Raw genomic sequence first — 115,166 nt, forward strand, 5'->3', positions numbered from 1 at the left:
GATTCCACACCATAACTTAGAAAGAACAGAAACTTTTACTCTCTTTCATGTAAGAGAAGCAGACTTCATATCAGGACCAGATGTAATACAGTGAGTTCACCTTCTCTCTGAGGAAGATATTTTTCCAATGGATACAAATCCTAAAAGGTAATTTTGCTAATATTTGTTTATATTTTGCTCTACTCCACTGAGATGTGAAGTAGAGTTGTAATTTCAGCAACAGAAGCTGACTAAACAAGCACTGTCTGACTGAAAAAGCAAATGTCAGCTGCTTTATAGTGGACTCTGCTGTTTATAAACACAAATGGCAATGTAATCCAGTTCTGCTCTAAATCACATTTGCAATAATTTCCCTTTTCGGAATGAATTTCTTCAGAGTACAGCATAAGGCTTCTGCACAGTAGATTGCTGAATTAATGCACAAACTTTATACTGAAAGCTGAAAAAGTTATTACAAAGTGATAGTTATTTTTAGCACTTATCACCAGGAATTTTAATCTTTAACCTGTTTCAAAAACATTTACTTAAATACCTTTTCCAGTCCACCTGTAAACTGTGATTATTCCCTCTCTCTGTCCAAGGCTTTACTTAGGGCAGTTGACTGAACACAGAAGCACTGCTCAGGAAAGGATGTTGTAAGGGGATATTTTGTTGCAGTCAGTATCGCTTTTAGGGAAGATGAAGCCTAACCACAGGGCCGAAGTATTAGCTCTAAGCCCTGAAGAACCATGTAATTCATCTTGGATTTGCTTGACTGAAGTCTTTCTTTATACTGCTAAATAAGAAAGGGGCTAGGAAGCATGCTCGAGGGCCATGGGTCAAGCCAGCTGCATCCCTGATTCTCCACACTGCTTAATAATCACCTCAGTTCTGGACTCTGCTTTGGACAGCGCCAGTTGGGTCTTTCTAAGCAATACTTGGCTTTAGTTGGGCAGACAGTTCATTCCAGGAACAGGGTCCAAAAAGGACGGTAGGTGTACTGTACTCAGCACTGGTGAGGCCGCACCCCGAATACTGTGTTCAGTTTTGGGCCCCTCACTACAAGAAGGACATGGAGGTGCTGGAGTGTGTCCAGAGAAAGGCAACGAAGCTGATGAAGGGCCTGGAGCACAAGTCTTATGAGGAGCGGCTGAGGGAACTGGGGTTGTTTAGTCTGGAGAAGAGGAGGCTGAGGGGAGACCTCATCGCGCTCTACAACTACCTGAAGGGAGGTTGTAGCGAGGTGGGTGTTGGTCTCTTCTGGCAAGTAACAAGCAATAGGATGAGAGGAAATGGCCTCAAGTTGCGCCAAGGGAGGTTTAGATTGGACATTAGGAGAAATTTCTTTACTGAAAGAGTGGTCAGGCCTTGGAACAGGCTGCCCAGGGAAGTGGTTGAGTCACCGTCCCTGGAAGTATTTAAAAGATGTGTAGATGAGGTGCTTAGGGACATGGTTTAGTGGGCATGGTGGTGTTGGGTTGACGGTTGGACTTGATGATCTTAGAGGTCTTTTCCAACCTTGATAATTCTATGATTCTAGATAGCACTGCATGAGGCTTGGCTCCTCCCAACTACACACTGGCCCAACAGGCTTTATATCCTCAAACGCTCCCAGATAACCTCACGTTACACTCCATTCATGCAACACAGGATTCAGTGTCATCCTAAAACAACAACTGCAGATTGGTCTACAACAGAGGGGTATTTCAGAAACTGACCAAAATTCTCCTCCTAAGGCAATAAATGGACATGGTACCCAAAAGAGCCCCAGACAGGGATCCATCCTTGGACTTGGTCTGTGGGCTCAGATACTCTGCTAGAAAAAGGAAACACAAACCAATTTGAAGACAAGCAGAGTGAGAGATACTAATGAGGTTGGTTAGATATTGCTTAATTTTTTTATGTCTGATTAGAGTAATTGACTAAAGTTTTAAATTTTAATTGAATAAGCTGATGTTACTTTCAAATTAAAGATTTGCATAATGTAAGAGCTATTTCAGATATCTTGGCAAACTTCACAGAATGAAAATCTTGAAAGAGGAGTACTGGTCTAGTCCTGAAGTGCCAACCACTTGAACACGGGTCAGGAGCACTCCAAGAGTCTCTCCTCCATGAAAGGATTTGATTTGGAAACTGTCCTTGGGAAGTACTCATTTGAGCAAAGACTCTCCTGTTGACAAATGTTATCTACAACCTTCACGGCATGCTAGGGGGCTGGAAGCAGGGCTGGAGACTTGAGGACTGAAACTGTAACTCTCTATTGAACAACGATTGTGTTGATAAAATTTATGGTGTGCTACCTTACTGGTAAGAAGTTAAATTCCCTTAAAGAACAGGACGGTGGGGGTGGAAGATACGTTGTGGGATGTGCATACCACAAGCTTCAGCTATTGTACAACTATGTAATGTCAGATTGTCCTTCGGGTGACTGACTGTATGCACATTTAATTATTGATGGGCCAAAATCCAACAGTAGTGTTCAGTCAAAGGTAAGCTCGGGGGTACAATGACTGCAAGGTTTCTGGAAATTCCAGGTAAGTCATGAGAGATGAAGTACAACTACCTTGTTAATTGTTTATTTTACTATAGTCTTAACTCTGGATGGGGCACTTCTGGATAGAGTTTCCAAAGCCATCATTCTCTCTGCAGTGGCCATAGAGACCTGAGAAACATCTACAACTAAATGTTTTATCTTCTAGAAATAAAAATCTATCCCTATGGAAAATCTGATGAACTCTATCACAGATGCAGGTAGTTTGGGGAAAGTGTATGTGGAGGCAAAGCTGTTTTTCATATGGAAGTCATAGAATCATAGAATCATAGAATCATACAGGTTGGAAAAGACCTCTAAGATCATCGTGTCCAACCGTCAACCCAACACACCATGTCCACTAAACCACGTCCCTAAGTGCCTCATCTACACGTCTTTTAAATACTTCCAGGGATGGTGACTCAACCACTTCCCTGGGCAGCCTGTTCCAAGGCCTGACCACTCTTTCAGTAAAGAAATTTCTCCTAATGTCCAATCTAAACCTCCCTTGGCGCAACTTGAGGCCATTTCCTCTCGTCCTATCGCTAGTTACTTGGGAGAAGAGACCAACACCCACCTCGCTACAACCTCCCTTCAGGTAGTTGTAGAGCGCGATGAGGTCTCCCCTCAGCCTCCTCTTCTCCAGGCTAAACAACCCCAGTTCCCTCAGCCACTCCTCATAAGACTTGTGCTCCAGGCCCTTCACCAGCTTCGTTGCCCTCCTCTGGACACACTCCAGCACCTCCATGTCCTTCTTGTAGTGAGGGGCCCAAAACTGAACACAGTATTCGAGGTGCGGCCTCACCAGTGCCGAGTACAGGGGCACGATCACCTCCCTACTCCTGCTGGCCACACTATTTCTGATACAGGCCAGGATGCCGTTGGCCGCCTTGGCCACCTGGGCACGCTGCTGGCTCATGTTCAGCCGGCTGTCAACCAGCACCCCCAGGTCCTTTTCCTCTGGGCAGCTTTCCAGCCACTCTTCCCCAAGCCTGTAGCGTTGCCTGGGGTTGTTGTGACCCAAGTGCAGGACCCGGCACTTGGCTTTGTTGAATCTCATACAGTTGGCCTCGGCCCATCGATCCAGCCTGTCCAGGTCCCTCTGCAGAGCCTTCCTACCCTCGAGCAGATCAACACTCCCGCCCAACTTGGTGTCATCTGCAAACTTACTGAGGGAGCACTCGATCCCCTCGTCCAGATCATTGATAAAGATATTGAACAAGACCGGCCCCAGTGCTGAGCCCTGGGGAACACCGCTCGTGACCGGCCGCCAACTGGATTTAACTCCGTTCACCACAACTCTCTGGGCTCGGCCGTCCAGCCAGTTTTTTACCCAGCGAAGAGTGCACCTGTCTAAGCCGTGAGCCGCCAGCTTCTCTAGGAGAATGCTGTGGGAGACAGTGTCAAAGGCTTTACTGAAGTCCAGGTAGACGACATCCACTGCCTTTCCCCCATCCATGAGGTGGGTCACCTGGTCATAGAAGGAGATCAGGTTGGTCAAGCAGGACCTGCCTTCCTTGAACGCGTGCTGGCTGGACCTGATCCCATGGTTGTCCCGGACATGGCTCGTGAGCACCCTCAAAACCAACTGCTCCATGATCTTCCCCGGCACCGAGGTCAGGCTGACCGGCCTGTAGTTCCCCGGATCCTCCCTCCGGCCCTTCTTATAGATCGGCGTCACATTGGCAAGCCTCCAGTCGTCCGGGACCTCCCCAGTTAACCAGGACTGCTGGTAAATGATGGAGAGCGGCTTGGCAAACTCCTCCGCCAGCTCCCTCAGTACCCTTGGGTGGATCCCATCCAGCCCCATAGACTTGTGAGCGTCCAGGTGGCGCAGCAGGTCATTAACTTCATCCTCTTGAATTATGGGGGGTTTATCCTGCTCGTCGTCCCTGTCTTCCAGCTCAGGGGGCTGAGTACCCTGAGGATAACCACTCTGACTACTAAAGACTGAGGCAAAGAAGGCGTTGAGTACCTCAGCCTTATCCTCATCCTTGGTGGCAACGTTCCCCCCCGCATCCAATAGAGGATGGAGATTCTCCTTGGCTCTCCTTTTGTCATTAACATACTTATAAAAGCATTTTTTGTTGTCTCTCACGACAGTGGCCAAGTTGAGTTCTAGACGGGCTTTTGCCTTTCTAATTTCCTCTCTGCACGACCTAACGAGATCCCTGTACTCTTCCTGAGTTGCCTGCCCCTTCTTCCACAAGTGATAAACTCTCCTTTTTTTCCTGAGTCCCAGCCAGAGCTCCCCGTTCAGCCAGGCCGGTCGCCTTCCCCGCCCGTTCTTCTTGCGGCACATGGGGACAGCCCGCTCCTGCGCCTTTAAGACTTCCTTCTTGAAGAACGTCCAGCCTTCCTGGACCCCTTTGCCCTTCAGGACTGTCTCCCAAGGGACCCTCTCGACCAGTGTCCTGAGCAGGCCAAAGTCCGCCCTCCGGAAGTCCATGGTAGCGGTTTTGCTGGCCCCCCTCTTTACTTCACCAAGTATCGAGAATTCTATCATTTCATGGTCGCTAAGCCCATGTGACGCTAAGCCCATAAAGTCGCTAAGCCCATGAAGTCTTAACACCCTTCATGAGAATCTAACGGATCCTTATCTAGATGGAAAAAAAAATCACATAACAGCAGGAATCTACTTGCCCTTTATTGAGGTTATATACTGTACAAAAATACTATAATCATTAATAAAAAGTGGGAAGCATAATGCTATGGGTTCATATGAGGGACTGGTGAGAACTGAAAAGATTAAAGTTTCTTGGTGGAATTAGATCTTTTTTTTCAGATGCAAGTATTTTAAGTAGATACTTCAATAATATATACATGCTTATATAATAGATGTGGAAAAACTACTTAACCGTCCCTTGTTAAATGATGCACCAAAATCACAACTGTATGGACTTCACTCGGCTTAAGGAACTGCCATTTTTGCACTTCAGGTGCTGACATCTCACACAGCATAAAAGAATTTTTCCAAATACTAAGAAATTAATCCTGCCGACCAGAAAAATCTATTCCATTATGCTGATCAAGGCACCACAGGCTAAAAAACTTTATATGCATGATAGCTGTCCAATTTGCAGTTCTAGCTGCAATGCAGAAGCAGAACTACATTTTAGGAAACGGCTTCATTCCTGCTACGCCACTTGTTTAATTTCCAGAACACAAAATTGCCAATCCATAAACTCAATTTCCTCCGCTTTTGTGAAAGCAAACATGGTGTGTGGGCGTGCAAAACAGGAGCTTTGGGTGAACAGATCAAGATACTAAAAAATTTTTGCAAGTCAAATATGTGTTCTCTATGGCAAGATTTTCTTGCACTTGTAGAACAGTACTCGGGGCACAGCAAGGTGACTTAGCAACAGCTAGCACTGAGGATGCTAGTTGTAATCCAGAGGCACAGTCAAACTGCATATGCCCTGTGCCTGGAGACCTGAAAACTTCATTTTGCAGTAGTTAGAAAAGCATGCAGACTGTCTCTCTTCTTCTCTCCCCCACCCCTTCCTTCTCCCATTCTCACATTCTTTGTGTGTGAGCATATGAGGAGTATGGCCAGCACCGTTCCAGTTCCATTTTAATCACAGAAAAAAACCTTGTCTGTGAAGAAAAATAGTACTTGGTCAAATTCTGCTAGTTAACAGGCAATCTTTGAGAAGCAGTCAATCAATCACCACTGCGCACTGGCATTGTAACACTGCTTCACCCTAGAAGCTGCAGGGAAGACTCGGTGCAACGTGGCTGAGGAATTTTTAAGAGAGTAGAGGACTTCTTCACAACTCAATCCAAGAAGAGAAGTTCCTTCAAAAGGGGGATCTTCTATAGGTAGTTGTATTTTCTTATAATCTTTCTGCTTTGCATCCAGCATAGGTGGTATACAGCAACTGAAGCAACCAAATAAGCTCAAATCTGTTCTATGTTGTATGGTGTTTGGCAAAATGGGTGTGGAGAGAGGGAGGAACAGCTACGGATGCTGCAGCGGGAACTCTCCAGGGCAGGCAAGGGTGTAGTCACTTTGCACCACATTTTTTGTGAACATACATAAAGTAGTGAGGAAAGGAGGAGGGAGCAGGGAGATCAGAAGCTGTGTGCGCACTTAAAGATATTACTAACATTATTCACTATGCAGCTCTGAAAGCTAAAGTATAGATGTACTTACAGTGTTAATGTGCAGTATAGATGATGAAAGAGAGTGTTATGTGAACAACATAGTCTTCTTGTTAGTCTTCTCATATAAGCAGGATACAGGTAAGACTTTGAAATGTGGGGGGAAGAGAACCTAAACCCTCCCTTGCACACTTCCCAGCTTTCTCGCTGTGGTTTCACTCTTCAACCTATCTGCTGAAATGAACAATTTTATTTAATGCTAATATTGAAGTGTCATCATTAAGTGCTAGTATGAGGTAATCTCTCCCCGAGAGCTGTTTCAGGCTATCTACAGGTTCCACAAGACAACACTACTGCCTTACTTTAAATTCACAGGGATGAAAGTAGCAGTAAAAACATATAGTGTCATCCCTTACCAATAACACAACCAAATTCCCCAGGCAGATTTTGGAATTGCCTGTTTACAAAGGTATCTTTACTGACTCTTTGTCATTGCAGCCTTACCACTTGTGCAGGTATGGAATAACAATATTCATGAAGAGTACAATGAGTAACAATGTATAATAAAGTGCATTATCCCCTGAAAATATGAAGCCCAAGATTTCAGTGCATTCAAAACGTTTAGTAGTAGTGGATACTTTTTATAAACTCAAGAGTTTCACAGTAACATAGAATAGAACATTAATTCATAGTTACTGAGAAAATGATTTTCGGGTGGTTTTATCTGTAAGAACAACAGAAGTTTTCAGATCTGCACTCATGAAGACTGACATTCTTGTTTTATTTAAATTGGATGTACGTCACCAGGTGGCCAGTTTAATCTGATTCCTATTCATGGGACAGAGTCCCTTGCTGATGGAAAAGTTCAGTCAAGGTATATAATTCAAATTGGTTTACCTGCTAACACTTAACTTTTTTACAGTTTGTACTCCTGAGGACATTTCTCCAATGGATGTGTCACCACAAAAAGCTAATTTCAAATAAATATGTTGCTGTTTAAAAACTCTTCCCCATCATACTAGATCACAGGCTCATTTGTCTTAGAAATTATCTTTTCTAAATGTAAATGTTTAAAATTACTAAGATGCATTCCAAGAAAAAAAATTAATGCTAAAGAGGCAACTTGACTTGTGTCACATATTTCTATCTTACTAATATAGTAAATATATTTGAGGCTCTCAAATACTAATGCACCTTGCCATCAGTAGTAGTATTCGTGACAAAACCATTGTTCAGAATTAAACAGCATTTCTATCCAGGTTTTATTTTTCTATTCTTATACAAGGAAAATGTGTATCTATAGATGATACATTTTTGCAAACCATTCACTTTCTAATTTTGACTTTTACAAATTAAGGCATTACTGGAGCAAAAAGAAAGCACAGTCTCTGATGGTTACTATTTGGCCACATGACGCTTTGCAGGGATGACAATTATCTCAAGAATGTTAGATTATTTGAACTCAGATCTCATAACAACAGGATCGTGTCACATTGATTTTGACAGTGTTTTGGAGACTCTAAGGTTTGTTAATAATTCAAACTTTTCATGTCTGTCAGCTAACTGGTGTTTTACCGCTACAGGAGCTTACAGATAATGTAAACAGGTTTCAATTACATTTACAATATTTCCATGCATTTTAATTTGCGTTTCATTCAGCTTGAACAATGAAAATGTGTAGACTAGGCAAAAATCTATTTCTACTATTCAAAATCTAGGCACTAAACACCAAGTTAACAGCATTGCAGAGGAATAATTAAATTACTTCCTCTGAAGTTAGACTTCTCTGAGACAATGGTATTAATATTAATGTTTCACTGTTTGCTGTAAGTAAAAAACCTAAATTGCAGCCCAGCATGATGAAAATACTCCTTTTCAAGTGGAGCATCAGTAACTCATGAAAGAAGGACAGGATCTGCCAAGTGCTTTTATGCAATATTCATTTATATGATAGTTGGAGTTCTAGTATTACACAACCCAAAAAATGCCTAAAGAAGTTCCTCTATAAGAAGCATGAGAAAAATTTCCAGAAATACTACCAGATTTTTTTAAGTCTGTGCTTAAAAATAAAAATTATTTAAGTGCTTTTTGTTTAGTCCTTTCCTATCTGCCACTCTGTAATTGGTAGGACTTTTCTCCCTTTCCTAAGTGTCATTTAAAATTCACATACAGAGTGCGTGCTCTGTCAGTAGAGTTTCATTTTCAGAGAGCAAATCACTGTATCCCTGGATAAGAGTTCTTCACCACAGAAAAGCCAGGATGCGCTTTTGGTTCCAATGATCAACAGAAATTTATGTCAGCTTCATGAAAACATAATACAAAAGACTCATCTTGCCATGTTGACATTAACTTGTAACACAAAGATATAGCATAAAAATTGTGGAAACACTGTACAAATAAAGAACAGTGAAATGCTAATTAGAACAGAAATTCTTCATTTATACTGCTGTAAAAATGCATAAAGTGTAAACTAAGGTAACATGAGAGTATGCCAAATTTTATCCATATTTTTAAATGTAAAGATGATTCGGGAAGATTTATTAAATATACCAGTGAGACTGTTGTTTGAGTGGATTCTCCTATTATCCATATTCATTGACTATCCAGTTACAGTAGGTCTTTTTATTTAAGAAGGAGCAATGTCTTCTGTAAAACTGTGTGCAATCAGAATGAGATTTTTGCGCTCAAAATACAACTTCAATGTTTCTGACAGGTGTTTAGTCCAGATACAGAATGACTGTGTGCTTTAGAGGCGTATCTGGTATGCTAAGCTTCATTGTATAGCCAGTCTACTTTATCAAGGAAGCCCGAGCTACAAAAGCTAAATATTTTTATTGTTTTATACTATTAAAGTAATGTTATAAAGTACCAACATAATTTCATTTACAACAGGAAAAAAAGCAGCCTTATTACACTTCGCTCAAAGTCCATCTCTATATAAAGAAGTTTAACTAAGCTAAAAAAAAAAAACCCCAATCCCAAGAACCCTCCGTTCATTAAACATGAGGTTCTCTGGTTTTCTTTTGTATTCACTGTAGCACTATCTTTAAAGTATAACCCCCCTTTTGAAATGCACTTTAGCTAGTTATTTCATGACTCGTGGTTTTTAGATCATCCATTCTACACGGTCATGTTACAATACAGAATTATTATATACAAAACTCCAGCTATTTAACATATACACAAAAGTGATGAATCTCAGGCTTTAAGAACATAACGCATCCAGTATGCCCAAGCAAAGTCCTTGCAGGTCACAAGGAACATCAAAGCACTGGTTGGTGTTTTATATTGTATGGTGAACATAAGTGGACAAAAAATGTTTTCCTGGTAACAGGTTATTGAAAAAAAACCTGAACCATCCATCGAATACATATAAGCCTTCACGGTTGCTCCTGATATAAGTTTTAAATGTGAAATACCAATTTGAAATGGTAAGACGCTGCATAAAAATGGGTTTCTTCTAAAAACGTGCTGGATCCTTCCAAGTCACACCCAGGGTTTCCATCCAGGAAAGAGTCGGCTCAGATTTTTAGGGTCCATGGCCTGCTGTATGAGGAGGTTCACCTGCCCTCCCACACTGAGCACTGTTCCCTCCTCAACACCTTTCAGCTTCTCCTGAAGTCTCATCAGAACACGCTCAGCCACTTTGTTAAAGCTCTGGTCATCACTGCTGGCAGAATAAAAGAAGAAAAACAGCTGCGCTAGATGTGGATCATGAACAACATGAGCAACATTCAGTAAGAAAACCGTAAAGCAAGGCAACAGTGCATTAGGCAGACAGTAAGAAAAACATCTTGCACCTGGCTTTTCTTTTACATTCTTGTGGATCAGCATTGAGTGTAGAGCTCATGTCAGCCTCATCCTCCGGTCTCTGCTGCAAATACAAAGCTTTCAAGGGGTTCATGGTCCAGTCGAAAAGAGGATCATAAAGCAGCACCTACACAGTAAATAAACCTCTATTTGATTTAAACTGTTAACCACAGCTATTCCAGTGCCCTGGCAGGAAGAGAAACACTCAGTTGGTAATGCTCACGCTAACCACAACATTAGGACCCTTTTTTTTTTAAAAATCCGACAGAATTGGGCTAAATTGCTTAGTAGAGAATCCAACAATAAAACTGTATCTGATCATTTGCAGGTATTTGCATTGTTCATACTTGACTCAGTTTTGCCACTCAGTACCATCTCAGCAATGAAGAGGTCATTTTTTAATACACTTCTAAGCACATCATTATTTTTTAATGCATAGTATAAGCTGCTTTTAAAGTCAGTTTAATTCTCATCTTTGTGACTTATGCAAAGAGGAGTTAATTCAATTGGCACTACTCGTGCTAGGAATGTTGTACTATGGCTAGAAGCATTTAAATACTGAAGAGGGAAAACTGCATATGCCTGAAACGAATAGTTCACATATAAAATGCAAACTGGTCTTGATTTTATTGAAGATTACATGAATTAACAAATCCAACCAACACTACTAAATTAAAATTGAACAAAAAAACCCTCATGAATATTTGGTATAGTAATGTAAACGAAGACGAAGACAAGAAACTGAAGATACTCTGGCAGGCTACTATCAGAAAGAATGAAAAAATGCTTACCTCTACAATAGTCAGCAAAGCTTCTTGAGAATTTCTCATAACAGCCATTGTTTTCTCACAGCATCTAGAAAATATTTTACTGTATTTTTAGGTTCTTTTCAGTAAAATGGAATGGTATTTTCATTATTTAAATGATGGATATTTGTGCCCTTCTTGAAGTCCAATTTCTAACAAATGAGTAGCCTCTCTGATGTTTCCATTTTGGAAAAAAAAAGGGAGAAATTTAGAAATTTAAGACCAGAAGGAGACTGGGCAGTTCACTGATTATATTCCCTAAGGGAAAGAAATTACCCGTTTCACTGTCTGAAATGTTTCTATGCATAGAATTAACCACTGAGTTAACACGGATCACTGAGGTATGCCATGACGGCGGAACTGCTTGGCTGGATGAAAACGTGCGTGCCAGAGGAGCGTGGCAACACACTGGAGAATCTCGGTAGGGTTCCTTAACATGAAATGAGCAGATCCAGCAGCCAGAGGCATTAAGCTATTTCTGAAATCTCTCCAATGAGTTTAGATGCAGAAATGGCTACCTACATTCAGTCCCAAGTAAACTAAGCTTGTGGAAGGAATACGAAACTTTCCTTATGGGACAGGTACTCCAGTGAAAGAGGGATTAGGCCTCCTGTCTACTTCAGGATGAGAACACACACAACAAAGTTAACTGACTATGTTCACACCCAATCCTGAGATGACTTGTTTATGCACTCACACCTATACTATTAATTACAAGTCAGTCTGGCTGAGGCAGAAACAGTATCTGCACCAGTGCCTTTTATACTGTATTTACTTCAGCTGGAGCCGAACAATTCATGTTTTTCTGGATCATGCGACAAAAGTTTCAGAAATAACATGAAACTGTGAACTTGACAGCACCATGTTTAGAACAGAAGTGGCAGTGACTGTTCCTTCACAGGACAAAGGTGTATCAGGAACTACTTATTAACATTAATTGCTACCTTAAAAAGACAACACTTACACTTTGTACTTTTTTAAAGACATGAAATTTGGGGTTTGCAAGCACTATGTTCATGAACATCATGAAAGTCTTGAATGAGAGAAATGTCCTGCTTTTTAGGGCTCTCCTGGGTCATTCACAGGAGATAGGATGGAGGTTGACAGAAACTCAGCCCTTTGAGGATTTTTCTGTTTTGCAGCTCAAATCTATTGTGGGATTTATATTTTTGCATTTGCAAAGTGATATCAAATATATGATCCAAAAGAGGAAAAAGACTGCAAATTACTTACATAAAACTGAACAGAAATAAGAGACAGAACAAAATAGTTCAAAGAAACTTAAGAGCTCCGAATGTATAGTATAGCTCTGAAAGAAATACATAGTTCTGAAGGAAAAAAATCCAGCAGTCTAAATCAAGGCATGAAATTTAGCTGTGGAGCCTTTGGAAGCACTGAGCCATCTCTGAATTCCACAAGAGAGTGACAATAACCCATTAGTTAGTGAAGAATATGAAAAGCTGAGCAACAATAACAAACTTGCAATTGGTTATATCAATAAGAGCATGTAAGTTAGAGGACAGCATTTAGGTTTGGATATTATCAGCAGAAATCTGAGTCTCCTCTCAAGCATCAGAACTATTTAACATATAACAATCATAACGCTGGAAGTACTCTGCTGCCTCCTTACCCCTATGCAATATAGGAGCACTTACCTTCTGAAGACTCCTTCCACGCCAGTAATACCCATTCCGTCCACAATGTCCCTGGTTAATCTAAATGGAACAGTCTCTGGTATAGGAAGGATTTTACCTTGCTCGAAAGCAACCCCTAAATGAAAGCATAATAAATGTTTTAAAAAAATGTTAAAGTAAAGAAAAATTAAGGTTCTTATGCTTGCCCCACTTACCCAGATCTATATGCACTAGTTCTGCCGTTTGTTCATCTATCAAGATATTCTGAACATGTCTGTCTCCAAGTCCAAGAATGTAGCCAACTAAAAGAAAAGGTACGTGCTGAAACCATATTTACATGCCATAAAAACCAGGGAAAATTTAACACAGAGAAGATTATTAGAATCAGTGTAACATGTGCAAACAAATTAAAAGTGAGAATATTTCTTCCCCCATGTATACATACTACTCCAGTAAAGAGCAAATGCCATTCCACAAATCCAAAAAGAAAAGGTTAACTGAATGCAATTGTAAAAAGGTTGTTCTCATACAGATGTGTATTGTTTTATCTGCTCCACAGACTTCTTGCCCATTTCTCTCTGTAGATTCCTTAACCAAACAATTTCACAGCTTTCAAAAAAAAAAAAGATAAAAAGCAAGTGCACAATAAAACTACGGTTTTTTATTATTACTGTTTTTAAGAAAACCTTTTAACTCACAGTATCATATAATCCAGAAAACAGGACTGGACATAATTCAGTCCATAACTCAGTTGGGGCAGCTCAACTATACCTAAATAGTTCCTGAGTGATTCTTGTCCAAGTCAGTTTTAAAAACCTCCAGTGATGCAAATTATAAGATCTTTCATGTAAGCCTATTTCAGTGCTTTACTGTCCTTAAATGTAGAAACCCTCCAAACTAAATCTCCCTTGCTGCAATTTACGCCCGTTACTGTTTTTTTATTAGCTGACGGACATGGATAGCAGTAGTATTTCCTACAAAAAACTTTCATCTGAATTCTGCTAAACTGTAGATTTACTTCATTTTTTTTCAGCAAAAAAGGGGGTGTATAAACAACATGCTAACATCTAAAATAGGATCTACTGTAATGTATACAATCTACTATCAAATGTCTTCCAGAAACTCAATACAGAATTGAGTCATCCAAAAGAAATCCACAATCCAAGTACATGTATTTGCTTGTTAAGACAGAAAAATCAAAGGAAAAATGCCAAAGCTTAAAAAAACATTTCAGCCATGGCTAATGATGCCAGTACAAAAAAAGTAAAAGATTAAGCTTTTCAACTCAGTTAAAACATTTGAGGCTACAGATGAAATGAATAAATGTTGAATCAAAACAAAAGAATTAATCAGGTAGGAACTTTAAAAAAACTACCAGAACCTAAAAATACAAACCACTATTTAAAGCAAAGAAACACAGCATTTCATTCTGTCTTTCTACTGCAGAAAGGGATGGGGGGGGGGAATGAATCAGAAATCTTAATTGCAAAAGTAATGCTGGTCTACTTGCTGGCATTTTTTGCCCCCTACTCCTCCTTTTCTGACACGTGACAAAAGCAGAATAGACATTACCTCTGAAATGGTATAAACTCTTTGTTTACGTAATCTAAAAAGTCAATGTTAATAATCCAATATAATACCTATAGAAGATGTAGCCACACTGCGAGTGTACGCCAATCGTTTTTCAAACCACACAGCTGGATCCAGGAATTTTTCCATGCAGAAGTAACGAAACACAGGCTGAAAGTTCTCGCAGACTGTCATGAAGATCTTGTATTTCTCTTCAAAATGTTTCTTTTGTGCATCCTTTAAACAAGTAAGAAACGTTTTCCCCGTGACTGACTACTTTGAAAAGAAATTACCTCTTCCTTTGAAAGAAATACACTCCTCCTTTCTACTCCTCTCCCCTCCATCAAATGCTGTTCTCACTCCTTTCTCTCTCTGAGCTATGAATTAATGTCTTTTTTACAGCAATCATTAATGCACCTATCTATCTATTTTACTAAACAATTGTATTTTCATAGGCAACTTCATGGGCTACATGTAAAAAACACTCTCCCATTTCTTTGCGTCAGCAAGTGTATCTGTTTTACATGCCTCTATGGGTAAATGCATCTTGTTGGGAGATACTTTGCCTTGCACTCTGCTCTGGTACTTTTGCTTATCTGATGGGTCACGTCACAGTGAGAAAGTCATCCTCACTCATTCACATGCAAAAGCTGCACAAAGCCAAAATTAAATATACTTTCATCCTGTTAGTACTATACAGATTTAAAAGGAAATGATTTCTTGCACAATCATGGTGATATAAAGTAAAATTTGCAATTTTCTAAACGTATGGTGAGGTGGTTTGTGGAACTAAACTAAACCAGCTGAATCCATCTAGCAGCTAGCTACCATCAGAAGAAAGAATCTTCTCCTACTTGTATGTACTGAACCAGATATTCTTCTGCCAGTTTATATAAGGTTAGTCTTCTTTTGGCTTAGCTCCCTGAACTGACTCACTGTGGGGGGCGGAGGGCACATGGCTGTCACGGTGGAGGAGAAGCCAGACCCCTTCACACTGTCTAACAGCAATTAAGACACTACATTAATCTCAGCTGCATTCTTAAACCATATTTTCATTTTCAAGGACTAGTATTTAGAATTTTGGTTTATTCATGAAAATAAAATTATTTTTCAATGCAATGAGAAACATGACAAATATAAATTAAATCTGTAAAATAACTTTATACTGACTCTGTTGGGTTTCTGTAACGATCATTTCCAATAGATTTACATTCTAGAAGGAAGTTCACAGACTTCTTGGAGATTCAGCTGTATTCAAATCTTTCCTGCAACAGTGATTCATTTAGCAATTTTTGATTTTGTAAAATCTCTTCCCAGGTTGCATTCAGATTAGTCTGAAGAACTACTAATTCCATGCCACTGGTCATGTTCATTATTATATACTAAAAGCATAGCATATAATTCTCCATAAATACGTAAAAACCCCAACCTTCTGCGTAAAAGAATATAAGCCAGATATTTTTCTTTAATTATTTTGACTCACCATCATTATTTTCTGACACTGATAACCTGAGTAATCTTTTGGCCTGTATCTCTTGTGAGCTCCCTCTTCGACATTCACAAGAAACTCCCCAATGGGAGTTGTTCCCGAGCACCACTCAAGAACACCACTTCTCTGAGAAAGGGGAACCACCTGTAAAAACAAAACCACTGCTGCATGGGGGAGGGTTATACACACACAACTATGAATATGCATGCTGCAGAGCCTGGTGCATATTTGTGTTTGTTTAAAAAGAAAAAAGACCAACCCATATACCTGACCACAACGTATGTTTGAAACACACACGTATACATATATAAAATACACTCAAGGTTTTTCTATCAAATACTTGCAAATTTCTTCCAAGCCCAGAGAACCTTCCACTAGGTACTTCAGTACAACTTAATGATTATACTCAATTTGCATGTTTGCATTGGTATTCTGTATGACCTGTGATTGCCAACAGCTTGCTATGCTTGAATGGGATAATACAAGCATTGTGTGAACTGCACATAAAAAGTAAAATCTGGAACAAACACTTTTGGTAGCTGCGTGAACATATTAGGCTTGTCTTAGTCTGCTTCCCATCCTAGGGAACAGTTTCTCACTTCATAACTGGCTGTAATAGTTACCTCAGTTGCTGTAGCAGGCAGAACTGTCCAGAATGAACGATCTCCTGTCCTCAGAGAAATAGCTACTGCCTGTTTTCTTCAATTTTCTTTTCTTATGAAAGTCTCTTTATCTCATAATGCAACCCCCATTCTCTTTTTACCTGCTCTCATTCATTTTTACACACATAAAAACCTGAGACTTCATTGAAAATTATTTTCAAAAAGTGACTCTAACTCCACCTGTGAATTCTTAAAACTATGCTAGCAATTTAGATAAGCTCCTTCAGAGATTCTGGAGTGAACATTTCTCATTTGTCAAAGACAAGAACTTTTACTTAAAGAGTTCTTATTCAGAGGTCACCTTCATAGCTATTATCATAAACCCAAGCACATAAAAAGGAAGGAGAAGGGGAAAGTTCCTGTTCAAATAAATTTTCTGCATTCACAGTAAGAATTTATTCCTGTATTCCCAATTCCAACAAAAACAGTTCTGCAATTCACATTCTGCATGAACAGACCCTAGACGGGACTTCTGGATTCAACTGTAAGGAATACTGCAAGACTAAAATTAATTACTAATTAATTAAGGAATATCGCAAGGTTAAAATTAATGAGCATTCACAAACAAGCTCGTATGCTCAAGTTTAATAACTAGCAACTTACAATTCAATGACAGTGCATGACTTAATTTCTTTTCAATTATAAGTTCATATAAAGAAAGCTTTGAAGAGTATTTAAATATATATTTGGCATCAGAATTTTTTTTAAAGATTTAGAAAAAATTAAATTGTAATAATTGTTGTAATTGTAATAATTAAATTGTATTAATTGTTTATTCCATACCTGAAGGAGCAGTGACTATTTTAAAAACACATAAATAAATACACTCTTATATTGTCTTTGGGTTAAAAAGAGGAGAATGGGAAATATGCTTTATCAGTAGCATTTATTCCTCTGCTGCAGCAGCTGTTCAGGGTTACCTTGTATCTTCGGATAGTTAATTTTCTCTTTCGTGTTTCAGTGTTTTGCTGGAGCAATGTATTGCACATCTGGAAAACCTGCTGCATAACAGCATCTTGTCTCAGGTCATCACGCCCCTTTATCATAAACAGAAAAAGCAGTTAAAGAACACTTTTCAGCATCCAACTTATTGTTCAGCAACTTTAAAAAATTATTTTAAAAAACAAAAATTACTTTTCCACAATAATGACCTGTAATAAAAAGTAATTAACAATTGTTTTTTCTCTGTATTTGGTTTTCTAATAGTGCTCAGCTGCTTAAGCAGAACCATCATTAACTTAAATCATCACCTTTTTCTTCTTTTTTTTGACAACTATTATTTGATTAAGGTTTCAATCAACCTACATGCCTTATGGTACTCTCTTAAAAAATAGATGTTTCATTCACCATATTCAGCAATCCAGCACACAGCTGAAGCAGCATCAGTTGGTACTGCCGTTCTGATTATTGGATGCAGATCTAGTGATTCATGCTTCTCTTTAAAACTGTCAAAACTAACCCATGCTTAACAGCAAAACAGAATTCTCGCAGAAGCTGCTGCATGTTTACATTCAAAGACAGACAGAATGAAATCAATTAAGTTTAAAGAGAAATACATTTTTTGAGAGATTTGTGTTTCTGTGTGCATGTTTTTGATTGTCTCTGAATTGCCATTCTCTTTATATAGGGAAGAAAGAAAAAAGGAGGTATTTAACACAAAATGTTGATGGCTTTTATTTGCTGTATGCTCCAGGTCACTAGTGGAGACACGACCACGCAAGTCACACGTCTGGTAGTTGTCAGGTAAGCTACTGTGTATTACATGCATTGTTGAAAAATAATTACAAAAATATTTAATATTATTACTTATTATTATATTATATTACTATTTATATTATACCCTTTTTATATTACTTATTATTACTTTGTAATTTCCTTTATTAAAGCATTTCTGAACTGAGAGAACTGACACTGAACCGTGAAAAGTCTGCTCATGGTACAGAAGCGATACATGAGAAAACTGACATGAGACCTTAAAAAAAATTCTAACATGCCAAGTCTCTGAGATGTCATTACAACTGACAGAACCTACCTTAACCAGCTGCCTCCTTTCTTTACCATCTGATCCTACACAATCTATTATTTTAGGCAGATTCAGGCCTCCTGCTAACCGAAATTCTGGCTTAAAAGACCTTATTGTCACCAAATTTTCATATTGTCCTGTGGGATCCACCTGAAATTATAAATTAGTTTAATATAAATATTACCTCCATTTCACTCAGAGAATGTGGTAACGAGTTGTTTGCAAACCTCGTTAGCAGACTACATGCTAAATATTAATATAAGCATTCCATCATCTACAAGGATAATACCCACAAAGGCTACAAAAATAAGCTGAGCAAAGGAGTGAGTTCGATTCCTCCTTGTTCACCTCATTGGTAGAGGGGACCTGGTGCTGCAGACTTCCACTAAACAAGCTCTGACACAATTCCAGCCTGTCCCAACTAGCATTCTTTCAAGAAAATGTTCATGTACAGTTCGGGGGCATTAGTCTTACATTAGGCTGCAAATTGACCCAATCTACAATCCTAGATCTGTTGCAACCTACAGGATCTGTATCTTCAGCCATCCTCCATATCCTCATGCCACAAAGCATCCCTATTCAGCTCTAAGGAAATATCGCTCCAGCTGCTTACATGACAGACCTCCAACTATTTCAGATAGTTTGTACTGGAGAAGAAGAAAGGCAAAGAAAAGGACAATCGAGTCATACAAAGGAGCAAAGGGGCCAACAGGAGCCCTACAAACAAATGCTATTTAGCATGCGTGGCAATTTCTGGCCTCGGAAGTCAAACGGCATAATGTCCCTTGGCTTGTTTTATTTAGCTTTATAGACATAGCCTGAGGGACTTCAACATGGGGAAGTTTGGCTTCATAACACGTAAATTTTAGGCAGCTGGCCCAAAAAGCAACTCTACACTCCTGAAACTGGTAAGTTTCCTAGGTAGAGTGTGTGGCATCTAAGAATGAGTGTCTATGCACCCATCCAATCAACCACTTATGCTAATGGGAATGGATCATTCACCATTATTGAATGGTAAAAACATATAAGCTGGCCATTTAGGAACAGCCAAAGAGGCATATCTATTAATTCTCACAAAGACATTAAATGCCTCCCTGAAACTCTGAGCTGGCACCTACAAAATAAGATCCTCTCTGTGATTTAGGTAACTCATCACCCCTTTTGATAATGAAAGACTAGTCACCGTGGTAACAGTGGCAGTGGCAAAATCATCTTCATACAATATGCCACTATCCAGCAAATGTAAGACTTGGGGTCAAGGTCTTCTAAAGCCTAAGGAAAGCATCTCATGCTGCATCTCCCACCTGACAGGGGAGTACCCCTGGCTGACCTGTAAAGAACATGGGAATTTGATGAAGACATATATGCCCTGACTGCCATTATAAAAATTTGAAGTTGATTCTAAGATTTTATATTATAGCGTGTATTTATTTCAACTTCAGTCACCTTAATTTCCATGGTAGGAACAACAACATCCTCCAAGTTCTTCAGTTTAATAATTGGCTGGTCAGCTGGAATACTTATTCCTTCTGTAATTAAAAGGAATTAATATTTTAAAATTCAGAACTATAAACATACATCAAAGTTCACAAAAAACAGCTTACATTGCTTTTGGGACCCAAAACCTCACTGCATGCTTCTGTTGAGCTGATGAAGATGACCACAGGACAACTGGAGTTTTCTGGAGTTTCATACTCAGAAAGTCTGAACCTTACAGTGCAAGTAATTACTACGACTTTTAATCCAGACTAAGTTCTACATTTACCAAAAACAGGACAGACACAGTGCTAGCGCAGTATCTCCTTTAACTAAATATCAATATTTAGAAATATACTTATTAATCCAATAAAATATATCTTCACTATTAAAAACAAAAATAATTATTCCAAAGACTTACTTCTTTGAGATTTCCATGGAGTAGCATCTACATTTGCTAGTGTGATGTAAGCATCACAAAGTGCTTCAACGTCTCTAACCATATGAGCTCTCCCTTTTCTTACAACATTGATTATATTGCTAGCAGCCTCCATTCTGTCCTAAAAAACCCCAATGGAATACAAATATCAGATCTTGCAAACTACACCTTGGAAGATTAAAGATGCATCATAACATGCAGTCAAATAAGTACAATTGAAATACATTCTACGAAAACAGAGAAAATTGCAATAATGGACAGCCCTTTGTGATATGAACAGAAATAATTTGAAGAAAAGTTCTGCGTTGTCTAATCTGAGGTAATGAATAAAGTAAAATATTATTGGGGATGGAGAGGGAGCAAATCTGTCCAGGCACAGTCCAAAAAACCTGCAAAAATTCTTCAGAAAAAGGGACAGGCAGTTTTGGATGTTCTTTCACCACCTTCCTGCTTCCGTTATTTCCTCCCAACTGAAGAAAAAGCCTGTATGCAAAAGGCAAAAACCTGACCATGTGTCCTTTCTGTGCCTAACTCTGAGACACTTAGTTGAGGTTAGCATAATCCTACTCCTAAGGGTGGGACCACAAAAGAACTACAAGTCTGAGAGAAAGGTGAAAAAAAGCCACATAAAAATGTGGTGAAAAATTGTATCAGTGGGGGAGGCCAGAGGGTAATGACAACCAACCATGCCAGCCTATAGTGATGGGGGAAAGAAGGGGCATTAATCTAGATATGAGATGATTCCAAAGACAGGTTCCAACAAAAATTAAGCAGTAACAACATTAACATGAAGCCACAGTTCAGTATTACCCATCATCATGGCTTTTAACATATAAAGGAACAAAAGATATACTGCACAAGGCTAAACACTTACATAGAACAGATGTTATCACTCAAAGCAGGAAAAATACTCAATTCAGTATGTACTTTTAACAATAAACCCACTCAAATCTTTGTTGCATCTAAAATGCCTTTTACAAAATCACACATCAAAGACATTTATCACAAAACTCTTCGCAATAATCAGGGCTATTTGTTGCAGGAAATGTTAACCGTATTTTATTCAACCCCCGTAATTAGTTCTTTCAATAATATTTACCAATGTATGCACAAAAGGAGGGGTTTTTTATTATTAAAAGTACTTTTTTCCTCCTACTCTTTCTTAACAAAAGTCAGCTGATGAGCTCTACACTAAAACACCCCTTGACATAACTTTTTTCATTTTTTAACAAAACAAAAGGACTGAATGTGATTAATAGAACAGAATTTTTTGTAGTCACCACATCAAGCTGGGAGATTTCTTTTGGTGCATTTTTAATTAACTTATTTCTTCTTATTGCATCTGGTTTTGTGAGGAGTTCATCTTTGTTAGCATTTGCCAAAGCTAATATTACGAACAAAGTATGATGTGGATGATCCAGTGAAATTCTAGACATTAGCTGTCAAGAAAAACAAAAAGATCCCATTACTGACGACTGTACAGAAGAAAAAGATTTACTTAATTAACATTATTAATGCTTTTGAACTTCTCAGATTCCTAATACGAAATAAAAAGTAATACTTAGAGGGTATTTCCACAACTAAAATACATTCAAAGTATATTCCTATACCTGCATAAGACTATTCTTCACAACAAGAAAACCAGTTAAGTAGCAAGGAAAAAAGTTCCCAATCTTCTCCCCCGCCATACTGATTTTGCATCACTCATTTTTAATACACCTTTATCACCTACATAACTCATTTAGCTATAACTGCACAAAGGAAGATACATTTTGTTTAGAAGTATGCACTACTAAGCCAATCAAGATGTCTTTAGATACAAAAAGCATAAATTACATTATTCAGAACTTCATGAAATCCTAAACCACCCATCATCTTGGTTCCCATCCGAGCAGCCAGCTGGTACATCAGAGGCAAAAACTTGTATGAAGGGATCTTCTCTGCATTCTTCTGTAGTAGAGAAAATTCAGTTAGAAAGCTGTACTAAACACCACAAAAAATTGCAATCATAAAATACCAGGTAAGGGCTAGCAATTTTGGTTTTGTTTTGTTTTTTTTTTTAAACTGAGAGTAATCATTGCTGTGTGATCAAATGGCAATCCAGTGAGTATCACATCATCTTGGTCCATGTCTCCTGAATACTACAAGTCCTTCATAAGAAAACTACTATTTTCTATTCTAATAGAGCAGAGCTTAGATATATTGATTCAGAATTCACTTCTAGATTCTTTGCAGCAAGAGACAATCCTAATAAAAAAAAATTACAATCTAGTTTACGACAAGAAACAATTGTGTGTTAAAAATATGAGTAAAGGAACGCTTTCTATTTTTCAAAGTTAATTATAACACAAAGCAAAGAATTAAATTATACAGATCTCTGTTATAAACAGATCATTCAGGTAAGAATTAACAGATTTCCTGCACGATCCTAGAAATGATAGACCCAGCCTGAGAATGAGAACTTTACTGGTCCCTGGCTACTGTGTTATAAAGACAATCTAAAAGCACATCCTTTCACCTAAAAGTATATATAATATAAACTAGAATAACACACTAAAGGATGTTGAAGATGGGTAGTATCCAGGGTATGTAAAGAACAAGGTGACAACAGTGGAAGATCATGAGATATGCTTAATCATACAGACTTGTCAAATTAAAATGCTGAATTAAATTAAGTTAAATTAAAATGTATTGAGAATTACAGCGTGCTCTGATGAAAAATTAACTGAAGAGCAACGATGACCGAAAAAAGCGAGTTTTGAGGGAAAAGTTAAGGAGATACACAGGAAAGCATACTGCACAGCACTATAATTCATCTTCTAGAAACACAGAAGGGGAAGTAGAAGAAAGATGGATAATTTAACGTCAAAGCATAATAAGGAAAAGCAACAGCAGACATATACCTTCATCATTTCATTGACTCTATCGACTCCAGAATTTTCAAGCCACAGGGAACAGAGTCGGAAGATCCACATATCATGTTCTTCTCCACTTAGTAAACAGCTGATGTAGTTCTCCACTGCTTTACACAAGAAACGTTTACGATCCTCAGTTAGCGCATGTATGGCACATTCATCCAGTTCAAGTTCTCGCTGAACCTTCACCGTGTATCTATGTGAACAGACATTTTTAAACAACAAATTATCTCTTAATGAACTTACAAGCAAGGCTGTCCCTACTTCTCTTGCTTACTAATTTAACATTTTTTTTACTTGTTTTGTATGTAGAAGCACAGTAAAATAAATAACTGAGAAACCAAATTGTGGGAGCTATTTCTTTGGTGTATGTCCACACAGACCCACCACTCTTAAGTAAATTTTCAGTCAGTGTCTTTTTTCTTTTTTTATGATTTAATCTCAATACTGGTGTAAATGTGAATATCCAGTTCAGATCATTGTGTAAGGACTTCAGTTTCCAACTGCTGAAGTTCAAATTTTTCTGCTCACTTGCAATTGCTCTTACTAAATCTTTAAGAGTTCTGTATTAAGATGAATTCTACACTTTCACCAAATGTGTGATGGAGAAAAATGTCAAACATTATTTTTTACTCTGTAATGTTTTCTCTATCAAATAGACTAAAGACATCCAGGGAATAAATGTGAATTCTGGCCCATGATCATCCATACTGTTCACCTGTTGTAACACTCCTTGGCTTAGTTTTGGCCCATGCTATCTAGCACTCTCCTAGACCATGTTCAGGCACAGTTCACAAACTATTTGCCACAAGCACTACAGATTTGGGCACTATTTTGTGAAGAGAAGGAAAAATTCAGCTGTAGAGATATGACCCATGCTGTACCACTTGCCCAGAGGGACAGAGAATTAGTAAAGATGGAGCCTTTGATGGCTCCATAGTAACCACCTCTCCATTTGAATGCTTACCTATTTGTCTGAACTCTGCGCTCCCTTATGAGGCCAACCTCCTCCTTGGCCTTCTTCAGTAATGCCTGCTTATTTTCAAACTCTGAGGATTTCATGTAATTCTCAATTCGCTGGTACTGATTATCTGAGAAACGAGCCAAAGACAGGAAAGCCTTCATCTTTCCTTTCTTCAGCTCATCACTGCTGTCTCCATTGTGGCTTGCAGCAATTTCCACAGCCTAAAAGGGAAGTTACAATAATGATAAGACTGATAATCAGATTAATAGTGCTGCATAATGCTTGATTAAACTCTATTATCACAGAAAAACAGAATGGTTGAGGTTGGAAGGAACCTTTGGAAGTCACCTTGTCCAACCCCCTGCTCAAGCAGGGTCAGCTGCTTGAACAGGTTATTTAATGTTGCCTATGATGGAATATATATGCATGCAAAATAAAACCTACCAGGCTGCATATTTTTCTCCTAAGTGAATTTAATCTTTGAGGAGTGTTTTAGTGCAAACAGTCAAAATGATTATCCTGTATGAAACAGCTTTAATAACCATACAGGAGTCTCCTACAGCTATCTATCTTTTAGAGTAACTAAGTATAAAGTTTTACAACAGTTTTACAACCTTATCTCATAAGATGGTAAGAAAAAAATAGAAGACAGTCCAAAAAGTGCCAAAAAGAGACAGAAATTATATGTGAAAGTTTAATCATCGGAGTGAATAAACCATGTAGAAAGTAACAGAAAGGCAACTATGTAGAGTTTCACAAATTAACATGAAATAAAGAAATGCAGAGTAGGCAAATATTAATAAAAATGTTTCTACTACTGACTAAGAGTTTAAAATATTACAGTACTTTGAAACACTAGTACAAGACTTTCCAGCACCTGGAAAGAGACTGTTGCAAATACAATCCCCATACTGAAAACATGTGAATAATCTGTCCTGAGAAGGAAAGGATGGGGATGGGGGTGGAAAAGGAGAGGGAAACAGGACTAGCAGTCATTATCACTGAACTAATTTTAAGCCAATATTACACAGAAGTTTCACTACGAATTCTGTAAAGCCATATTATGAATATTTTATAAGATTACAATGTTATAAAATGCTATGTGAAACGATAATATTTTTATAAGAATCTGTTATTTTCAATCCAGAAAAATAAAGGCTGCATTGTAAAATTTACTTGACATTTTAACAACGTATTTTAGCACAGCATTATCTCAAAGACTGCACACTTCAAAGACTGGATGTACCTTTTCTAAGTATTTCTGCATGATGACTGTAGGGTTTTCCAAGCACGTTTCCGCTAACCAGGTTCCGCATAGCCTCAGACACTCTGTATACATCAGTTTCACATGAGGATCATTCTCAACCTTTGAGAAAGCAAGTTTTGCAAAAAAAAGAAAAAAAAGGGAGGCATCAAATAAAAATACTTTTTACGTATGAGGTAGGCAATTTATAAAGCTTTTAAACCCTGAATATAATTCAATCACTCGGGTCTATTACACGTAATGTATCTACAGAGTCATTTACCATCCACATCTACAGTAGTCAATAACCTTAAATCACATTCACATTCTATATTAGACTAAAGGAGAACACATATTTTTAAATACCTGACAGTCTGAACAATGAAAAACAGAATAAAACAATGACAAAATGTAATAAAAATTACATAAATTCACAGCATGTTTCCAGAATTGTATCTCCTAATATCCCCATTTAGTCTGAAGTACCATAGTACTCTGTGTAGGAAACATTCAGGAATTGCGGTAACTACGTGTGATCACTGAATTTTTCAGACAGACCTCTACATGGAAACTTGGTTAAAAGTGCTCTGAGAAGATGACGGCGCAAGTTTCCAAAGGACTTGCCTCCAGATTGGAAGCTCAGCTTTAACTGTGTAGTAGGACAAGTTTCCAAAATACTTTTAGCATAGGGTACATATTAAAGACGACCTGATCAAGATGGCACTGCTGACTGTGAAATACCGAAGGATATCATAGGCTGCGAAAACACAAAACCTCCTTATGTGGACAGGGTAAACATAACACTGGAAGGTGAGAGAAGGACTAAATTTTTGGAGGCCCTCATCAACTGATTCATGGAGCAATCACGAAAATCAAGAGAGGAGGAGCAACTCTTGATTTTGCCCTGAGATGTATGGAGAATTGGCCCAAAATGCTCCAGCTTCTCTAAAGTGTGATATTCCTTAATAATGGATTCAAAGCAAATATTTATTACCCTCCAAAAAATACCCAAAGAAAGCCATCATAGCTAAACACAAAGTTAAGGATGATGAAGAAATTTTTACCACATCAGTATATAGAACGAAGTTTTGTCCAAGTAAAAAAGAAAATATATTAAAAAAATCATAAATATCCTGTCAAATAAAAAAATAAAAACCCACCATCAGGCTGTCCAAAAACCCCAAACAATTTGAAGAAGGCTCAACAAATAATAAAAAGGCATTTTTTAAACATATTAGGAGCAGCTAGCCACCAGACAGTCCACTTGATAAAGAGAAAAGAGAGTTATAAACCAAATAGTGCTCTGAGAAGATAAAGCAGAAAAAATTTAAATTATTTGCATATGTGTTCACTGTGGAGGAGCTTGAAGAGTTCCATTGCAAAGTGTTTCTTTATGAGGGATTCAAAGGTCTGTCTGCTTTTGAATTATCAGCAGCAAAGGCTACTGAACAAAGGGACAAAATGAAAACTATCAATTCACCAGGATCAGAATGTATTTTTCTGAAAGGTCTACTGCAATTCACAGATGAAATAACTGAACTACTAAAAGAAGGTATAAAAGCTTTTGCTTAAAACTGCCTTAATATAAGAGGAGTGGCAGGTGGCAGATGTGAGACCGGTATTTTAACAAGTTCCAGGGAAGCACAGGTCAGTACGACTTTTATCAGAAGTGGACAAATTAGCAAAAAAAAACCCACAAAGAGAACAGATGGATTAACATGAAGAGAAGCGAGAATAGCTTTTGTAAAAGGACATCATAGAATGACAGAAAAGTCGAGGCTGGAAGGAACCTCTGGAGACTATCTGGCCCAGCCTTCTGTTGAAAGCAGGGGTTTAGATTAAGCTTTCCAGGACTCTCGTAAGATCCCACCACTTCTTTGGGCACATCATTCACAGTGTTTAGTGGTGAAGAATTTTCTTCCTGTATCCAGATGGCATTTCCCTTGAAACAACTTGTGCCATTGCCTCTTGCCCTTTCACTGCATCTCTGCGAGCAGTTACCTCCGTCTTCACTATAACTACCTTTCAAGTATTGGAAGGCTGTGACTAGATCCCCCTAAGTCTTCACTTCTTAAGGCTGTCATGGTTTAACCCCAACCATGCAGCTGCTCGCTCACCCCCACCCCCCTCCAGTAGGATGGGGGAGAGAATCGGGAGGGTACAAGTAAAAAAACTTGCGGGTTGAGATAAAAACAGTTTAGTAATGGAAATAAAACAAAGTAGAACAGTAATAATAACGATGATAACAACAACAATAACAGAATATACAAAGCAGGAGATGCACAATGCAACTGCTCACCGACCACTGACCGCGTGTCACAAACAGGGGGCAAGGTCGTGTCGTGTCATCCCCCCGCCCCCCCGTTTTTTATACTGAGCATGACGTCACATGGTATACAACACCCCATGGGCCAGCTGGGTCAACCGCCCCGGCTATGCTCCACCCCCACCCCGCCGCCAGCTTCCCCTGCACTTGGCAGAGCATTGGAGGCCAAAAAAAAAGTCCCTGGTGCAAGCACCACCCAGCAACAACCAAAGCATCAATGGGCCATCAACGCTCCTCTCATACCAAACCCAAAACACAGCACCCCCCTCAGCTACTGGGAAGAAAGTTAACTCTGTCCCAGCTGGAACCAGGACAAGGCTGAAAAAACTCAATCCCTACAACTTTTATTCCTTTGCCAAGTTCTCCAGCCCTCTAATCATTGTGGTGGCTCTCTGCTGGACCCTTTTCAATTTTTCAATGTCTCTCTTGAATGGTGGACCAAGGACACATTATTTCAGGTGTGGGATAAGAAATGCCAAATAGAGTAGAATAATCACACTTCTTAATCTACTGGCTACACTCTGGTGATGCAGCCCAGGACATGGTTCACCTTCATTGCTACAAGGGCACATTGTTGAATCATTTTAGCTTGCTGTTCACTAGGACCCCCACGTCCTTTTTGGCAAAGCTACACCCCAGCCAGTCAGACCCCTCCCTGTAATGCTGCTCGAGATTATTCTACCCCAGGTGAAGGACTTCCCACTGATCTCATGCAATTCCTATTGGCATGATCTTCCAAACTATTAAAGTCTCTGTGATTGGTGGCTCTTCCTTCCAGAACCTCTCTCTCTTTCCAGTTTGCTGCTATCTGCAAATTTGGTGAGGAAGTTCAGTCCTGTCATACAGATCTCAGTCATAAAAATAGTATCAGACCCCATAAAAAACTCTAAGGAACTCTACTTCTGACTGGCTACCAGGCTGCCTTTGAATCATCAACAACCACCCTTTGAGCTCAACAGTTTAGCCAGTTTTTCACCTATCTTGTGGTCTTATCTATCCAGTCTATATCTTATCAGCTTGTCAGGAAGGATATTGTGGGAGACTGTGTCAAATGCCTTCCTAAAATCAAGGTAGATGACATGCACAGCTTGTCCCATGTCTGCTGGGCACACTGTTTCATAATAGAAGACAATCAGGTTGGTCAAGCATGATAGTATATTTCTGCTGGCTTTTCCCAACCACCTTCTTTTCCTTCATGTGCATGGCAAGAGCTTCCCTAAAGACCCGTTCTGTAATTTTCCCAGGGACTGAAATGAGTCTGACTGCCCTATAGTTTCTGATTTTGCTTTTTGTCCTTTCTGTAGATGGCTGTGATTGTCCTCTTCCAGTCATCAGGACTTCCCCTAATCTCCATGACCTTTCAGAGATGATACGAAACTGGCTTTGACATGATGTCAGCCAACTCTCTTAACATCCTCAGACGTATCCCATTTCCCAACTCAAGTGAACTTCTTGAAGAACTCAACAAGCAAAGGAAGATCTGTCTGATTCAGCCTACACCAACAGATTCCAACAGTCATGTGACATGGTTCTTCTACAAAAGGCTCTTGAAGAAACTAAGTCGCAAGAAATAAAATGCATGATTCTTGGAGAGATAAAGAACTAAGACAGGCAACAGAAAGAGAAATAAATGGGCCACTTTTTACAGTGGAGTTAGATCACCAGTGAAAAGCTTCCAAAGATCCAGTCATCTGTGTTGTTCAAAAGATACTAATCTTGAGAAGGCGATGAGCAGTGAACACAAAATCTGGTGATGATACTGAGTTATTCAAGGTGATAAAACAAGGTATAGACTGAAGAACTGCAGACGAACAATACAGGACAATAAATGGAATGAAAAAAACCTGATGAAATCACCAGCAAAATATAAATGTTAAGTGATGCATAAGAGGGGGAAAAAGACTTCTTGTATACGACGGACTGTTTAACAGTTATTCCTGTTTGGAAATGTAACTATAAAACATTACCTCACTATGGAGAATGGAGACAGGGAACATGTTCAGTGTTCTTTCCAAGATCAGAACTAACATTAAATGAAGATAGGGGGTGCAAAAGGAACAAAAGGAAGTGGCTCTTAAAACAGTGGGAATTAAGCTGTGAAACTCCTTGTTGCAAGGTTTTCTTGGATATTAAAAGCTTACACAGACTCAAAAAGTGATGAGACAAATTTATGGTATAAAAATCATTGGTAGGAATTACCTACAAACAAACTACCTCTGGTTCAGGAAGTTCTTGTGCTACAAATCAGTCTGGGGGAGTACTCTGGCCATACAGCCCAACTATTCTTTACACTTTTTCTTAGGAACTTCATATTGCCCATTACTGAGATAGGAGAGAGGGATTTTTGTTGCAGTTCTTGTAATCTGAACAGGAGATGGGAATATAGTATTTGTTTCACATCAAGTGACATAATTTTTCAGAAAGCTTACAAAAAGATCTAAGATAACTAAGATTCAGAGGCACTTGCTGAAGTCAAATTTGATGAGAAAACATTCCCTGTTTGAGGTAAGATTCCATTTTCAGAAGTACAACATAAAACTCACAGCTCACTGTGCTTGTAAATGGGGGAGGATTCAAAGATGTGAAACAGCACCCCAAGTCATATCTATGTTCTTTGATAATGGATTATTTCAAGGGACAAAGTACTGTGAGGTACTGTAGTGAATGTTTATCAATCAAAAACTTGCCTGGAATTTCTGTACGCTTTGTGATACAGCTTCAGCCCCACTGAAACAGAAGCCTCAACTCATACTCCCACCTGTGCAACAAAGATTCCCTACAGACATCAGGGAAATGCCTGCAACAGAGGTATGTTTAGCATAAAATCTATTATTAGTGTCTCCCTGTATTAGTCTTTTTCTACACAATAAGGACAAGCGATAAAATCTTTATTATTCTTCTTCTTCTAACAAAAACATGTACACTATTACAGTTCCCAACATAATATGTATCAGAAATAGTGTGGCCAGCAGGAGCAGGGAGGTGATCGTGCCCCTGTACTCGGCACTGGTGAGGCCGCACCTCGAATACTGTGTTCAGTTTTGGGCCCCTCACTACAAGAAGGACATGGAGGTGCTGGAGCGTGTCCAGAGAAGGACAACAAAGCTGGTGAAGGGCCTGGAGCACAAGTTTTATGAGGAGTGGCTGAGGGAACTAGTTTTTTTTAGCCTGGAGAAAAGGAGGCTGAGGGGAGACCTTATCGCTCTCTACAGCTACCTGAAAGGAGGTTGTAGCGAGGTGGGTGTTGGTCTCTTCTGCCAAGTAACAAGATAGGACAAGAGGAAATGGCCTCAAGTTGTGCCAAGGGAGGTTTAGATCAGATATTAGGAAAAATTTCTTCACTGAAAGGGTTGTCAAGCACTGGAACAGGCTGCCCAGGGAAATGGTTGAGTCACCATCCCTGGAGGTATTTGAAAGACGTGTAGATGTGGTGCTTAGGGACATGGTTTAGTGATGGACTTGGTAGTGTTAGATTTACATTGGACTCTTAAAGGTCTTTTTCAACCTATTGATTCTACGCCTAAGCAATCCTGCTTGGCCGTTAGTTTCTTTAACTATTGGCACAGAACAAGATGATACACCTCTGTGTAAGAGTTCTGTTTAAAACAAGTTAATTTTTTATCAAGGGAAATCATCTCTAATTTTAAAAAGCTATGTATTTCACAGTGGTAGCACTGGAGGCAAAATAATGAATAATGAATTCTAACATTTGCCACATTTGCAGACTCTCTTTGAAAACCCCTGATAAGATTTGCTAATAAAGATTTTTTTGCTTTCAGACATTTTGAGAGTACAAAACAGATTTAGTAATATTGCAGACAGCCTTTTAATTTTCTTCCAAGGGAAAACTTCAGAAAGTGGAAATAGGATCTTAAATTTAATCCCCATAAGTTTATACATTATATAACACACACCTGAAACCAATCTGCATCTAATTTTTTGATCATCCTTTTAAGAATATTCAGTGCAAGACTCTCTTCCTTTTTAGCCCAGAAAACCTGAGCTTCTTCTAGTTGCCATTCAGAAACTCCATATCCCGTTGGATTGTATTGTTTGATCTGAAACATAGCTCTTTCTGGAAGCTGAAATTGAAAAAACATTATAAACAATTCTTTAAGTCAAATACAAGTATCTCACAGCAAGTTTTGTTTTTAAACTCCATCTTCATTTGCTCTACTTGTGCAGCATATTCTGCCTATCCAATGCTAAGAATTTATTTGCAGCAAAGAGCTGCAATTAAAACTTCACAAACCCCAAAATAAAGTATCAATGTTTAACATTTTAAATTACTTGGAGGTATAAAGTATAGAAATTTTACAATCAGTACCTACCAAAATAATGGATTTATAATTTTAGCTTAGTGATTACTATTACATCCTAAGAGACTGCAGAAGAATAATAAGAAAAATGGCACCACCATACACTAATTCTTTTGTATGCCTACCTCTTCACTCGTAGCACTGGTGAAGTAACATCCTCATTATTTATTCTAATATCACTATGACAGTACAAAAAGCAAACTACCTTTTTAACAATATCAAAGATTGAGACTAAAGTGCATTTTCACAAGTTGTCTAACCAATAGCTAAATCAATCGAACTTTTAAATAAGCAAGGCAAACAATTAAAATGTAAGAATGCCTGTAAATGACAATGTAAGTTTGGGTACTTCAATTAGTGGTCAGTGTGATGATTCTATATGGAACTCTCTTCCTTCTCCTGATGGATAGTAGTGGCACCAAAGAGGAAGAAAAGCCACTAGTTGCAAAGAGTGCTTCCTCAAAAACTTTCCTACATCCAGACACTTAGTGTTGTCAACTACTAGTGTGCCAAAAGGAAAAGGTTATCATCCCATGGTTTGAAAGACTGGTAAGTCCCAGAAGTGTGCCCCAAAGGTTGCACATGACCTACAACACTGAAGAGGCTGGAACGAGTGTGTTTAAACACACTGGCTCAATCTTTCAGAACATTCTAATCCCCCCAAAATATGGCACCCCAATTTTAATCTTCTGTAACTAAAAATCGAAGTGAAAAAAAACTAACTTCTGTTGAGGCTCTTACAAGGCACACATCACCACAGTGTTAGTGGCTGGGCAGTGATGAGATTAAAAAAGTCTGAAGAATTAGTTTTCCCAAACAATTCCAGAGGCACTGAGTAAACCTTGCAAATTTATGAAATCAAAGACAGCTCTTCTACTGATTTCATCCTTATTCACAAAAAGAATTAGAACCTTCCTGAAATCAGTTTAATATAGTTTCACATATGTGAAGTGTTAAACATTTCTCCAGGTTATATATTTAGCTGGAACTATTTTCTGCAGAGGTTCTTGAAGGACATTGTTGCTCTATGAATTCTAGTTGAGTTACTCCTCCAGATGCACTACCTAGAAAAAGCAAAGGCTGGCTCTGGACCTTAAATGCATTAGCAGCTGCAGAAACCACTGATACTGCAAATCGCATTAAGTCATTCACGAAGAGACATTTACGACAGTGCAATGGTGCTTTGAGAATATAAAACCTTGAAGACAACACTAAATATACAGATGCAATGGAGTTCTTTCTGTACCTTTACTCTGGAACACTACAACAGTATAATGCAAGTGAAAGCTTAATATATAAAACTGCACCAAAATAAAGTAACAGAGCTATAAGAGCATTCTTCACCAAAAATTTCATTTTTGTACTATCTACCTCATAGAGTAGCTTACAGTTATGAACAAAATTCAGAAAACATGCCCATAAATACATAGTTTAAGTCTCCAACTAATTGATTCACTGAAGAAACTCAGAATACAGTTAATGTTCACTACTGTTAAAAAATGAAATTCTTTTATAAACTAAAAAAACTAAACATCAGTCACTGATCTTCCCTGGAATTTGTTACCTGTGTATTTTTAGCAGTTCTTGCCAATCTAGAGAGCTCCACTAGATGTTTGGTCAGGATGTCTTTAATACATTCTCTTTTGGTATTTTCATTCTCCTTTTCAAGCAAGATCTCCAAAATTACAGTGCGCAGAGCCATGACAGGTTCCTGGAAACGGAAGTCACTGTCCTTGAGAAGCTGGGACTGTCTCTGCCATTTCAAATAAACATCATTCAGTTGTTGAGTAGTAACAGATCTGCAATTGTTACCAAAAGAAAAAAGACCTGTTAATAATTCTCACTAAATATTAGTGAAAATGCAAGCTGAGTAACAAAAGTAAACTACTGAGGTAGTTCACAATCTACAGTTCAAAACCAAGAAACAGCCCATAAAACCCTACAATGATTAATACGCAGAATAAATCGACAGGCTTCCAGTTTTAACAAACATGAGGATAAAGAGATCAACGTTAGTAAGGTGAACAATTCCACTGCAAGCATTCTTGATTAAGCATCAAAAACTGTTGTGTTAAAGGTCCATCAGCAAAGGGATCGCATTCAAACACAGGGCTGCTTAAAAGTTTAGAGACCAAGATTCCTATTTTATTATGTAGGTCATATATGGATTAATATAAGAATAAATTCCAAACTGTGACATTGTAGCTGTATAGGTTGTCATTATATGTATTATTTTCTTAGACGATTCATTAACTGCAAACAGCAATCGTTCATAAGGTCCTGGACATGCTAAATGACTGTAGTTTGACTATAAGCTACCAAACTGATACCACTATAGCACAAAAAATTCAATGTTAATAGCACTACTGAAATAAATACCTTCCTATGATTAAAAAGCAATGTTAAGAATTCAGGTAGAATACTGATGGTAATAGTGGTCCATGAAGAAAGTGATTCAAACTGAAACAAATTTCAATAGATCTATGAGTATCATCAAGGAAATGGATAACATTTTTAGAAAGGAAACTAAAAGAGGATGACTCAGTTACTTTAGTAAACCAAAGGCTAGGAGATATGACTGCTATCTTGGAGTATACCAGGGAACTCAAAACAAAAGAAAAAACCAATTGTTTAAAATACAATGTTGGCATAATACCAAATAATTAAAACTAGACCATGAATAAATCCAGTCTGGAAATAAAGAGAATCTAGATTTGTCTTCACATAGTAAAGCTAAAATCCATATCATTTTTAAGATGAAGTTTGAGATGTTCATGAATAAAATTTGTTGAGGTCATTTTATTTTTGTGTGAGACTTGATTACCAAAAATCCTGAAAACTGAGAAAGGAGTATGAACAAGCTTTAAAAAGTACCTGGAGAACAGCAGACCTATATTTTCCAACTCTCCAATTAGCTGTAGTCTGCAAAGAGTTGGATATAATGAATAAACAGACTCAAGACTGCCTTTGCACAGTTCTTCTACTTCATTCACTCTATGGATTTAACAGAGAAATAGTACATTTTTTTTTAATATCCACAAGTAATTCCAAATATCTATAACATAATTTCCATACAGTGAACAGAATTTAAACAGCAAAACTATTCAGTTCAGAATTATTTTGTATTACCATTGAAGTTCAAAAAAATTAAGTTTGTCAATAAATGAAAACACGGTAAGCATATCTAAACTCCAAAGCCTATGTGATAACTCAGCCAGAGAGTAGTAGTCAGCATTCAAATCCACTGAAGAGGACTGCAAAGTAAGGGATGTATACTACAGGAAACGTATCTTCAATTAGCACACAAATTGTATACGCACAAAAGACAAATTTAAGTTAAAAAACTTAGAAATGAAGTTGCAGTCCAGAAGTATTAACTTTATTCTATGCATGAGTCTTTATTTAAGCCAATAAAACTCCGTAATAATCTTTTATACATAACTTGAGACTATAAACACACACACACTCTCCGTCTCTCTCTCTCTCTTTCTAACAGCAGAATATTTGCATACAGTTACCTGGCATCTTTAAGACTGTCATAGAAAGCAGAGAATTCCTTATCTCGTAAAGACTGAAGAGCATCATACAATGATTCATGGTACCCTGGTCTTCCTGTCTCATCTCTTAAAAATAAAATAAAAGTAACATAAAATAAAAGGAAAATTGTATTTCTCTACAAAGAAGCCAATTTTATCTTTATGACAAATATTTTTAGTAATACATTTTCTGCAGTTGGATGGACTGCTGTTTTGCATGATAAAAAATAATAATGCAACCCTTTAAATTTTGAATTAACATCATGTAACTTCTGCTTTTGCCAAAACCTAGTCAATCTATTCCTCCGAAAATGTGCAATGATGTAGCTGTACTAGAAAGGGACAGAGTTCACACTATATCCTGGCCAGCCATATGAAATAACTAGTGCTGGGCATCCAACATTACACAAGGGAGGAGATTACTTCTTAAGAGGGAGTAGCCATGAATCAACACTGGTGTTTGCTTATCCAGGTCTTGATAACCTCTTGTGGCTTACCGAGTAATATTTTCCCCATTTGCTTATAAATTAAACAGTAAAAACTATCCATCCCTCATATGTACTTAAGACACATCTACCACCCGAGTCAAAAATGGAAAAATTCAGTTTATAGTTATGAACAATCAAAAAGAAGAATCAGCTGCATACGGTTTCCCAGGAAAATGAAAAGTGATGTGCACAGAAACCAGACAGGTCTAAGTGAAAAAGACTCAATTCAATGAGTAAGATAAATGAGGTGACCTGCTTCATAGAAATTATATTCTAACGTCGTCTTCTTGCTTGGAACAGAAAGCATTGCCTTTCACTTAAAGAATCAGCAAAAAGTGAGTCAGTTTACTTGACAGAAGAGATGTTGTCCCACTGCATATTCCTCCATGCTGCCTGGTAGCGTATTTCCTGTAGTTCCGTATACCACTCAGTGTTTTCATGTTCCAGTCCTTTTAAATACATGGAAAGAGTGTGGCAAAGCCCAAAATTCTGCAAAGCCTGGAATTAACAAAATTACTGAAAGTTGGTTTTCCTCCTTCAATAAACTGAACTGTTTTTTTAAAAGGCTTTGTTTTACCTTTGGAAACAAAGAAGCCTTTGCAGGTAAGGCAGAATGATAAGTATTTCTAAACTCAGCACTATGTAAGATGAAAACTTTTTAATAAGACTACTAATCACACTATTGATACCTGCAACGCCAGAAAAACGGTTTCATTACTGTGGCTGGCATTCTTTGAAATAAATTTCCATGTTGTGTTTCAAATGAACTATCTGCTCACATTTCTCCATCATTCCTGGGTAGTAACCAAAACTGGTTTTACTTCTTAATGAACTGTTTTTCCTGGTGGGGATTTGAAAAAGTTTCCTACAACTCCTAAACTCCTATCTGTTTGAAGACCATAATGACTTTATAATTGCAAGCACTTATGCAAGTTATGTGTGCAGCCATTATGAAGGAGAAACACAATGGAATTTTAACAACGATACTAAATAATTTGGGGTAGGAAAAGAAAAGTACCATAGGAAAATGAAATGAGGGGAAACAGAGATATACCTGTGCTATGTTATTACAGAACTGGTGTAAACACTTTTAGGCTAAAAAAGCAACATATTTTTAAGGGATCAAAATAAGACAACATCAATTCTATTTATTTATTTTATCAGAAATACCACAGTTTCAGTAAGATAGTTGCCATAATGGAGAAGTTTAAAGAATGAGATGGCAAAAATAACCAATTACATTACTTTTTATATCCTGTCATTTTAGGAACTGGCCAAATTCTGTATAAAATTAAATATATTTATTTTGAAATATTTCAGAAAATTCATTACCCAAGATAGGGATTACAGGTGAGTGACAAGAGGACTAGAAGTCTTAATGTTTTCAGGACAAACATTGAGTTGTCTTATATTATACAGTTTGGATGCCTATGACAGTGGGCTGGACTTGATGACCAAAGAGATCTCTTTTAGTCCTAAAACAATTTTGCATTTACTACAAATGACTCTCAGTATGATGGATATCAGTTTCTACATTCATTTCCTATTATAAAATAAAATTACCTTTATTATTCCTGCCTGGCAAGTAGATGGAGAGAGGCTTGCCTCAAGGTCATATGTTACAAGGGCTTTCTCCCATACTGCTTCATGCTCATACGTTCTTATCCTGTTATAAGTTAACAAGTTTTCATTTTAAGTTCCTTACTAATAAATGAAAGTAATGACTGTAAAGAACATAAGAATATTAATAAATTATACCGTGCTAATGGCTGTAACATTCTTCCTCCACCGCAGCCATAGAGACTGTCAGGTTCTCCAATGCTTCTATATATGTCCATGAGAAGGTCCTAGAACATGTGCCATAAAACGAAGAATTACCTCTTCTGGAACTAGTTCAAATGAGTTTTATACATATCATGTAAATTTATAACAAGTCCTTGCATGTAACATGTTGTTATCATTGCTTAATTTTTCTTTATGCAGTATGTGAGCCTGTTATCATCACAGGAAGAAAAGTTTTGTAGTCTAGCAAAACTCTTCAGGACTACCTAACTTCTCTGTTAAGTTATTAAAAAAACCAGCACTGGGCCTTAGGCGGATTGGTTGAAAAGCAAAAGGCAGCAGTACTGAATGAGCATCAGACATACCAGCTAAGCAATGCATTTTAAAGATATGCAAGTTCTGGAATAATGAACTATGGAAAGAAGTAATTTAGACAAGGCTACTGAATCAGATTTTATGTATTAAATAAATTTGTAGGAGATAATACTACTTTGGTTTTCATTATTACAACTTGCTACACCACTTGCTGATTTTTAATGAACATCTCTGACAAAAAAACCTGAAAAATACTTCACTGGTTACCACCATAAGGTCAGTTCTTTCAGGGAACAAAGTCTGCTTTGCTGCAATTTAAAATTTGCACTTAATTTGCCAGTTTCAGGTGAATAAATACGTGATTTAACTTGTCCGGCAAGGCCACTGAGTTCACTTTGAATGAAAGCATGAGGAGGACTTTCAAATACTTTTTGAAGTTCAACTAGATCTGCCTTCAGCTCAGATGAAACTTACTGTTAATTGTAATTATATGAGGTTTCTTTCAGATTATGAAGATTATGTACCTGTAAACTTATGCCAGTTTCTTCTTTACTTTTTTCATCCAAAATAGTAATAGTTGTTCTTTGACTTTCTTCTTCAAATGTCAAACTCTTAGCTGCTTTAAAGGATGACCTAAAAGAAATGTTTCAACCGGTAAAGTTAAATGAAATTTCATACAAAGAACTAAAGAAATTCCAAAACAACACTTAAGAAGTAAGGGGCACAAACACCAAATGCAAGATCAGGCCTGTCATATCCCCAGGTTATTCAAAATGGCTCTCCACCAGAATGACAAAGTGATCAGCTGAACTGAGAAGATCAACAAGGGATTTCAACATCAAGGTGGTTTTTCAGAGAAACAACCCCTCACCTTGTAATGTCTAATCTTTTATTAAAATAAATTGCTTTTTTGAATGCCTGAAGCAAGAATGCTCTTTTCTAGGAAAGAATAAAAGCAACTACATAATATATATGCTTACAACCATACTATTGTTATACGTTCACTGCCTTAGTGTTGTCACTGAAACAAAGCTAGTAAACTAGTTCCGTATTTTGACCTTGCTAGACCAGAAGACAAAGATAATTGTCCATTACAGAAGAAAACTCCTTCTACAAGGATCATTCAGCTCTATCCACACAATTCTGGTCATTATTCTGTGGTTTCTTTCTCCCTTTCATTCACTTCTGGCCGTAATTTAACCACTAGGACACTATTAATTATGAGAAATAGAATCTGAAGAGTGTTCAATTTAGAAAGTGAGATTCAATACATTTTAGTATTCAGAAGCACTAGTTTCAGTCAAGTTTCTCCAGAACACACTACTAAGAAAACTTTCTGGTTAGAAGTCGAAATGACACTATTTTGAGGGCTAGCAAACTAGCAAGGTTGGGATCACATTCAAGGACTGGCAGAAATATTTTCCAGGTCAATACACACACCTAAGGATTTTTTTTAAAGTTTCCTTGACTTTAAATGTAACAAAACACTACTGGGACACACAAAACATGATCCATGTTACCAGAAATGTCAAGAAACTGCATTCCTCAAGCCTTGTACCTTTCTTGCTGTTTGTCTATATTCATCTTGTCTGCGTAGATTTCTGCGTAGAGCAAGGCTGTGAAGTGAGCAGCACAAGACTGTGCTGCTATAGCAACCTCAAGATAATTCAGATCTAGCCAGAAGCTGTCATCAAAAACTGTACCTGAAACAGATCTGATTAAATAAAGACGTTAATATAGCTGTAACAGATCTTCTCTCTAACATTAAACAAAATAAATCCAATCTAACTATAAAGCCTTCTAAAGGCTAATTTTACCTTAGTTCCCCCAAAACCCATACCACAAAAAGTTTATCAGACAAAAAGTTTTTAAAAAACTCCTTCAGCATAGTTAGAACCCTTTAAGGCTAGCCATATCACTTCTGTAAGAAATGCAAGGTCACTACTATATCTTCATTCTTTTAATTGACATGTTCTCTACCACATCCTTCTTCCTTAATCTAGAGCATCAATAGATCTTAGAACAGTCATAATTAAATTAAAGCAACATTTGGAAAGTTATAATTCACCTCTTTTGTCTTCTTAAGTAATCGACAACAGCAAGCATGGCTCGTCGAGATACTTTATCCAAACTTCTAAAATTATGAGTTTCTTGCTCTGGGACATATATTTCAAAAGAAAGAATATAATGAACTTTTGTCATAACATATCCATTTACAAAATAAAAAGGTGTATTTTGTACTCAAGAAAATAAATAAAAACTTCCTTCCAAAATTAAATTAACAGTTTGTCACAAAATGTATTTCCCCTCCTTCAATGATGTTAGTAACACTACAGTAGTTTATACCGCAATTTTCTTTATCAAATTATCTTTGCATTAATAATTTGTGGATTCTATTTCTTCTTATAGAATTCAGAGATGATCCAACATCATTGGACAAAGCTCCATAACAGACCTCTTCCCTTAGGCTTGAGCCATATAAAGTTATTCCAAAGCCACAGAAATACTTATTAGTAGCTTTATTGTAGATTTTATAGAGTGTGTATGTATGTTTATACGTTTTTGTATTTGCAAGTAGTGCAGCACTCGGGGATGGATCTGGAAAGCAAAATGTCATGGTGCATGGTGTCTCTCCCACCACAGACACATACTTTTAAAGAATTTATATTTCCATGCCTTGCTTCTGGTTAAAAAAAAAATCAGATGGCTACAGGTTGTGTTCTGGTCATTGGCTTAACATTTTTTTCATTTTTCTTAATTTATAAATTACAAGAAGCAAGAAATAAGGAAAGCATAAACAAAGGTTTGATTACTACTACACTACAGTAAGATGCAGAACTAGAAATTTCCCCTAAAGAAAGCAAAAGCCATGTAAAAAAAGAAATATCTGGGCATTTCGTGTGTTCCAACAAACAGAAATGAACAATGCTTACTTTCCACTGCTACCAAAGACCTTATAGAAGGAAGACAAACTCCTTCTTTATAAGTCATCTTCCACATGCTTAACTTTCAAAAGACATACAGTGGGGACATCCGACTCTCTGTTGCTAATGCACCATGACATTTTGCTTTCCAGATCCATCCCCAAGTGCTGCACTACTTGCAAATGTAGACATAGTGTCTCACAGGCAGGGTCCATCCTGTTAGCACTGTACAGTCAACGCCTCAAAGAGATTGCTACTTCCTCTTTCATAATCTGATCAGATGAAAAATTGAAAATTTCTGAATTAATTATATTTGGGTACTGGAAAGTATTAACGAGTTAGGGGAAGGAAGAGGCACTGGAAGAAAAAAGTTATTCTTCAGGATTTGTTGAACAGACTGAACGACTATAATGGTAAGTATAAGCTGTCAGCATGGGGCTCATACTCACTTGCTAACAAGAAGCTTACATACAGAAAACGAAAATGGTCTCTGTTTTTTCATGGCATTAGATAGAAATTCTAAATTCTAAATTCTAAGGAGAAATAACTAAACATGTATTTTGAAATATTCATTCAATAAAAAGTTACATCTCTTCTGCAAAATAATAGATTCAACTGACATGATTCTGGCCAGACTGACATGCACTTCATTTTTAGTTTGGTGGGTCTGACTCTTGTCAAGCAGCTGGCAATTTATGCTTAGGTTTGTTTTCTCAGGCAGAGCAGTGATTGGCATGATGTTCACAGTATTTATGCTCTAAATTGCCAAGATTAACAGCCAATTCCTAGAATTTGCATGTCAAAATGGATCAACAGGAAGACTCTTGTTCAGAAGCACTCAACTCTCTCATGTCTAACTGCTTGGTCTTTGCCACAGTTTGGATCCTGATGGATTGGAATGAAATTTATCAGCTTTTCTAGGAAGATTTTTCTCCTTGTTTTGATAGGGTAAGAGTTTCTCCGTGAAGAAACTGGTATTCACCAGCATTTTAAAATTTTTGTTTTGAATACTGCTGATATTCTACCATTCCAACTTTGGAATTAACATATCTTTGCTCTGTTCGCTAGTGCACCTCCCGTTTATCTGTACACAACTACATAGACAACGAGCTGTGGGCTACTTCATGGGGGTTTTTTTGGTACCAGGACAGTTTTTCGTCTGAAGAACTCCATTTAAAGCTTTTACAGGTCCCTTATTTTGCTCTTATTGCCTCAGTAGGATCCCTTGCATAGAATCACAATGTTTGAAGAGGCCTCATTGGCATCATTTGCTCATTGGCGTCACTGAACTAACTGCAAGTTTATAAAACTTAGAAAAATTCCTTCATATTTTTCATAGAACATTTTGGGTTACTCTGTACACCTGAGATAAATTTGTGCAGTTGTTTCCCTGGCTGCTTACAGGAAGGAAATAGGAAATTGTTAATCCTTTTCTATCTTACAAAGTGGGACAATAATAAAAATATCTGGATTGTGGGAACAGCTTGTTACCTGACTTAAAAAATGTGAAAGAATACTGCTCTAGTCTTTCTGGCCAGGCTAGTCAGCGACTATAAAAAGTACCTTAAAATATACCTGGTATCGTTAGGCTTATTTACACCGCTCAGTACAAACTGCAATACTAAGGGTCCCTTTACCTCTCGCTTGCATGACTTGCCTGTAAAGAGACTGCAAGACATTGTACAGACTCATTCCTTTGGTGATTTGTCACTGAAGAAGGGATTTGGAAGACATAGCAGAATAGCTACTGCACAAAAAAATATTAACCTGAAGTTACTGTATTTGTGTTAAGTAAGGGACATGCACAAATAGAAGAAATACATTATTTTAGCTCCTGAAAATAAGTGCATGTACCATTCCCACAGTCTAATAACAAAGATCTTATTTCTCACACAGATTTCTGTTAACTTCAACCACAATCTAATTGGAAAGGACATCAACCAGATTGATTAGAAGGTGCTTTGTTTTTAATAGAGCTTACTGCATTACTCATACTCATCTGCAGTTCTTTTGGTTACAACTTCCTTTCATTCTGCTGGAATGGAACAGGTCTTTTGAATGTATCGACATTAACTTGCTAAAGCAAGGGTTAGTCTTTTTTCCAAGGGGAAAATCCAGGTGAAAACTGCCTTTAATTGCTCTTGTTTGAGTAAGAGAGGAATTTAACTGCCAATTAGTCATTTCAAGAGACAGTCCAAGACCCAGGATTGCAGCATACAACATTGGATCACATCTAAATTCAGCAAGTAATAAACATTAACCAGTTGTGAATAAGGAAATAAGCTATACGGAAGAAACTACTTCGGTGCTGCCAATGAACAGCTTCAAAATTACTGGCATCTCCACTGAAAAAGATCAAACAATTGGACAGAAGCGTCTAAAATTCTGTCTGCCTATAAGTGCACATCATACGTTTGATGTCAGAAGATAATTTTTTCAGAACCAGAATCCCTATTTCAGCTGAAACAAAAATATTATGACCTTACCTGAATCAGAATTTGGAGGTGTGGTAGATCTACTAGATAAGGCAAATCTGCAACAGGTTGTAAAAAACTTCTGGATATGAACTGACAAAAGATTTCTCCAAGATTCATCTGAGTCATTAAGAAGGATATCATGAATCAGGTATGGAAGCAAAGTTTGACACAAGTCTGTTTTCACCTAGAAAATAATCATGCACAGCAGCTGCTAAGAAAAACAACCAAAATCCTTTCTTTCTCAGGTTGTAACCGAACTGACAACTACTCAAACAAACGTGTCATGCTTGAGAAAGAACATGTAGTATGAAAAATGTAAACTACTCAATAGGGCTATGCTGGCATTCAGTTAAAGTAGTCATATAAAGTTCATCTATGTTTACAACTATCTCTCAAATCTTGTATTTCAAGAGTGTATTTTATGAATATCTGCAATATCTAGCTATGAAGGATCTGAATTACTGTTAAGAAAAAGCAGTAACTTAATAGCAGAAATTACTATTTGCTATCAAGATGAGTAATCATATATTTTTGTGCATCACAGTGCACAAACATATACATATATATATACATACGTATAACTTAGCTCACCTCACATAGTGGCTTCATTAACTGGAGAACTTCATTTTGCACACCTCCGCTGTCCAGTATTGAACTAGTTAGGTGCTTGATCCAGGTCTCATGACTTTCGCCCAGAGGAATCCACAGGTTTGTGTCATCCAAAGTTTCTAAAGAAGCCTCTGTATCATTAGCAGGTACTACAAAAAACTAGAAGGAAAATATATATATTGCAAATATGAATAAATTCTATGGCATTTAAAAAAAAATCTACTGCAATCTGCACAGATTAAAACATATTAAGTATTAACTGTGCTTTAATTGATTGACAATATCAATTTTGTTCATGTAAATATAAAATTTTCCAAGGAAATCTGAAAGTATTAAAAATAAGATTTTACTGATAACATCAACAAGGCCACATCAGACATCACATTTAGGTTCAATCAAAATCAAAAGTTTGACAATTAGGAAATATCTGATTTATGGTTAATTATGCACCTTTTTTTCTGACCTATTATCCACTAAGTTTTTGCACCAAATGATACTGGAATCCTGAGAAAGAATGTACTAGATTACCAAGTAGGTAATCAAAAATTGTCTGTCTAAAAGTACACAGCTTGCTTATGTCAAACTGGTAATTTCCTATGTGAAGAAGCCACAAATGCTGAAACAGAAAGGAGAAACATGTACAAAAGCAATCACATTTGCAATCAGACTGATGAAAAGTCCAAATTTTGCATTCATCAAAATTATTTTCAAATTTACTTTTTTTTAAATATATATTTTTATGTTTTCTCTACTCCATATGCCATATAAATAAGGTATATCAGAAGAAGTACCTTTTTCCTAGACATTCTGAAAGGCTGTAGATAGATTAACATGGGATCAGCTTTATTTTTATAAACTCCCCAAAATTCACTGCCAGACTTGGTGGCTAATATGTTTTTCAAACAGGAAACAGCAGCAGCTCTAACATCAATACTGAAAGAATAACATACACGTCATTATTATTAATTTCATTCAGATATTTTATTTTCAAAATCACCTTTATAAACATACAAGACAAATAATTCCACAATCTAATAATGTGTGCATCAAATCAGAAAATTTTGGACTAGGATATGGCATTGCATATTTTGTTATAAAGCAAAGCCTCAGTATTTACTCCACAGCACTGCTATCCTCTACAGCACAGAGAGACTCTGGCTCGAGTCCAACTAGAGAATTTCTAAGAAACATCTAAGCTTGACTGGATAAGTCATCTGAGCCTTAAAGAAGCACATGGTTGGACATTAACGGGTGTTAATAACACTTTCAGAGTGTTACTCTGAGGTTATTTGAACAACGTACAACTTAATGGCTCCTATTAAGCTTTGAACTAAATAAATTAAAGAAATAAGTATACTCACCAATTATCTGTTAAAGCAGTATTTATTTGAGTTAACATTATGAAGACCCACTGAAGTTTTCTATCTTCAAATAAGTCCACTGCTTTAGAATCCAGTGCATTTTCAGCACGCTGAAGAGCTATGGTGGAGAAATCCATGGGACCTATTTCTCCCAAGCAACTTCCAACAGCCTCTGCAAATGCAGGAAATTTTATAGTCTTATGCACACTAAAACAAGGCCTCACCCTAAAAAGTTGCAATTAATATAAACTACTTTTAGAACTGAGATTATTATGGGCTAAAAAGCTGCAAACATTTATACATAATCGCTTGAGGAGCTTTTAAAACAACATGTATACAAATTTTGCAGCTTAAGACTCATAAATAATACAGTTATGCTCTCTAACTCAATTTTTAGGAGTGCCTATAGCTCTGGATTTTGCAGTTTAAATCAGACATGGATTTTATTTTTGCTTGTGTCAGAAACAGGTAAATGCAAAAAGTCAGAATCACAGCCGCCTAAGAGATACTCATTTTCATTCCTGAAGGGTACAGTAAATACCAACAGTAGCCTGTGAACACAAACAGAATTCAGTAAGAATTAACCTACATTTTACATAAAATGACGTATAATGTGTTCCTTATTTGCTTTCCAGATAAAATATTTTATAAAAACACATGACTACATGTAAGAAAAAACAAAACAAAACTGACCTTGAAAATTATTTTAAAAAAGGGATGTTAATGTTTGTCAGAAAGAAACCAAGATCTATTTCCCTGCTCTTACCTCCATACTCAACATGTGTCTTGAAAACATTTCCATTTTCTACAACATTGTTTTAACCACCAGAGCAAATAAAGAACAGAATAAAGAAAAACACAAACAGGTTGTGTTTTGAACGACATTTAACAAATCATCTAAGAAAACACAATGCAGAAAAGGCTGAAACTTACAGCTTGCAGAAGTGCTGAAGAATGTATCATACTGAAGTCAATGTGAGCTTCAATTGCTCAGCATTTGTAATTATCAGTTATTAGACTTTTAGACAAAAAATGTATTAAGGCAAATGTTCTCATTACTTGTGTTTCTGTCTAGTTTAGACATCTAATTTCATCTAATATCACCTTCATGGAGGTACTACCCGCTTGGAGAAGAGGGGATTTGGATTTTAGCTTTGGATCAAACATTAATCAGGTGCTCACTATTAACAGTGAGAATAATTTTAATAATACAGAAGAGGCTTTAGGATGGAGAACAACTATTTTAATTTCCACTACGACATGCCCTTCAAATTTTCAGGTAAGTTCTCTTCAATTTTTCTTAGTATTTTTCAACCTAATGAAGTGACCCATATAACTCTTTATTGAGTCATCTCTATACTTTATTGAGTATAGAAGAGACCAGGGTCTAAACTGATGACAATTTAAGTTATTAGTCAAAGCTGTAAAATACAGTAACTGAAAAGAAGACATATCACCCGTTTTAACATCCTGATGGCTACCGCTGGCAGCAAATGCAAAATAGCAGTGGGAATTAACATTGAGAACGGCCACAGTTTCACCCTGGGGTTTGCAATGACAGCCCTAGGATGCCTGTGAGACTAACTAACTTACCCAGCACTGCTTTTTCACCTGTATGGTTAACTGCCATCTTGGACAGCTGCAGTAAGCTCACCACCAATTTCACTACTACAGAATCTTCTGGTTTTTCTATAATATAGAAAGAAAAATAAACCCCAAAAATGTCATTGTGTATTTGTAATATGAACGTGTTAGAAGAAATGCTTTAGTATCTTTTATCTACAAATGTCAACATGCATTTTTAATGTTGAAGCAAGTTGGTATTAAACAGCACATAAAAAAAATTACTCATTTTTCGTATTCATCATGTCTTGAAAAGATTTCTATGCATTTGACTATGCCAAAGAATGCCCAAAACTAGAATATACAAATGCTATTATTTTCAGTGTTTCGATCTAGAAATGATAAATAAACACATAAAATATTAGCATAAGTTAGTGTAAGAATGTTATCTGAAACAGTGAAGTCATACTATGCGACTCCACTGACAGCACTTAAGCTAATATCATCATTCTGTTCTAAATCCGAATCCAAGGACTATCCCAAAATAAGGCTTTCTGCCACGAATTTCACAGAATTCAAGCTTTCAATTGCCTAATTAACTTTGCCAAATTATACACTCTCGAGATGGCTATTTCCTTACATTTTGCTGCCTGTCTAAGGTCTTTTTTTTAAACAAAGATTCCAAATGAAATGGTTTTGCTGTTTCCAGGAACAAGGTCGAGGAAAAAATATGATGATTTGCAGTGTAAAAAAAACCATAAAAGCAGTATTTGCTTTAAAAAAAATCCTGCTGCCCTGTTGATTGGAATGGAAATGTGGAATTGGGCTTTACGCTTATTGACATTTTTATAAAAATGAATATACATGTCGCCAAACTGCAGTAGTTTTTTCTTAAATGTTACCTTTCAGCACACAGTTTTATAGCCTTTATGAATAACTGTTTTTTACTTCTTTTTCACACTTAATAATAATAATAATAATGATAATAATAATAATAATAATGATGATGATGATGATGACGATGACGATGATGACGTCATTTGTAAGTGCTTAATAGACTTCTAGTATAAGGCAAAATTAAGGCAATGGGCTCATCAAGCCAGCTAGCCCACCTCCAACAGAGCAAGAGTAAGTATTTCTTCTCAGGTTTTGCGAGTCAGCAGATTGGGGATTTCTGAGCAGATCTTTATACCTAATAATCTCTATGAGATATGTCTAACTCCTTTTAAGGTCCATTATGCTTCTCATCTTAACAGTAAGTGGCAGTAAGTTCCACGCTGCATATATTTTGTTTGAAAAAAATATATGGTTTCTTTTGTATAACTGCTGCCAGATAATTTAATCTGTTCTTGTACTGTGATAAAAGTGATAAGTGCTCCCTACTCAGCTCCATCATACCATTCACCAGTTCATACACCTCTCTGTATTCCTATTCAATCTCTTCTCCAAGCTCACAAGACTCTCCTCTGATGGAAGCTGTTCCACACAAGTTTGTTGCCCTTTTACTAACTCTCTTTTCAAGCAGAATTTCAAGATTAAAATTGTAAATTATATTCAAGATATGGGGACACAATGCACTTACACCATGACCTTATGACAGACTATTATTCTTCCCCAAATTTTTGCACTTATTTACAATGAATTACATCAGCTCTTTTTATCTTCCCGTCATGCACACAAGCTAATGAGGACTTGATGTAGAGGAGAAAAGTAAAATGGTCTGGCACAAGCATCTGAAAACCAAAATAGGAAGGAACTGGGTCTGCATTGAGGGCTGAAACAGAATGCTGGGATGTGGCAAGGTTCAACTAAACTAAATCCTACCATTTTAAAACTCCTGTGAGTTTTTCTTTCTAACATACTATGCCTTTAATAAAACCTAGCTTCATTACATTTAAAGAGTAGGGAGATTCATATACAAGAAAACTCACTAAGCAGCCATAAAGCAATACACTCATATAATATGTATCCTAGTCATTCACAATCATAAGTGCCCCGTGCCAAAAGCTGGAAGGGCATTTTATCCTCTCTGCCATGTAACGCCTCATATAGTATTTATAATACACTCTGCTAAAGATACTTCAGTTTTGCATGAATAATAAATGTCATTCTACTCTGCATGTGAAATTATAATAAGGTTACATTGTTAAACATACAAAAACCGAGAGACAAAATAAAACAATTTTGAATTAGAATAGGGTTACATCGCTACACACCTAAAACCAGATACAAAAGCAAATACATAATCAGATGTCAGTACCCTGGAAATTTTTCAGGAGATCCTTCATCTGATCTTTATATTGTTCCAATTGTTTGCGTAAATCATACAGTCCTTCAAGTCGTGTTAAGGGCAGTGAATCACAAACACCAACTGAGAGAAAGTGATTAATTTCCTGCAAAACAACATTTTGTATTAAGCATATACATATATACATAAAATATAGCATACAAATAAAGGCTTCAAGTAAAGAAGTGGCTCTCAGCAGTCCACAATGGGGATATTAATAGATGCAAATTAAGAATGGAGACCTACAAATATCTCAGTGTCTGAAACTGGCAATAAAAAGAATCTATATGTCTAATTTAAATCTTTCTCAACTATACCTATACCTAGAAAATTGTTTTTCTTTTTGTCCTGGTTTCGGCTGGGATAGGGTTAAATTTCTTCCTAGTGCTGTGTTTTGGATTTAGTATGAGGAGAATGTTGATAACACACTGATGCTTTCAGTTGTTGCTAAGTGCCCTCCTAGTCCAAGGACAGCTCCCATGCCTACTGACTGAGCTAGGTACACAAGATGGGAGGGAACATAATCAGGACAGCCAGCCCAGCTGGCCAATGGGGTATTCCATACCATGTGATGTCATGCTCAGTATATGAAGGGTAGGTGTGATCCAGGAAGTACCGATCGCTACTTGGTTATCGGTCAGCGCGGGTGGTGAGCAATTGCATTGTGCATCACTCATTTTGTATATTCTATCATTATCATTATTATTTTCCCTTTTTTTTCCCTGTTCTATTAAACTGTCTTTATCTCAACCCACGAGTTTTTCTCACTCTTACCCTTCCGATTCTCTCCCCGTCCCGCTGGGGGTGGGGGGAGTGAGTGAGCGGCTGCGTGGTATTTGGCTGCCTGCCAGGTTAAACCACGACACTTTTGAAAGTTTGCATTACAAAAACCACTATGCTATGAGATATATTTTAAAATGTTAATTACCTCCAAAAGAGAATATGGTCCTTTACTGTACTTTATCTTCTGTTGAGTTGCTCGCACATCTTTAAAAGCAGGATATTCAGGAAAAGGATCTAAGCATTTGACTGCTTGGTACAGATTTTCATTATCCTTGTTATCTATCACCAGATACTTCAACAAGCCTAGGACCTAAACGAAAAAAGAAAATGAAAAACAAAAAAGACAGAGAAACATTTTTTGAGCCATACTTCTTATTCAGGTTATAAAGTTTGTATTTCTCCAAGTTCCATTAAACTGAGAACTCTATAAAAAAATGGTAAAATAATTTATTTACACTGTTAAAAATTATAAAATGTTTAGAGGCTTGGGGAAATCACAGATACATTCTGAAATGGTGACGTGTTTTTGCTGCTGCCTCTCCCAAACAGACATCAAAGCTTTTATTAATACAGCCTGCAGTTTTATCCTGTCTTTTGATGAAGCTGATTTCAAATACTGGCCAATACAATCATTACAATATTGTCAATGATTTAGCAACACACTGCACCCAAGCAGTCCTTCCGATGTTATTAGGACTTTATTATTCTTACTAACTAAAGTGCTGGTAATTTGAAATCCTGACAAATGGCTAAATATCGTAATTTACTGCCCAAATCACAGAACACTGGCAGAATTTGTTTTAAAACAGATCTACATCTTGAATAAATGCTTGCTAAATGGGTACCATACTTTCTTCGCAAAAACACTGCTTTTATGCTTTACTTACAAATCTATGCAATTGGATATTCAATCCAGGCAGCTTTGCGGAGTCTACAATCTAAATGATGAGGTTTTTATTTGGAGACTTGTATTTACCTGAAAACGATTATCTAGCCTCCATTCAATGCTAGAAGAAAAATAAAGAGAAGAAACTGAAAAGTGATCACTAGAGGAAGGACTTCCCTTCAGGAGTATGATGTGAGAAGGTTTCATATTTGATATCAGTTCCAATTCAGAGAAATTTCTGCCCTGCTCACTTTGTTTCTGCCCAGGGATGCCCTGACATGTTGCCTTTGCAGTCGTGCATGTACAACTGTTTGCACAGACATATTATAAATCTGATCATGATCATTAAGCTGGGAAAATGATTGCCAGGTTATTTTCAGCTGGATCAGCATAGCCCTCCAACTGAACTGGAAGTACAAGGAGGAGGACAATGTAGGGCTACACTGCAACCACGAAGGTGCATACAGCACCACGGGATCAGATTAAGCCAGAAGGCAATCATGAGGACCTGAAGTGCAACAGGCATATTCTTCTCACCTTCAGCTACTAATTATAAGTCTCTGAATCTAAGTATATTTCCATCCCCAGCAGAATGCACATGCAAATCACCAGAAGGAAAACAAGGCCTGTCACGCAACAGAAACTGCTTCATTTCCCTCTTAAGGCCTATGCACTACATTTATTTTTAATGATAATTTGTTAAATAAATAGCTGAACTACTGAAATCTGTTCTTTGCACGTATTTCCTCTTTGTCCTCTAGACACCTTCCCCTTCCAAAGGTCTTCATCGTATTTCCTGTGAAATCATCTACAGAGCTTCGTAGGTAACTGCTTGGCTACTCGTGTGCTTGTACTGATTAGCTTGCCATCACCAGCAGTTTACCAATGCCTATGTTCGCTCTATCTTTTCCTTAGTGGTACCACTGATTTGGAGTCTCTACTCAACTAAGGTAACAACTCTTCTGAAACTTACCCTGAAGGTTTTAATTCTCTTTCAGATTTGTCTGAAAAAGGTGCACAGATTCAAAGCAGACATACAAGACATTACAACACCATTAAAGCTCTTTAAGAAATCTGATTTTTTATAGACTAAATAAATAGAGAATTAGAAAGTAAGTGATACAGTAATCTCAGCAATTATGATACAAATACATCTTAATCACTGTTTAAAGCCACAGGAATTAAATATGGAATATCTAAATATGGAAACTCCCGGGACTGGTACGGCCCTCCGATTACTACCCGCTACTGGTTATACAGGCTGGCAGCGAGGAGGTTGCAGAGAGAAGTCCCGAAGGGATCAAAAGGGGCTTCAGGGCCCTGGGGCGATTGGTGGAAGGATCAGGAGCACAGGTAGTGTGTTCCTTGATCCCTTTAGTGGCAGGGAAGAATACTGAAGGGAACAGGAAAACTCATCGGATCAACACGTGGCTCAGGGGCTGGTGCCATCGGCAGAATTTTGGCTTCTTTGATCATGGGAGGTTTACACGGCACCGGGCCTGCTGGGGACAGGCGGAGTTCAGCTGTCTCACAGGGGGAAAAGGATTCTCGCGTATGAGCTGGCGGGGCTCATCGAGAGGGCTTTAAACTACATTCGAAGGTAGAAGGGGATAAAACCAGGCTCACTAGAGAAGAGCCTAGGGACCGCACGCCAATGTCGGGGGAGAAATCGGTAGCCCAGCTCAAGTGCATCTACACCAATGCACGCAGCATGGGCGGCAAACAGGAGGAGCTGGAAGCCATTGTGCAGCGGGGTAGCTATGACTTAGTCGCCATCACGGAAACGTAGTGGGATGAGTCTCACGACTGGAGTGCTGCAATGGATGGCTATAAGCTCTTCAGAAGGGACAGGCGAGGAAGGAGAGGCGGTGGGGTAGCCCTGTATGTTAGGGAGTGCTTCGACTGTCTAGAGCTCGATGATAGCGATGATGAGGTCGAGTGCTTGTGGGTAAGGATGAGGGGGAAGGCCAACAAGGCAGATATCCTGCTGGGAGTCTGTTATAGACCACCTAGCCAGGACGAGGAGGCAGATGAAGTATTCTACCAGAGGCTCGCAGAAGTCTCCCAGTCGCTAGCCCTTGTTCTCGTGGGGGACTTCAACTTTCCGGATGTCTGCTGGAAATACCACACGGCAGAGAGGAAACAGTCAAGGAGGTTCCTGGAGTGTGTGGAGGATAACTTCCTGACGCAGCTGGTAAGCGAGCCCACTAGGGGAGGTGCCTCGCTTGACTTGCTGTTCACAAACAGAGAAGGGCTGGTGGGAGATGTGGTGGTCGGAGGCCAGCTTGGACTTAGTGAACATGAAATGATAGAATTCTCGATTCTTGGTGAAGTAAGGAGGGGGGCCACCAAAACTGCTACCATGGACTTCTGGAGGGTGGACTTTGGCCTGCTCAGGACACTGGTCGAGAGGGTCCCTTGGGAGACAGTCCTGAAGGGCAAAGGGGTCCAGGAAGGCTGGACGTTCTTCAGGAAGGAAGTCTTGAAGGCGCAGGAGCGGGCTGTCCCCATGTGCCGCAAGAAGAATGGGCGGGGAAGGCGACCGGCCTGGCTGAACGGGGAGCTCTGGCTGGGACTCAGGGAAAAAAGGAGAGTTTATCACTTGTGGAAGAAGGGGCAGGCAACTCAGGAAGAGTACAGGGATCTCGTTAGGTCGTGCAGAGAGGAAATTAGACAGGCAAAAGCCCAGCTAGAACGCAACCTGGCCACTGTCGTGAGAGACAATAAAAAATATTTTTACAAATACATTAATGACAAAAAGAGAGCCAAGGAGAATCTCCATCCTTTATTGGATGCGGGAGCGGGGGGTAACATTGCCACCAAGGATGAGGATAAGGCTGAGGTACTCAATGCCTTCTTTGCCTCAGTCTTTAATAGTCAGAGCAGTTATCCTCAGAGTACTCAGCCCCCTGAGCTGGAAGACAGGCACAGCGAGCAGGATAAACCCCCCATAATCCAAGAGGAAGCAGTTAATGACCTGCTACGCCACCTGGACGCTCACAAGTCTATGGGGTCAGATGGGATCCACCCGAGGGTACTGAGGGAGCTGGCGGAGGAGTTTGCCAAGCCACTCTCCATCATTTACCAGCAGTCCTGGTTAACAGGGGAGGTCCCAGACGACGGGAGGCTTGCCAATGTGACGCCCATCTACAAGAAGGGCCGGAGGGAGGGTCCAGGGAACTACAGGCCGGTCAGCCTGACCTCGGTGCCGGGGAAGATTATGGAGCGGTTCGTCTTGAGGGCGCTCACGAGTCATGTGCGGGACAACCAGGGGATCAGGCCCAGCCAGCACGGGTTCATGGAAGGCAGGTCCTGCTTGACCAACCTGATCTCCTTCTATGACCAGGTGACCCACCTCGTGGATGAGGGAAAGGCTGTGGATGTGGTCTACCTGGACTTCAGTAAAGCCTTTGACACTGTCTCCCACAGCATTCTCCTAGAGAAGCTGGCGGCTCACGGCTTAGACAGGTACACTCTTCGCTGGGTAAAAAACTGGCTGGACGGCCGAGCCCAGAGAGTTGTGGCGAACGGAGTTAAATCCAGTTGGCGGCCGGTCACGAGCGGTGTTCCCCAGGGCTCAGTACTGGGGCCGGTCCTGTTCAATATCTTGATATCAATGATCTGGATGAGGGGATCAAGTGCTCCCTCAGTAAGTTTGCAGATGACACCAAGCAGATCGGTGTTGATCTGCTCGAGGGTAGGAAGGCTCTGCGGAGGGACCTGGACAGGCTGGATCGATGGGCTGAGGCCAATTGTATTGAGGTTCAACAAGGCCAAGTGCTGGGTCCTGCACTTCGGCCACAACAACCCCAGGCAACGCTACAGGCTTGGGCCCCTCACTACAAGAAGGACATTGAGGTGCTGGAGCGTGTCCAGAGGAGGGCAACGAAGCTGGTGAAGGGCCTGGAGCACAAGTCTTATGAGGAGCAGCTGAGGGAACTGGGTTTTTTTAGCCGGAGAAGAGGAGGCTGAGGGGAGACCTCATCGCGCTCTACAGCTACCTGAAAGGAGGTTGTAGAGAGGTGGGTGTTGGTCTCTTCTCCTAAGTAACAAGTGATAGAACGAGAGGAAATGGCCTCAAGTTGCGCCAAGGGAGGTTTAGACTGGATATTAGGAAAATTTTCTTTACTGAAAGAGTGGTCAGGCCTTGGAACAGGCTGCCCCGGGAAGTGGTGGAGTCACCATCCCTGGAAGTATTTAAAAGACATGTAGATGAGGCGCTTAGGGACATGGTTTAGTCGGCATGGTGGTGTTGGGTTGATGGTTGGACTCGATGATCTTAGAGGTCTTTTCCAACCTTAATGATTCTATGATTCTATGATTTGTCAAAATAGAAGTACCAAAAGTAAAGACACTTTTATTTAAAAAATTAAAGGTATAGTGTTACATCCCAAATAATATTTTTTATATAAATCTACAAAGCATAGTAAAAATGAATTAAAATTGAACATGAGTATAGACAGAGCTTTTACGACAGTGAACATGAACTAAAAAGCTAACAGATAAGGAATAAGCAGCAACTGAAAACTACCTGTTCCTGAATCTCTGGCTGGTCCACGGCAAGAGGTATTAGGGTTCCTACAATAACATGAAGGTGGCTCTCTAGAGCATCATTGCAACATGTAACCGCTGTGTGGCAAACATGATGAAGAAGATCACAACAGAGTGAAAAGCTGCGCATGGATACGTCTCTGATAATAACAGGTCTGTCACAGGAAACAAAAAAATGAAACTGAAGAAATACAAATTGTCATTTTCTCAAGTATTAACCTACTATACAACAGGGAAGAATACGGGAAAAAGGGAAATATAAATCAACTTTATAGAACTGATACTAAACTTTAATATTATCAACTCAATCAGCTCTAAGGATTTAGCTCAGGAGACATGGGAGAAACAAAACACACATAATTTGACTGATCACTTTAAAAAGAAAAAGATCACTTTAAAGAAAAATATACTCCAAGAAGGAAAAAAACCCAAAACCAACCCAAAAAGGCTTTTAGATTATTATTTGCCAGAACAATGTTTGACAGAAACAGAACAAAGTGGAAAACATGCTCTCTGAACCCTCCCCTCCCTCACATAACCATTAATTTAAAAAAAAAAAAATAATTAGGTTACAAAGGGCACCTGGAGATTATCTAGTCCAGCTTCCTGCCTGAAGCAGGGTCAGCTTCAAAGTCAGATCAGGTTCTCAGGGTTTTGTTGAGTTGAATTCTGACACATTCCTTGGATGGAGAATCAATAGCGTCTCTGAGCAACCTGCTCCAGTATTTGGCTATTCTCACTGTGAAAATCTTTTCCCTTATGTCCAACTAGAATTTCCCATATTGCAACCTGGTGCATGCTACCTCTCATCCTTTCTCTGTGCACCTCTAGGAAAAGTCTGGCTCTACCTTCTCTACAAGGTATCTTCCCCTCCAGAAACTGGAAAACAGAAATTAGATCAACTCCACTTACCCCTTTGGGGGTCTTCCACTCAACCCATCCCAGTTTGTCATTATATCTCATGTCTTGGCTGGAGCGGCCCCACACTGGACACAGAGGTCCTACTGCAGCTTCACAAAGCTCAGAGGGGAATGACTACTTCCCTCAACTTGCTGGCTACACTCTTGCCAGCACAGTCCAGTACACAGTCAGCCTTCAGTGATAAAAAGCACACTGCTGACTCATCCAGTTTGTCCTCCAAGACTCCTGGGTCCTCTTCTGCAAAGCTACTTTATAGACAGTCAGCTCCCAAGCCTGCACTCGTGCATGGGGTTATTCCATCCCAGGTGAAAAGACTTAGGGGTTGTCTGTTCAACCTCCCAATGTACCTGTCGTCCCACTCCTACAGCTAGAGGAGGTCCTTCTGAAAGGCAGCCTTGCTCTCCAATGCATCAACTGCCCCCCGCCCCTAGTTTGATGTCAGTCACAATAATAAGTCTCATAATAATGGCATTTACCATAAAATCCACACCTCTCTCCAATATTTCAGGGTATGAAATGCTTCCAACAAGCAAAGCAATCAACTTGCACTTAAACTCAATGACATTTAGGTGAATAACTGTCTTGGAAATCCAAAGCTAAACCTCAAGTAAGAAAATATCTCTAGCCCTTATGAAAGATAAGAATCTCTGTTTAAATCTTAAGGCTGATGAAGTACCAGTTTTCTCAATCTGAAGACAAGTTAAAATAACAAGTACCAATTCTCACTCATTTTGTTAGCTACTTATTGTTGAGAATGTAAATGTCAATACTCTTTATTAATTCAATAAGCACATTTTATTCGACATGTGCTTACTTTGCACTTAACTCCACAATCTGAATTTTTCTCCCATATCCTTTAAATTCCCAAACACGCTTTCTGTCATCAAAATTTCCCAACACTTCTTATTTCTACAATTTAAGAGCGTATTATAGATACGAAATTCTGCAGTCTAGCAAACATTTAAATACAAGGATAGCACAAAACATTCCACATTTCAGTAAGTTGTAAATTTAAATTCTGATATTATCAAAGAAAGGCAATTTAATTTTTTCTTTCAGCAAATTCCAATCATTTCTACAAATGAATTAACATCTACTAGTGATACTAAAATGCAAGGTTACAAGAACAAGGAAGCGCAAGATATAATTACCGTATTTACCTGCTATTGATGTGGTGAATCAGGGTGTAAATTACATCTCGGAGGACAAAAGCCCATGCTCCTCCTAAACCATCTTTTATCTCTTTAAGTAACAGACTAACAAACAAGTGATAAATTGTAAGAACTCTGTGTTTCTTGTAAATATTGTTTGTATCTGATGCATGCTTACAAAGAGCTAGAAGGATTTTCTGGAATGAATCCTAAAAATGAATAAACGATGAGTAAAAAAAAAAAATTCATAATGCCAATACAGATACACTTTATATCAAGAAAAAACTTAAGCGATAAAGATTTTTTTTTTTTTAAAGGACATGGACAAAAAGACTTTATTATTTTTACTGCTTTAAACAAACATAAGACCTACATAGAAACCAATTCTCCAAGGAGGACTACAAGCCCCATACCTCCTAATTTTCTTTTTCTCTCCCCGGCCCCCCCCCCATGAGAAAGGTTGTGCTCTTTTTTCAGAAAACCAAACAATTATGGCAGTTTTCACCAACAGGAGAAACATCAAATAAAAACCATTAAAATATCGGGTAGTGCTTCAATCTATATTCTTTCAAACATAATGGTCATACATACAAAATGCATTATTTCATAGAATGTATCAATACAGATTGCAACTGTTAAAACTGTTAACTTAAAAAATAAAAGTAACTATCTTAAAGTACTAGGCAGGTTGTGTTACGTTTTAAAGAACTTATTCCACTAGCTGGCAATATTAACTTTTACACTCAAAAGATTTAGACAAACATGGTCCAGAAAAAGTTTTTTTTTCTTATTTTTAGATTGTTTATGGATAGGCAAAGTAAGTTGTTGACACCATATGCAATAAAATAGCATAAACTTTGAAAAGATATGTTTCTAAGGAATGATGTTACAAGACAGTAATATGTTTATGATTTATTGCAAGGACTGCATAATTTTATATGCCTTCAAATTTGCCTTTAACAACTGAAAATCAAATGTCTAAAAATATCACAGTCTACAAAATTCCACACTGTCAGTAAGGGAAGCAAACTTTAGTATCTTAATTGTAGATAGTATTTAGATAAAACTGTCCAAATGTAATTATTTTAGAACGCTCTTCAGACATTTGCCAAAGAAATGAATTGCATCTAAATTGTGTCTGGTACACACAGATTTCCCCAACCTTTGAAATAATCCTCTCTATTTATACATTATTTTATATGTATTATATAACTTATGTAATAGTTCAAGCATGTAATTTTTGTAAGGTTAATGTGTCCCTGAACTTACTTCCATTTCAGAAGGCAAACAAAAGAACAGAGAGGTTTCCTCATATATACATGACGAAGATGTCTAATTAAACCAAAATGTACCCATAAAATAAATCTTATATTCTACAGAAAAAAGAAAATCATCATTACATACTTACAGGGCTTTTAGAAAGAACTGCTACAAGACTTTTTAATTTGCTTTTATGACAGTTGCTAATATAGTCCAAGGTTGCCTTAATCACATAAGATGGAAAATAAGGAGGATTAGGAACAGGATCCAGTTCCCTAAATGAATAAAAAAGAGATTTTTTTTTTCCTTCCCAAAATCAAACCCCATGTATTAAATAAAGTAAGTCTCATTGAATAAACACGTAACTCCCAGGAAATCTTTTCTGCGTTCAGTAAGTAAGAAGCACCAAAAGCATCCAGCAGAGTGACATTCGTCTCATTTTTAGCTGTCTGTTTTCCCTCTATGGCAGCTTTCTAAGTTGTACTTTCTTAACATTATTTTATTATTTTTTGAAAGCTCATATGGCTAAAACCCCACACATTTGTCTCATCTAAGGTACTTTGTAGGAAAATCTAATTGCAAGTCATGGATAAAGCTTCTGCATTTTGTAATTATGGGAACAATTTGGTTGAGAAAAAAGTAATCATGAATCTCCCCATTATAAAAAAAGGCTAGTCAACTTTTCTTGGACCTCAAAAAGAAAAGAAATGCATCATGATAGTAACAAAACAGCAAAACCTAAGTTTCATCACTCTTATTCTTACCATTCACTTCTTAGGAAGAAAAACTTTGATTACAAGCAGACACCACAGTCTGTTAACAAGCTCACTGAAACAAACTTCTTTTATAAAGTTCTGAAATTCTCAGCCATTTAACTTTTGGCAGATTTTCACTGAAATGCTTTGGTTCCTTTCAACTTTATATTTCTACAATAAAAATATCTTCTTCAATAACTTCAGAAAGTGTAATGTTTTTCCAAATAGTTTGTATCTAAGCACAAAAATCTGGAAAATTATTTCCAGATATAATTATGCAAATAGTGATATTTTTAGGACAACAACAAAGACTGAAAAGCTCATAAAAATGAAGATATTTATGGCATTAGAATACTTCTATTAATTAGGGATTTGTTTATTTGGCATTGCTTAAACAATCTCCTTACCAAAGGCAAGAGCTGCCACTACAAGAACTGTTAAGAAATGGTTCACTTCACTTCTCAGTAACTTCGAAATACTTAAAGACCTTTAAAAGAATCACTTTAATTTAGACATTAAAACCTCACCAACTTTACAGAGAGGGCAGTCCATCCAAATTTGAACTAATCTAAATTGGCATCACCATAGTCCAGCTCACCAACATACAATGGCATTCTCTTGCCCAGCCATTCATTCTTTCCATAACTGAAGTATTATAGAGGTTCTCCTTACTGATACTGGGGAAGAACTATGCGAGAAAGCATGCCCATGATACATCATTACTAATGACAGTAAAATCCTTTAATTCTTAACTTCAAGGCCACCTCTTCTTATGCTTGAAGGGCACATTTTAATGCACAATGTTATACAAATACACTCAACATTTAGAAAATCTACAAGCATGTACCTTGTATATTTACTTAGATGAGCTCCTTCTTCTACCGTGGTATCAGGTGGTTCATGTAAGGTCATCAACAGTTCAACCACAATCTCTGGTAAGTTATTATGAGATAAATTGTCAATTTGCTAGAAGGAGAAAAATACTGTTTTAGTAAGAAAAAAATATTTTAACTAAAATAATTTAACATTTCTTCTCCTTCTGAGAAAACCCATTTTTTCCTGTCCGCATTCTCTATTTGTTCAATTATCCATGACACACAATTCATTCAGAAATTAAGTCTGGTTAAGTCTTACCTATGGCAGTCACAGGTAGAACAATTTACTTTCCTACAGTATCTGGGAAAAAAAATTATGTTTAATTTTACTACTAGTCCTGAATATAGAGTTTGCCTCTGGGGAAGATGGCTCCTCATAATGCATTAACAAAATATTTTAAGAGGAAAACATGACTTAAACAGATATATGACAGGGAAAGTCAGGGTTGGATAATTAATGGTAAAAAAAATTTTTATTACATTCTGAAAAAAATTATACTTCAAGTCAACTGTCTGTCTGAAAGTTTCTATTGAATAGTTACTTGAAAACCTTGGGATAAAAATTTGGCTAGTTTGGCTTTAGTAAAATAATAATTTTGTATCTATAAACATGAACTATTTAAATTTTACAGAATATATAAAAGTTTCTTTCAGGTCTGTTAAATGCCATAGAATTCAATTTACAAATTTAAAACAGATACCTGTTTTCCTAAGCAGTTTTCATCCTTAAGCATATCATAGACTTTAGAAGCTGTATCTCTTTGCTCTGCTACTTCACTCTTTCCATGGCTTTGATAGGCAAAATACGGGAGGATATTCACAAGTATTTTTGGGAAACAGTCTGCTAGAACCTGCCTCCAGTCTTTTTCAATCTTGTTGGCAAGTGATTTCACATCTTCAAATTGACTTCTAATCACCAGGTGTGGAACCAAAACTTTGTAACAAGACCTAAACGTAGTAAATACATTTCCAGAATGTTCTTGAATTGGATTTTTTAAAAAATCTCTAGCATAATACAACAAATACCATTCCTCTGCTGTATAATTAAACTTGTAATTATTGTTTAGCTACTACTATACAAAAAAATCTTACCAGCATAATTATAATATACTGGGAATACATTTTAAAAGCTCTCAATATGTTATCTTACAACAAAATCCTGAAGCATTACTACATTGAGAAATTCGAAACCCTGTGTCATAATTGTAAATAAATCTAAATAAACTGCTTGCATATAGCAAACTTACCTGTAGAATTCCTCAAGGCTACTATAGTTCAAAAGAACATAAGGAAAAGCAGACAGGCTATATCCACTGTCATTTATTTTCAGCCACTCCATCACCAAATAGTCTAAATGCGATGTCATGAAGTCTTCTATACTTTTATAGCCGAAAATGTCAGATACTTTTTTCAAAACCTGTGCATGAAATAAGACTGCAGAAATAGCATGCAGAGTACATGATACTATGGCAAACTGACAGTACTACACCTCCATGTCCCGCTCCCCCCCACCTCCCCCAACCTTTTAATGAATATTTGTATAATTAAGCTCCTATTTAGCATAAGCAATTTTTTTATTATTTGTATTGACGTATCTCTGAAAAGTGCAATCAAGGAACTACAACTACCCCGTATGAGGTGGTATGCAAAGAAAGGACAGGCAGTACACATTTTGTGGGGTAGAAACTGTGTGTAAAAATAAGAGGCAATGAACAGAAAGAAAGGATAAAAAGGAGAGAACATGTGCACTAGAAAAATGACAGGAAGAAAGGCTGCAGTACAAACAGCGATTATTTCAGTACGCCCTTGTGAACTTCAAAATAAAAGTCCACCAGACACATACCATCTTCCAACACTTTGCATTTATTTTACATATTTTTCACGTTGGAAAGCTCACTTTATTTCCACTCATTAGAAAGATTTTTTTAAATGAGATCTGCAATCTTCAATGTATAAAAATCTATTTGTACTTCAGATCTGTGCTTTCAACATACAAGATTTTGTATTAAATTAAAAAATTAAATTAAAATTGCCTTTTATGAAATATGTCATTATTTCTATGTAGGTCATTAAATATAATTACAAATTCATTCAGATATTTAAGTCCCACATTAGACATGCTTTTAAAAAATTTAACACCTTTCAATACTGACAAAAGCATTTTGTACTGTTCCAATTTTAACCTAAGCTTAATTTATAACCTAAATATAAAATGGAATTTTATACTTGCCTTTTTCACAAGGTGAGGTTCTAATCCATTCTCTTTCACAGACTGGCAAATAGCAAACAAAGCTTGCTTTTCACAGACAGGACTGCAGCACAGAACCATGGTTATAAGCATCAGCAAAACTGCTTTTCCATTACACTGTTTGTCCAAAAGATCTTCAGGACTTACATCATCCCTGACCTTCAATAAGAAATAATTAAGAACTTGTACAAATATTCTGTTAAAGCAATCTCCTAATTAATAAATGAGCATAAATAATTTAAATTAAGGGCATTGACATAAATACTGTGGAAAATCTTGCTTTGATTGCTTAAAAATTACTTCCCACAGCTGTCTGCTCCACTCCTCAACCAGAAGTTACTGCCTCCAGCATGCCAGCACACATGTCGATACCTCATACACTCCAATTCATGTTACAGTATCAGCAGTTTAAACAAAGGCAACGCACTTAACAGAGAAATGATGGAGCCACTGACAAGTCTTTTTGCTCCTCCCTGATGTATATAGGAAAGAACTGCCTTATAATTCAAATGCAGTTCTTCCCCTATTAAGGCATGGTGTTGACAAGTGATGAACATTGAATGAAAGTAACAGGAAACTGCAATGAAAGGGCAGAAGCTAATAGACAACAGCAAGCTGAGGTGACAGAACAGGGAGCCCAGGCAACAGAGAAATGAGATGAGACGACAAAGAGCTGGAGGCGACAGTACAGAGAGATAAAATGAGATGACAGAAAGATGAGGCCTCAGCAGCCAGCCCAAGCTACAAGACAGCAGGCAAAGGGAACAGAGAGAAAACGTAGCAGAGAGATGACATGCAGATAGATGATAGCGTGACAGAAAAAAAATGGAAAACGGAGATGATGTAGATGACTTAGCATGGTAGCAAGGAAGGATGAGAAGTGAAAGACACTAATAGAAAAATTAATAGTTAAAGAAATTCCATAGTAATATACATCATTGCATTTCCAGTCACTGCACTGAAGTAAAACTTTTCCTTCACTTGAAGGAATATTCTTCTGAATAGTTTAATTTTTTAAGCAGATTTTGGTTTGTGAAAACCACTGCTCTAATACCACTGGAAACATGATCTTACAAATCTGTTTTTATACTATGTAAACACATAATTTGAATTTACATTGCCTCTTATTCACTATTTATACGTTGTCTAGAATATTGAGGCTCCATTTCCTCTTTGATTCTTAAGTGTTACAGTACTGAAGCCCACAACAATGAATAGTATTATACAGAAAAGCAGTCTGGAACATACGGTGAAAAAGTTTACGAACTTCTAAAGTGGACAAAACAGTGACTGATTGGATGTGTAAGGAATTTCCTGACTACCACTTTGTTTCACCAGCTCAGATTATCAGAAGTCCAGAAGAATTAATGTTCTTGGAAAACTAAACACGATCATTTAAAAAGTCATCTTATTCGTAAGATGAAAACCAGGCAAAACTAATGACTAGATGTTGGTACCAGATTTCTCATTCCTTCCTGAACTCTGAGATATGCATTCTCAAAAGCTTTTTGCTGGAGCTTCAAAGGAAGAGGTTTTGATATTCCAGAAGAATCCCTCTGTTTCACATCTTGAAACAAACTTCAAAAAAAAGAACAATAATTATTAGCATAACATTTAGTCTACAGAATTACTGCATATTATGCGTATCAAATAATAAGAGTCTGATTTTCTGAATATCATTATTTTCTTCTCAACTTTCTTGTACAGCAGTCTTTCCTTCCTCTCCCTCAAACATTATCAATAACACTAAGAATATCTGTTGGGGCGAAATGGCAGAGCATAGCCTGAAAACATAGAAAAGTTTCCCAATCTCTGCCAGTGCAGGAAGCCAAACTTCAGTTGTCCATCACAATGGAACATTTCACATCATGAAGTCCTTTGGGAATATATTTATTGAACACATGTATATGTGAAAAGAGTTTCTCAAAGAATTTCTTTTTTGTAGATAACGGCCCAACCCACTTTGCTCTTTGTAACAAAAATGGACACATCACAGTGGATCAGACCAAATGTTACTCTTCTAACAATTCTAAGTGACTGTTAGCAGATACCTAAGAAAGATCACCATATGCTTGCCTTGTATGCATAATAATTCCTTGAATATAACATTTGACCACAGGTGACCTAGGCAGATCATGAGTTAGAAGTTGTGACCATATTTAGTATCCTTCAATGATCTCCTCTTCCGTGAATTTGTTGCTTTTTGAACCCCTGTAAACATCCAGCCAGTTGAAGATAGTAGGATAACACTCAGGATAACTGAATGCTGTACGAAGGAGTAAACCGTATTTTCTTAGAATCTTGAACCCGTTAGCTTCACTTGATGTCCCCTAGTCTTTAAACTGGAAGAGACTGCCAATCTTCACTTTGTTCCGCTCCAGATTTTGTAGAGTTATGTTATACCTCCTGCAATTCAACTCTTTTTGTAGTGAAGGGCTCCAGTTCATGCAACCGACAGCTGTGCATAAAGTGTTTCATACTTTTGAACATCCCTCCTCTACTCCTATTCCAGTTCAACTATATCCTTTTTGATGTATGGAGAAAGAACTATATACGGTATTCAAAATACAAGATCCTTTGAAAAAGTTTTTATGCTACACAATCTACTAATCTATTTCTACAGGATAAACAACTATTTCCTATTCAAGTTTTGCATCATAGATTTAGTGCAATATTTGCTATCATATATAGTTTTTTTAATATATATTATCTCTCTCTCTCTCTCTCTCACACACATCCCCCACAGAATAACTGAAATGTAGACAAAGTCTGAACACCTTACCAAAGTAATTTGGTAGGCTTTTACGTTCAGTCAAGATTAAAGCCCCAGAAGTACTGAAAAGAGCAGCTATACAGTAGCAGAAGTAACACCCAGTTAAGTGAAATTAAGCGTTATTCTTATAAAAAGAAAAAAGATCTACATTATCACCTGGTAATCGACTTTGCAGCAAGAATGCGAACTTGATGGTGACTATCTGCGAGAAAATGTGGGAAAGCATCACTCACAGGTAGATCTTCATTTATCACATTAAGGATCGCCCACTTGCAATGAGGATCAGCCTGAAGAAAATTAATATTGTGGTTTAAAATATACAGGAGACCTATAATGGAATATACACTGATGTATGCAAAAGATCTTTAGATACTGTTCTTAAGTACACCTTAAGTATATACTTAACGTACTAATGAATGTCAGAAAATCTGGGATTACCTCAAGCAGGGCTTTCATGCAGTTTAAAAGGGCCACTCTTACTGGTGCTGTGCATTTCTGTCCTTGAGCTAAATGCCTAAAATAAGGAAGATTTCAATAAACGAAAAAGTTGCCCACAATTTTGAGAAAAAGTCTAACAAGTTAGTTTCTGCTGCCCACAGTTCATTCTTTTGTGCTCAATAGGCACATTTGGGAGGATTTGATGTTTTTATTAATAATCTACAATTGTAAACAATATTCATTTTTGGTTGCTGAAGTTATCACTTGTTATAATTACTGATGCAATTCAGAGTGCAGTCAGTCTTTATTAATATACAATAGTATAGCATTTATTGTTCTAATACTATCTTAAGGACGATACGATTCTTCGCTACAAATATAACATGACACAGAAAATCTGGAAAGTTAAATGCTGGATAAAGATATCATAGATACCAACAGCAAGACATGCAACAGCACTACAGTCTGATTTGCACTGATAGCAAAGTTAAAAATTTTATTGCCCAACAGACTTCTGTATTAAATAGGTAAAACATACCAAAACGCTCCAACAACTGTCAAAAATTGTCCTTGGGCAATCCTTGTCTCTTCAGCATATGTGCTGGACTGGGCCAATCCTACTGCTATAGGAAGCAAGTTATTTAGAATTACTTTACAAACTTCTTGATCTCGACGGTACAAAGAACATACAGCACTGTGAAAGAAAGAAAGAAAAAATATCTTGAAACACTAAACAGCCCCCAAAGCCTCTAGCTGTTGAAATAAAATAGCTCTAATACATGCTGAATAGTTTCTCTCTTACGAAAGAGGCCTAAGAAGCATAAGAACATCGTCTTCAGGCAAGAGGTGTTCTTCAATAGGGAGCTCCTTCAAAAGGACCAAGTACTGGGGAATAATAAAAAAAAAAGAACCAAAATGGAAAATAATACTTAAGAAAATAAATAAAGAAAAACTATAAAACATTTTCAGTAACTCTTACATTAAATCACCCCAGCAAGGATACCTATTGTCGGCTCTTACACGTTAGACTCTGACCATCTTTTCATGCAAAGACTGTCACATAGTAATACAGCTCATGAAATTTTTAATTTTGGCAGTCAAAAACATTTCCTTTCTAAAATGAAAAACAGATTCTATTCTACTATAGAGACCATTTCTAGCTATTTAACAAATAATCAATGATAAACCAAGATGTTTATACCTCTCAACTCTTTATTTTCTGGTTTACAAATTCTAACTGCTCTTTCCCTGACCACAGCACACTTCAAAACACTAAAAGTAGCCTTTTTAATGTATTCTCAGGGAACCAATGATAAGAGAAAAACAAGAATACACAATTGACAAGAATATTCAAATTTAAAAACAGTACAAATATAGAGGTGGGTCTGCTGTAAAAAAAGCTCACACTCACCACGTGCAGATGCAACGGTTTAGCACTATCAAAGACACTGCCATCAGTAAGCATTAACAGCTTCCTCCGTATATCAGAGGCTCGGAAGCTCACTGCCTGAATTTGGACTGTAGTTAGACAAATACATAAGAACCTCAGAATTTCAAGGAGAAGTAAATCCTGCTTTGTCAACTGTTCTTCCGCTAATGGGCTCAAAGCACCTGAAAATAAGATATGCATGTAAGAAATGCTTCTCCAAAGACAATAAAAAAGTTGATAACATTTTAGGTCTTTACAAAACTAATTTAAGTTCTCAGAATAGCGTACTAGCAACCTTTAAGTTTATTTGTTATTGAGCAGTTACTGCATCAGTAACAGCTTCTTGAGTGTGTTTCCCACTTCTACAAAGGCCCTGTCTGAAACACAGGCTTTTAATTTTATGTGTCCATACATATGGCTGATTTCTACATCAAGGTTACAATGAACTCAGCAGAACCATATGCAGCTAAGTTCTTTTGTGTTGTTAACTATAACTTAGGATATATTTAAAATTACGGATTCAAATCTTCCCCAAAATTGAAATGATGACAATTACTATGTTAATATCATCATTGAAATTTCAATTATAACCTAAACGAAATAGCTACAAATGCCATTTTCCTGTCACATGTAGAACTCTTAACTTTTTGCAATTGCAACCTTTATTTATTAGAATTGTTTATCAGATGGTTGGAGAAGATACTTCTAAAGACAATTTAGAAGTCTTTTTCAACATGATGGGGAAAACAGACCAGCTGCTGCTGTTGGTGGCATTAATATAACACCATGATTTCCTTCTCATTCAATAATAAACAGAAGACATAATCCTGATCAAAAACTAAGATACACACCATTTTAAGAAAGAATTTAAACCAAAAGAGAACATCAGTACTTATAGCTCCTACAAGAATAAACAGACAGATTCATGCTCCTGTCCCTCTGCAGGTGCAGAGATATAAGAAAGCTGACCTTGTCAAGAACTACTGATCAGGAAAAGGAGAAAAGTTAAATAGGACTACTTTTAAGAAAATGAAACACAGTCTAATGACACAGACAGGTATCCTACAGACACACTTTCTAGTCTCTTTGCCAAAATTTCTGCTAACTTTGAACAAGTTAGCTAGCTTCTCTGCTTGCATTTTACTATTTATAATATAAAAAATAAACTCCTTTCCAAATGAGCTAGAACATTTCATTAACATCTTTAAAACACTAATGAGGTACAAAAGAATTATTTTTGTTTATAAAATACCTGGTTCAACCATTACCTGCTTCAACTATTAATAGAGCAGGACAATTTTGTATCTCACTGTCATTCAAGCAAAGAGCAATCTGTAAAAACAAGCTTTTGCAAACAGTTTTGGACACAGAGAAAACTTACCTGTTACATTTTGCATCTCACCAGATTCATTTGTATCACTGATGTCAGTCACTGAATGATCATCAAATAGATCATCAGATACCTGGTTATCTACTTCCATTATACTCTCCTCAGGATCATTCCCTGTTAGATCCACTTCTCCCAGTTCACTTGGTTTTCCAGTAAACGTCATCTGACAAAAACACCACATCCTTTTACAGTTGGCTTTTAAGGACAGGAGAAACACCACAGGCATAACACAAGAAAAGACACTACAGTTTCCCAGTGAACTAGAATGGGTGAAGACAGTAAGGGCTACACTGAATTGATGAATTTCATCCTTTGTGATAAACCAGTCTTCTACACACATGAATTGTTAGATTTGAACTATTCTCTTTAGGACACAAGGTTCCTAAGACAGATACTAGTCTCTGTGTTTTAGATGGTGCCAAGGACATTGTTAGTATTTGAAAAACAATTCTCTCTACAAGACTCACAAAGTTCTCACTATATTTCATAATTACAGAGAAATGAAAGGAAGGCATATGACCTTTTTGAGGGCATACTAATTACCACTTTCCCTACCAGACGACACGTTAACGGAAGGTAAGACTCTCAGCTTCTCCTCACCTGAAAAAACAAAGGATTTTGCCTACCTCGACCTGACTACAGGACAATGTACCAAAAAAGAAGTTTTAAGAATTGTGCTAAACACAGTGATGTGCCACCCTATTACTTTTCTCAGTGAGAAAGGAGGGTCATTTACAGTTAGAAGATTTAATATCTATATAATAAACACCTTTAAAGTGTTTTAAGGCACGTAAGTCCATCGAACTACAAAATAAATAGAAGCTTTTAAAACTTTACAAGTGCATTAAAATTAAATGTCATCTGTTACATTGTGGCATAAAATCTGTATATACTTTTACTCTAATACAGTATTAAAAAAAATCAAAAAATAACATAATTTATTTTTTAATGTTAACAATGTAATATATCAAGGCATGCTAACCTTGATCAAATGTTATCCATCTGCTCTCATTTTTCCCCTACACCTGTGTTTAAATGCTAAATAAAAATGTTTCCAGTTAGGCATTTTCTATAAAACTCAATGTATTTTGATTTATTTTTCAGTAATAAGTATCTCATTTGGTTTGCTTCCAAATTATTACACTGTAAAAACAATCCTCTTATAGAAGAGCACTGCATTTAGAAACAGGCAGAACGTACTTACCAGATTTTTGCAAATATCTACGAGATCATTCATAAATTTTGACGTTAACAAACGCAGGAATATATTAGACAGCACCTTATTCGCACTGTTCTGTAAGAAAGTAAGATGTACAGATAGGTTAATTCATTTTTTTTCAGGTACCATATGTATGATATTCAACTTTGTGATCTCATTAATGAAGAAAGAAATATAAATTCCTTTATAAACTTTACCTTGGTACAATTGCATAAACATTTTGTACACTGTATTATCAAAGTCCTCAGTGAGTTGATCTGGGCATCTTCATTTAGTTTGTTTTTAGACTGAGAAATGCTTTCTCCGGCATAATGAATGAGAGACTAGTAAAAATACAACACAGTTAAAATACCTCAGTTAAATTCCTTTATACATTGGCACACACACAGAGACAAAAGGCCATGATTCTCATTCATACAGCTTTGATATTTATAGTGTGCATCAATGAGTTTGGACTTCTTTCTTTTTTCTTTGATTTTTGTTTGACTCATTCTGTGCCAGAAGTGACAAAAAGATAAACCTGCCTGAAACATTGATATTTTCATCACAAAAGAAAAATACAGCATCTCTTCATAATGTGTAAGTTTTGGGTTTCCATATTTAAGGAAAAAACAACCTCAGATAGTAAGAGTAGTAATAATAATAATAACAGTAGCTGTCTTCATATTGGTTTAAACCATCAAATGATCTTAACAAATTCCTGCATAAAAGACCTATAAATGAAAGGACTTATTATTATCTAAGTAGTCCTTTGTCCACATGTCCATAACTATTTTATTTTTTTAAAAGGCATGACTCAGAAATGTATCAATATTTAGAATACTCTCCACTGCAAAACTGATGCATTGGTATACTGACAAAATTCCAGTGACTCCTCTCTTTCAGCAGCAGTGACATACTTAAACCTCTCTCAACTGCCTTTTTTTAAAAGCAGAAACCAATGGAAATATTCATGCTCTGAAAATGTGTCAATATGAATAGAATTTTTAAAATAACTTTATATTTAATGGTTTAATTAATTTTTAATAGTTCCCAAACACATTGCTGCGTACCTTAGCGTTCTGGAACAACTCTGATTTACACGCATCCTCTTCTTTAAATATACCAGTGTAGCAATAGCAACCAAGAACACCAATCAAGAGACTGACACATCGGACAAGGTGTTCTGCAGCAACAACCTTAGACTAAATTAAATACACAGTATAAATACCAGTGGTTTATCACTAAACTTTTTCACCAAAATACAGAATTCTTTAGAGTCTTTTTTAAACACTTTTATATATAGATTTCACCAAAATTAACAAAGATTTGCATCCTAGTTTTGTACTGCAGTTGCTTCAGCTCCCTAACATGTCCTTTTGGCTCTCCATGTTATAATATTCTCTGTATGTCCCATGGCCTTTACGCATCCTTCATAATACTTTAAATTCTCTCTCTCCTTTAGATTCCATCATAGCAATACTTCTAGCAATTCCCATGTGCTCTGTTTATCTATTTTACCTCCTTCCATGACAAGAGACAGTATGAGCTGTATCACATTCCTACTGCTGTCTCTTCTGATCTTAGTAAATTCATAAGTTGCTTCTTAGCAGCTACTGTGTGAACAAACAAATGGCATAGATGGTTGCAAATGCATGCAAGCTTACTGCAGGAGTATTATAGAAATCCCTTTTTACCTGTCTAAATTATTTCAATCAAAGGAGGAGAAAGAGCAGACAAATAATTATTTGTCTTACTTTCTCAGGAAAGGAGACCAAAAAGGATTGCTATCACATTTTTGAAAAGCAGGTATCTGTAAAAAAAGATGGGAAAACTTATGCATACACGCCATTGTCACACATGCAAAACCAGGGATAAGTTTTATAGCTCCTAGTTGCCAGTACCGTGTTTCAAACTTTGGTACTGCCTCTTTTGGCTCACCAAATATTACAGGACCTTAGCAGTGAATTGCAAGAAAGGCACACCACTGTAATAAAACGAAAGCTAGCCTGTCAAAGGAACTGGAAGTTTAAAAAGCCTGCTGCTTTTGTTTTCACAAACTTTTTACCATTATGTGGTGGCTCTTCCTCTACAACTCAAGATTTTTCTCCAAAGGAGAGATTCTCTGGTGTTTCAACAAATGGAAGATACAAATAGGATAATTCAGGCTGGAAGGGACCTCAGCAGGTCTCTGGTCCAACCTCCAGTGTCAGCACGGAGGTCAGAACAGGTTATTCAAGGCTTGATCCAGTCAGGGCTTCAAAATCTCCAAGGATGAAGACTGCACAACCTCTTAGGCAGGGCAACCTGTGCCACTGCCTGACTGTCCTCATGTAGATAAACTCCTCCTTGCATCCAGTGTGAACTTCTCTTGACTCTGCCTGCTGTCTCTCATCTTCCCGCAATACACCACTGTGAAGAGCCTGGCTCTGTCTTCTAGACAATCTTACAGGCACTGGCAGGCTCCCTTAAAGCCTGTTAGGTCCCCCCAAAGCCATCTCTGCTTCAGGCTGAACAAGCCCAGTTTCGTCTGTGTCTCTTCACAGGTCAAGTGCTGGAGCCCCCACCATCTCAGCAGCCTCCACTGAATGCACTAAATGTCTGTCTTGTACTGGGAAGCCCAAAACTGGATGCAGTATTTCAGATGCAGTATAAAGGCAGTGAGTAGAGGGGGATAATCAGTTCCCCTTGAGCACTGGCTGTGCTCTTGTTAATACAGCCCATATTTGCAGCTTTCTTCACAATTACTCCTTTACGCAGCTGCCTCTTTTACAAAACCTAACTATTTGACACCTCTATGCCTCAGCTGATTTTGGCTGAAAACTGGCAAGTGCTTAAAGCGTTACAGGGGCACAGAAGTTGAAACCAACATCACAAAAAGCAGAGTAACAGTGGTTTATGTGGCAACTTAGCACGCACTTCCACTTCTATACAGCTTCTATGTATTCCCACATACTCATGAAAACTATGGATATTTTGCCAATGATGTAAAGAAATACAGACGTATTATCGGATATAGTTTTTAAAAAGCTTGCGGTTCATTTTTAGCGGCAAAAGGAATGAAAATCTATATACTTTGCCTTGAAAATACATTGTTTGGGAACACAAATATAAGGATGTAACAGTAATTTCTAACTTACCTTAGGAACATAGTTGCTTAAAAGCTTTTCTGACATTGCTAAAAGACAGGATTCCAGTGTTTCCCTAAGATGTTGGTTGATGGCAAGTCTTGAACCAGTCACATTTTTATCTGCAACATTTACTGCAAAGTTAGTGAAAATATCCATTTCATCAAATGTTGTCTGCAGATACAGCTCTTCAACATCAGAAAAACTGTTTTCTTCTTTCCTTTGCAAGTGTTGCACACTTGAAGAAGAGACATCATTTTTACTTTAGCAGCCAGTATATGACTTAAGAGTCTTTAAAACTATTATTTAAATGCAAGAAATAAACAGAAGCAAAATAAAATATTTTATCCTTTTGTGCTTCCAAACTCTGGTTGATCTTTAACTTCTAAGGTGACTTACATTGTGGAATGGATACTATCATTTTAGCTCTGTCTGAACAAACTGAAAGGAAAAATGAAGCCTTCACACGCATCGTATGTTCTACTGTAGTTCATATAACAGCATCTGCTTTGTGTTAAGATGGCTGACCTCAACCTACTTTACACAACTGGAGCAGAAATTCACAAATCCCCTGAAACTAGTATTTTTAACTTCTATAGGAAAGGCTTATCTTCCATCAGAACAAGTTATACACATTTTAGTTTCATTAAGAGGAAATTGGATATAGTCCAAAAGCTTGAACATATGCATCAGTGAAAGATGCAACAGCATTCATGGAGTGACTCCAACTCAAGTACGTGTGGCTGGGACCACAAATATAGGTGGAGTGGCATGAGGACATATGGACAGTAAGCATCTAGCCAACTTTCTACTTAGCATCTACCTTCAAGAAAACTCTTAAGATATATGTTTCCTTTAGAATGGAAGGTAATGTTAAAAAGCATGAATACATATTTGTATGAAGTTACAAATTATTCAAAAAATATAACTGTAATGGGTTAAAAATACCTAATGTACTTATGGATAAAGAGCCAAATATTTAGCTGTATTGCTGAAGAGAGATGGTACACATATTTCTTACAAGGTATATTGTTCAGTACCTGAAGCTTTGACTCTGTCAGCAAGAGACTATTTTAACATCTGCTTAAAGCATCTTAACAAATTGCAAAAGTGCTATTATTTTTATGGGGTCTGAAAGATGTACAGAAAGATGCGAAAGAGCTTGAGGAATTATGCATTACATTACCTCTGCTTGCTAAAATGACAAATATAAGAAGCTTAAGTATCTATGATTGATTTAAAAACATACCATTTAGCATCATTTTGGAAAAAAATCATGGCAGCTCTACAGTTCTTCATTGTAAGGCTCACAAGAATTTTTTGTAATGTAAGATGAGGAAAATCACTGTAAAAAAAGGAAATTGTTTTGTATTTTCTTGCAACCAGACAAGCTCTTGGGATTCCTGAAGCGCACCCAAACGTTAACTAGATTAACAGTGTATCTTCAAAGAAGCTTAAGTTTTCACTTAAGATTTCTAACACATAGTTCATGTATCTGCTAGCTATAGACAGATAACTAAATTATGTCCCCAGAATGTCATTCTACAGTAAGTTTAAAAACCCTATAAACTCTAGCAAAGCATTAACATAATACAATTCTGCAAATCCACTTTTCCCTGCGTAATTTTCTGTGTTATAGGGTAAGCTTATGTACAAAATTATGCCACAAAGACTTTACCTGCAGAGCACAGGAGGCAACTCTGCACATTCTTCCATTTCTTCCTCCAAATAGCAGGACAGTACCCATTTCATTATTGCCTCCTTTAATGCAGAATCCAGGTTTCTTTCACAATTATTCTGTTCCATTCCTATGTCCAAATTTTCTGGCACTGAATAGGCAGACATCACTAATGATAAACAATATACAGCAGAACTGTAACAAAAATGGAACACAGGGCATTTGTGAGAAACAACGTGGTATTTGTGGATCAGCACTCTAAAGCAAAGTCAGAATTTCTGCATGCTCAGGGACCATCAAGTACATAAGCAAGTTAATAAGCACACATACTGGAAAACTCCTTTATTAGAATCTTTACATTTTCAAAAGCTACATTTTGGCTATTACAGACATTTCCTGTCTATTTTAAAGACTGTTTCAGAATACTCATTTCAGAATCAAAATATATGTAGAAGAAAACATATTTTTTAACTTCAAAAAATCAACATCTCTTTCAGTTAATTTTAAATTTTCAGTCCATTTTACATTTTTAGTCAATTTTAAATTTGAAGATGCTTGCCTCTCCTCTTCTGCCTCTGCTTTCAGACTCATGTATATATTTATGCCCGTTTCAAATGCTTAAAACACAAACGTGGGCAGTCTTAAACTAGAAATACAGCCACAACAACAATAATGTTATTTTGAATAATACAGTGGTTTTGGTTGCACAGTAAAGAGCAATGTGAATCAGACGCAAAATATTATCCTTGCTTCCCATTCTACCTTGAAGGCTTGCATGCAGGTCCTGAAAATATCTTCCAGAGTTCTTTATCTGTTACAACAAGGTTTCCTTGAATCATAGCTCCAAGTAGCCCAAAGCTCTCCACTTCAATTTGCTGGAAACTTATGCTACGAATGGTAAGAGACCAAATCTTTGCCCAGGTTCTCTGGAGCTCCAACTTGTGGGTGCTTTTCAAATCAGTTTTCTGGTTTTGACACAAAGCTACCTCTGTAAGGCACTTCAGCACGTATGGGGTCCTTTCTCCTCGGCGCTGCTGAGGCAGTAACTGGTGAAGTACATTGAGTAAGGGAGGTAGCTCACTGTTAGGAAGACTCATGGGATACTTCGATATTAATTGAGCTGTAATCTGTAACCTTGAAAACACACAGTGAAGCGATTAATATCACACCTAAATTTGCATCTTCACATGTAAATGAACAAACAAAGCATTCTTCAATTGTCATTCCACTGGAAGATTACACCTTCCAGTATTCAGTTGATTTGTTTACTATCAAAGATTAAAGATTCGGTATTTCTACTGGTTTTACTTGTAAAGTCTGCTTGTCTAGCTTCACTATCACTAATAATTTCTTACAAGTTGACTTCACTGATTTCTAATTTCTTACAAGCTGAGTCCACTGATTTCTGACCACAAGTGAAGAAAATTTCAGGAAAAAAAAATACTTTTCTCCTTCTTCTGGACTAGCCTGTTATACACTCTGACCCAGGGAATGACTTCAAGGGTGAAATTACATAAGCAGGAAACATTATAACAACATCTCTGCAGATAAGAAAAGCAAAATTTATCAAATGAGCAAAATGTTAAGCTGGGGATGGTAAATTGGAAGGGTTTTGCTCATAGCAATGGTTGCAACCCTACCCAAATTAGTAAATTACAGCAGTCACAGTATTTCTTGGAGATTGCCACCTCCACACCGAATGGCATGTTAACTTCTCAATTGGATCCTAAATAGCCACTTTGCCTCCATACTGCGAGCAATAAACAGACACACATACACACACAAACCTCCCGCCCCAGCTCGGGACCCAATTCACAAGCAGCTACACTGTTCTGGTATCTTGTACAGCAGTTTCCAAGAAAAGTCAGAAAGACAGAGAGGAACAGTAACAGCAAAAAACATCCCGTGTAAATTATTTTAGCTAAAAAGTCAACATTCTTGGGCCTTGGACTACAACGGGTAAGTTCTGGAAAAGCCGAGCTGTGGTCTTTTAATGATGACTTGACTCCCTGCTACACTCTCTGCTACAGAGTCCTTCTCCTGCGGCAGTCAGTGGAAGAAGATGTGTAGCTATACCTCCAGCTCAGAAGTCCCTCATGTCAATCAAAATACCCCTCAATCAAGGTCCAAGCTAAGATGCCAGGCCTTGCACTTCAACAGTTTTCAGACCAGGTATTACAGCAAACTGTGTGAACTAGTCCCAAATGGCCAGTTAATGGTTGCTGTCCTATATCTAGCACAAAAGATGGGTAAAAAATCAGAGGCAGTCATATCTTACACACTACAACACAGATTACCAGACCTCATGTTATTTCTTAGGAAACCAAAGATACAAAGTTTTTAAAGCAAGAGTGCCAAGAAGACTACTCACTACTTCCCAAATGCTGTGAGAATCTAAGCTTAGTGCTTAGATATATAATTACAGCATGTGCAGACACGTAATTTGAAAGCACAACATATTCAGGAGAACACTTAAATGTAAAAAGATGTCTGTAGTGATATTTGTTTCATGTAAAGATATTATTACCAAGGTATGACATCAAAATCCTTCTGGGATCCTTGCAGGTTGTCTCGAATTACCTCCCAGCCTAGTTCAATCCTCCTGCGCTTGCTTGATACTGTTTCATCACTAGACTCTCTTTGAGAAATGGCATACGGCTGGGTGATCTCCAGAACTTTGGTATCCTCTGTAAAAACCTTTTATAAAGAGAAATTAAAAAGTACACAAATAAAAAAAAAGCAGTATTTACAGGAAAACAGGAAATGTCAAACTAAACTGGTCCATTTTTTACTGTGTATAAAGCCTCTTAAAAGGCAACCAGAATTATTATTTATTATTCTTTACTATAACAGAACCTCTGCTTATAGTCCAATAAGCAACACTAGTGAAACCTAGTATAATTTAGGAGTCTACACATTTCTAAACTGCACAAAAATTAACAACTAAACACACAAAGACAAAAGGTACTAATACTTCAATAAATGATTCTGAGGAAATGCTAAAGCCATATTACTTTAAAAAGCAAAACATACAACACAGTAAGTATATAGTCAACTTTATATTCAAATAAAAATGTTACCTGATGACAAATATCAGCCATTAACTCAATCAAATTTTCCTTGACAGCAATATTACGTGAGCCTGAAGAATACTTTCCTCTACTACAAATGAGATTTATTTCATTCACCAGCAGATCATATAGGTTATGTAAGATACTTTGCCATTTTTTTGAGTCATAGGCACCTGTACATGCAAAAGCAATTAAAAGATAACATGTACCACCCACTTGATACAATATGTGAATGTACCTAGACACAAAATACAGCCAAAATCAGAGTAAAGCATACAAAGCTTAACAAATGCAGGCCTACAAAACAAGTCTTATAATGGAGAATGAATAAAGAAAAAAAGTGAAAAAAGTTAAGAGAGAATTTAATCAGCGTATACAAGTAATTAGGGTAGGAACGAAGTTTCTAATAAACAATTCTTTATCTAACTGGAAAGAATACAATGAAATGCAATGGATACATTTGGACTAATTATAAACTCTTTGCCATTTGTAGACAAGGTAAAAAAAACCCCAAACCCTTTTTAAAAAAATGATGCTATAACTGAAATAGGCCATGACAGACAAACACAATTACTGAGTGATGTTCTCTGACCAGTTTTATACAGTAACTCAGACTTAGTCCATAGTAGTAATTTCTGGGCTTAAATAAACCTGATAAGATATGAATACACGTGGCAATCTAAACTCAATGTAAACGATTATTTCCCTTCCCCAAAGACTTTGTGTTTTGCTTTAGTAATTAAAATCACCTTTTGATAAAAAATCCAATCAACTTTTACAGGATTAATTTACAATTAATACTCTTTTAGTGCATACTTTGAATTCGAAAACTTATTTTCACTTTCACTCAGTATTAACCTATGGCATAAAACTACTGACAAGTAATCATCACTCCCATTAATGTTTCCAAGACTCAGTATCAAAATGCAGAAAGTTGGCACAATAATTCGAACAATCACATACAGTGATAGAAAAAAAACAGGGAGCTTTTTATTGTACCTTTTCCCTGAGTTTTTGCACCCTTTGGATGATGAATATGAACTTGGAGACGAACTAACTCAATTATTGATTCCTTCAGGGAATCCTTTGGTCTATAATGAGTCCATATATAAAGCACTGTAGGCAAAATTTCTTCCCCTACTTTACAAATCCGTATGCGACAGTTGACAGCAAACTTATTGCAGAAGATATTAATTGCTCCAACAATATGATCCAGGCCTGCGGTATTCTTCTCCTGCCTGCAACATAAACCAAACACTCAAACTTCCAGAAGAAATAATGTTATTTCTTTTTACAGGAATTGTTTAAATGTAAATACTAGCAAGTAACTATATTCAGAATATTATTTGCCTAACAAATGCAGAAGTTATTAACATTTTAAAGAATTTATTAAATTGGTGTTCAAAGACAGAACAAAATATGTCTAAAGAAGCATTACCTGCTATTACTCAAGTCTAATCCCAAATGCTTAAAATGAGTTATTCTCTAAAAGTAGGCATTAGCATACAAAAGGAGCACTTGCAACATACCTTGCACACTGCATTGCTTTTGAAAAGAAGATAAACATATCAGAACTCAACCCATCAGTTTGGAAGCAGTACCCCCTCGTAAGCGTGTGAATTATCCTAGCCACCAAGACTCTATTAATCTTCCCAGAAGGTTTGAGGTATAATTGGCCATACAGGATCAGCAACTCTGCAAATGTATTTTTAAAAAATATATATGATATAGTATGTATGTATGTTATAAATATACAAATATATATATAAATATATATGTTACAGAGGATTATATAAAAAATGCTTGAAGCAAAATATTGCATTAAATATACAGAAACCACCATTCTGAATTCAGCAGCATGTCATTATTCACTGGGAAAGTTAACCAGGGAAAAAATAAAACATGTGGTCTTGCCTACATTGGAAGTGAAGTTATATTCATTCCGAGCTGGGGTACAATCTGCTTTGTGTTACACCGAGCAAAGTAGCTATAGCCACACGATACTTTCATAACTACTTCCACACTCAATTCTACTCTACATTGATTCCTCAGCACAGTGGGCTCCATTTGTTGCAGAATACACAATAAAAGTACTTAGAAACAATTTACAGCCACACATACATTAACAAAGAATTTGGTGCAGCAGGAACAGGTAAACAGATCAGAACAGTTGGTACTGAGGCTGCCGGTATTTCCATTACATGCAGTTCAGCTAGTTCACTCCAGCCCGCAGACCAACACATCCATGCCTTGCGCTCATTTACAAGTTTTCTGGAGGAAAGGCTCCTTCCTCAGATTTTAGCTTTCTTATCTCAAGGCCCATCTAGGAATCATCACACTGTCCTTTCATCAGCCTCATACAAATCACGGTAGCACGTTACTGATCCAACCATCACTATCAGTTTAACACGACACATACAAAAGCTTTGTTACTATTTCATTTATGCCACCTACAAGTGACATGATACTGTCCCTCAGTCCACCAGTGGACAATATCCACTGCAAAGAACCACAGAGGGAAGAAATACTGATTCAGTCCTATGACCTTGGCAGCTCTTCTGGGACAACACTTTGAATGAATGGACATCCATCTCTCAGGCCTCCTCTTCCCGAAGGAGAAATATAGGTGGAATGATCTTTTGGGAATCCCAGCCACTATAACTACTGTGTTCACAGTCAACCAGATATGAGCTCAGAGCAGCTGTATCATATAGTCCTTGGGATGCAGAATGATCAGTTACTGTACTTTGCTCTGTAGAGTGACCATGACCTAGAAAAGCCTGACAACCCCTGACTTTACTGGTCAGTAGCTCATCAGTTTGGGGTGAGTAAGCTCTGCACAGGCAGTCAGGATCAAGGCCTCTGAGGCACTCTCTCAGAATCTCTTCTTTTGAATACTCTGCATGGGTGATATTGATGGCATCGCACAGTGCCTTGAGCTCTGGATTCCTGTCTTGTAGAAAAGCCAGATTGGGACAACTATAAATAAATAAATTGCAATGCTACTGCTTCATTGCTGTGCAGGCCATGGTAGATTTATGGACATCTTGGACTACAGCAGGACTCATAGTGCCACCTTCACCAAGTCTTTCATAACTCCGGCCTCAGATCAATACAGATACCAGCACCTTCTTCCCAAGCAGGCACAGGGTCATTTGCAGAACTCAGGTGACTCTCTGAATCATGGGAATCAGAAACAGTTCATACCCCTATATTACTGGGTCTCAAAGCTTTACCCTGGTGACAAGAGTGCCAAAGCCTGATTTAACTGTGTCCCTTCTGCGTAAAGGATGGAAGTGGAATGTGCATCAGCGACCTCCCAACACCCTCAGAACAGTGGGCCCTACACAACTGCAAGTGCACTGCAGCCCAGGGTCACAACAGCCCACAGCCAATGCTCCTTGTCCCTGCAGGGGATTCTTATACTGGGACCTCGTTAGGTTGGGAAACCACTCCTGCTCACACTTGAGAGCGCTTACTAGCTGAACTCTTTTCCAATCTACTCTCCATGCTCTCTGCTAACCTCCCCTCAAAGAACACACATGCAAGGAAAGCACACAGCCTAGAATCTGGATGGGAGCAAAATCTGAAGCAGAAAAAGCACGTGAACAAAAAGCATTCTAAAAATAAGAAAACTTGATCCCGTAACACCAGTTGATCTCTTCTCACAGCTGAGCCTGCTTCAAGCAGGGGATTGGACTAGAAATCTCCTGAGATTCCTTCCAATGTGAATTATTCTCTAATTTCCTGAAAGTGCTAATACACCTGCAGTGTTCAAGGATGATGTTACCTCATTCAAATATCAATTACCTCTGATTAATCTCCAATCCCTGTTGGATTTTCACACGAGCCTGATGGGATTGTCCAATAGTGAATGGGTTTGAGCAACTATGCCTCAACTTTCCAGTCCTTTGGTAAGACCATGTACAGGACTGAGTAAATCTCTGTTGGTCCAACAGTGTCACCACTGCACTGAGTTGCAACCAGCATCAATTGAGGTGATGTCTGTTGCAGCCCTGACTACTCCTCCTTCTGAGAGAGTCAGGCAGTTGAGCAAAGAGGTGTCCTCATTCATTACTACAGTGGCAATACCAAATGTCTACTGATGTCCTCACGGGTCCCTAGCATATCCGTTCATTAAAAAGTCAATGCCCAAGATGCAAGAGGCACATGGTCCCAATACCAATTCACAAGGCTTCCCGTTTCTTTTAGTAAGATTGAGTTCAGCTTCTACTACATACGGCTTCCACTGGCCTCATGTGACTTCTTTGATGATGCAGCCAGTATATACCAATATGACAGCTCCTCTTTAAGAGTATGACTATCAACATTCAGAAGCTCAGAATTTCCAGCAGATAAGAGCGCCCCATGAAGTCGGTATTTGCTTATCAAGTCTAACTGCCTTGGGGCAACAGCTGGAATCCATGTTCTTACTTTCAACTCCTGCACCAGATCACTGATTTTATAAATAGAAAACAGACCTCTCCATTGTACTCCAAGAATTATAAACAAGCATTAAGGTGGAATTGCTAAAAAAGGTTACGATAACCTTTACAAAGCTCATATATCCCTCCTTTAATAAAAGCAACTTGTTTCATTTAATGGATTTAAGTTTGACTTCCTCTAGATTTACGGCCTTCAGTCTGGCCTCACTTCAGTAATTAAATTCCACTGTGATCTAACATCACACTTCCCGCTTCAGCCCATACACAAAGAGACGCAGGTCACTTCCACGTTCCTGAACTACCTAGCTACCACACAACTCCCATAGGCTCCTCATGTAACCTGTATGTACCCTTCCAAGTGACACTCAGTCTCAGTTTTCCTTCTCTGCCTTCTTCAGTATCTCTCTTCAACATCCCTGGCTTCTTGTCCCATTCCCTGCCTGCCTACCCTCAGTTCTACCCAAGTACCCGGTTCTTCTTCAGATACCTTTCCTGATTATTGTTCTGAACTCCAGCTTCCAGCCTCCTTATCTGATTAGTCCCTGTCTTCGCATTCTGCTCCAACCTGCAGGCTGACAGCCCTTTGTGTTCTCCCCCGTTCACTGGCTCCTAGTCTCAGGCAGCTTCCCCATACACTGCCAGCTTCCTCTTCAATCTTCAACTTCCAGTTCTATCTCCATGGCCATATGGTGCCAACTTCTTTAACTTCTGAGATCCCACCCTCAGGCTCTCCAATCACGTCTCCCATCCTGAACTGTTTCAGTTCAATCGGTTTGCTTTGCCAGTCTTCTGCAGGTTTTTTTGCCTCCCCTTTCACTCCAAGTATCACCAGATCCCTCTTCTGAGTTCTTTGCAGGTTTATTTCCATTCTGTAGTTAAGCAGCTCTCTTCAAGCTACAGAGCAGAGTATTTTCTCATAAAATGCTTTTCAGAAATCCAAACTTAGACTTCAAAGCACTACACAAATAAAGATAGTATTTCTATGCTTCTTCCAGAATTGCACATGCAACATTCAACAAACTAGACTGTAAAACTTCTAATACCCTTTTTTTTTTTTCTCCAAATTACAGTGCTATTACATCAACAAATGAAAACAGATGGGTTGAGAGCTTACTTCATGTCAGTCAGATGATTTATGATACATAAACATTCCTCCCCATGCTAAATAAGTTAACTGTCATGGAGTCAAATCCAACCCTCTGAAAAGTGAAAAATTATGTTTGCATTTCCACTCAGTTCAGGTTGCATGCCATACCATTACCCAACTTTTTTATCTGTTTTTGTCTATTTAAATCTTAAGCTTTCTATTTTTTCTTTATATGCATATAACAACAACGAGTCAATGCTTTTTTAGGACCTTCATAAGCCAACAAAACTCAGATACTAAAATTTAATAGTAATACATTAACTATAACAAAACTATACCAGCCAATACCTAATAACTTGTAAACAACTGCACACCAACACCAGTTTTACTGAGGCTATTTCCAGCACACAGATTGCATGGATATGTTATACATGTTAAGCCCTGTGGAGATGATGCATACATAACCTCATTGTATATAAGTACATATGTTTCAATAAGCAATAGATAAACAGTATGCAGAAAGAAAAAAATCTATTCCTAATCTTTGCTGCTTTGTTTATTTCAACTGTAAGTCTTCAAGGCTGACCTATTTTACTCCATGGTTTGTGTAGTACCTCATACAACAGGCCACCAAACAAATTAAAATGCACCTAAACATGCTTCTATAATAGGAAAAGGCATTTGTAAGTAGGCTTAAAAATGTTACCTGACCACTGCTGCTGGGATATCTCACACCAATATTTCCTTACTGAGAGGATATCTTTTAGGAGTATACTACTACAGTCAGATCCATAAGCAGCACAACTTGCTGGATCTCTGATAATTTCCATGACATAAATCAGAAGTTCCTGACATTTCAGTCTGGGTCCTCCTACATGAAGAAATAACATGAGACTGTGATTAATCCAAAGTGTGCCAAATAAATCTGGAATTAATTGTTTCTAAATGTTTACTTAAAAACAAAAAACCCCACCCTACAGCTCAGAAACAGTTTTGTTAGGAATCATCTTCTTAAATAAACTGTTTCTTAGAAAGAAATCACTTATGAGAGGACACATCAGTTATACACACATTGAATAATGAGAAAAAGGCACTGTGAGCATCAACAAAGGCAGTGAAGGCGCACAAAGGACTAATTCACATGAAGATATTTAAATTGTAAACACCTGGAAACGGGCAAGATGAACCCCACCCTGGTAACTTACTTCAGAGTAAAAATTCAAAGTTGAAAGCAAGGCACAAAAACAAAAAAGTAATTCTGTATGAATATATATTACTTTTATTAGCACATCTGATGAAATATTTGACCAAACTTCCAACTTCTTGCATCTTTTTCTGTCTGGTAGTTTGGGTTGAAGCAGATGCATTTGGTTTTGTCAGCTGGAGGTTTTTCATTTCTTTCTGGAAATATTTCTGCAGTACACTGCAAAAATAAAAGAGATATTGATGAAGAATCTGCACATTTATGACTAAAGTAAAATATGTAAATGTTGTTTTAGCCTAGAATGTCACTGCTTGTTCTTCTCGCAATTCTAATTACAAAGACTAAAAGCTGAAATAGATTACAGTCTAAGCATGATGGAAATGGTCTATAAAAGGAGCTATTAGTTATAAACATAATCAGAAGCAACTTGAATAGGAACCAAACTTTCCTTTAAACTTTGCATAATGCTAAACATAAAATTTATAATTAGGAAAAAAAGCAATGCTAAGTCTTTTTATTTATGCTGCAACATTATACCACAAAATAGTAAGAAGTACTCTTCGTTGTTTTTATTGGGGAAAACTTTCAAGTCCTATTTCTCCATCATTTAAAATTAACATGTAGATTAGATTTTAGATCTAACAATAGATTAAATTTTTCACTGGCTTTGTCACTGGCAATTACTGGAGATTTTCTGGCCTACTATTTGCATTCAGTTTAGAGTCTCTATTTATTGTATTCCTCCTGTGTATTTCTAATATATATATCTCAAAAGCAACATACAAAATTTATCGAATACTTCTTACGATATTTTTGGTACAGCCATGAAACAAGAACTATTCCAATGCTGTCCAATGAAAAAACATAACGGAAAGCTGACCAGACACCAGCCTATGAAAACTAATACTTCAGATGCACTTTTAACTTAAAATCTAACACTAGTCCCAGCTGCTCTAAGAACTTACAACACTCACGCTCAGTCCAATCTTGTAGTACACCTAAATTAGATTATATCAAAGATGGGCCTCTACAAACCTCAGCACAGCTTCTTTAATTCACAAACCACAGTCCTTCTATTGTGCACTGAAGAACTCAGTAAAAAATTCTAATGAGCTATCTATAATCTACATATGAACTATACGTTGAAAATCAGATGCAGAGGATAACTCTGAATAAAAGAACGTAACTATTACTTTTGTAAGGAAAAACGACCACGCAATTAATGATCAGTTTCCTAGCAGTTAAGTTTTCTATATGTGATGCGTTGCATTTTGGCTATTTTAAATTTACTTCCTTTAGAGACTAACGTAAGTAATTTCTTGTTTACAAACTGAGAAGAACTCTAAATCAATCTGCAGAAAGACAAGTATTAAAATAGACCAGATAAACAAAAGAATGATGTTCCATGTAGGAAAATTGTGACCATTCACAAAGAAAGAAAAAAAAAGAGACTACCTAAATACAGCATCCCAGTTGAGTTGCTTTCCTTGTTTAGAATCAGAATTCCGGTCCAGCTGGAGGACTGTTTCAGAATCACGGAGAAGTCGCTTGAAATTTTCTATTTCCTTCTGAAAATGTATTTCAGGAAAAAGAATTATTAATGATTCTCTTCATTGCTAATTGAGGCACACACACCAAAAGAAAACTTGTTACCCTTCGCTCCACAGCTTTCTCATTTTCAAGGCGACGACAACAAATGAGCAGATCATGTAATGCAAGACTCATGGTTCAGTTTAACAGAAGAGTCATTTGTATCTGCAAACAGAAGAAAAGGATAAAATAGTAATTATTTTATTTCACACAGAGCCAAGTCAACCAGTCCAAAAACTGGGAAGGATATATATTAAAAATCCAGTATCAAACATAACCACAGGGTTATTTCCCTGAAAAGCTCATTCGTCTCTGGGTTAGTCTTATTGGTCACAAGATTGAAGCAAAGTCTCATGTCAAGAATGTAATCTATTCCCACAGGCAACAGCTGTAAAGAATAACAGCAGAGACCCCCTTCACATGACTCTGATTTCTGCCCTTTTTATGAGTGATAACAGAGTTGGTCAGACAATATGGAGCGAAATTATAAGATTAAAATAACACAGAGCTGAATACTTTAAGGCAAACAGCATTAACTTTCAGTAGCTAGTTGTTATCAGTAGCTGTCTTAACCTGATGCTGCCAGAAGGTAGCACTTTGAAAACTGTTTTCCTCTCTCACATCCTACATTTTCATAGGTATGCAATATCATATTGACAAGTCCCTCTGGACTCAACATGTCAAAGGATGCTCGAGCATCAATCATAAGAGGAAACAACTTTTTCCTTCTGTGACCACTTAAAATTATGCCTCATCTCCTTCAATAGAGGTTGGAATTAGCTAGACTTTGCATTTCTGGTTTACATAAAGTTATGCTGATGCAGATCACGACAATGACATTGTATACAACTTCCATGCTTCTCCTTTTACATTTAAAGCAGCCCCTAGAGAAACTCTGTCTGAAGAAGACAGACAAGACAAATTGGAAGTAATTCCAAGCATATGCTGCTAAGGCTGCAATAAGCAATTGAGAATGGGCATTCATGATGCCAAACACTGCATCTTGAGCACGTAAGTGAGAATATAAAAATATCCATTCAGATAAGTAAAACTTTAAATATCTACTGTCTTAGGGTATATTTATTTCCTTCGGCTTCAGACAAGATCAGGCTGGGACTAAGTATGATCACAGATATGATGACTCATCAGGTGGGTATGAAAAGGAAAATGTAAGCATGAAGGCTGGTTGTACTGTACAACTGAACTCATTCAGATGATGAGCTGTTCCTCTACTAACTCTCCGCTTATGCTGAAAACAAACCAGAAAGGAAGAAGCAACTTTTTAAACACTAATGGCTTCTAAAATGCTGACGGGCTGAAAAATGGTTGACCGAGAACTGTGGCAACATGGGCTGTATGTTGCAGGGACTGGGTATCAAAGGGGAAGTCAGTCCTCTCGTTTGTATTAAATGGTATTTCAACTGCCGTAACAACAACAGTTAAGAACTCCTAATCCATTTACAACTTCTCTTACTAATTACATAGTTCTCCAACTATCATATTACGACCACGTCCCGAGAAAAAATACACAGGGCAAGGAAGGAACACAGCAAAAAAAAAAAACACCACGGAGGTGTTTACTAAGCAGCCACAGAGGTGCTCAACACAGGCGTGCAGGGCAATTACAACTAACGGGCGCCATCCAGCCGCTCCTACAAGACGAGCTCTGGCTCTCCGTACACCCCCACGAGGCCGCCCCCCGCGCTGGCGCCCCACGGCACGCGTGAAGCCCCTCGGGGCCTGCAGCCGAGGCACGCCCGTCCCGCCGAGCCCGGGCCTCTCACCTCAGCCGCCCGCGGGCGGCGGGGCTGAGGGCCAGGCTCACCACCCTCCCACCAGGACTCGAGCCCGGGCAAGGGAAGGGAAGGCCGAGCAGCCCCTCAGGGCCACGGAGCCTCGGGCAGGGGGAGGCCGCGTCGCCACCGCGGCCCGCTGCGGGTCGGAAGGGGAGGGCAGGAGCGGGCCCACCTCCGAACGGCGTGGCGGGCGGCGGGAGCAGGCTGGGGAGAACGAACGGCCGCCCGCGACTGCGGCGCGCGCCCTCGCCTCCTCCCGGCGGCGCGGCGGGGAGCGGACCGGCGGGCACGTGCGGCGGCGGCTGCGGGGGGACCTGGAAGCGGATGCCCGGCAGCGGCGGGTTCCGGCGGAAGGGGCCGGGCGCGGCGCTGGCTGGCGGAGTTTCCGCGCTTTCCCCTCAGTGGCGGGGCGGCCGCGCTGCGCCTCTGGGAGCTGTGTCCCGCTGCCTCCCCCCCTCCTCCCCCCGTTCCCCTCGCCGCCTCGGGCCATGCTGCTGCCGTCCGACGTGGCCCGGCTGGTGCTGGGTGAGTGAGTGAGCGAGCGAGCGAGGGCGGGGTGGGGTCGCCGCTCGCCCCTGAGGCGCGGCGGGGACTCCCGGGGCGGGGGGCGGCGGGCGAGGCGGCGGATCCCCAGCGGGGCTCTGCTGGGGTTTGTCAGCCACCGGCAGCGCCCTCGGCGCGGCAGGAGGATGAAGCGGCTGCGCCCTTGACCCTCGACCGCGTCGCGGTCGACCCCCCCCGGGCTGGGGTTGTCACTGCCTCTGCCGCCGAGGCGCAGCCTCGGGCCCGGCGGTCTCCGGGCTGTCCCCCCGCCCCCTTCGACCCGGTCTCTAGCGGGAAACAAACGCAGCTCGATCTTGAGGGACGTTCGGGCCTCTGGAGCCGCCGCGGGCGCAGGGGAGCTCGCCAGGCCGTGCGAGCCGGGCTGTGCTGCTCCCCGGTCGTGTCTTGAACTCGGGTTCTTCACGGGTTCAAGAAAATGTGGTGGTCTCTGGTGTCCACCTGCAGACAGATGCCTGGTGAATGAGGATTAATAAAGTATCCGATTACAGGAGGAATACAAGGGTCAAAATACCAGAGAAGGCTAGGTGAAGGTTCAGCTGGGTTTTCTTTGCTTCCCTGTTTCTGTCACTTGTGAGGCTGCATTGAGAGTTCGGGTTTGCTCAGTGTCTGTGGAAAATGGAGAGTAAGTGTGTTCAGGATATTGGCAGCAGACAGTGAATTTTTAAAATGACTTTACGCTTTGGATACTGCTAAAGATAAGAACAAATGGATGGTAATCAAAAATATGACCCACGTATTTAAGTCCCACACGTAAGCACCTGTTGGCACAGGTTGCCAAGATTTCCTGGCAGCTTGCATTGTGAGATTCAGTTTTCAGTTCTCCACAATTATTTTGAATCCAAAGCCATTAAGGCTGAATCTTTTCTTCAGTGTTCCTCCAGCACAACTTATTTTTAAATATTACCTGAAATGTTTCTTGCTACTGTCTTGAGAAACAAGACTAGTAAGAGATGCAATGTTTTTATTATTGTGAAGTAATAGAGGATTTTTAGAAACTCCATGCATTGTAAAAGATTTAAAATCATGCAAGAGAGCTCTCTCACTGTACTTTTCTATACAAAATTGGTTAAGTGACTGTCGTGGTTTAACCCCAGCCAGCAAATAAACCCCACGCAGCCGCTCGCTCACCCCCCACTCCAGTGGGATGGGGGAGAGAATCGGGAGGGCACAAGTAGGGAAACTCCCGGGTTGAGATAAAAACAGTTTAATAATTGAGACAAAACAAAGTAGAACAATAATAATAACAATGAGAACAACAACAATAACAGAATATACAAAGCAGGTGATGCACAATGCAACTGCTTACCGACTGCGTGTCACGAACGGGCATCCCCCCACACCCCTGGTTTTTATACTGAGCATGATGTCACATGGTATAGAACACCCCATTGACCAGCTGGGTCCACCACCCCGGCTGTGCTCCCCCTCCCCGGTGCAAGCACCACCCAGCAACAGCCAAAGCATCAATGGGCCATCAACGCTCCTTTCACACCAAACCCAAAACACAGCACCCCCCCCAAGCTACTGGGAAGAAAGTTAACTCTGTCCCAGCCGGAGCCAGGACAGTTACAAGTTTCTGGGTGGAAAGCTTATCTCACGTGCTTACCAGAGACTTGCAGACGTAGTATACAATCTTGGCAACGTCATGTGTACTAAGGATGATCCATCCTATCGTGTGTCTATTGTGGCGTGGTGCATGCATCATGTCTAGAAAACTTCTGAGCAACCTAAGGTTGTAGAACAGGATATTCCTTGTAGCTATTTCTGTCTTCTAATAGGGATTCCTCTTCCATGAGGAATTTGAGTGGATAAACAGGCTTCCCAGTCCAGCTCTTTTTCCATCTCTTTTTTTTTATCTTTCCCCGCCCCCCCAATCTTTCTGGTGCTGTGAAGGTTGATGAATATTGGTTTAAGAAACAAAACTAAAATGGTAAGATGAGCTCACCCATAGAAAGATACATAAGAAAATTTATCTTTTTCTAATTAATGTAGGAGTGAACGTGTACTGAGTTAGACCTGTGTCTTTCCATTTCTTAAGATAGAACAAAATATTGAATCGTTCCTAGTTCAGAAGGTACTGTACCTTCTGTGCCTTTAATTTGGTTTTGGCAACGTTCAAGATTGTGTACTGTTACATCATTATACAGTGTGTGCACAAGCAGTTCAGTTCAGTTGCACAGAAGGATCTTAATTCAGGCATTTTTAAACTTTGGAATGCCTTATTTTCCAGGAAGTTGGTGTATGTGCCAAATGTGCCTGTGTGTAAGCATTTGGTCATCCCTTGCAATACTGTAGTAGTAGATTCAACAAAGAAAAATTGCAACTTTTTACATAAATGTCCAGACGAGTTTGATTGTAAGAACAGCCTTACCAGCACAGATCAAAGCTCCACCTAGCCTAATAATCATCCTCCATCCTGGCCAACAGTGGATGGTATAGTGGATAGGAGTAAGACTGGCATATAATTGTGTTTCCCCAAAATACACTGTCAGCTTCCAGCAATTTGTGGCTTCAGAGTTTTCTAGCAAAATGTATTTGAAAATTTAAGTAGGACAGCCTTTTCCTTTCCACAGGTACCACGGATGTTTTCTGTCAGACAGGCCAGCTCATACATCGTGATTAAACTCATGGTGGTTATTCCCAAACCGTGTTTATCTTTAAAGTTTGCTTTTTTGTTGAAGACCTGAACAAGGGCTTATGTGTCTGAAATATGATCTCTTTTTTTCCAGCTATACTCAGATCTGCTGAAAGATATTTGTCTTCATGCAAACTTAAAGGCTGCATTTTTCTATAGGCATTCCTGAACTGAGGTGGACCATTTTGGGGGTCCATTGAAATAGATATGCTAATGTATATATACACTGCATTGTATAATTAGGTACATATTTTATCCTTTCTTTAAAACATTGCATGTTCAGTTCTGCTACAAGCAAGAAAGAAGAGACGTTTTCTTTTGTGGTTCTTTGTTCTAGAATCCTTCATTCAGATTGGTCTTTTTCTATCTTTTAATGTTTAGAGTATTTGAAGATTAAAGCAGGGCTTAAAAAGTTTGATTAAAGCAGAACATATTTGCTGAGGAATGGAATTTTGGAAAAGTAAACTTTTTCAGTGGATTTCCTGTTAAGGTAACTACTGAGTCTTGGGGTGTGTACAGGGCACAAGTTGCAGCTAGTACATCTATTCAATATGAAAATTACAGTAAGTGGGGGAAAAAAACTTTTTCTGTTATTAATTTTTGTACAATGCCAATTTTTAAAACAAATCTTATACACTGCTGTAACAGCTGCACAAGTTTTACCTGTTTTGAAACAGGAGGATGCGTGGAGAGTTATTGTTACATAGCAATGCATTTTATTAACAAAGTATTGTAGAATTCCATTTAATTATTAAACTGGGTTGTTCAGCCCATGTGAGAGTTAGTCTGTCAGCCTCCTGAGCCAAGAACTTTTATTTTCTGGTCTGTACAGTACTGTCTGTACTGAAGATCAGTCACAAATTGTGCATATTGTCTCACTTCCAATCTTGAATAGTTTTTAAATACAGTGTAATATCAATAATATTTTGTGCTTTTTCTGGTTGTAACTATTAAAGAAATATTTTGCAAGATATATGTTCCTCAAAATAACTTCACTTTCCTTGTATAACATACAAATCTTTACCTGATTATTTCAACACTGTATGCAGCTGGTGATGTTAATACTTTGATACCTATCAGGCAGAAGTAATGAATGAAATAGCAAAATTTTCCATCTGATTTGTTGCAGGGTATTTACAACAGGAAAAACTTCTAGCTACGTGCCGTGAATTTATTTTGGAAAGCTCAGATTTGAAAGAATATGCAGAGCACTGTACAGAGGATGGGTTTATTCCAGCCTGCTTGCTGGTGAGTTTGTATTTGCAAAGCAGAAAGTGAAGTTGTCTTACATCTGTGGAAAAAAAAATTGAGATTTCTCAGTGTAACAATTACTTCTCAAATGCTGTTTAAAATGTTTAGTTAGATCGTTCCCTCTGGTTTTGGGGTTTTTTTTGCATCCTGTGGTATTAGCAGTTATTTGGTTTCTAGTATTTAATTTCACAAAGAAACATTTAAGCGTAAAACATGCAAATTGATTTCAGCATATTACGTTTAGTCTGTTTTACAGCTTTGAGGATTTATGGAAGGGTGTCGCAAGGGTTTTATTGATTTCAGGGCTGCTCTTGTAATTTATTGGAGATTGCTTTCCTATCCTAGACACGGCAGCCGGTGATGTTCCATTTCAAGTACATATTAAATATTTAGGTAAGGTACCTCAGCTTTATCTAAGGCTACCAAATTTTGTTGACAAAAACTGTGTTTCAGTTCAGCTTCCTCTTTGATCACTATCATCTGCATTGTCCCAGGTGAAATGTGGAACTTTGGGAGTGCATAAATACAGTGTGTAGCTACATATGTAGATAAGTGCATATAGCTACAGGGTAATTAGATACTTTGCCTTTTTAACATATACAAAAAGGGATTTTTAATATAGTGTGCAAATTACGGGGTTTAGATATTGCTATGTATCAACCTTTTAATGTTTATATGTGCATCTTCTTCCTGTTTTCCGTTTCATTCTTCTAATATATCAGTTAATTATGTGGTCAGAGATTTTGTCCACAGTATTCAAAATTTGTGGAAATCTTTTCTGAGATCCGAGGTCTTGATGCACCTATTCAAAACAGACCATTGAACTTAATTCATTTACAAGTGTTTAGTACTTTGGGGGTAGGGAATTGAGAACCAAGCTATGGCCAGCAAAAATTAGAAAAACCAAAGGTAAATAGATTATCCAGATTCCTAAAGCTTTTAATTATCTTCCTTTCCTCAGTAGAAACATTTTTCCTGTTTTTCATAGAAGAGTGATATGATAGTGTCTAAGAAAAAATTCTCATTGCAGCTCAAAATACTTGCGATAAAGGGCTGTATTTGTCATACCCTGTAGACTTCCCACTAGCAAACAAGACAAGAAGGTACAACAAATGATAGTGGTAACCTTAAAACCTTAATTCTCTTTGTTTCACCTAAAATAACAGAACAAGTAAATATGATATGAAAGTTAATTCTGTGTGACTGTTAAGAATTTTACTTTAGACAGAAGTTCTCTTCATGTTTGCATCTTAACGCATGTTGCATTCCAGGATGATACATACTCATTACTCTGTTACAGCTGTTCATCATCTTATTTTTGTGTTTTTATTCCATAATAACAAAGGTGAGTGGAGGTCATGTAGCTCTAACTGCTATACCAGTGTTGTGCAATGAGATCAAGCACTTCAGATTTTGTGTTTATATGGCATTTTGTTCTATAGATTGCTCTCACTTAGTTTGAGACAACTCAGCACCAGCAGCATAAATTACAGTTCCTTGTGTTGAGGGTCAGCATGGTGTAATCTTCTAAAGAACTGCTTAAATCTAACATGATACAGCAGATGAAGTATAAGTTATTAGTGAAGGTCTAAGATCAGTATTTTTTTTCCAGTCCCTGTGTGGAAAAAACTTGACAACTATTCTTAATGAATACGTAGCCATGAAAACAAAAGGTAAGCCTTCAGAATGAGATTTTATTTTATTATTCTTACTTATTTGTTGTGAACTCCTTGAGGAAGAGGTAATATCTCCACCTATATATGGACTTAGAGCAATCCCCCATCAATGCTGGAAGTTGAAGGTTTCCACGTTGTGCAGACAACAGCCAATTAGATCAGCATCTTGTGAGCAAAGTTAATGGATTATCTTAGGTTGGATTTGCCAGCATATATTTTCACTTCAAATTTGAGCAGAACTTCTAATGTGATAAAGCACAAAGATATAGTAAAGTGTGCAAAATATATGGGTTTATGCTTGTAAAATTACACTCTCAATAGGAGGGGGAGGTGCTGATCTCCTCTCTCTGGTGACCAGTGACAGGACACGTGGAAATGGAATGAAGCTGCGTCAGGGGAAGTTCAAATTGGACATTAGGAAAAGATTCTTCACTGAGAGAGGGTGGTCGGTCACTGGAACAGGCTCCCCGGGGAAGTGGTCACGGCACCAAGCCTGACAGAGTTCAAGGAGCATCTGGACGACACCTTTAGTCATGGTTTAGTTTTAGGTAGTCCTGCGAGGAGCGGGGAGTTGGACTCGGTTATCCTTAAGCATCCCTTCCAACTTGAGATATTCTATGATTCTATGAAATAACCAGGAAGAGTCCTATGGTGTGAAATGTTTCTTGTCTTGTTTTTGAAACTGATTAAAATAATTTCAGAATAACTTAATATTTTGTATGAATATTAGAGACATAACTCTCTCAACAGAGAGTTAGAGCATTTCCTGTTTTTAAAAGCAGTTGTTGAGCTTCTGAATGTTTTACAATTTTTTGATACATGTTGTATGATCAGATTTTAGTGGTGCTTGGTTCTAAGGCTTGCAATTTAAGACATACCGTGTTTGGAACATTTCTGAATGTTTTTTTTCCTTTCATACTAGGTTTCATAGAAATGGTCACTAAGACACAAACATACTTTCTTCAAAATACTTTGTACTTGGCACCTTGAAAAACTTTATAAATTGATCTGTTTACATTTTTCCATTTATACTTTAATGTTCTGTGCTTCAAAAATACCAATTTTTTTTACCTGTTTGGGTGACATCTTAAAATAAACCATTACTTTTAAAGGCCTGTCTGTCAAGTTACGATTTTCAAAAGCACGCAAGTGACTTGGAAATATGAATACCATTTCCAGAAGTGAATTAGGTTAGGTTAGCATGCGTTTGCCCTGGAGTCAACACCATGTGCAGATTCCATTGAGAGTTGTTACCATGAATGTCTTTGGCTCAGTTTTCTGTAGGCTTCTAAAACTGAGAACTCTATCCATGATGAGTGTGTGTTTATATCGATCAAAGTTCTTAAATGAGAAGGTAGGGCTCTCTAATTAACAGAATATTAAGAAGGCAGCTAGACACCTAAAGTTAGATGATGTCTGAAACACCCCATAATAATTATTTTGCTTGTGATTTTACTTTTTCTCAACATGTATCTGTTTTAGGCATCTAAAATGGTTTGGGGTTTTTTTTATGGTTTATTTTAGAAACAACAAATGAAGTTCCAGCAATGATGTCATCTCTGTGGAAAAAATTAGACTATACACTTTCTCAGATCAGGTAATATAGTTTTGAAATCAAGAAAGTAAAATTTCACTCTTAAGAATGAGTCCCTATATTGATCAACTCCCCTTGTCATTGTATGAGAATGGTTTTGCTTTCTGTTGCCTCTGAGAGATGGTGAAAAAGATAGGTATGTGAGAGTTGATAGTTGAGTAGACATTTCAAGATTTTAAGGCAGGACTAGCAGATAAGGAAGGCATTAGTGTGAGTATGTGGCCTTCCTATAATAAAAAAATATACCGTGACTCATTTAGAATCCGATACTATTGTGGTTACTTGATCAAAAATATAACAGTAAGCTTCATTTGAAGGATCTGTGACCATTGTTTGAAAGAATAAAAATAACAATCAGTAGAAGTAATGTGTGGTTGGGACCAGACTGACATTAACCGTATGATAGATACCATCTCACTGTGTAGCTGAGTGTTTCCATTGTGCTCCTTTCATTTATGTCACCTGCTTTATTTTTTAGGAGCATGCAGAATTCCACAGGATTTTCTGCTAATCAAAGGAGTAAGTAACTGAGCCAATTCCATGGGATCAATAGGCTTTATGTTATGACAACATTTTGGCAAAAAATGGGGGAATGCTGTAGCAATGAGTATCACATCCTTACTCTTAAAATGGTGTCAGGTCTCTTCTGCAGTGTTTTTTTCAGCATGTCTGTTGTCTTCAGTGCAGTCTGTGGGTTACTGTAACGATCAAGAAAGGAACATAAGAAAAGCTGAGCTTTTTGCAAGGGGCTTAAATTCTCTATATAGCATTTTTTTCTCTGCTGAAAACTTTTTAGAGGTTTACACGGTTAAAAGGTATAAAAACTGCTGCTTCAATCCTGAAGCTGTTGACTTAATGTGTGGTTCATAGAGGGACTGAAAACATAACCAGTCTAATTATGATGCAGTTTCATTTCTGTAGAAGGGGAAAAACAAGAAGGACAAGGACCTGTTGGAGCGGGTCCAGAGGAGGGCCACAAAAATGATCACGAGGATGGAGTGCGTCTCCTATGAGGAAAGGCTGAGAGAGTTGGGGTTGTTCAGCCTGGAGAAGAGAAAGCTCTGGGGCGACCTTATTGCGGCCTATCAGTACTTAAAGGGGGCTTATAAGAAAGATGGCGGCAAACTTTTTAGCAGGGCCTGTTGCGACAGGACAAGGGGGAATGGTTTTAAACTAAAAGAGGGTAGATTCAGACTAGATATAAGGAAGAAATTTTTTAGGATGAGGGTGGTGAAACACTGGCACAGGTTGCCCAGAGAGGTGGTAGATGCCCCATCCCTGGAAACATTCAAGGTCAGGCTGGAGGGGGCTCTGAGCAAGTTGATCAGTTGAAGATGTCCCTGCTTATTGCAGAGGGGTTGGACTCGATGACTTTCAAAGGTCCCTTCCAACCCAAACTATTCTATGATTCTATGAATATAAAAATGTATTACGATCTTGAAATAATAATTTTTTTATGCATATATCTAAGCAAAATATGAAAAGAGACCTGTTCTATGTAGAATTGTTTCTTTCATTACAAAAGTTGCCAAATGAACTCTCAAAAAAGAAAAGTTATTTTACTTAAAAATAATTTTTTCTCTCTGTAGTACTTCTACTGAGTTACCTGTGTGAGAAAAGAGAATGTGAAATGTAGGTAGTGATTGTTCTTGGATCTGAGATTCACTGGATCGGGTGGTGTTCTGTTGTTTAAATTTGCCAGATTTAGTCTAATAAATAAATGCAAACTTATATTGGTTTAGCTATTTCGGTTAAGGTCAATTATATGAGTGGTATATTATGTAATGAAGTATCATTTTGGTATGATTTAGTCCTGTAAATATTTAAGCGGTGATACAAGCATGATTATAATGTCTATGTAAGTTGGCTGTACTTCTTGAATTATTTTAGCTCAAACCTGTAACACAGAAGACAAAGATGGGTGTTGCTTACTTTTTGAGTTTCATGTATTAGTTGTTGAAGCACAAAAAAGTTTCAATGGAGCATCCTTAATTAGGTCTTGTAAAATCAATACTCTCTTTAAATTCCGTTATCGTATATTTTCATCTTGTCTTTATTATCTCCAGCACGTACAAGAAGTGGAATTGTAGAAATGAAAAGACAGAGAATGCTTCAGCAATCAGCTCCTGCAAACTCAGGATTGTTGTCAGTAGCCCATCAGTCAGGGCCACAGAATTCCTCTTCTATTGTATCCCCTCAAGTTATTCACAGGCCAACAATAAATCAAAGCATGTCACAGGCAAGACTGAATACGTTGTTTGTGCACCAGTCACAAACCCAAGAAAACAAGATCAGCAGTAAGTTGTACACTTTTTTAAACCTTTTTTTCTGTGAAAAATCTATGGATATAGACACAAGTTTTCTAAAATCACTGCTAATCATCTTCCACCAAAAAAGTTTCAGAAAATTCATGCTTTGTTCCCCTAGCTCTCCAAACTGCTTCAGGTGATTAGAATAAAAGGAGTGCCCAAAAGAGAAACGGCTCTTGCATACTTGCTTGCTTATGTGAGTTCAGAGATCAGAAGTGCATTAATTTGTCATTATTCTATCCTGTGTTCTCACCCTCACCCAGAACAGTTGTTCTAGCAGAGAGGGATGATCCACATCAAGTGGATGTTTTTGTCAAGACATATTTAAAAGGAATGGTTCTCATTTTCATGATAGTACCAAATTATTTTGTAGGAATTCCCAGGAATTCATTCGAACATGAGTAGTAATGTGTAGATTTCTGTAGTGCTTTTACAATGTCACTGGAAAAGGTACTGGCATCATTATCTTTTTTTTTCCTTTATAAAGCAGGAGATTTCATACACATTCAAGTTCCAGCATCACAAGAACGAAAGCTTCATTCAAACATGCTTTCTCCAGGAAGACGAAAAAGGTAAGCACATTTTTTTTGTTTTTTTTTTTTTTAAAATCGTTTAGAGATCATGCGGTGTTCTAACCTCTACTGTAAATTTTCTTAGATGGTGAAGTGTTTCACATTTAAGATCCACTGAGAGTGGCCAGTGTGTGATGTTTCACAAAGGAAAGGAAAGTCAAAGAACTTAACATAAGACTGATAGGAGGCTACTTGTTCTTCTTTATTGCATATAGCCGGCCTTTACATTATTCCAGTATTAGACATAGGCAAATAATCTTGGAGCCTGAGATTTAGTGTTCCTTCCAAAATATCCTTATCAATTTTGAAAATTCTCAATATTGATATAAATGTGCATTTTGTCTGTTTTTAACTTAAAAAAACTATTGGCTTCAATAAATTTTGTCAGCAAAAATTTTCATATTCGCCCTAAAAGTGGTGTGAAAAACTGTTCTAATACTAGTTTTGCATTTTTTATTCTTTGATTCTGATGTCCTTTTGTTTTTAATGAGTTGACTGGTGTCTTTCTGTTCTATTTGTTGTCTTTATCCCTGACTAAATCCCAGTTAGTGGTTTTGCTTATCATTTTTCCAGATCCTTACTCATTTATACGTTTTCCAAGTCCTCTCTATTCTTGCATGATTTGTTTGTATGTAAGTGATTTTAGTGCCACTGCTGATTGATGGTTCCAGAAGAGCCTACGCCATGATTTGGTATAAAAGCATTACATTTCCTATTCACATCTAAATTCTTATGCAACCTAACATTTGTTTGCTTGTTTGACCACAGCTGCTCCTTGAGAGATCTTTATTTTCAGTGGTGATGCCCAAATCTTTTTCTTGAGTGGCAGTTAATTAGAACCTTTACCACCAGTTAAAGTAATGTGTACTGGAGGGGGAAAAAATACTGAATAGTGGGGATGGAATTCAATTTGCCGTTGTGCTGTTTACCCACAGTCTGTATATTTTTTTGTAACTTCTATGAAGTCAGACACAATATATGCATACAACATAATGAAACAGGTATTGGCTTTTATTGTATTTCCAGTATGTAGGTAATTTTCTGTTGATCTTCTGTTTGCTAAGAAGGAAGAGAAACGCTTGATTTGCTGACCATTAGGTCTATTGTTTGCTATGTTTTCACAAAATACATCATGAATTTCCTGGAATGTTTCAGTGAAACTCAGAAGAGGAAAAGCATTGCAACATCTGGACCTCTTTCAGCAACTAGAAGTTCTCAAGACCCTGATGAAGTAATAATAGAAAAAGAAAGTGAGCCACTTGAAGAATTCATAGATGGTAACTTCCCAGTGAGTATATACTTATGGAAGGTATTTACAATTAAGAAACAAATTCAGACTAAGGAGAACTAGTGTTTTACATGTTGTTTGTCTTGGCTATTACAGAAGTTAACTTTAGAAGATAAATTTATTGTTTTGTATTTGAACTAGCTCTTCTGTGTACTAAACTAGTGAGGATGTAGAGGCTATGTAGAGGATTTTTTTCCTTGATTTATTGGCTTTGCTAAGATACCTGTAAGCTGTCAGAACACAGTGATTTTTTAGAGAACGGAAACCAGAAAGCACAATAAGCCTTGCTGTACTTTAGGAGAGTAGAAGTACAGGAATGTTTTGGGATGATTTTCATACCAATGTCATGCAGTCACAGATTGGCTGTCTCTCCGTTATAAAGAGTGTTCTCTGTGTTGAATTGATTTTTTTTTTACCAGTAATTTGGAAATTCATACTCCTTTTCTAGTGATGATAGAAGTAGAAACCTGACCCCTTTAAAACTCTGTTTTCCAGCAACTGGTTATTGAAAATGCCAGAGAAAAAATCCTGAGCAACAAGTCTCTTCAGGAGAAGCTTGCTGAGAACATTAACAAAATCCTGGGCAGGTAATAAAAGGAACCTCTAAACTTCATACTGATTTGATTTATTTTTGAGTTCTGAACTAATGACTAATGTGTTCCAGTGATGGCAATGTCGCTCAGGCCCCTAAACAGACAGACAGTGGTCCCACAGAACAGGAAACTTCAATTGATGAAATCCTTGGACTTCAGGTAGGTGTGGATTGCCCTGTTTACAGTTTTTGAAGACCAGGCACATGAGAATGATCAGTTATGGGAACTATGCTGAACCTCTGTCTGATATCTGAGATTGCTCTCCTCTTTCTCTTCTTTCTTTCTGTTTGTTTGTTTTACAATACAGCTAAGCCTATCTAAGGGCTAGCTTCTGCCCAGGGGCAGTTCCACACCTTCCCTTGCATAGACATTAACGCTCATCTTGTGTGGTGGTGGGCAGGTTCAAGGAGCTGAACTGACAGGGTACCAGTATTTTGCTGGGGTTAATTTTGAGCCAGTTTAGCACTCTGAATTAATTCCCAGTGCCTGTACAAGGCAGCATAAGCATGCAGCAGGGTCAAAAGCCAAGGGAGTAGGACCGCTTCTGGCAGTGGTTAGCTGTTAACATTACCTGCAGACTGAGATCTAAGTACACTGTCCCACAGTCACCAGCTGCCCGCTTGTCACTGCATCTTTGGTACCACTAGTTGGGTACCAGCTTCTTACTGGGGATCTGACTGATAGCCTTGTGAAAGAAAAAGGAATTTAAAATATCTTGTGGACTCCAAACTTGTTTAGTCTGATCTGATTTTCTGATTTGCTGTAAGATAAACATGGATTGTCTAGTATAGCAAGAGAAATTCTTTGGAGCCTAAATAAGGATGCTTTTTCTTCAAATTTAGTATTTTCTTGCTTTTGGAGGAAATGTACATTCTACTTCTACAAACTAAACTTCTGGTTTTCTCCCTTCATTCTCCTACAATCCTTGAGCTGGCAATCACAGAGTTATAAAGGGCTCTTAATGAAGGAATTATAATCTTCACAGCCCTCATGAAAAGGGCAGGAGGGTAGAGGCAGTTGCCTGTTTACGAAGTAGAGGTGTCGGTTTTTTAAAAGCTGTTCTTCTGTCAGTTGGTGATTTTTAGGTCAATTTTTGTCAAAATACAGAGCTGAAAAGCTCTATTCCATTTTTCTGAGCAGAACAAAATCAAAGCACCTTCTTGGTTTGGTTAGAGTAGGTGAGACAAAATAATTAAGCATATCACATGGGATATCCACCCTTACAACCACCATATCAAAGTTTGTAGAGTGCTTAGAGGATCTCCGGGAAGTCAGGAGAAACTTTGTATTGGAACACTTGAATACGTACTGAGCCCCGCTAATTTTCCTCCTGGGCTGCTATCGAACAAGTCAGCTTGAAACAGGAACCTTAGAGCAGTGTCCTGTGTAGCTGTGCCTTCCAACTGCCTTCCACGGAAGAGTAGTTGGAAGTTGTGTTATAGAACATGTAATGGGTAAATGAAATAAAACTTTCCTTTGCTTAGCATTGTCTTCTAGATATATGCAAAACCAAGAAATTAGGCTTAATTTGGGAATTTTTTTACCAGTGCTTGGCTAGTGCAGGCTCATGGCATTCATACCATCTGCATAAGCTTCCAGTGTAGCCCGAGATTTAGTCCTTCTTAAACAATGCTGGTCATTATGTGGAGAATATGCATGTGCAGGGTGTAACGTCTGGCAAAGATGTTTGGGTTTTGGGGGACTTTATTTCTTAATTTCAATAATTAATATTTTTTAACAGACGTTAGATTTGTGGCAGAAATGTTTCCAGCATTAGTCTTTATGTTTCTGTGCTGAGCAGAAGTAATATAACTAAAAACAATCTGAAAAGAAAACAATTCTTGTCTGTTTTTCTTTAAGTTATTGAAGTAACTGTCTAACGGTTCTGTATGTCTTGTCTTTTCTCAGGGTGAAATTCACATGTCAGAAGAGGCTATACAGGACATTCTAGAACAGACAGAATCAGATCCAGCTTTTCAGGCACTTTTTGACTTGTTTGATTATGGTAGGGTATATTATTCTCAATTGTACCATTACTATAAAGCATCATAAATGATGAGTTTTCCTAAGTATTGCTTGAAGAAGCAAAGGTACATCAGCTGGCCTCTTTTTCAAGAGAAATGGACTGTATGGCATCTGTGTCCCTCAATTCAGAATTAGATTTTTATATACATTTATACATGACTATGAAGTACAGCATTTTCTTGTGGCTGAAATTCTGGTTTTGTGCTGGCTCAGTGATCTTTTTATTGCTGTTATTTTAGATTCTTCTGGTCTAAAGAATGATAGTTCATACTTGTTTTTCTATTCTGTTGTAAAATTTTTCTGTTTGTCTGATCAGGGGTATCCTCACATAAAATATAAGGATGTTTTTATGCTATTTCTGGATTTGTAATGAATATAGAAAAATGGTTATTTGAGTTTAGGATGGCATTTCTTGAATTTGAAATGTCCGTGCATCATTTAAAATGTAATAATCACATTTGTGTGTAAAATGACATATTTAATCATTCTTCATGCTTTATTTTGAAAATAGGAAAGAGCAAGGTAAACAAGAACTTACCTGCTGGTATTTCTGGTCAGAGTGGAGTGGAAAATGCAATCCTGGTGGATGAGGATAACCTCGAAACACTTGAAAGTTCTTTAGGAACACAAGAAACTAGTAGATGTAGGTGGTTTTGGTTTTTATTGAGTTTTTTTTAACTCTAAGAGCTCTTCTAGTCTGTTCACTTTTCACTATGAAAGTATTTTCAGACAATTTGTACGTTTCAAAATCTTTCTGTTTTCAGTGATAATATCCAATTTGACATTTACATTGCATGAACATATGGATACACCTAGTCTGTTAGAAAGTTTCAGTCTATTAAATTTAACAGTAGTCCTTGTACTTGATCAGTATATCAAGTATATCAAGTATCAGAATATCCGCAAAACTGTTTTTTACATCTAACCATACTAATCTTTTCTCTCTATTCTCTAATGTGTTGGTTAATTAATACACAAAAAGTATGTTTAGTCTGTCTGCCCGTTCTTAACAATAGTCCGTCAGTAGCAGATATTTAGAGAAAGTATATGAGAAATAGAGCTGGGGTGTCTTTCTCCTGAGATGTTTTTTGTGCTTCTGGAAATCTGATTTAGTGGCTTAAGCCATTTTCTTATTATGTATATATTTACTATTTACATACAAACTGGTTTGCCAGATTGCCTAATTAATCCATGTAATCTAACCACACATTTCATATGTTTTCCACTTTGCTTGAAGGTAAGGGTGAATAGTGTTATTCCCACTTAGTTTCATGTGAAACAGTTTTCCATTGAACTGGTAAGTTGCTTCTAAAACGCTGTGAAAGGATCATGTGTTCTAATTATTATGGAACTTATTTATTCTCTGTTTTACAGGTGATAATTCTAGAGAATCACTATCCTGTAAAGGCTTTCAGTTAGGAGAAGCATCATGTGCCTTGAAGACCAACCTTAATGATGATGATATGGCTAAGAAAAATACAACTAACGAACAGTTGCATGGAAATTGTAGACCAAGGAAGCAGACTGAAGTACTTAAAACCATTACCCCTGAACATATTGGAGAGCTGGAAATTTCTTTTGACTCTGTTCCTGGTTTGACTGAACCTAACAAGAGACAGACTTCTGGCAGTGAATGTAATGAACACTGTGGAGATTCTTACGATAAAAAAGAGTTGCCTGCATTAGTATCTGAAAGTGAAAGAACTATGGAAATTGAAAAAGGCCCACTAAGTCATAGTGCTCAAAGTAGTCCTAATTTAGAATATGTTCATTCTGATAGTCCGCAGATTTCTTTGATTTCATTGGCAGAAGGTACTACAGCCAGTGAAAACAAAACACATTCTGGAAGTAAATGTCACTTATCACCAGATACATCACTATCTGAAAAAACCCTTACTAAAAGCCCTTCTGATGGGAGCCCTGGCCACAGTGTACTGCTGAGAAAAAACAATTCATCAATTTCTTCCCCATCGGCAGATGCAGGAAAAGAACAGGCTGTAACAAATGACACAGCTGCCTTACCTGGTATTTTACGGGAGAACTCTAGCCACCACTCTAACCATCAGGAGCAGAGTACGCCGTCAGACTGTGCTGCAAGAACTGCAGTGACAATTTCAGATCTTGACAAAACAGAGTTGCAGCTTGAAGTTGTTGATACTTCCAACAAACCTTATTCAAATGATCAGCATACACTTGAGAAGCCTTGTAAGAAAGATTTTAACCTCCCTTCAGGACTGTCAAACTCAGAGGGAACACAAGGGGAAATGCAAGAACCTTCGTCTTCTACAAAAGTAGATGCTGATAATATATATTTCTCTTCTGGTGATGATGCATGTACAGAAATTTCTGTAGTATCCACTGAAAATAATCTTACTACATCTGAAATATGCCAGTCTCCTCTCCCAGCAACTGCATCCTCAACAGATGAGTCAGGTACCGAGGCCAAAAGTGTAAGTGGTGTATCTTCTAGTAGTCAACCAATGGATGTTGATCCTTCGAATATAATGTCCCTCAAGATCATCATCAGTGATGATCCGTTTATTTCGTCAGACACGGAGTTAAATAATGCTGTTTCCAGCATCACAGGAGAAAATTTGCCGACTATAATATTGTCTTCTCCAGCCAAATCCCCAACCAAAACTGCAGGCCTGTCCAAATGTCTGTCTTCAGAAGACACAGAAAAAAATGTGGATTCAGCTTTGGCAGAGCAGAATCTTCTTGTGCTTAGACCTAAGGATCCTGTAGTCACCTCAGTTAACACTCAGAATGAAGACTGCACTGGTTTTTCAGTTGCAGGTACAACGAATCTTTCCAAGGAAGGGGGATTTATACAGTTGATGCCAGCAACAAGCACAGCTTTTGGGAATTCAAACAACCTTTATATAGCCACCTGTGTGACTGATCCAGCTACCTTGGGCACAGCTGTAACACCATCAAATGTAGTTGTATTGCCTGGCAATTCTATGCCGCTTGCGGCCCAAGCTCCAGCTGTACAACACTTACGGACTCCTCCTAGATCCAGCAATACATTTGCAGCAAACCAGACTGTCTCCCCGAATTTCCCACAAGGTAATCTCATTACTAGAAAATGACTGAAACTGTGTTGTTTATATAGCTGCTTTTTTTTTTTTTTTGTTAAGTGCATTAAAAGTAAACTGAATTTTTGAACACTGCTCTATCTGCCCCTTGAAACTAGCCAGGAGTTATGTATTTTTTGAGTATATTAATTGCTACTAAAAATGAAATAAAAATTATGAAGAGTCATTGACCAGGCTGCTTTGAAAAAAATAGCCTCTATTTCAGAAGCTTAAATTACATAATTTTAGCAGTGATAAATTTAGGAAGCATATTTTGGCTTACACTAGAAGAGATTCCATTTTTTCAGCTAAATAAAGCAGTTCTTTTGTTTTTGTTTTAGTAAGATTCCTGTTATAAATAGAATGCTATGTGTTATAGGTATCCATATTTAGTTCAGATAACTGGCTAGATGTAGGTAGTACTTACTTGTTTTGTTTCGTTTCGTTTTCCAAAAACCTATTCTACACTAGAAGTACATTCAGACAAATATAAAAGTATAACATTATTTGTTTCCATAATATAAAATCTCTCCTGGTATAAGCATTTTTATTACTACAGCAATAAAATATATAAGTGCTTTTTAAAATGTTAAACCTAACTATAAACGAGCTGTAATCAACACATTTAGATTTCTTTCCAAAACTAAAAACTTGTTGCAGTTATCCTTGAATTTCTGTGTGTAGTCATTTCGTTGTGGTCAGAGGCCAGTGCAACAGTATGTGCAAGATCTTAGAGTGCTGGCCTTTTCTCTCGTTAGGATTTCTTTATGCAACTGTTACCTTCATTTTTTTTTCATAGAGAGAGAAATAGAAGTTTGCCCATTCTTCCGCATTTGATATTTTTCCTGGTAGTGCTCATATAACTGAAGAACTGTGTGGAATAAATTTTTCTTTCACTTTCAAAATTTTTCTTCCACTTTTCAATTAATGTGCTATAATAGTTTCCCTGTTTTATAATTCCCATATGTCTGGCAGCCAAACACTCCTACAACCTGTTAGAATAATTGTTTTAAAACAACTGTTTTAACAATGGTTTAAATAGTTCAATAGGAAACTTTGGCTTAAATATTCCTAATTAATCTTATTGTGCTTTATTTTACTGTTTTAAAATACTTTATCTCAAACCCACTAATTAACTAGAATCTTTGTGTACTATGGTTGACACCTCCTACCAGCCAGGAATATACATTGGATATCTACATACAGACAAAGCTAGCCTTTCCCAGCTTGTGGTCTGCTTGTAAGGGGAAGGTGTTATGGGTGCACTGGAAGAAAAAAAAAATTCTGCTAATGACTTTTGAGCCTGCTAATTGTAGAGAATAGGATGCAAATACTAGCTCATTTTCTGCTTAGTAAAAACAAACTATTTGATGTTATTTTTACTGGTTTTTATAAATCACTTTAATTCAAAGTTCAAGTCTTAACATAGGTTTGTCATACTTAAAGCTTAATTTTGAACCATTTCTTAAAAAGGAAAACAGACTTTAGCTAAAAAATTTGATATAAACTGAAAATAACACTGGTACTTACCCGGTTTTCTAGTAGTGATGTATAGTAAGGACATTGAAGTTTTTCTAAAAAGCCAAGCTTTTCTTGCCACAGGTTTGAGAAATCCTGTCTTGAAGCTTTTCTTTTCACTGAAGTATTTTTAGTTTCTGTACAATTTTAACACTTGGTATTTTTTAGGTTCTGCCATTATAATTGCATCTCCGGTGCAACCTGTTTTGCAAGGAATGGTGGGAATGATACCTCTCTCAGTAGTAGGACAAAATGGAAATACGTTCTCAGCACCTGCCCGCCAGGTAGCACATCACAAATAAAGCTTTTCAAAATTAAAGCTGAAGTGATAAGGAGTCTTTTGCTAAATTCCAATGGAATATTTTGGTTCTTTCAAGGTTCTACATATGCCTGTGGCTAATCCAGTGTGCAACAGAAGTGTCCCAAAACTTCCCATCCCTCCCAAATCACAAAAGATTCCTGGAGCAAGAAACAAGACTAATACAGGTACCTGCCTTGCATTCTTGAGAAGGGCAGAAGAAAAGTGGGGGTTCTGAAGACATGTCAGTTCTGAGTAATAAAGTTTTATAAATACCAATGCTCCTCTGCCAGGTAACTGCTGGGATGGCTTTGAGAGAGGCCTGCACCTGCAGTTAGTAACTGTATTTGCTCAGTTTACAAAGAACTCCCAGCATATAAAATAATTCCAGATTTGGGATCAGGCTTATTTCCAAAATTTAATGTTTCAAGGCTCTAATGCAGTTTGAAAAGTTTACTTTTCTTTATATTTCTGTTTATTTTTCATCTCGTTGGTTGTAAGTACAGTTTACTGCTGCCACTGAAACAAAGCCACATGGTAACAAAGAAGTTATTAGAAGAGTCAGCAACTCTAAACGTTTATTAAGGAAAATATTTAATGGAAGTGTTGCATATTTATACAAAAAAATGCACTCTGCTATCTGTTTTCTCTTTGTCATTTCAGGTATATGCTTCTGTATATTCATTTCATTGAGACCTTGCTTCTTTAAATAGTAAATTGAAACAAGACTGGAATTACATTCATTTCTCAGTGTTGGGAGGGGGTAAAGAAAAATAATTGAAAATAGAAAATAAATTGAGTTATAACGACAACTTGTGCTTTAGCCTATCTACCTCTTTTAAAAAGAGTAGGCTTACACATAAAAATAAAAACAGAATGAAGTTGCAAATGAAGATGTATAGTTAGTCTGCATTCTGATTTGCTGATGAATAAGTGGGAGTTCCCTGTGGTTATTTCCCTTCTACTTGGAAATCCCTGCTGCGCATTTATACGTCCAGCATAGTTGGTTTTGTCTTGCCAGGCCTACGTAAGATTTATCTAAGTGTAGACAGCAAGCTTCTTGTTTATACTTAGTTGGCGACCTTTGCTAATCTATTAATCTGTAAATTTTAAAACTACAAAGAATTGCAGAGTTTTGTTGCTGGGTTTTTCTTTATTGATTCTCCATCAGGTGAAATGTCATTGTACTAACTGTGAGATGATGTACTTGGAATATTGTAGTTTATTAATATTTCATCTGTTGTTCCAGGAAAACTGGTACCAAGTGTAGCTGAGCCTTTGAACCATACAAATTCTCGAACACAAAGGTCAGTACTGCTAAGTATTCAAACTTGCTTTCTTTTTCCTGCCATGAATTTCTTCGTACAGTATTGGTGGAGAAGAGAGCAGCTTTTTTTAACAATGGCATAAGCAGTACCCCCTTTATTGCCTCCTGTCTGTCTGCTAGGAGTATTGATACAAATGTGTGCTAATACTGGTGCTGCCTGTGCTAGAATTTTGCTGTTACTATTCCTATGTTAATTTTGTATGGCTTTGTGTTTATTTTCTCCTGTCTCAATTGTCAAATAAAAATTGTTTGAGCAGAGTCCAAGCTAGGAGAAACTGCCTGTTACATTTACAGGAATATTTTAATGACTAAAATGGTATTGTTTTTTTTTCTCTTTTCAGATGAGTGGTACCCATAGTTTTGTAGTATAGCCTCACTGCCTTTACCGCTCTCTGGCCCAAATCCAGTAGAGCTTGTTAGATTGGGTTCTGCATCTGTGTTTCAGCTGTGCAGATTAGAACACTGCTTGGTCATTATTTATAAAGTGAAAAGTCAAAGGAAAGATGGCGAGAACAGCATGCGAACTTTATATTGATGAATATAACTTAATTGCTGATTGGGATAGGTACTACTTTTCTGTTGGGCAAGTGAGAGAGAAGAAAGCAAGGCTTCAGTAGTAACTCTCCTTATCGTTAATGAACTTAAGAAACAAAAGGATGTTGGAATGAGCAAAAGAATGTAGGAGGAGATAAGTTCACTTTAAATATTAGAGGTAAAACATTATTCTAAAAATAAAACATACTTAAAAAAAAAAAATCTACCTATTCAGAACTCAGTTAAAATGTTGGAAAAGTGGAGGAAAACAGGAACAATAAAGTCAACTTATTTTACAAAAAAAAACCAACCAAAACCAACAAACAACATATACCAAGGTATACAGTATACATGCATGCAAAAATTAGTGATTTTTAAAGAGCCACAGAAGTAAGATTTTGGATAATATCACTTCGATAATTCAGCTTTCTCTTAATTTTAATTGATCTCCAGATGTATGTTTTGCATAGCAGAGAGAGCAAAATGTTCTCTGTAAAGAGATGTAATTTCTCCTTTCTACTCTCTACCCTCTGTCTCATCTCAAATTTCACAGAAATAAAACAAACTGCTACCACCCGTACCTTCTTTACCATCCCGAAGTTAATTTGACTTTTCCTCTCACAAACCATAGAGGCTTATCTGTGTGGGAAGGGTCTTACTAGCACAGATGAATATGCAGAAGCTTCTCTTGGAAATGCAGCATAAGCCAGAAAGAGGGCAGGGACGTAACAGTGGTATGAGCTGACAGAGCAGAAGCATTTTTCTTTTGACATTGCTACAGTGCAGTGGTGGCTTTTTCACACTGATGTGGCTGGTTGTCAGGTAGAGACCAAGCCCTAGGGAGTTTGTATGTTCTCGTCCAAGATGCCCACTGAAAGCTTTTTGTCTTGCTCTGTATCCCATCACCTACAGCAAATGCCTATGAGAGGGTACAAGGCACGCGCATGATGGTGTTACCCAGAATATTCTGGCAGCTTTTTCGCAGTTTCAGCTCCAAGGACTTCCAGAGCCACAACCAGTATTCTGGGATGGACTATGTTGTCATGAATGTGCTCAGTTTCTTTTTGAACTCAAATAAACCACCAGCATCCACAAATATCCCAGGGTAAAAAAAGTTCCCAGGCTTAATTACATGCAGTGTCCAAACCTCCTTGTTTTGTTTGGAACCTGATAATAGTTTTACTTGATGCCCCTAGTTCTTCCGCTGGAAGATACAGCAAATAGTTTCCTTTTTGTTGGCTTTTTTCCCCAGAGCTCTGTTGCATTTCCCCTCAGTCATCTCTCTTTCCAGGCTGAAGAGCTCCAGCCTACCTAATTGTTTTATGAAACAGAGTCTGTACAAAGCTTTTTGTCATCCTTTTTGGCCTTCTTTGAGCTTTCTGCAGTTGTCATGCCTTACTCTTGGTCTTTGTGTGTTGATAAAATACTTACATTTAGAGAATGGAGAGAGCATTAAACAGATGTTTTGAGGGGCAGGTGGGACTTCCAGCCAGCTGAAATGAACTTGCCTAGTAAGAACACGTAAGTTGCTGAAGTGTTTTCATCTCATTTTCAGGACTGGAAATTCGGACAAGCTTATCGCTGCAGAAGTAGGAAGGAAAGCAGAGGAGAACTTACCTGTTGCACCGGTAGAGAGTACAAGCTCAAATTCAAGACAAAGTGAAAGTCACAGGAGAGTGCTTTGCTTTGATAACGTCCTACCCGCTCCAGGAGGAAACACCCAAATTCAGACTACTAAGAGTTTATCCCAAAAAGAAAGAAACGAAAATACTTTATTTGCTGTTGACTCTGCATCATCCCCTGCTAAGGCACAGGTAGCAAAGAGAGAGAAAGATAAAACGTTGCCTAGAATTCTGTGTAAGCCAGAAGTTGGTAGCAACAGAAGCACATCTGCAAAGGAGCCACAGCCCGAGCGAAAGGTGGCAACTGCAGGGCTTCCATTAGATCCCTTCCACAAGACTACAGCAAATAAAGAAAATGAATTACGAAGGGATACCGATGAAAAACAGAAGAACCAGGACACTGCCAAACTCTCCAATGGCCAACAAAGTGTTAGCTTATGGAATGAGAAGACGGTTGCTTCGGTGCAAGAGCTGAACAAAAAGCAAGGGTCACTGTCGAATGGGAATGGCAAATCTTCGGTGTCCGTTTCTCTGTCTTCGAAGGAGCCAAAGCGAGAACCAGCTAAAGTTTCCAGCCAAGGCCTTTGCCTGTCAAGTCCATTCACTAAACAATGTGTGGAAATGTTGCAAGACATTCAGTGGCATAGCCCGACAGGTAAAGCAGTTGAAAACGGAGAATTGCCAGTACCCCGTACACCGTCTGGAGTTGGGGACAGGCATACAGATGATACTACAGATAGTGTGCGCACACCGACCTGTCGGCGCTTCAACGAGGATAGCACGACCCCTAGAATAATGGTACCCCCTGCTACGCCAGACTTGCCTGCCTGCAGCCCGGCTAGTGAAACAGGTAGCGAAAATAGTGTCAGTATGGCTGCTCACACGCTGATGATACTGTCACGGGCAGCTATTGCAAGGACTAGCACTGCAACCCCCCTGAAGGACAATACTCAACAGTTCAGATCTTTAAGGAGCACAGTAAAGAAAAGGAAACTAGAGGACTTGAATGAGGGTGAGAGAAATTCTCGTTCTGCAAATAGAAAAGACCTTCAAAGCTCTCCAACACCATCAAAAAAGAAGAAAATAAAGGCAAGTACAGGCATTTACTTTTTAATTTAAAATTCTAAATATATACTAGACATATATATATAATTTACAATGGGATGGTTCAGAGGTGCTAGTCCAAATCCCCGACATCCTATTTATATTTGTCAGTTTTACTAACTTTGCCTCGAGCCTATTCTGAACTAACAGTTTTCTTTAGTATAGTCTTTAGATACACACAAGTAACTCCTACTGACACTCTGCACATACCTATGAAAATAAAATTATTTCTCTGAAAACATGAATGAGTTTCTAAATCCAACTTCTAAGTTAGACTAAGTTCCTAGGTGGAATGTAGGAATTAGGCCAAACTCAGACTAGGCCTTTCTAGCATTCAAGCTATTCTTGCATCCTCGTTTACCACCAGGACTAGGAATCCACATCTTGTGTATTCCCAGTCTCTGTAGTCTACAGCGCCGTGCCTTTGACTTGGGGATTTAATGGCAAATAGCAAAGGTGTGAGACATGAAAAGGTGATGTATGTAAATAATCAAAAAGGAGACACAGTATAACTTCATAATTCGCCCTACTCAGTTGTAGCATAGTCCTGAAATATTACAACTGAAAAATGCTCGCTTACTCTTACCACGTATGTGACAAGAGCCGAGAGGCTGTGCCTGTCTGAAGTCCGGGTGGGCTACTGCTGAAGCTGAGCGCTCAGCTACTCCTCCCCATAACCGTGCCGTTTGTACCTGGGGGTTAGGTGCAAGTGTGTATGCATTTCAACGTCTGGTTTCTGGGTGAGCTTTGTGCAGGTATGTCTACAAGGTAGATGGAAGGATGAGGAAGAAAGGAATGCTTACGGACTCTTCAGTATCCCCAGGTTCTTAGTATTTAACACAACTGTTCTTTTCCTCTCCTACAGAAAAAGAAGCTACCAAATTCTTTTCCAGCAGGAATGGACGTGGACAAGTTCTTGTTGTCTTTGCATTATGATGAATGAAAAAAAAGAAGTTGAACTGTGACTGTCTAAAGCTAGGTGGTGGTGTGCTGAGGTTTTGCATGGGAAGAGAAGTTAATTCTAAAGGGCGAGTTGCACTTTCAGTGCACTGAAGTTTCACTTTATAGCAAAATCATGCTGTTTCTGAAGCAGGTTGCTAAGTGTAAATATCATTGAGTTGGTGTATGTTTATTTTTGAAAAAAGCACTTGCATAATTACAGAGCCATTTAATTTGCAAAATTGTAAATTTGTATAAATGTAATGTAAGAAAAGTTGTATGTTTCCTGTTACACCACGTTGTCCGTGTTCTGCTGCATTCTCTACTTACCCATCTGAACCGCTTAGCCGACTTGTGAAAAAGTGGTGAATTTGAGGGCGGTGTTTGTAGTTTACTGTTCTAAGACACGGGCAGCTAACCTGGCCACTTCCCATTGTCTTGTTGAATCTGAAAGGGACTTATTCTTCAGATGTAGCTGGCTTGTGCTAACACTCTCTTCTCTCACAACTGTCAAACCCATGTTGTAAGGCTTTGGTTGAGTTAACAAAAATACCAGTAACTAAACATAAGGCCAATAAAACCTCCAAAAGTATTTCTCATCTAACGAAGCTTTTCCCAACCATGATTCAGGTAAGAACTTTAATTTGGATAGGCCTCATCTGTTTACAGTATTTGCTCCATAGGATGTCGTTTGAATGCAACAGCTGTTTTCAAACAATGTACCTTGTTGTGGGTTAACCCCAGTATGAATACTTAAACCGTAGCAATAGCCAGACAAGAACCTCGGCGTGTTCTATTGCAAAAGTCAATTCTTTTAACTGTCATTTGTACGGTTGAGAAAGCATTTGTTAGTATCACTTACGCTTTTAGCTAGACATGGAAAAATTTGCATCTGATCTTGTTTAACGTAGATTTGTCATAGCTATTACACAAACTCTCTTAAAACCAGGCGCAGGAGAAGCTCTGCCTACATTTTAGTAATAATTAGCATGGGTGAAAATTAGCACACTAAGCCTTGCTCCAATACTGCAGAATTTTCTCTACTGGTATTTCCCCCTTTGTTCTCAAATTGTCGAGGTTTTAAAAAATGCAAGTTTTCTTGTAAGAGATCTGTACAGCAACAGGGCAATGTTTCAGATAGTATACAAGGATTCCTAAGGAACCAATATTATGCAGTAGATGTTTATATTAAACCCATCCAATAACTAAATACTGCATAGCATTTACAGCTTGAATAAATATTTTTGTTTTAATAAAAAGCTGTGTGTCTTGCTTAATATTTTGTAAGTAAGTCCACTAAGCAGCTTTGCGGACATTGTATAGAAAAGTCATGTTGATCAGTCATTTTTGAAGACAGAGTTCAGTATTAAACGTTAAGTTCTAATAGCAATTGTCAGAGGGGCTGGGGCAGGCAAGCAAAGAAAAATTGTCTTAAGCATAAAATGCTTAATAGTATTCTGACAGTTGATATATGTGATATTTTTAAATAGATTTCCTACTTATTTGAGACCTAGTGTAGCTCTTTCGTGGGACAGCCACTGTCCACCAGTCTTTCTTTTTCAGGTCAGGTGATATGGTAGTACTGAAGACGTGAATTACCAGATCACTTTCGCTTTCAAAGGAAAAAAACATTTGAAGTTCCAAGCTGCTGTCATATGGCAAATAGTTTTTAGAAGAACAGGTGTCAGAGCATGAATGATGGTTAGGTTTCTTGGAATGCAGCATTTAAACTTGCTACCTCTACAAGTACGTTCCTTCCCAGAAAAAAAGAGATCCCACTACATCCTGGTCAAAGTATTTACTACCGCTACTTTATGGAGGAAAATGTAAAGACAGTGAGCGGGTAAAGATGACTTCCTGTTGAAAGTAATGTCAAAGTAAGAAAGCAGTTGTCCTAAATCCCAGTTAAGAAACTTAAAAGTGTTTGATGTTTGTCCCTTGTGAAAAGAGCGA

At 37.9% G+C, this 115,166-nt stretch overlaps 2 protein-coding genes across 7 annotated transcripts; one reads left to right on the forward strand and one right to left on the reverse strand.

The window, feature by feature from the left end:
* Nucleotides 1-7,856: 7,856 nt before the first annotated feature.
* On the reverse strand, nt 7,857-88,611 carry ATM (ATM serine/threonine kinase). 3 transcript variants are annotated; one of them, XM_075140033.1, is made up of 63 exons: nt 88,276-88,451; nt 86,555-86,656; nt 86,357-86,469; nt 84,975-85,120; nt 84,404-84,568; nt 79,695-79,860; nt 79,165-79,403; nt 78,175-78,338; nt 77,622-77,791; nt 75,857-76,228; nt 75,095-75,289; nt 74,666-74,761; nt 73,429-73,654; nt 71,362-71,493; nt 70,507-70,632; nt 70,295-70,384; nt 69,082-69,253; nt 67,683-67,882; nt 67,074-67,156; nt 66,810-66,965; nt 66,272-66,347; nt 65,990-66,120; nt 64,518-64,638; nt 63,043-63,219; nt 62,060-62,229; nt 61,514-61,760; nt 60,785-60,903; nt 59,331-59,457; nt 57,932-58,131; nt 55,831-56,005; nt 50,559-50,723; nt 49,604-49,736; nt 47,374-47,469; nt 45,781-45,952; nt 45,211-45,352; nt 44,402-44,578; nt 43,820-43,994; nt 40,478-40,565; nt 39,968-40,123; nt 38,934-39,042; nt 38,071-38,159; nt 37,876-37,978; nt 36,662-36,810; nt 35,807-35,911; nt 35,163-35,282; nt 33,853-34,087; nt 31,884-32,051; nt 25,647-25,766; nt 24,404-24,621; nt 23,425-23,632; nt 22,358-22,471; nt 21,802-21,960; nt 20,504-20,642; nt 20,053-20,135; nt 18,616-18,756; nt 17,504-17,620; nt 15,916-16,065; nt 14,504-14,669; nt 13,079-13,165; nt 12,885-12,999; nt 11,215-11,278; nt 10,414-10,550; nt 7,857-10,283 (listed from the first exon to the last, which is right to left on the reverse strand). In XM_075140033.1, exons 2-63 carry the CDS (start codon nt 86,624-86,626, stop codon nt 10,100-10,102), a joined length of 9,210 nt encoding a protein of 3,069 aa, XP_074996134.1. In that variant the 5' UTR covers nt 86,627-86,656; nt 88,276-88,451; the 3' UTR covers nt 7,857-10,099. The 3 variants fall into 3 exon arrangements, 2 of the variants coding, with proteins under 2 accessions (XP_074996134.1, XP_074996135.1); XM_075140034.1 differs by lacking the exons at nt 7,857-10,283; nt 10,414-10,550; nt 11,215-11,278; ... (29 more) ...; nt 50,559-50,723; nt 88,276-88,451 and adding an exon at nt 88,460-88,611 and having other exon boundaries at nt 55,981-56,530; XR_012672022.1 differs by lacking the exons at nt 7,857-10,283; nt 10,414-10,550; nt 11,215-11,278; ... (37 more) ...; nt 64,518-64,638; nt 88,276-88,451 and adding an exon at nt 88,460-88,611 and having other exon boundaries at nt 66,103-66,120; nt 66,810-66,894.
* A 30-nt stretch (nt 88,612-88,641) lies between these two features.
* On the forward strand, nt 88,642-113,505 carry NPAT (nuclear protein, coactivator of histone transcription). 4 transcript variants are annotated; one of them, XM_075140035.1, is made up of 18 exons: nt 88,642-88,812; nt 92,616-92,734; nt 94,350-94,410; nt 95,938-96,010; nt 96,486-96,526; nt 98,074-98,304; nt 98,804-98,888; nt 100,044-100,176; nt 100,672-100,763; nt 100,841-100,928; nt 102,678-102,774; nt 103,306-103,437; nt 104,169-105,863; nt 107,558-107,673; nt 107,767-107,875; nt 108,937-108,994; nt 111,104-112,259; nt 113,140-113,505. In XM_075140035.1, the coding sequence occupies exons 1-18, from the start codon at nt 88,776-88,778 to the stop codon at nt 113,215-113,217; spliced, it is 4,401 nt and encodes a 1,466-aa protein (XP_074996136.1). In that variant the 5' UTR covers nt 88,642-88,775; the 3' UTR covers nt 113,218-113,505. The 4 variants fall into 4 exon arrangements, with proteins under 4 accessions (XP_074996136.1, XP_074996138.1, XP_074996140.1 ...); XM_075140037.1 differs by having other exon boundaries at nt 88,661-88,812; nt 98,807-98,888; XM_075140038.1 differs by lacking the exons at nt 88,642-88,812; nt 92,616-92,734 and adding an exon at nt 93,083-93,130.
* The last annotated feature ends 1,661 nt before the right edge of the window (nt 113,506-115,166 follow it).

This window comes from Calonectris borealis, chromosome 1 (assembly GCF_964195595.1).
Source record: "Calonectris borealis chromosome 1, bCalBor7.hap1.2, whole genome shotgun sequence".
In the NCBI taxonomy this organism is placed as follows: Eukaryota; Metazoa; Chordata; class Aves; order Procellariiformes; family Procellariidae; genus Calonectris; species Calonectris borealis.

Excerpts from the sequence above, each read along its gene's own strand:
- ATM (XM_075140033.1), bottom strand. The coding sequence starts at position 86,626 with ATGAGTCTTGCATTACATGATCTGCTCATTTGTTGTCGTCGCCTTGAA. Across the intron at positions 67,883-69,081 it reads TGAGATGCAAAATGTAACAG|GTGCTTTGAGCCCATTAGCG; the intron begins GTAAGTTTTCTC and ends TCTTATTTTCAG. Across the intron at positions 39,043-39,967 it reads ATAGACAAACAGCAAGAAAG|GTCATCCTTTAAAGCAGCTA; the intron begins GTACAAGGCTTG and ends CATTTCTTTTAG.
- NPAT (XM_075140035.1), top strand. The coding sequence starts at position 88,776 with ATGCTGCTGCCGTCCGACGTGGCCCGGCTGGTGCTGG. Across the intron at positions 103,438-104,168 it reads AACACAAGAAACTAGTAGAT|GTGATAATTCTAGAGAATCA; the intron begins GTAGGTGGTTTT and ends TCTGTTTTACAG. Across the intron at positions 112,260-113,139 it reads CAAAAAAGAAGAAAATAAAG|AAAAAGAAGCTACCAAATTC; the intron begins GCAAGTACAGGC and ends CCTCTCCTACAG.